The 113,786-nt window shown below is 35.9% G+C and overlaps 1 protein-coding gene across 4 annotated transcripts; it reads left to right on the top strand.

Moving 5' to 3' along the window:
* Positions 1-28,246: 28,246 nt before the first annotated feature.
* TAB2 (TGF-beta activated kinase 1 (MAP3K7) binding protein 2) lies at positions 28,247-107,393 on the top strand. 4 transcript variants are annotated; one of them, XM_036906923.2, is made up of 8 exons: positions 28,247-28,631; positions 53,835-53,983; positions 70,715-70,905; positions 80,207-81,707; positions 100,029-100,189; positions 100,490-100,583; positions 102,190-102,270; positions 105,470-107,393. In XM_036906923.2, the coding sequence occupies exons 3-8, from the start codon at positions 70,804-70,806 to the stop codon at positions 105,610-105,612; spliced, it is 2,082 nt and encodes a 693-aa protein (XP_036762818.2). In that variant the 5' UTR covers positions 28,247-28,631; positions 53,835-53,983; positions 70,715-70,803; the 3' UTR covers positions 105,613-107,393. The 4 variants fall into 4 exon arrangements, with proteins under 4 accessions (XP_036762818.2, XP_036762819.2, XP_036762821.2 ...); XM_036906924.2 differs by lacking the exon at positions 53,835-53,983; XM_036906926.2 differs by lacking the exon at positions 100,490-100,583.
* Positions 107,394-113,786: the final 6,393 nt, after the last annotated feature.

Here is a 113,786-nt window from a genome sequence, read left to right as displayed (position 1 = left end):
TGGGCCATGTGCAAGCAGAAAGGGCTGCAGTGCAGCCAGGACAGAGGAGCACGTATAGAGAAAGCAGCAGAGAGGAGGGCCCTTGTAACCAAGGAGAGAAAATGAGGGCTGAGTGGAGAGAAAGCTACCTGAGGCTTCCTTATTCCCACAGATCAGGAAAAGCTCTTGCATATGGGTTCCACCAGAGTCCTCTATATCTCCCTAGTAAATGCCTTTCTCGATCTGATTTGAGTGGGTTTTATTTTATAGCACCAACAATCCCTGATTAAAAATCTATAAAGCCTGGCCTAAGACAGCCACCTAGGCCAAGATTACATACCAAAAAGCCTGGATTCCAGTATGAGGCAGCCAACTTCTTATTCTGCCAAATAAGAAATAAATACACTGTACACTATCACCAACATCATGCTAAAAATTATAATGCATGTGTAATACATGACATCTTTAAATTGAAGTGTTTTATTAAAAATTCATTGCATTACTCTTTTTTCCATTTTTGTTATTAAAGTACAGTTTACATATAGCAAATCTCATCCTTTAAATGTACAGTTCTTCAAGTTTTGACAAATGTATAGAGTTGTATGACTCCACTACAGTTAAATAGAATAAGCTCTATTTTAATTTATTATTTAAGTCTAATCTAAAAAATTCCTTTGCATCTTTCAGCAACTCATCCTTATCACCACCTCCAACCCTGGCAATCACTGATCTGTTTTCTGTCATTGTAGTTTTGCCTTTGTAAATGTATCATGCAAGTGAAATCATACAATATATAGACTCTTGAATCTTACTTCTTTCACTTAGTATAATGTATTTGAGATTTAGCCATGTTGTTGCATGTATCAGTAATTCATTCCATTCATAATGGAATCAGTAGTATTCCTTGTATCACATTTTGTTTCTCTGCCACTCAATTTAAAGATTTTTTACTTGTTTCCAGTTTTTGGTGATTATGAATAAAGCCACTGTAAACATTCACAGGTTTTTTTGTGAACATAGGTTTCCATTTCACTTGGGTAAATACATAGGATATAAAGTGCTGGGTTATACAGTAAGTGCATATTGGACTTTACAAGAAACTGCCAAACTGTTTTCCAAAGTGGCTATGCCATTATGCATGCACCAGCAATAGATTAGAGTTCCAAGTGTTTCTATGCTAGCCAGTGCTTGATAATGCCAACTTTTGTTTATTTTAGCTCCTTTAATAGGTGTTTGATCAGATTCGTGGTGTTCATTTGCATTTCCCTAGTGATTAATGATGTTAAACATCTCATATGCTTATTTTCTACTTACACATCTTCTTTAATAAAATGCCAATTGAAAATACTGTCAAGAACATCATTGACATAACAGGTTTGGGAATCCCTACTATGTGGAACACAGAGAATAATGGACATGGGTGTGAATAATGTTGTTAGTGAGCTAGTACATCTATAACCTTAAGGATGGGTAAGCAGCTCTACTCCATGGAGTCATTCAGACACCCAGGTTCTATACATCTTCTGATTCTATCATCCTCTGGCATAGTGTCATCATCTGCTTGGTTGAAGCTAATTCACCATCATTTTATCTTTATTCCTACTCTAGGGGAAAGAGGAAGTAAAGGGAATTTTCTTTTTGGACATGACCCAGAAGTTGCTAACATCCTTTTGGCCAAATCTTAGTCATTTATCCACAGTTAAATGCTAGGAAGGCTTAAAAGCATACTCGTTAGCTGGACAGTCAAGTGCTCTCCTTAAAGCTCTATTACTGTGGAAGAGTATATATAGGGGGGCTAGTAGTAGTCCACCAGAGGTAGGAAATGGAGATAAATCAGATATTCTTACTCATACTCACAGGCAACCAGAAAGCAGAAGTTTTTTTTTGTAAACTACAAAAGGCTTTGCCCAAAGCTACTTTTGAAGCTAATATAAAGTTGATTGTGATTTTCCTTTTGCCTTAGAATTAGCAAAAGGAGTTGGCAAAAACTGAGGAACTGAGTGAGCATCAGTGTGTCGATACCCCCACACGACCACCACACACCTCCAGCCCCACCCCCAACCTCCCAAAGACTGAACTGGTAAAGAGGTAAGAGGAAGTTGTTGAGTAATTGCCCTGTGAGGAACGTAACTTTCCATGGTAAGAAATAATTCCTTCCCCAATTTATGAGCAGGGAAAAGGATATATTCCCTACTCAAAGCTAAGTGAACAAAGTCTCAAGAAAATCACTCCTAAAATTAGACCAGTGTTTCTCATCCAGCGGCAATTTTGCTGGCCAGGTAGGATGACCAACAATCCTAAGTTGGGCTGGAACTGAGGAGTTTCTGGATGTTTGTTTCCTATTGCTGCTATAACAAGTAAGCCAAAAAAAGATGGCGGTGAAAGAAGCAAAGCAGAAACCTCCCCCCAAAATCACCAAAACCACTTAAAATACAGCAAGTACAACTAGACTTGAAAATGACCTGAAGACTACAGAACAGACTGCCTACATCTGGGGAAGAAGAGAAGACCTCACAGAAAAGGGTAAAGCGGCAAAGCCGCAATCTGGCGGGACCTAAGCCCTCCCTCCATCCCAGCCCACAGGTCGGGGGAAGAGGAGTGCTAGAGGGAGGGAATAGAAGCCCAGGACCACTGAACAAATAAGCATATTTGCTTGGTGCTTAAACAATGCAAATTTGGTATCTTATAGTTCTAGAGGTCAGAAGTCTCCCTAGACAAAAATCAAGGTGTTGACAGGATTGTGTTCCTTCTGAACGCTCTTGAGGAGAATCCTTTCTTCCCTTTTCCAACTTCTAGAGACTGACTGCATTTCTTGGCTCTGGGCCCCCTTCCATCTTCAAAGCCAGCAATTGCATCACTCTAATTTCTGCTCTGGTCCTATCTCCTCTGACACTAGCCCTCCTGCCTCCCTCTATTAAGGACCCTTGTGATTACAATGGGTCCACCCATATAACCCAGGATAATCTTTCCATCTCAAGGTACTTAACTCATCACATCTGCAAAGTCCCTTTTGCCGTGGAAGATAATATATGCACAGGTTTGGGGGATTTGCAATGTGAAGAGCTTTGAGGGGACAATATTCTGTGTGCCATACCAGGAGATGGGAATTTGAAGCCTAGCACTAGGGAAATCAGTCACTTTATCACCAGAAGACATTTGGCAATATCTGGGGACATTTTTGATTGTCACAACTGTCATCTAATGGATAAAGACCAGAGATGCCACTAGATATCCTACAATACATGGGACAGTCCCTTACAACAAAGAATTATCAATTCCAAAATGTCATCAGTGCCAAAGTTGAGAAACTCTGGTTTAGAGAGAGGTACCCACAGAAGTTAAGAATGCCATCCTTAAGTGGTGAAATTGTCAGTTTTCTCTCTGCCTGCCTGAGTAGGTGAAAAGAAAATGGAGGGGAGCAGTAGGTCTTAAAGAAAAGGTGTCAACTTTTAGCATGGAATAGACACTTGAGTTTCGTATGGGTGAGTGACTCTTGTGCAGAGACGCTGAGTGGAACCTGTGCCGTAGCAGAGCCGTACTTTGAAGATATGTCTACCAAGACGGCCGCTAAAGAAGACTAGAAGAGATTGGCCCAAGGCCAGGTCTTCCAGAAAGGGAAATGTTCGTGTGGCCTCCTAAGAACTGATTTTTCTATTCCATGAAAGAATCAGCCATTGGATGCCTGGCACAAAGATAGCGTCCTCAGCCCATCAACTTTGGCAAAATAAGCAGCAACAATCCACACCCAGTGATGGTAATTAGGCTCCCACACTCCCATTTACACCTAATCCCTCAAAATGAAATGAGGAAGGGGAACAGAAAGGCAGACCACACAGCTTCCTTGCTCAAATTCTTTTAAGCCAAAATCTGACCTGTGATGGGTAGGGGAAAGGAAGGTTTTGAATAAGATACATAATTAGAGTTTAAACTGGACTAACTTCAATAAATTGGAAGTGACTAGAAGGTAAAAGGATCAGTTCTAGATTTCAAAAATGTACTGCCTAGTAGAACAAGAAGAGCTGACTGAGAACAATCGAAATCAGTGATTGGAGGAAGTAAAATTTTGTGCTTACACCTCACCAAGTCACATCTCCTTTAATAAATTAGTTTTATGTGATAAAAGTGTAACATTTCCATTGACCAGTACCATTGTTGGCAACATAAAAGGACCTCAGCCCAAAACTCAGAAGTGTGGTAGAGTCTTGTCCCCAGAGCCCAGACATAAATAGCATTCAAATTGGTATGTCTAGGGGGGATCTTATCTTCAACATCCAAAGCCTCACAGAACAAGTGATCCACTTAAGGGAACCTATTCCTAAAGTGTGTGGATATGATCTGAGCATTTTGCTCTCAAGAGTGGAATTGCCAATTCTGCACCTCAAAGTAGAAAGTGTTTTTTGTCTCATAACTCTAACTGAAGGCAATTTATGACCTTCACTTCTCAAACCTACAATTACTTATTTATGGAAGAAAATATATTGAAATATTAGCTTGGCTTTATTCTCCCTACGTTTTTCTTCTTCCACTACTTAAAGCAGGTAGGCAGACATTCTTGTGCCCCGTGATAATGGGATGTCTCAGAAGTTACAGAGCTGAAAGCAAAAGCTGCCTGAAAGATAATCCCCTTTCTTTATTGGGAAAAGCTTTGTCCCTCAGAGAGGCTGCTCTCCTTGTCCTGGAGGGAAATGGGCCTTGAGAGGTGGTGAAGACAGAGTGGATTTGGCCCTGGATTGGAAGAGGGAAGAAGGGTGGGGTTCCAGAGAAATCAGGACCAGAGCAATGCTCGGGGAGAGCTGCTGGTGGTGCCACACCCCAGCAGCCACACGTGTACCCAGACCTGGACCCTCTCCTTACCCAGGAGCACCACACCTCACGTGTGGCCCCAGTCATGGAGGCTTAGGTCCTATGCAGGCTACCACCACAGGCATCTCAGCAATAACCAGGGCAGGAAGAGAATCTGTCCCTGTGCCTTGGGGCTCCATGAGACCCCTGGACCTTTGTATATACCAGAGGCATGGGGCCCCAAGTATGTTTGAAGTGGAATTTCCTGCCACCTCCACAGGATAAGAGCTCAGAGTTAGACATAAGCTGATTTGAAAGGTCTATAAATTACAGACCTGATTAAATAAAGTAAGATGCATCCCTTCTATGGAAAGTGCATAGCTGTTTTGTTTTGCTTTTTCAAGAATAAGCAAGCTCTTTACATACTGATATAGAAAATCTTCAAAATATATTGAGTTTAAAAAACAAGATGCAGAGCAGTGGATATATCATTTATGTATAAATATAAGGAACAGGAATTGGCTTATAAATGCATTTTTAAAAAGTCCTTAGGAAGATAAACCAAATATTAATAACAGTGGTTACCTAGTTGGGTATGAAGAATGAGGGTACTGAGAAGGAACTGGACAAGTAAGAGACAAAGGTCAACTTTCACTGAATAACTTTTTATACTTTTGGATGTTGGAACTACATTATCTCTTTCCACCCCCTAAGGCCATAATACATCACAGAAAGGCATTCTTGACTGCTGGCTCATAGTAAGTTATAACTGACTTGGACAGCTTAGGAGATCTGTTGGTGGGAAAAATTTGAGGAAAAAAAAACTTCTGGGAAGATTTTAGTTCCTACCTTAATAAACAAAAGGATGTTGGAACATACCTAAACATAAAATCAAAAGAGTTTTAAAACTCTACGTTTTGAGAAATAGAAGGCTGCTATCTGTAATACAGAATTCTTATTCAGATAAGAGTCTAAATGCACTTAAACATATAGCATACAAATAAATTAACTGTTTTCTATTTCTTTTAAATTAGTCATAACAGAACTATGAGAATTAAAGGCAAGATACTTATGATTTTAGTATTTGCTATAGTTTTTACTTGCAAAAAACCTAACAGTCGTTTTAGAGACATGATTTGTGCTACATTTAGTGCTAATTAAAATATTCTTCAAAAAATGTTAATAATATAAAGTTAAATGATACCAGAAGGAAATATACAGAGAAATGAAGAACACTGGAAATGGGAACTGCTCAGGTGAATATATAAGATTTTTTTCTATTATTATTTAAGTATCCTTAAGAGAAAACTAATTTACTGTTTAAATAAAAATAATAACAATGTAGGTTCAAAGTATGTGAAAAGTCATGGAAAAATATAGAACAATAACAGCACAAAAAGGAGAAGGGTTACTATTGTAGGATTCTTATGCTATATCTGAAGTGATAAAATGTCATTTGAAGGTACACCGTTGAAGATAATATAAACCCTAAAGCGACCCCTAAAATAACAGAGCTAAGAGTTATGACTAGTAAGTCAATAAGGGAGATAAAGCGGAATCATAAAAATACTTGATTAAATCAAAAGAAGTCAGAAAAAAGAAGGGAATAAAAGAACAGATGAAACAAACAGATAAATAATATAAGATAACCAATTTAAAACTAATTTTATCAGTAATCACACTAATGTAAGTGGGGCCTAAACACCCCGATTAAAAGGCAAAGATTGTTTAGAATGTATAAAAAAAGAAAGACCCAACTATATATTTACTACAAGTAACACACTTTTTATATAAAGACACAGAAAGATTAAAAGTAAAAAAGATGGGAAAATATGCCATGCTGACATTAATCAAAAGAAGGCTGGAGTGGCTTTATTAATACATTACAAAGTAGATGGCAGAACAAAGAATTTTGCCAGGGATCTTTTTAAAAGTCATTTCATAATGATAAATGTGTCAGTTCATCCAGAGAACCTAATAATCCTAAATGTTTATGTACCTTACAACAAAGCTTCAAAATATATGAAGCCAAAACTGATAGAACTATAAGGAGAAATAGACAATCTATAATTATAGTTGAAGAATGCAGTAATGCCTCTCAGTAATTGACAGAACAAATAGACAGAAAATCAGTAAGAATATAGAAGACTCAAACAGGACTATCTACCAGTTTGACCTAACTGACATTTGTAGAACATTCTCCTGAACAACAAAATAGACATTCTTTTGAAGTGCATACAGAACATTTGCTAAGTTAAAGTATAATCTGCACCATAAAATATAAAATGTCAAAGGACTCAAGTATACAAAGTATATTCTCTAACTATAGTGGAATTAAATTAGAAATTAAAGGTATAGGGAGAGAAATTATTATGATTATTAAATGTTTGATTAAAAACATTACCTACTGAATTTTCAGATCATATTTTAGAGCAATAATCAGAACATATACGAATTCAGCAGGAATTGACTCTTTCCACAAGAAAGCCCAAGATTATGACTGAGTCACGTACATTAGTCACACATTGAAGGAATTCAGTTGCCACCACTCTTATGGGAAGCAGCTCTTGCCATGTCAGACAAAAAAGTTATTGCCTGTGTTAAAAAAAATATCTTTTCACCACCTAAGGCCATAATACATCACAGAAAGGCATTCTTGACTGCTGGCTCATAGTAAGTTGTAACTGACTTGGACAGCTTAGGAGATCTGTTGGTGAGAAAAATTTGAGGAAGAAAAAAAACTTCTGGGAAGATTTTAGTCCCTACCTTAATAAACAAAAGGCCAGCTAAGAAAGAGTGATCTCACAGTTACTTAATAAATTAACCACTTCTCCTATTAGTAGGCCTGGGTGGTTCTGTTGCAGGCGGTTCCCTGGCTGAAACCTTTTACCAGCTCCCCTTTGCTCTCCCACCACGCTCTGTTTGATACCAAGTGGGTGTAGATAGTAGAAGCCATGAATTTCAGGTCATGATGTATGTAAATGGATTGGTAATCAACAGAGGAACTAAAAATGTTCTATAAGTAGAAAGGGAACATGTGAGGAGGGGAGAAGTGTATGTGTGATTTGATAGGAAAGCCATTGATAATATCTAGATGGATATTCCCTAGAATTGATAGTATGTAGATAATATCTAGATTTATCTGATAATATCTAGATCATCTGATAACATGTAGGTTATATTATCATTGATAATATCTAGAATTAATAAATCACAAAGCAGAGGCAGAAGAATATCATTTGGAGGTGTAGACGAAACTATAAGAAGAACGACTTAAAGAGAAGTGGCAGCTTTGCGCAGCAGGACTAGAGTTAAATAAAAGAGGGCAAGGGACTGTGGCTTATCACCAGGTATGGATAACTTTGATTTTAAAACACATTTTTTAAGTATAATTAAAATCACAAAAATTAATAGGATCAATAATTCTAGATTTCAGAACATAACCAATGACAATCTTGTGTGTTATTACTAGAATATGTAACCACCAGTGATTAACTGCAACATCTCTCCCTCCTATTTGGTGTCCTTGAACTTAACTCTCAGCTGGCAGATCATATACCAAAATGCAAATTAGCCCATTGCCTTGTCTTCCCAGAGCATTTAACAGCCTCCCACAGCCTACAGCAGAAAGGCATGCCCGTTATCACCAGGCTGAAGAACTCCATACCTCTCTGTGAGGTGTCTCACCACTTGCTGCATTCCCACCAGCTCACAGGGAAGCAGTATGAATGTGCTTCACCTCCCTACTTACCCAGCCTGAGTGCTCCTAGCTATGCCCTCCACTCTAACTTGTATCCATTCTTTAATAAGCAATCAGTTACTTCCACCACCAGAAACCCTTCTCTGACTTTCCCCAAGCTGAGTTGGGCACCTCTCCTCTTTTCAGTTATTCTTTAAGAACATACCCATAATTGTCCCAACAACGTTATATAGTATTATATCTCTAATTCCCCAGCTAGATCTTTCTTGACGTCTGTATCCCAATGCCTATCACTTAGTGCATAATAAACGCTCAATAAGTGTTTCTTCAGTTAGTTCTGAGAATGCAAATCTCACTATGAGTAAGAGGAAGCATCTAACAAAACAAATTAGATCAAATTTTCACTCTGGGTTAACCTGCATCTGCCATAGAAGGGTCCCTTTACACACCACACACACACACAATCTGTCCCTACTCATGGGCAGAGTAGGCAGTTGCTTGAAAGGTATACTTGAAAAGGTGCTAGGATGTTCCCCTTAACTCACTCCAAAATACCTTATCCATGAGCTGCTGTACTGCTAAGGAGGCCACCCCAAATTGAAAACATCTAAAGGACTGTCTCTTCAAGCTTTCTCTCTTTAGACGCAAACAGTCCTGAAAGAGGTAACCCTGAATTATGCTCACTCTCTGCTTGGAACTACTTCCCCACACCCACGGTCCTTCCAGAGCCAGGAGCATCTAAGATCGCCACCTGAGAAAATGGAGGTGACTGAAGGAAGGAGAAAGGCACTGTTCTGGAATCTGGGATGCTGCTTAAAGACACTCATCTGGACACAGTCACACAGAGATGAAGAGCTTGACCACTGGAATCAGGCAAGTCTGATTTGTCTTGCCTCTGACTTTAATATCTCTGGGCAGATCGTTTCACCTGTTCACCTATTTCCCCTCTGAGACTTAGTTGTTTTGAAGAGGTCACATTCTCCTGATGTAGTTGAGGAATTAAATGCTGCAGTGCCCATTAAACTCATCAGGAGGGCACAAGATAGGGTCCCAGGGAATGTTAGTGATCACCCCCACCACCATAATGGGTAGACCAAAAGCACAGGACCCTGGGATAGAAAACCAGAAGGCTAAAGCTAAAGACACATTTTAAATATTTCACAATTGTGCCTGGAGCCCTGAGTCTCATACATTTTGTAGAAAATCCTAACCGGGCAATAGCTTCCTATATCTCCCAGGGATAATACTAGGCATATCTTAAACAAGGGACCTTTCTTCTTCTCTTAAGTTTTTCTGCATTTCCACCTATTATCCCTATTAATCCTGTAAAGTCTGGGAGCAACAGAGAATCCTTCCTTCTTATAAAGTAAGAAATAGGAAAAGGTTCTAAAAGCTGTACTCTAATATACTTACATAACCTCTTCATCACATACAATCATGTACTAAGCACACTGAATGACCACATTAAGCATGTGTTCATTTCACAAACAGAAAAACAGTAAGTTTTGTCTTAAAAACAGTGTAAAAAATAAAAACTGAAGAAGTCCCCGAAATGTGAACTTATGCCCACCCTGAAAATGCTACCAGAAATATTAAATGGGTAGAAATGATAAGCTTCCCCTATACACTAAGTAAGGAGGGAATATAGCAAGCACACTTTGTGTTTCGTTTTTTGTTTTTAAGAGAGTAGTAGGAAATTGCAGCTTTTTCAGAAGGAAAATGAAATCTGCTCTTTAAAAGTTGTTGTAAAGGCCTTTCTTTTGAGGCAAACTGCTGATCTATATATTCCTAGCCAGCACACCAAGCACAGGGCCACTCAGTCAGCGGTACTGAACTCATTTTCAGTGTGGTAGTGTGCCTCATTTTATTTGTATATATGTTAAAATAAAGACATTGTGCTCACTGAAACTACCAGTTAATACTATTCCCTGTAGAGAGAAATTCAGGAAAAGGCAGGTTAGTACTGAACACTTTCTAAAATGCATTCATAAATAAAGGGCCTGAGAGCCTATGCATTGGGTATATTATTTACAAGGTCTTAAGCATTAATCTTAAGCAAACAAATCTTCACAAAAGCATTTCTCACTAGATAATATTTGGAACTTTGATGTTCCTGCAAAACATGTTTAAATTCAACCATCAAATTATTGTTAAGCCAAAGAATAAAAGTATGGTTATGGTGAATTGGTTAAATGTTTAAAAGCAACAAACAAATAGCATGATAACAGTAAATATTTTTAAGTCCTATGTGCCTAGTACTGTGCAAAGAAGCTAATGTGGAGTATCTCAGGCATTCCAAAATCACTTTATGAGGTGGGAACAATTATCTCCATAGGAGGAACCAAAGGAGCAAAGATCCAGATAGGTTCCTGTGTGGTTTCCTTCGCACACCGTGGGCTGCTCAGTAGAGTCCATGTTTTTCTGGCTCTCTTTTTCTTTTGTCTCACCTCTCTGCAAGAGAGCAGAGGACACCAGCTGCAAACTCACAGAGACGACTACCAGCTCCTCAGCCCACATCCAGGCTCTGTGCACCTCAAGGCTACTCCAGCAAGCAAACACAAGCCACGCCCACAGCCACAGCCCTGCCCTACCAGCTCCTTTTCCTCTCATCCTGCTCATTCCTGAGCCCCTGAGACCACGCGTGACCAGGGAGAGGGATGTGGCACTGCCAGCAGAAAAAGAAAAGGGCCTTTTCCTGTTCATCTGGCAAAAACCTCTCCAACCCAAACCACTGCAAGAAAGTTAATCAAATCACTGAAAACTTTGATTTCCAGCATACTTTCACAATAATGCAGTTGTATTATGTATGAAGGAACTTGTAACATCCTTTGTTTATTAGTATAACCAATACTTCATGGTGGAATTTAGATGATGTCTGACAATGTTCTGATAAGAGTATCTTCAATTCACAGTCAATTCTTTGTAAGATCACACACAAATACTTTTCTTAAGTCAATGGTTTCCCTGATTCTGCCCTTGCACCTCAACATGGGAACCAAACTTTTTAAAAGATAAATCATGTCTTCCCTCTGTTCAAAACCATCCAGTGGCCCCCAGGTTGCTCAAAATAAAAGCTGAAAATGGAAGAAAGTGTCCATCCACAAAAGAAAATATGGTGTATGTATTTATATATTTGTTTTGTATATGTACATATATATGCATATGTATATATGTGTGTGTATATATATACAACACACACTACATATATTGGAATATTATTCAGCCATAAAAAAGAAGGTAATCCTGCCATTTGCAATTGTGTGGATGGATCTTGAACACATTATGCTAAGTGAAATAAGACAGATGAAGAAAGACAAATACTGTATGATCACATTCATATGTAAAAATCTAAAAAAAATACTGACCTCATAGAAACAGAAAAGATTGGTGGTTATTAGAGGTTGGGGTGAGGGGTAGAGGAATGGGTAAAAGTGGTCAAAAGTACACTTCCAGGCATAAGATTAATAAGTTCTGGGAATGTAATGTACAGCATGGTAACCGTAGTTAACAATATTGTGCTCTATATTTGAGAGTCGCTGAGAGAGTAGATCTTAAAAGTTCTCATCACAGAAAAAATTTGCAGTGTGGTATTGTATATAAGGTAATGAATGTTAACTAAACTTACTGTGGTATTCATTTCACCATATATACAGATATCAAATCATGTTGTACACCCCAAACTAATACAACATTATATGTCAAGTGTAGCTCAATAAACCTGGAAGAAATTAAACAATAAAAATAAAAGCCAAAGCCCTCACCATCCTCTCCAGAGGGTCACCTAGAGAGCCTTTAAAAACCAGAGTTTCTAGGTTGGGGACTGAGCTTGAGTCCTTCAGAAGCTCCACAGATGACTCATGTGTGGAGCAGTGTGGAGAAGCACAGTCCTGCAGGATCTGACTTCATTTTCCACCGCTCCCCTGCTCACCCAGCCCACTCAGGGCCACTGGGCTGCATGCTGGGGCCTGTGTCTGGGACGTACTCACTGCACAGCTTTGTACTGGCAGGGTGTCCCATGGCTCAGTCACCACTCCTGCGGGGCTTTGTTCAAACACCACCTTTCCAGAGCATACTTACCTAACCACCCTCTGCATCCCCACCCCTCATCTTCTCTATCCTCCCTCCTGGCTTTATGATTCTGTAGCAATTATCACTATTCAATAGATATCCTAATTTTTAATTGTGTTCCCTGCCCTCCTCCTCCCCATTACAATGTAAACTCCATAAGGGCAAGAATACTTGTCTGTTTTGCTTTCTTATATATCCCAAAAGCCTAGAAGAGTATGCACTTAATAGGTGCTTAATAAATGGCTACTGAATGAATAAATTATTTTAAATTCCTTCACCTTCTTTACATAAATAACTTACTAGATAAATCCCATTTCATAGCTAAAACAAAGATATATTTCAGCCTGGGCCTTATTTGACAATTTACCACAAAATCCAAAATAGTGGGATCCAAATTTAAAGATTTTCTTCTTTTGGAAGTTTTGTTCCATGTTGTTCAACTCAAACACAGTCTGTGAATTCCTTCTCTGTGTGAACCACCGCCTGGTAAACTCCTGCTTATGCAGAATGATTAGGAATAATTATGCTCTGCGAACTGAAAGTGACTGTGTACATTTCCCATTCAGGGACTGTCAAATTTCAAAAAATTAGAGTACAGCGTGAAACCCAGTTCTTTCTTTATTCAGAAACCACTTCAGAAAATTTTAGGGTGACTAGATGTCATCATTAGGAATACTATTTCAGCTTTCTAGGTGAATGAGTGCTAATCTTGGTGATGTTGTTGGTGATTGAGCAATAGGAAGGAGCCAGTGCCTGTCTTTGAGGATTTACAGTCTAGCTACAAAGACAGATCACAAGAATGAAACCAGTAGAAAACAAGTTATGAAGCAATCTACCAATGAATGTCCATTAAAATTATGCAAATTCAGAACATAAATGGATAACCTTAGCAGCCTTCCGGGAGGAAGAGATTGGCAACTGAATTTTGTAGGATTTAAGAGTGGGAACAGCAAGCAGACTGATCAACTATACAGAAGTATGGTGCTTCTGATTAACACAATGCTCTGTAAAGAGTGAGTGCTTCAGTAAATTTTGACAGCATGGACTACTTAAGCTAATTTCCTGGTACCGTGGACCACAGATTGAACTCTATCAGTGTTGATATCAGAAAACTCTTTCGTAATTGGGAGTCCATGACAACTGAACAACTCAAGATGAAAAGCACAATTTTAGGACTAGTGATTGAGGCAATTAAAGTTACTAGGAAGTAAGGACTTGGCTATAAAGTAGCAAGTTTAAACAATGAGACTATGACCAGTAACATTTCTAGAAATTTTGCTTACTCTAAGAAAAAGCATAAAATAAACTAGATTTTTTTTAAAAGAGTAACAATCAATCATTAATTTACCTTTGAAAGCACACTGAACTATGTTTTTGACAATAACATAGTGTTCTCAAAACATATGACAATAACTGTGTTAAGAAGCATAAATGTTACATATTAAGAAATCCAGCATATTTCTGATTTGGAAGTTTCTACAAATCAATATACCTTCATCAAGCAACAATGAGCTTATTCGAAAGTTAATGTTACTTAAAGCTAATCATATGACCTATTTCCTTAACATTCTTAATCTTAATTAAATTTCTTTCTTTTTCTTAAATAAAAATATCAAATAACTCAAGCTAATCACAACAGTTTTCATTGTTATTCAGTATATGAGGATTAAACTAAAATTTTCTTTCCAGATGCATAAATTAATTTTTCCAGGCACATATCTTCATTAGTTTCCCTGATTGAAAAGTTGGCAAGTTGAGTTTCCAACTGAACTGTGCTTCCAGAGAAAACAACCCTGTGAATGGCGGAAACTGCCTTCTCAGGCCAGGCTTCAAATTGCAGGCCTGCGGTTAGAGGGCTTAATAATGACAATACAACATTAGAAAACCTTTGAATTGTCTTTCTTCCTCTTGGTTAAAATTGGAGACAAAGCAGGTGAGGGGGGCAGAGAAATTTGTGGTGAATTGTAAATGAATTGTTTTAATTAGAAAAATCATTGAGTGTAAAAATGTTATGAAATATTTTCTCATATGTGATGTAGTATAAATTGGTTTCATAGAAATCTACCACCTCACTAGGGATGATTAGTAAACCCACCTCTTTTAATCCTAGAGAGAGGCCTGGAAACTGCAATTGAATTTATTCCCTTTTTGAGTCATCTCCAGTAATCTGTCACTAATTCACTTCTTATATGCCTTGCTGTTGTTTATTTGCATGGGCTTTCTGGTTTCAAAATAGAACTGGTCTCAGATGCAGCTGTCCTGGCTTGTTGTTTGAGTCTTTGCACATTCCAACTGCATTTTCCATTGGAATGTTGAATTTAATGAATGAAAGACCAGATGTTTCAGGTATATTCAGCGTGGGTTGAGAAGGGCATGTATGATAGGGCCCTAACGCCTTTTCAAATAGTTAATAAATTAGTATTCATATCAACTCTGCAAAACTGTATCCTCTAAAGATAAGCTTAAACATATTCTGTTAAAGATAAATGTATGGTATCTTTCAAAATGCTAAAAAAATCACTTCACAGACCGTATGACTTCATTTATATCATCTGATAATATAGAGTCATCATAAAAGTGTTTGATCGGCTATAAAATAATAATTTAATTGCTATAAAACCTCATTAACCCAATATGATGTTATAAAACAATTGTTTCAATGGTTAAAAGGCACATAGAGACTAGAATGTCAAACACTCAAAAACAAAGCTATTTCCCATGGAAAAATAAATTAACAGAAAGTTTTTACAGATATAAGTGAATAGCTATAAAATCTAAGCATCACTGTACTAATTCAGCATGCATCTGACTGTATCTGGTTTTTGCTCAAGAGCAATGGCCTTTTTCTTTTTTCCTGGTCAATAGCTTTATTAGTTTGCTAGGGCTGCCGTCACAGAATGCCCTAGGCTAAAGCAGCTTAAACAATAGAAATTTATTTCTAAACAGTTCTGGAGGCTGTCAGCAGGATTAGTTCATTCTAAGGGCCATGAGAAAAGGATCAATTCTACACCTTTCTCTTCAGCTTATAGATAACCATCTTCTTCTAGTGTTTTCACATGGTCTTCTTTTGTGCCCATCTGTGTCCAAATTTCCTTGTCTTGTAAGGACACCAGTCCTATTGGATTAGGGCCCACCCTAATGACCTCATTTTAACTTTACCTCTTTAAAGACCGCATCTCCAAATGCAGTCAGACTCTCCGCGGCTGGAGGTTTGGACTTCAACACAGACGTTTTGGGAGGGACACAATTCAACCCATAACATTAGAATTATTGATGGCTTCTCACACATATTTAGCACCTACTCTTTCGATAAATAAAGATACTCAAGTAAAGCAGCTGTGTTGGTTAAGTTACAGCTCTTTCTCCTATTTAATTCCAAGGTCGTGTATAGTTTGGCATCACTCTATAACCAATAGCACCCCCACACACACACCTAATGCAAATGATGTTCCCAAGTAAATGGACTGTTTTGTGGATGATTGTTACTAAAATGTATGCCATAGTAAAAACACCTAGGAACTGGAAAGGATCTGCAAGAGTCAACAGAACTGGGTTCTAGGCAGGTTCTACCACTGACCAGCTTGGTGACCCAGCCTCTCTGAACTCTTGCTTCCTCACAGAATTTTATGATCACTAATGTAAGAGAGGTGAAAGCCATAAAGTGTTAGGCAAATAAAACAGATTTTTTTAACTTTTGAGAGTGAAATACATCACAGATATAGAAAAGTGAATAATCACACCATCTAAATTACCATTTCATTTCTTCTTTTCCATTCATATACTTTTATTTTTCCTCCTCACCTTACCGTACTGCCAAAACCTCCAGTACAATGGTGAATAGAGTTTTCATCATGAGTGGGTGTTATGGTGGACTCTTAAAGAAGATTCAAGATTCTCTGGAAGAATTTGTGAAAGATCCAATTTATTTCTCTCATAAATGTTTAGTAAAGCTTCCAGCAAAGCCATCTAAGCCTAAATATTTCTGCTTGGTATTTTTCTTACTATACTGCAGGTTCCCTATAAAAATACATGGCTTCAATCCTGAGAAGGAAGAATAAAGCAGGGGGAATTATGTTCCCCAACTTCAAGCTCTACTACAAAGCCACAGTAATCAAGACAATTTGGTACTGGCACAAGAACAGATCCGTAGACCAATGGAACTGACTAGAGAGCCCTGATATAAACCCAACCATATATGGTCAATTAATATATGATAAAGGAGCCATGGACATACAATGGGGAACTGACAGCCTCTTCAACAGCTGGTGTTGGCAAAACTGGACAGCTACATGCAAGAGAATGAAACTGGATTATTGTTTAACCCCATACACAAAAGTAAACTTGAAATGGATTAAAGACTTGAATGTAAGTCATGAAACCTAAAACTCTTAGAAGACAACATAGGCAAACATCTCCTGAATATAAGCATGAGCAACTTCTTCCTGAACCCACCTCCTCGAGAAAGGGAAACAAAAGGAAAAATGAACTCATGGGACTACATCAAACTAAAAAGTTTCTGTATGGCAAAGGACACCATCAACAAAACAAAAAGGCATCCTACAGTATGGGAGAATATATTTGTAAATGATATATCCAACAAGGGGTTAACATCCAAAATATATAAAGAACTTATACACCTCAACACCCAAAAAGCAAATAACCCGATTAACAAATGGGCAGAGGATATGAAGAGACAGTTCTCCAAAGAAGAAATTCAGATGGCCAACAGACACATGAGAAGATGCTCCACATCACTAATCATCAGGGAAATGCAAATTAAAACCACAATGAGATATCACCTCACACCAGTAAGGATGGTCAGCATCAAAAAGACTAAGAACAACAAATGCTGGTGAGGATGCGGAGAAAGGGGAACCCTCCTACACTGTTGGTGGGAATGTAAGCTAGTTCAACCATTGTGGGAAGCAATATGGAGGTTCCTCAAAAAATTAAAAATAGAAATACCATTTGACCCAGGAATCCCACTCCTTGGAATATACCCAAAGAATACAACTTCTCAGATTCAAAAAGACATATGCACCCCTATGTTTATCGCAGCACTTTTTACAATAGCCAAGATATGGAAGCAACCTAAGTGTCCATCTGTAGATGAATGGATAAAGAAGATGTGGTACATATATACAATGGAATACTATTCAGCCATAAGAAAGAAACAAATCCTACCATTTGCAACAACATGGATGGAGCTAGTGGACATTATGCTCAGTGAAATAAGCCAGGCAGAGAAAGACAAATGCCAAATGATTTCCCTCATTTGTAGAGTATAACAATGAAGCAAAACTGAAGGAACAAAATGGCAGCAGACTCAGAGACTCCAAGAATGAACTAGTGGTTACCAAAGGGGAGGGGTGTGGGAGGGTGGGTGGGGAGGGAGGGAGAAGGGGACTGAGGGGTATTATGTTTAGTACACATGGTGTGGGGGATCACAGGGAGAACAGTGTATCACAGAGAAGGGACATAGTGGATCTCTGGCAACTTGCTGCACTGATGGACAGTGACTGCATTGGGGTATGGGTGGGGACTTGATAATATGGGTAAATGTAGTAACCACATTGTTTTTTCATGTGAAACTTTCATAAGAGTTTATACCAATCATACCTTAATAAAAAATAAAGAAAAAATGTATGGCTTCATGCAACAATATATTGGGTTATGGAAATTCTAAAAATAATTATTGTATCTTTCTCAATGATTATCAGTTTATCTGTTTTGCCTAAAAAGTAGGGCCACCAACTTAAAACACCCAAAGAAGCCATTGGTACTAAATTACAATTTAATTAAAAGACAAAAATTAAACAATTTAGGGGATTTTAGGAGATAATGTTCATAGCTACTATAATATTTTGTACTAAAGTGGCTATTGTTCTAGTATCTCCAAAATTTTGCATGTTATTCCTTGGAAATGCACAGTCCTTCAGGAAAGACATGTAGTTTTAAAATCAGAAGACATTATTTTAAATCAAGACTAATATTTACTACACGTGTAACCTTGAACCAGTCATTTAAGCTCTTTGAGCTTTAGTTTTCTCATTTATAAATTGGAAATTACTCTTAAAAGTTATGCTAAGGAAGAATTAAAATATGGAAGATATTTTACAAAGTATAGGACACACAAACACACAGAGAAACATTAATTTTTCTCATTTCAGGAGCAAATCCCATAAAATGATACTATATTCTCCCACCTAACAGAACCTGTTTGAGAATTTTGAAGATAATCTCAGCTAGAGGGATTAATTTCATGACTAGCTAAATACATTCCTTCTACTTATGTTATTTTTGAACTTAAAAAATATGCCTAGGTCCATTGTTATCATCAATCATAACTTTTCATTGGGGATTTGCTTAAAGAATCTTTTTTCATGCTAAGTGAGAGATTTTTTTTCTTGACTGGACAGCTACCTATGAACATTTTTATGGATTTCATGTATAAGTGAAAATGAAAACTATTACAGTGGAAGAGGAAAACTATGTTAAGAATCTGATTTTAGTGGAAATTTTCATCTGTACATATAGCATTGGTTTGAAATATTTACTTCTAGTCAAAAGACTATAGTAATTACATGAATGTCTATTGTCAGCTGCCATTATAATTCATGTCAGAAAGAAAGTTAATAAACCTAATAGTTCACTACAAATTAGGGAAAAATCTATTTTCCCCAGGCTTTTGCTAGATAAAAATAAAGCTTCTGGATGAAAACAGGATTTTTTTTCTTACTGTTATTAAAGAATATTGATCTGTAAGTATTAGCAATATAGGAACAGTATCTATGGTAGGACTAGGAAGCCTGTAAACTGAGGATAGACCCTATAATCCTGATCATTTGGGAGCAAATCCAGGTAAAGGGGCCCATCCTAAAATGTCTATACATTGTGAGTAGTTAGTCTGATTAAATAAACTCTTATTTGTATTTTGGCTTAAGAGATCTAAAATGTCCTTTTTCCCTCACATATTAAGAAAAATCATACACAATGTTTTTTTCATCAATGAGACATGTTTGCTGAGTCATAGGTACAAGATTGTCAGGTAATCTTGATTCTAGAACTGATTCTGCCAATAACTCTGACCTTCAGAAAATCGCTTAGTTTTTGCAAAATGAGGAAGTTGCATGTAATGATCTTTAAAAGTCCAACTGTAAAATTCTGCAGTTCTGTGGAGTATTTTACAATTCAGTATAGGACTGAAAGTGACACTTTAGGATCATTCTCATTCCTTCAGCCTTTTCAGGATTGAATGTTAGTCCTTGAAAATAATTTAGTGCTATGCAACAGAACTTTCTGTGAGTCACGGGTCTGGAACCATCTCTCCCTGACTATCACATCCACCCCACTCCATTATTAAAAGATAGACCCAATGTCAGACTGAGAAAAGGACCAGGAGCTCCAGTAGGAGATTAAGGAGGCAATGACAGGGAGACATAGACTGAAGGCTGAGAGAGGAAGAGGGGAGTAAATACCAATGATCCTTAGATTTGAGGCCTATGTCATTGGAGTGAAATGTTCGAGACTTTGCATCCTGCTGCATGGAAAGGGAGGATCCTGACTCAGTTACCCAAAAGCATTGGACTCATCTTGGCAGAAATGAACCCAGGAGTAAATTGAAATGCTGTCAGTACTTTAGCATCCAGGGCTCAAGGAGTTCTGCTGTGAGATAATCTGGGTAGAGACTGATTAATGACAAGAGGCCACCTTCCCTTTCACCCTTGGAACCATCATGAACTGGGCTAATTGGCAGAGGTCCACAGTGGGGTAGGCTACAGCCACATCTTTGTGGGAGGGGGGTCTTGACACTGTGGTCAGAATCATAGAACACCACCAATGACACCAGAGGCAAATCTCTGGCCCTTAAGACAACCAAAACCAGAAGGCATGGCAAAGAGCCAACAGTTACAGAGTTTACCTTCAAGGAACATTTGAGTTCTCTCTCCTCTAATGTACAGTTACAGAGGAACTACAGTAATCCTGGGAAAAAACTGGAAAACCTGCTAATCAAGGTAAAAGATCTTGGGACCATTACAATTTGGAGTATTAAGGTAACTGTAAAGTCATTTATACATCAAGGTTGTTGAAGCCTGCACTGTATAGATTATGCTATTAAATAACTATTAAAATTTCTTAAAATGAAGGCCACCAGGGAGTGAATAAGAGGATGAAATGATCATTTCTGCATATTACACTTAAACACTCATCAAGAAAACATGGTCAGGAGAAATAAGAACCCATGTTTATAAATCCTAACTCAATGGATGCCAGTTCACATTTAAAATTTTATTTATGTATTTGTTTTATCCACGTGAAAGTTGTTTTGTGTCCTTACAACCGTATTTTCATTGATTATTTACATTGTGACTAAAAAGAGTGCCAAGCATACAAGGAATACTTGTCAGAGAACACTGTTCTGAATGTGCTAAAATCCCTTAAAATCTTATCCTTAAGATTTCAAAATAAACCACTTTTATAGAGCTATGATGCACTAGTCACTGAGCCACCACTTTGGAGGACAGAAGGAAAGTTTGAAGGATTAAGGCATATTTTCCTATTACATTCTTATATTATTGAATACAAAAATATACATGCCATTTATAAAATAATTTTTTGACTAAGAGGTATAAAATTGGGCCTATTTTCAATTCCAAGAAGGAAATCATTAAAGTCTTAAGGTTGTATATGCCAAAAGCCTCTCATTCAGCTTCTGTGAACTTGCAGGTTAGTCATTCAAAAATATGCCCGAGACAGGCTCAGGAGCAGATCTCATCACCCTCATGAGTGCTAGAAAATTACGATCATAATATATATGTAGACGTATTTTACGTGTGTGTACATGTATGTTTATCAATGTACACAAGGTATACACAAATATGTGACCCTATTTTGGTGTCTGCTTTTTGGAGAACCTGAAATAATACAGGCTACAAAGCTGTGTAGCACATTATTATAGTTTGGTTGGAAAAAATAGCTGCATTTACATAATTATATGCACATATATCTATGAATTTTACAAATATAAAAAAGCTCAGAGGAGTGGCTTTCTTTATATAGAAAGAGTATAGGTAATTTTTGGCTTGTCTGAATTTTCTTAAATTTCTGCAATAAGTGTGTATTACTATGTAATTTAAAAAGCAAACTTTAACATATTATTAATTTAGTTTAATCTGTGATAGGTTTATATATACCTTTTACATTTTTTACCAGGTTGGTGAAAGAATATACCCACTCATTTATTTCTTCACAGAAGTTTTATATACCAGCCCTGGGCTAGGGACATGGCAGATGCAAATGTCAAAGAATCATGAAGTTAAGGAAGCAGAAATCTGAAAGGAGATGATGAGTGGACTGCGGGCAGTGCCCTAAGAAAGGCACAAAGCAAGTGCTATTAAGGTCCAAGAGATGGAAAGAGGATGCCTGTCTAGAAGACAGGGTAAGTTGGTACAGAGGTGCCATTTCAGCTAGACCTTGAAGGAACAGGTACCTTTTTTTTGTTTTCACTTTGGAATCTTATTGAAACAGCCTCAACAGTTTGGATCACAGTTTGGGAGAGCTTCAGAGTTTGTTTATACTGCCTTATATGTTTCAGTGCAGGTAACATTGTTCACAGCACTGTCTACCCCATTTTCCCATCTACAAGCTTTCTCCTAAAGGGGGTCTCCTTGCCCACCCAGCTGGACCCAAATCAAGGAATCAGTATCTAAGGGCACTGTACTCTTGGCTTTCTGGCCACCTGGTATCATTTCCTCAAAATCTTGACTCAGCTTAAAGATTAATTAATGACCTTTAATTGATTATCATTAATTTTAAAGAAGCTTTTGGTTTTTACAGTGATCATATCTCCATTTGAACTGAGAGACACAGTGGGTTTTCGCAGACAGCCCAGTTACCTGCTGGCTCCTCTGGTTCCTTCAGGAACCAAAGTCTGGGGATCCAGTCTCCAAGGGTCTGTTTTGGTTGGATTAACTCTTTTTGGGGCTTCAGAAGCTGGGCTTGTCCTGGCTTGCCAGAGACACACACTACAGAAGGGGTCACATTTTGATAGGCACAGATGGCACAAATGGCAAGTACAATAGCAAAAACCTAGGTTCCAAAGCTCTGCCTTCAGTTCCCAAAAGCAATTGGCTTTACAAATTACTGACACGCACTTGGTTTATGTGTGGAAAACAGCACAGGTCTATCACGATCCGGCTGTCACAGGATCTCTCATCGTTTCACCTGAATGACTAGACTCTCTTAGAAGTGGCTTGGTGCAGCAATCTTTCCAAATTTGTATACATCACTTGGAAAATGTTGAGAATTATTTTGTCACAAATAGAATATCTTTCTTCCTGTTGAGACATCTTTCTGAAATGCTGATACATGAGGTGGGGTTGGGGCAGGAGTATGTATTATTAACATAATCTAACATCAGTTCTGCTACATGAGCCCATAATGCGACTTGGCTGGAAATTCAAATACTGCAATAGCTTTTCGGTTCGGATGCATTTCCTTTTTCTAAGGGCCCTATGCAAATCTCACAAGACTGTTCAGACTCAGGAACCATTACACAGAGAAAAGCACCCCCTAATCGTTTCCTTATCACAAATGTCCTGCCTGCTCTTTGCTGTTAGTAGATGAGCTGTTAGAAACTAAAAACCCTGACATTATCATGAGGAAAGCAAAGTAGTTCAAAGAAAAAACAATAGAATACAAAGTTCTTCGGTGAAATGTTGACTTGGAGTGTAACATAGACAAAGCAGTTATTCATAAATCTGAGGTAACATTCTTTTAAACTTTATTTAAAGAAATGCTATAGTAGCTGAAACCAGAGTCTATAAGAGTTTCCTTAGCATGTCATTTTTTCCTCCAATTCAGATACATAGGCTTATTATAAAGTTCTTCAGAATTCATAAGGTTTTCCATTTTATAATAGCAAGCATTTCAACATTTCTTTTAGAAAAAAATGGTTAGAAAATTTTTCTAGTAAATAAACCAATAATCAGATCTAGGAATATGAAGATTATTCGGTACCTGTCCTCACCACTGCTCCCAAGCAATCCAAGTTGTTTTCTTTTCTTTTTCTTTTTCTTAATTTGCATAGAACTTAATTTGAGAGAACTAAGAGGAAGGGAAAGAAGAGGAGGTGCTATTCTACAGTCTATAAAATGTGGGCTAAACAGTCTTATTGAAAACTGTGTGCTGGGCCTCATGCTCCTGCTCCTGGGTTCACCAGGCAAGAAGAAAGGGGGTGGAAGATGGGACTCTGCATACTCAGAGATGTGAAGTCATGAAAGACTATACCAAGTTAGGATCTTAATTGTGTAGCTTGTAAACTTTTTGAGAATAAGAACTCCTTTTTAACTGGAGTATCTTAAAATGTGACTCTCTATACAACAGCAATTGTATTTTTGTCTATTTAGCTTCCAGACCATGCTTGGGACCTACCAAAATCACTAACTCCTGACAATAACCCTATAGTCCCTGGAATCAGTTCGCTGCTCCCGCCCCAAGATCTGAAGCTGAGACAGTTCTTTTCTGTTCAGTAATGGGCAGTGTTGTGAGTCACAGAGCCCTTCTGTTGCAAATATGATAAGCATTAGGCCCCAGAGTCCCACAAAAGAGTGGGTTAAATTAAGGATTTTCAGCCACCTTAGTGCAAAAATGGCTGCAGAGCCGAGGGGACTTAATGTCTGGATACAATGCAGATCAGGTTCAACAAGCAGGGGAGAAGAGTGACAGGACAACGGGAGGAGTCCTCTTGTACCCTAAAGCCTTGTGTACATGGAAGTTTACAGTTAGGGGAAGAGTAAGGCAGGATGGCAAAGCAAGGAAGAGGCACACCTCCATCTCTCTGCCATCCCACCACACCTGCATTTCTGCCAAGAAACCCACTGCCAACCTAAGGCCAATGTTGCTCTGATTTCTTGTCTGCTTTATACAGCCCTACCCATCTTCACATATCTTTTGTTACAGATACACAGAATTAAGTGCCATCCCTCAATTATGCCTCTCCCTCTCCTGCTTTTGTTCATGGTTCCTCTCCCTGAAACTCTGCCTCCACCTCCCCCATCCATATGCAATATTCTTGTAACTGTCCCTGACGTTTCCCCCTACTTCTGTCTCCTGAAAAGTAATTTCTCCTCCCCCTAAGTGTCTACGGGGTTTATTCCCATCTACTTATTCCCATCTACTTGTATTGGTGCTATTTATATAGCATAATCTTTAAACTTTCTGTGAATATGGTTAATGAGCATTTGACATGTGGCTAGTGCAACTAGGGCTTGAATTTTTTGTTTTGTTTTATTAAGTTAAATGTAAATATAGTCACAGGTACCTAGTGGCCACTGTAACAGACAGCACAGCACTAGACTAAAAATCTCTTAAATGTAGTTCAGAGATTATATTTTACTTTATCTCTGTAATCACTACAGAGAACACCTGAAAGAAATGGTCTATTTTATTCCCTCTTATTTTCTCCACAGAGCCTTGTGATTAATAGGCATTGAATATTTATTGGATCGTTAAATATGGAAATCACATTTATGAAATTTGTAAGCAAGGGTTCCTAACTATTTTTGTTCCAAATTCAAGTAGATTAAATAAAGAAGGAAAAGCTGAATGACCAAAATGCCTGTTACTGAGAAACAAATGGCTAGTTCCCTTGTAAATGGATCTCTCTCTTTACCTGTCTCACAGCTTTCTTCCTCATAGTCAAGTAGGGGAACTCTCTGCAGTTTAAAGTTCTTTGTTTTTTAATTTCACAATAATGTCAAACTTATTGAAAAATTGCAAGAACAATACAGAAATTTCCATATTCACCAAGTTTTTTAAATATTTAAACATTTCTTAGAATTTAAAAACAACCCTGTAGTTGCCAAGGGCTGGGGAAGGACAGGGAATTAGTGTTTAGTTAGGTATAGAGTTTCAATGTTGCAAGATGAAAAAGTTCTAGAGATCTGTTGCACAATACTGTGAATATACTCATACATTACACTTATATATATATACCCTTACATACTTACACATGTACATATACATTAACACGTTTATACATTTTATTTAAAAATATCTAAGATGTTAAATTTAATGTTACATGGAGTTTTTTTTACCACACACAAAAAAAGGCACACTACCACCTTCAAGCATGAGAAGGGTTAAACCCCTTGAAAAACAAGCTATAATTTTGTTGTAGACTCCAGAAAAGAAAATATCTTCTTTTATCCTGTTAATTATTCTTCTAGTAACTAATCTGTTCTTGTATTTTGGAAACCTCTTTTTAGAAGTTCTTCTTTATGGGTCATTTTAAATTCCTTTTTTTTTTTATAAGATAACCCCTTTTTCGTCATATTCCAATCTTAATAGAAATAAAATTTATTCTTCAATGAAAATTATAACCTAGATACACCATTTAAAAATTTTACCCATCTCTCTCTCACTTTCAGGTGTGTGTGAGTGTGTGTGAATAATTTATTTTTTCTGAATCATTAGGGAGAAAACCACATACATAATATTCCTTTACCCATTAATATTTCAGTGTTTTCTTATGAACAAGAATATTCTCATACATAACATATTCAGGAAATTTAACACAGATACAGTACTTTTATTTACAATCCATATTCCAACTGCATCAATTATCCCAATAATGTCCTTTATAGCAATTTTTTCCTCCAGAGAAGGATCCAATTCAGGGCCACATATTGCATTTAGTTGTCGTGTCTCTTTAGTTTTTTAATCTGCAGCTTTGTTTTGTCAAAGGACACCGAGTGTTTTAAGAACACAGGCCACTTACTTTATAGAATTTTTCGTTACTTGAGTTTGTCTGATGCTTTCTTATGATTAGATCCAGCATAAAGCTCTTCAAAGTTGGTGCAAGGATGTGGTTACATATACCTTCTCTGCCAACCACTCATCTTTAGACTTAATCTATTTACATCTATCATATTCATAAGTTTACAAAGCATTGTGTTTCTATTAACATATGTACATATACATTTCATTAAATTCCTATAAATATTTTTGTATAAAATACTTAATTCTACCATTTCAAAAGCCGTCATTGGTTCTGTGCTTCATACTGGTTTTAAAGACAAGTGAAATGTACTCAATATTCAATTTCCCAAAATTCACCTCAACAACTATTTTAACATTGTGCAGAGGGATAATTCCTCAGAGAGGACTACTGTAAAGTATTAAGGTTTAGTGATTTATTACCTACCAGCGAAAAGTTAAAACTATAGCCTTTCCATTTCTTAAATCCTAATTAACTTTTACATCTCTTAATGACATCGACGAGAGAAAAATACTTAAAATCTGTTAAGTAGTGGTACTTTTGACTTCTGAAGTGGTAAAGGTTTTGAATTGGTGCTATATTTCAAGATTTCAGGTATTTTAAATGATGAGTGGGAGGAAAGGAACTGAGAAAATCCCTTAATTTTGTAAAAGTGTACTTCTTAAAAGATGCTTTATTAAAAAAAAGGCTGTCACTGTACCTATAGTGCTCATACTGGAAAGAGAAAAATAAAAATGGCTCTTCAGGATTTTTCTGAGGAGTACAAATTGTTTCAAGGAAGAAACTGGCAGGGATATGGGCATTTTGGACAGGGACAGAAAAATGCCGGAGTGTTTTGGATATCAAGAAAGCGCTAGAATATTTAAACCTTTTACACTGTGAGAACTGTCTGAGTGTTTACCTTTTTTTTCTCCGTAGGGGGAAATTAAACAAATATTTCTTTAAGAAGATAGAAACATAAGTCTCTCCTTCTCCCCCCAAGTTATAGTGTCTTTGGCTCTGCTTCCAGGACTTCTAGGAACTTGCAATTAAAATAAAATCGAAAGAACATAACCCTTGCAGCATTAGATGTTTCTTCCTGGTGCTTAAGAAAGCCCAGAGCCCGACACTTTCTCAATCTTGAAGCTGGGAGTTCGAGGCTTCTAGGACGTCACCCGCACACTTTCGGGCAAGCCTGGTCTCCAGCACGGCCACCCCGCCAGCCGGCGGCCTCCGGGCCTCCGGGCTCCGAGGGGGGTGTGTCTCCGGCCCGCGGCGGCCAGACACCCGCCTCCGCCGCGCGCCCACCTGCTTGCTCGGGGAGCGGGGGGTTGCAGCGCCGCGGCGTCGAGACCGCCCCCAGCCGGAGCTCGAGGGCCCCGCTCCGCGCGGCGCCGCCGACCTCCCCGCAGCTCCCGCAGCCAGCCTCCGGACGAGGAGGGCGGTCGGGAGCTGGAGGTCCCCTCTCCCTGCGGCCCCAACTGCTGTCAGCCCCCGTGGGGGGAGAGCCTGCACTCTCTCCACACGCGCGCGCACACACACACCCCTCCAGAGTGGGAGGCCGGGACTCTACAGGGGAGAACCCCGGGCCCCCCCGGCCGTCGGCGCCGACGCCCCCTCTCCTTCGGCCCTGGCGGCGGCCCGCGCCAGTCCGCGCCCCTGGGCAGCCTTCTCTCTCCAGCCGTCGCAGACGGGCGTGGAGTCCAAGCGCATCAGGGGAGGGGTGCAGGGCGGAGAAAGAGCATCCCCGCACCGCTGCCGCCGCCGCCGCCGCCGCCCGGCTGGAGGAGGCTTCGTCACGGCCGCCGCCTCAGCAGCGGCCGCAGATCTCGCGGTGTTTGCCGGCCGCTGCGCCGCCATATTGTATGACAGTATTTTGATTTGCACTGGGCTGGCGGAGCCGCGACGAGAGCGAGCGAGAGCTGGGGGGGGTGGGGGGAGGGCAGGCGAGCGCGAGGGGGTGGGGGCAGAGGGAGGTAGGGAGGCCGAGTGAGCCGGAGCGGAGGGACGGGGAGCGGCGACGCCACCCAGCCGTCGTGTTTGATCTGCAGCCGCCGCCGGCGGGGACCCAGCCCGGCCCCCTCCCCTCCCCCTCAGCCACGAGCAGCGGCGGCGGCGGCCGGAGGGAGTTGGCGGCGGCGGCCGCTCGGAGGGGCTGAGCGGGGAGGGAGGGAGGGCTGAGGTGTCCCCCCTGCCGGGTGGAATCGGAGGCGGCGGCGGCGCTGGCGGCGGCCGTGGTGGTGGAGGCGGCGGCGGCGGCGACGGTGGAGACGGCTGCCCTAGTGGGAGAAGCGGCGGCGGCGGCGGCCGAGGAGGAGGAGGGGGAAGCGGCGGCAGCGAAGGGTAAACGGACAGCGCTGCCGGGCCTCGGAGCGATCCCCAGTCCCGGCTCTTCCCCCAGCTCCCCGCACCCTCCCCCTTTCGTCTGGTAGGGGCTCTGCTGACTCGCAAGGCCCTTGCGGGGCGTCCGCTTCTTCCTCCCACTCTAACTCCGTCTCCTTCCTTCCCCCAGTGGCGAGGCAGAGAGGGAGGCCCCCCAAGTCTTCCAGGCCGGGTGGGGGTGGGGAGCCTCGGGCCGGGCCTGGGCTCCGGGGAGTAGGAGGGGGAGGGGGAGACCATTGGAGTCGGGCGCCGGGGAGAGCCCCGGGCGGGGGAGGGTGCCCGCGGGTGGGCAGGGCCCCTGCCTGCGCCGGTGCCCCCGGCCCGCCCCTCCGGCGCGTGTGAGACGGGGGTGGGGGAAGGAAAACTTTATGGGGAACGGCAGTCGGATAAAGATGACTTAGGGGCGAGGGTGTGGGGGGAAGAGACCCGAGAGTGAGTTATGTGGGGGTCGTGGGGAGAAAGGCGATGCCTTTCCAATGTTGGTTTTCTGCAGCCTCCTTGAAGTGGGGAGCAAGTCCGCTCTGAATGGGTGGCCCCCTAGATTTCACAAGAAAATAATCGTTTTCTGTCCGATCAACCTCAAACCGTGAGATTGTGGTTGTGTCAGGGAAGCTGAAAGGGTCTAGATAGTGCCGAACAGGTGACAGGTGTATCTTTCTGTTGCTGATGCTGTGGGATTGCTCTGGCAGAGTTGTATTCCAGAGTGTCAGAGACCGTGTGAGTTTGTATTTATGTGTTTGGCCATGTTTCCTTCCATATATAGTTAGTATTTGAGATGTTAGATTTCCATTCTTCAAGTCAGCTTAATTGTTGCGGAGAAATTCCTCAAATGTTTCCGATAAGAGGGGTTTCTAGAAGAGAGGAGGAATTTGCAGCTTCACAGGGGTTTCTTGATAGTCCATGAAATTCAGGTCCCCGGTGCAAGGCTGTTTTAAGTGCCTTTATTCGTTGGAAAGTTCTTGAACACTTAAAGTCATATTCAAGGCAACAGTGAGGCTGTATAATTTTGCATCCATTTTGTCTGTTTTGGGTAAGTTTGTAAAGTGTCAAATTTTAGGGTCAGGTTGATTCACGTTTTATAAAATGAATTCGTTTGTGCTTTAGCTCACTCAAAAGAGTATGTTGCTCATTATGCAATTTCACATTTGGTCGGGAATTTCGGTGGGTATGGAATAGAATTTTTGCTTTCAGTTTTTAAACTACTATTGCTCACCACACTCTTCGGTATAGTAGCAGAGTATTGACACCTTTTAAAAATAGCTCTGAATTCTTTATAACAGTGAAATCGTGATTGATTTTAAACTCCGACAGTCTGAAACTTTAGATTTTGAAACCATTGCGTTTTCTAATAAAAGAAGACATGCTTTTCATCTTATTGTATGCTTTGGCTGAGCACTTAAATTAGAAACAGTGGGATGAGTTATTAGATAAAGGAGCTACACATTAAATTAGGGCCAAGTTAGTTTATAAAGGATCCTATCGCTTTTAAAAAACCGTGTATGGAACAAACATATTAAATGATGGTACTATCGGTGTGTTAACAGGAAATAGAACAAAAATTCCAATGATTCAGAACTTCTGTCGGGGTTTTTTTTTTCTCCCTTCAATCTAATCAGTTTCTAATAGAGAGTGCTTAAGATCTAAATCTTTAAGGGATCAACTGAAAATTGAATGTGTTAATTAATAAGTCATCCACTGAATATATGCTCCCTCGTTGCAGTTTTCTCTGGAGTGCTTTGAAATATTTTTTCCTGAGTTTCGAAGTATCCTCAAAGGACAGTGATGAAATGCAGCCGTTCAGCCCTCTCTAGAGAACTGTCACGCAGTAAAACCTGTGCTTTTGTAATTCATTAAGAAGGGTAAATGATAACGTGTCTCATCTGACAGAGATTTCCTGAAAAATAATTACAACTTAAATAAGCCCCATTTGATTGAAATAGCCCCTATGTTTGGTCCTCTCTTTAATGGAAAAAATGTTTGCCTTCAGCTAAGGATATTGTTTAAGACTTGCATACTGTTATTACAAGTAATGAAATGAGGTTTTTAAACTCTGCAGTTAAGTGGATACTAGCTATATCCACAATTACGTCACTATTGAGTATTGCTTCTTTAGTATTAGTAACACATTACACTTGGGTCAGTTTCTTAACATGACTGGTCTTGGTGTCTTGACAGAAGTAAAAGTTTATTCTACCTTTGGAGTTTTCCCTGTAAGGAAAATTCTCAAAATATTGCTTAGGATGAAATGTACGTATGTATCTAGGAGCATACTGCATTTTGAAAAATAGGTGTAACGTATACCATTTACATGAAACTGAGTGGGTTTCATGCCAGAAAATTCCTTAAGGGATGTCTGAATTTTCTAAAACAGCATTTTTTTAGTATATAAACTGATCAAGACAGAGTTTATTTTTTAATAATCATCAACATACTTTAAAAGGGAATTTTTGCCTTATTACACATGTTTTGAAAAAAGTTCTGTAAATTAAATTGTTATTCAGAAAGGCTTCAATTCCATTGTATCTCTACCTGGCCAAGTTCCCGTGACCCAGAGGAGAACAGTAGTAGCATTTTTCCTTTGTTCATGCATGGCATCCTTATTTGATCTATCTAAGATTGGGACTCTATAATAGAAGGATTATGAGGTAATAGCAGGCAAAGGTGAAGAATTGGGGCAAAACAGTAATAAGAAGGAGAAGACAGGGATAGGGGATAAGATTCTGGTAGAGAATTAGATGAACAGTTTTAGGCAGCTAAGAATATGGAGATGTGGGTAGTGGTGTCTGTGAACCAAAGGAAGATGATCATGCTCAATCGTACTAAGGAAATTTGCTCTGAATCTTTAGACTCTGACAATCTATTTATGTTACCTTATTTTAAACCCTCTATTATGATGATAAAGATTTGGAGACCCTAAAATTGTATGAAAATTAAATGTGTTATGCTCATATTTATTTGAACTGTGGCTCATATTTCCAAATACAGCACTTTTAATACTACATTTTTTATTATTCTGATCCTAAAAAATGATGAACACTTGCTTAATCAGAAAACTAAAATTCCTGAATAAATACTCTTAGGGATAGCCAGTTCTGTGTTTTTTACATTGTCTTTAGTCAACCATGAAATTTGATTGTGTTCTTGATAGAGTCAGAAATTAAGAATGGCTGTCTTTTTCTAGGTTTTCTAAGTATTCCATCCCTCAAAACACAATATTTGGTACTAAGTAGCACTACTAGCCTTCTAGCATTAAAGTTACGCATTCCACTTAGACTTTTCACATTGATATTTATTGACTCATTTTACAGAATACAGAATATGCTTAGTTTCTTATTTCTTAATCCTCAGAAAAAGAATGGGCTACTGTTAAAAACACAGTAAGAAGTGTCAGCTGACAGGTTGATATATCAGGAGATCTAAGTCAGAATTGCCACAAAGTAAAATTGTGAATATTAATATCCATAAAAGGTCTGTATGAAAATTGGTGAAAGTTTTGGCATTAAAAAGTGCATTTGTTCAAAATATAATTTATGTAGACCCCCTTATTTCCTAATGATGCTTGGTAAATGAGGCTTTGCTGAATGTGTGGTTTTGATTTGCCTTGTAACATTTTTAATGTAAAACATTAATAATAAATCCTACTGCATTTCTGATGATCTATTCCAGGTCAAAATTTGGTATCAAGAGGGTGATAAATTTATTTTGACCATTAATATGTTCATATCAGCCTTTTCAGTGTTTCCTGCATGTATAAGAAAGAGAAAGTAGCTAATATTTACTTAAATACCTACTGAGTGCCAAGCTTTCATTCATTTCCCAAATATATATTGAGCACTTAATGTATTCCAGGGCCCTTTGAGATGCAGCAAATGGCAGCAATGAATAACACAGACAAAATTTCTGCCCTCGTACAGTTTACATTTTAGTGGTGGAATACACAATAAGTGAGTAAAATGTAGTGTATCTGGGGGGAAAAAGTACTGCAGAGAAAAATAAAACAGAAAAAGGGGTTGCATATTTGCTCATTTAAAAGCTGCACACTGGATATTACCATTGATTTCAGATGTAAAACTATCCCATACATAAATTTTTTTCTTTGATTAGGAATATACTTCATAACTTGGGAACACTGTTATGTTTGTACTTCTGAATTACAGTTTCAGTTAATAGCAATTTCTTCGTTGTTAGTATTTCCTAAAAGCTGCTTTGGGGCTCAATAGAAAATTTGGGGTCAGCTATCCTGCTTTGATTCCTGGTTTTGCCACTCATTAGCTTTGTGATTTGGGGTCAGTTACAGTTCCTTCTCTCTCTGAGCTTGTTTCCTTCTCTATAAAAATATTACACTGTAAGGCTGTTGTGATGATAAATTGTACATTGTGTGTAAATTATCTGACATACAGAAGGAACTCAGTAAATGCAACTTTTTTGTTTACTTCCTATCTGGAGTTGTGTAAAACCAACATGGTTAAAAGTTAGTAACCCCTCCAAGAAGCTCTCAAAGCACTGTGTGGGACATTGTTTAATAGACATTCATTTGAATGTCTAAAGCAGTTTTGTGTGATAGCGTAAGGTTAATTGAAATGCACTGTAGTTTATACTCACTGGTAATTTCTGGGGGAGTTTGTACACAGTCAATGTGATAGCAAGAGTAAACCTGTGGTCTTTTTCTGGTAAAGGAACATTGTGACATATCTTGTCATTTGTCAAGATGAGCTTGGATCATCTTGACAAACAGGATGATAGACTGGATCTCAGCATTTTGATAGCAATACAAATACTCCTATTCATGGAAATAGTCAAACATTTAATACTGTGCCTGGCATATTGTAAGTATTCAATAAATGTTCTCTTTTGTCATTATTTATTCTTTATTATGTGAAGAAGTGTAATCCAAAAATTTTACAATATTAAGGAAAACTTTTACAAAAATAAAATAATGCAAATTGTGGATGGGAGAGTGGAATAAACAATCAAATTGCAGTATTTGTTTTTCACTTGTAGACTGGGAGATCAATACTGAGCTGCTCAAGGACAGATGATGTCTTACATTCCTGCAGTCTTGATTTCACCGTTTCTTCAGTGAAGCCTGGTCTATACTTAGGAGTTCAGGTGTTAAGTGTTGATGGTTCTTAGTGATATTTTTCTGTGTATCACAATTCTTTTTTGTGGTAAGCACCTTCTCATTTTGAAAAGTGGCTGCACTGGACCTAAGTCTTTGAATCTCTAGTTTTAAGCACAGACTAAGATGTCATGCAAAGTCTTCTGGATGCTTTTTTTTTTTTTTTAAGTCTAACCAAAAATTGGAAAAATATCCTAGAAATCGTTTATTTGTAGCAGATTAGCATTCATGAATCTATTATTTCAGCGAAGTTGTTGACATTAAAGTGAATAGCAGTTCTTAAAAGCAGAGTAGAAAAATAATTTACACATGATTATATGCTCTTAACTAACTTAAAAGACAAGATTATCTTATCTATTTAAGGCAGTTTCGGTGAAATGTAGATTTATACTTCAAGAATCAAATGGCTCAGTCACTTAGGTTCCACTGATGGGAATATTGGTGTTACCACAGAAAAGGAAAAACATCCATCCCACCCCACCCTACTTTAACAGTAACCATTTTTCATGTTTTTAAGTCTTAGCAGCAGCCAGCTTTTCCCTGTTCTGTGGCAAGTTATTCTCTGCCTAATGAATAATAATTTTAGTTCTCCTAACACTTAAGTCTTCTCTCAAGTTCTAAGACCTTTATTCATTTACACAAAATATTTCTTAGCTTTTTAAAAAATTCCCCACAAGGTTGTATAGGAGCAAACTGCTTTATGTTCAGATTTGGAATAACACAGTGTTGTTTTGCAAATGAGATAGAAACACATACAATTGATAGTTTGATAATACTCTTGTGTTTTTTGGTTTGTTTGCTTTTAAACTGCAGCAACCTACTCCTGGAAAGGGACACCACTGCAGAGTGTCAGTTTGAGTGGCTGCAGAAAGTCTAATTTGTCTACAGACAGGTACAGAATAGATGGGGGCATTATAAGAATTTGTATTTTAATTGCCTTATTAAAGAAAATGGCATTCGTGTTTCACTTAAGAAAGAAAACCCAAACAGTCTAAGTCACAGAAGCCAAAAATAAAGTAGAGCTTGGAAAGGTCCTACAGAGAAAGACACAGGGAGGAGAAGCAAGAGTAAAGAAATACAGAATTTAACAAGAGATTTTGCTGAAAATACATGAATGTTGATTGCTATTAATAGAAGTATTCAAAATCTGTTAAAGTGTGTGATCCTGCAGTCTCTCACCAAGCCTTGCCAACATTAAGTCAAAAGCATTGCCAGATTCACAGGTATATTACAGAGATTAGTGCTACCGTCAAATACTTGAAAGTTTCTGGGGAGTAATTCTTCCCGTTTAACTTGCCTGTTTGGCTGATACAAAAGACAGGTTCTGGGAGAATGATAATAAATTATTGTTCCCCTACCCCCAAAAAATGTGTGGGAAAGGTAATTTTCAATTAGTAAATTATACTCATTCCCTCGTTTATTAACTGTACTTCCATCTGGATTATTAAATAATCCTCAATTTTGAGTTTTAAAGTTTTACTCTAACAGTTATACTAAGGAAAATTTCTTTTGACCACTAATATCTTACTTGGTCTCAACCTTTTTTAATGTTAGCAAAATTAAGCCCATCACAAGTTTGCTTCCTGTCAGTTTGCCAGTTGGGCATGCCGAAAATACTGCTGGTTCATCAGTATAGAGCAAATGGCAATTCAGTGAATGATTTTCCATTTCCTATCAGTGGGAGAAAATACTTACCAATGCAAACAAAAACTTGAATCAGGAACTTGACCTTGCAGAACATGGTTCTTAACACCAAGCAAGTTTTGTGTAGTCAGAGAGGTCAACAGAAGCTATAATTCTGATATGAACTGGAGAGAGGAGTAGAAGGGAGTTTATCTAATTTTAATTCTCTCAGCAACTGAATAAAACAGTTTTTTAATTTCAATTTTTTAACTTGTCAATTTGCCAGTCTCCACCACTTTAACTAAATATCTTAATTTTAACATGTTGGGAGTGAATGATGGGTAATAAGAAAACACTCTGGGCTTTAAAGTCAGATGAGCTGAAGTTCAAAGCAAGTTTTATTACTAACTGTAACTGTGATCTTAGGCTAATTACTCAGGCTCTTTGAACCTAGGACTTGACCTTGGAAAAGTAGATGTGTATCATAATACCTACCTTGCATGATAGTTTTAACTACATTATCTGTATTTCTTATGTTAGCTAGCCTTGTATTTCTTATTTTACCTAGCACAGTACCTTCCTGGAACCTAGTAGGTATCAATAAGTAGCAGTCAAAATGTAAAATATATCCTACAATACCCTATGCTTTTCAAGGCAGCTTTTCTTCCCTGTGACTTTCTTAAATTAACTCCATTTTGAACATCTTCCATTTAATAAGGTCTACTGTTTTTAAAGTATTAATCTTCTAAATAGAACAAGGCAAATTCTTGTTCTAGTCACATTAGAAATGTAACTTCAATTTGGTATTTTGCCTTGATAGGTTTTTTTCCCTTCAAGATGTACCTGTTCATTTTTCCTCAACAAATAGAATGAGAAGGAAATAATTTCTGTTGTTTAATTCACTGTGATTCTTTAGACAAGGGATGAAATAAAACAGGATTATTTTTTAATCACAAAATAAGCATGCAAATTAATTCTTTGTATTTTTCTTACTCATTCTTGTGGGAAAGCCCACATTTTCAAATTGAAAGTAATCTACAACCCATAATTTCATTTTTTTGTATGGAAAGCATTAGACAGTAGCTATGGATCAAATTTTGAAAACACCTCAAATATGAGGTTAAATACAATACTGTAAAGCTTGGTGCCACTTTATCTTTGTACTTTGTAAAATGATCTTTGTACTTTTTCTGTTTTAAATTGGTAGTTAACATTTTTTCAGTTATTTCAGTAATCTTTTTTATGTCCATAATTCACATTCAAAAAGGATATAAATTTTCCAGTGTTTATTACTTGTGTATGTGTGTGTTCTTGCTTTAATTTTTCCTAAAAGTTTTTGTGCCTTAATCCATTGACTGAGCTGGTGTGATTATTGCAGAGTGTTTTGCTCTACTAATAATATTAAGTGTTCATATAAATAGTATTTTAACATATTAATAATATCATATTTTATTGATCACTTAGAAACCTTAGAACTCTTCTGTTACTATAGTAATACAAATAACTTACTACTGAACTATAAATCCAATTGCTGTATTTACTTTTAAATGGTAAGAAAAGTTGCCTGCATTTTAATAAGTATCTTTAGAACATTTTGTAGTATGTATATGAAATCTCTTAAGTATAGTCTTACACATGTGCAGTTTTGTGCAGTCTAAAAAACAGCACAAATAGTGATGGAGATTTAGCCATTAATCAGCGGATAAATAATGTAGTACTAAAGAGAGAATTGTGAGATGCCTACTGGTTATTTCAGTCTTATTTTTAAAGCTGAATAGTTTTGTCCTTTAGCGAAGTCATCACATAGTGTGAAGGATTATTTATTATTTCTTCAAATCTATTATTTTGAAAACCTAACCTATTTTTAACATCCTTCCAAATGGGTCACTTAATGCCAATAGTAATTAGGTCAGCAAATTAATTTTGCTTTTTTTCCATTTGCAACAGTTTGTCTTTTTATTCAGTAAATAATCAGTTGCATAAAAATTTAAATTGAAGAAATATCCCTTTAAAAATCAATATTCAAATCGAGATATAAGTATAGGATAAAGATTATCCTTGATTACATATTCCTGACATTCTATGGACTATTCTGTCTTTCTGCTTTCCTTTTATGCTAGCATTTCTTGATCATAGATTTTTATTGGTGCTAAGTCATCTCTCTAAAATAGTTACAAAGAAGATAGCAGTGTAGCCAAGAAAACTTGCTTTTTAAAAGGAATTCAGAACAGAGTGTGTTCCATTTTGATCCTTGAGCATAAACTGTGTTACAGTTGCTTGGATGATTTTTAAAGGGCCATTAGTGACCTGATAAACAAGGGCATCTAGTCTACTCTTTGGAACTTAAGCAGATGTATGTGGGCATCACAGTTAAGTAGTTGCTAGAATTGAAGAGAAAAAGTATTCAAGGAGATATCTAAGGGATCATTGCCAAAAAAAGTTGGTGGAAATACAGATACTGTATATTTTCTTTGAGAGTATCTTTAGAATATTTTATAGTATGTATATGGAATCTCTAAGTATGTAATATTCTTTAATCTTGCTCTTTACCTTGTGATTAGCATGTACTGCTTGCCACCTTATGATGATTTTCTAGGGAAATGGAAAAAAAGTGTGGAAATGGGGGTTTCAAAAAAATTCCCATTTCCACATAGCCAATTCTGCTCTTTTTTACATATGAAAATGCATGGACATGTATTGGTTAGGCTTGCTTTTCTTCCCTACACTCCCCTCCCCCTTTGAGATATTTCTAGCTGAGGTGATTTGTTGGCCTGAGTGAAACATCCTCATTCTCCTCATGAGATTTTTCCCTCATGAACAATGGCATGAATTTACAAGGTGACTGTTAGAGCCGTTGCTGTAGTTCTGTGAGTGAAACAAGAAGTACTCTTTGGGGGAAGGTAGCTGGTTCATGGGGAAAATTGAACTGGTGATCTTAGCCAAACCAAGTTATTAGTATTAGTACTTCTATAGAAAGAAACTTCAGAGAGTTTGTTTCATATGCCTTCTATGTATGACACCTGTGCAGAATAGCTGGCTAACTCAGGAAATCTTGCCTGACCCATTTTTCTACTATTTTCATTTCTGCATTATTTATTAGTCAGTCGAATTCACTTAGCCAGTAGTTTTGAATTCATTTGGAGTTCCTGCTCTGTGCTACATACTTTGCTAGGTGATGGAGATGGTAAGATAGAAGTTCTTTCCCCCAAGAGACGCATCTACAGACCAGTATGCTATTCTGTACCAAATGAAGTTTCAGGGTTAAACATAATACACTTTAGGAATCTACAGGATAGTGTCTGAGTGAGAGATAAGGGGATATAAGAGAAGTCTTCATAGAAAGGTGACAATCTGAGTGTATGTCAGTAAAATTAGAAGTACAAGTTGAGAAAAGAGAAGCCATTTCACTCAGAACAACATGCATAGAGGATGGAGATAGGAAAATCCACATGTGTTCACTGAGTAGCTCCACAATGAATTAGGCACCAACAGTGGGTTATTAGGAAGTGAGGTAGAATATTAGAAGACAAAGCATGAAGATATTTGTACACTCTAAAGAAGCTTTGACTTCATCCCATAAATGATGAAAGACAAGTGTTTCACTTTCTAGAAAGATCTTGCTGCAGTTTAGAGAATATTTTTAAAAGAGCCAGGCTTGGTGGGAGAGGCAGGCTTTATAACCATGTATTTGAGAGTTGATAAGGAGCTGAATTAAGGCTGTGATTAAGGAGAAGAGTAGATGATGGATATGAGAAGAGAATACTGAGTGTGAAATAAAGCTAACTAAGGATCTTGCATGCTCTGGCTTGAGTACCGGGGTGCCTAGTGTAGTGCCTGCCATTCAGCAATACAAGGACCATATATGAGGGTCAGTAACTGGTCTGCTAGTTTTAAGCTTCCTATGGAGGGGGAAAGAAGATGGAACTGTATGCAACTGTATGTAGGGAGGCACAGAAAACTTACCTGATTATATTACATTTGAGCAGGTACCTGAATGAAGTGATAAAGGGAAAGCTTTGCAAATAGAGGTAGTAGCAAATGCAGAGGCCTTTAGATGAGAATATGCTTGCCATGTTCAGCAAGCAAGAAGATCGGTGTAGTTAGAACCGGGAGAAGGGTAGATGAGATCCAGTGTGTGTGTACTTGTCATGTAGCATTTTTAGATTGTAGTAAAGACTTCAGATTTTATTCAAGATGAGATAAGAAGCCACTGAAGGGTTTTAAGACATCTATTTGCCTTTTTTTCTTCTCACTTCTTAGAACATTTGTTGGTGGTTGTATATGTACAGTTCAATGTCATTTCTCATGTGTATAGATTCGTGTAACCATCACACTCAGGCTGTCGAATTAGAACTGTTCCATCAACACAAACTCCTTTGTGTTACCGCTGTATAGTCTTACCTTTCCCCCAGCCTTACCCTCTGGCAACTACTGATCTGTTTTCTATCACTATAGTTTTGGCACTTTGAGAGTGTTATATAAATGGAATCATACAGTATGTTACTTTTTGAGATTGCCTTTTTTCACTCATCATGCCTCGGAGATCCATCTGAGTTGTTGCATGTATCAATTATTCTATTTTAAGGCTAAGAAGTATACCATTGTATTTAATTTACCAGAATTTGTTTAACCATTCACTGATTGAAGGACTTTCGGTTTTCCAGTTTGGGGCTATAAAAATAAAACTGCTGGGAAAGGGAATGGGGAGGATGGGTGGGAAGGGAGGGATAAGGGGGGTGGGGAATAAAGGGGGCATTACGAATAGCATGTATAATATGGGGCGGGGGCACGGGGTGGGCTGTGCAACACAGAGAAGACAAGTAGTGATTCTACAGCATCTTACTACACTGATGGACAGTGACTGTAATGGGGTGTGTTGGGGGGACTTGGTGATGGGAGAGTCTAGTAAACATAATGTTCCTCATGTAATTGTAGATTAGTGATACCAAAATTTAAAAAAACTGCTGTGAACAGTTTTGTATATGTTTTTATCTCTCTAGAATAAATCCTCAGGAATGCAGTTACCGGGCTGTATGATAAATGTATGTATATTTAACCATAAGAAACTGCCACCTTTCCAGAATGACTGCACCATTTTACATTCCTACCAGCAGTGTATGAAAGATCAGTTTCTCAATCTTTGTCAGCATTTGGTATTGTCAGAATTTTTTTTCCCCAGGATGTGACCTCTCTTTATTTTCCATACCATCAAAACAGTTTCTTTGTAGGTCATGGAGTTTAAGGACTTGTCCAAGATAAAATTGTGAAGAAAGAAAAGCGGACTTTAGCAGCTCATTCTCTAACGATTGTTCCAATGAACTCCTAAATAAACTTTGGTAGTTACTTGGGTCATCCAGGTGGCTAACGCTTGAAGCTAACACAGCCACAGTGTGTCAGTATGTTTTGTTTCAGGCATTGTAATTGGTTTGTAGTGACATCTCAGCATTAATTTATATCTACCTAATGGCTGATGATGTTGAACATATTTTCATATGCTTCTCTGCTGTGTATACCCTCTGTGGTGAAGTGTCTGTTCAAGTTTTTTGCTCCTGTTCTCATGGGATTGTTTGTTTTCTTGTTAACATTAGTGAGTTCTTTATATACTCTGGATACAAGTCATTTGTTCAGTGTGTGAATTGCAGATATTTGTTGCTGGTCTGTGGCTTATCTTTTCATCCTTTTAACAAGGGCTTTTGCAGACCTAAAATATTTAATTTTCTTGAAGTCTGATTTATCAGTTTTTTGCTTTAATGGATTGTGCCTTTGATGTCAAGTCCAAGAACTCTGCTGAATTTTAGGTCCCAAAGATTTTCTCCTTATTTCTTCTAAAAGTTTTCTAAAAGCCTTGTATCTTGCATATATAGGTCTATGGTCCATTTTCACTTAACTTTTGTGGAAAGATGTGAAGCTTACATTGAGATTCTTATTTTGTCTATGAATGTCCAGTTGTTGAAAAATTATCCTTTCTCTAGTGAATTGTTTTCACACCTTTGTCAAAACCAGATGGCTATACTTGTGAAGGTCTCTTTCTAGATTCTCTTTCATTGATCTTTGTTTCTATCCCACCACATTGTGTTCATTGCTTTAGCTATCAAGCTAATAAGTTTTAAAATCAGGTATTGAAATCCTTCCAACCTAATTCTCCTTTTTCAGAATTGAGTTAGCTATTTTAGTTCCTTTCCATCTACAAAAAATCCTGCTGGGATCTTGGTAGGAATTGCATTAAACCTATAGATCAGCTTACGGAAAATTGACATTTTTGTTTTGTTGAGTCTTTCAATCCATGAACAAGTATGTATCTCCCTAGATTTAGGTGGTCTTTGATTTCTTTCATCAATATTTTGTAGTTTCTAACACAAATCCTATACATGTTTTTTTGGACTTAGATCTAGGGGTTTTTTGGAGAAATTATAACTGATATTGTGTTTTAAATTTTGTTTTCCAGTTCATTGCTAGTTTACAACAATATGGGTGATTTCTGTGAGTTGACAGTTTATCCTAGGACCTGCTAAACTAATCAATATTAAGAATTTTTTTGCTACATTCCATGGTTTTCCTAAGGTGTCTGAATAGAGACCACTTTATTTCTTCTTTCCAATCTGTATGCCTTTTTATTTCCTTTTCTTGCCTTACTGCTCTGGCTAGTACTTCTAGTACTATGTTTAATAGGAGTGATGAGGTCAGACAAGCTTGTCTTATTCCTAATCTTAGGGAGAATGCATTCAGTCTTTCACCATTAAGTGTATGTTAGGTCTCAGTTTTTTGTAGATGCCATTTAAAGTTGAGAAAGTTCCCTTTCTATTTCTATTTTAAGTGTCTTTACCATGACTGGGTATTTAATTTTGTCAAATGCTTTTTCTACATCAGTTGATAGGATCCTATAGCTTTTCTTTAAACTGTTAGTTGATGGTAACTTTCCTTTTTAAAGACTCACTTTGGCTGCTCTGTGTGGAATAAACTATGGGACTGGTACAAAGATGTATGCAGGGAAACCATATCAGAAATTATTGCAGTAATCCAAATGAAAGATGATGGTGGCTTAGACCAAGATAGTAAACAGGAAAAGGTGAAAAGAGGTCAGGTTTTGGATATGTTTCAAACCTTGTGTGGGCACGAATTGCTGATGAATTGTATCTGAGGGATTAAAGTGAAGTAAAGGATGACTCCCAACATTTTTGGCCCAATCAATCAGAGTTATGGAGTCACTGTTGACTGAGTTGAGAAAGACAGTGAAGTAGCAAGTTTGAGCTGGACAATCAAGAGTTTGTTTTTGGACAAGTTAACTTTGAAAGGCCTATTATTCATGTAACTGGAGATATCAAGTAGGAGATATAGAATAGAATTCTGGCAGGAGATTCAGGGTAGAAGTAGAAATTTGAGAGTTATCAGTTGAGTCAATGTATGAGAAATTATAGTGTTACTTATTAAAAACTGTAATTACCTTTTTATTTTTTACTGTAATTTAAGACTTACTAGTAAAAAAAACAGTTTTCTCCTAGCATGTCAAGAACTTTGACAATTTGGGTTGGTTCTTTTTATCAGCAGAATGTTATATATCTGACATTAAGTGTACCAGAAATTACCTGATTCAGAGACAGCTTGAGGGTTATATTTTACTGTAATATGTGTTTAACCATACTTATTTTATTAGTAGGTAGCTATAATAGTAGTATAGACACATGTGTCTTACTAATTTTTAGAGCTTTGTCCTAAATCTCTATAAAGTGAAGTAGGTAGGTCTTTGCATGTTGTGAAAGAGTTTGACACTTATTTAAGTGCCTGAATGGCTCTCTATGGCAACACTTCTCTTAATAGCAGATAAAACAGACAGGATGGCCGGAGAGACAGATCAAAAACAGAAATGCAAAGTAGCTAGAATAAGAAACTTAGATTTCTGACTTACAGCCAGAAAAAAAAATCAGTAAAGGGAGAGAGATGAGCCTTAGTTTACAGAGTTGGTAAAGAGACAGATCTAACTTCCTTCGCATATGTTTACTTCATATTAAGGTACTCCGGAAAATATTTTTTAGATGCCATGATCTTTCCTATGTTAACTGATGAATGACATTTTCTAATTGATAATTTGTATGTCTTTATTTCCTCTCTTGGAGTATTTACCATGTTGTGTTAAAATACTCTGTTTACTCTTTAGTTTCTCCCACTAAATTTAAGTTTTACAACATTAATACAATGCCTTGGCACTTAAGCTTTTTATAAATATTTCTGTATCAGTGATTCACACCCAGATACACACACACACAACTAAAGTTTAAGGCTAATAAACTTGCTTGCTTTTGAAAGTAAATGAGTTTTTGAGATTCCAGAGTATGGGTTATGGTCAGATGTCTTTTCTGAGTACTACCTTGATACTTTCAAACATTCCACTCCTCCAGAATATATCCATTCATCTCAACATTACTAGTGCCAGGTCAGTTAGGTACACATTTTGCCTTTTGTTATTTGTTTTTCTCCTAATGGTAGTGGATTTATATGAAATCATCTAAAGTTTGGCCAAGACGTCTTGTGCAGAATGGAATACACATTGCAAATAGTAGGCTGGGCTTGGAGTTTAGTCCATAGTAGCTTGCAAATAGTAGGCTGGGCTTGGAGTTTAGTCCATAGTAGCATGTCTCACAGGAGATTCCTGTGCACATTTTAAAAGAAAGTAATGTCCATCTATCTTCTACCTAGTCCTCACCATTTCCAGGTACATGATAGAGGTGTATACTAAGTTTCTCTTCAGTGATAATTATACTTAAAAAAGCATTTTCACAGACCTTTTCGTCTTTGAGCTTTATAAGACAAAAATACCTGGAGCCTTTACTCAGATTTACACACCAGGAGAACAGTTATTTTTGAAAGCCATAGTATTTTATTTCCAGATACACAGTGTGTTTGTATGTGTATGTGTATATGTATGTATCTTTTATACATGTATATATCATGTTAGTCCATGACAATGTAATGAAGTTATAGGAAGAATGGCTTTCTCTGGTATTGTTGACACCAACATAGTAAGAAGGTAAATTGTTTAGTGCTCTGTTTTGGGCAACATGAAGAATAAAGTGGTTGGGGGTATGGTATGCTGTATAAAATAATCCTTATTCTCTCTGGGAGAGAATATCATGTAGTCAGTTGAGTCTGGTAATAGAGGTACCTATCTCACATGATTATTGGGAGCATTACAACAAGTAAATACATTATAAATCATTTGGCCCAGTGCCTGTGAAGTAATAAATGCTTAATAAATGTTAGCTATTCATAGAAAACTTTTGTTATAAAATTATTACAAAAGTAATAAGCATTAAATTTTATAATAATTATTGTTACATCTCTTTGTTTGGCTTTCTTGATCCCATTCTTGCCTGCATTTTATCTAACTTTGCTGACATCTTTGTTGTAAATTCTTGGTCTTTAAGTCTCCTTTTTTTTTCAGGCCTGGTACATTTTACATTATTCTCTAGGTCAATGTCACCACCTTCTACTGAAACTCTGTATAGTATAATTAAACAAAATCTCTTACCTGTCTTGGGGAGGAAAGTGACATCTGTGATTTAGGAACTAGAAGGTTTGTTATTACCATGAAATATAGCTTAAAAAAGCCTAAAAGTGGGATTAGCCATCATATAACAGAGTATTTCCTTAACTGTGGTTGTCTGGGTGATATACCTGAACAAGGACATTATGGAAATAGAGAATGGGATGAATGCAAGAAATATTTGTGGGAGTAATCAGTGGGACTTTGCTATTGATCGTATGTGTCAAGGAAAGGAAGACCTGAAGACGCTGAGATTGCTGGCTTCAGAATTGCGCTCTGTTATTAATAATTTACATATAGATGTCTTATTGGGTGGGAGGCAGTGAGAGTTGAATTGTAGACAAGATTACTTTAGTTAGCTAGCATGGCATTGGGCAGGCTATTTGCTTACTTGTTCCACACCCATCCCTCCTCTTCCCCCTCAGTCTCCCACACTCAAATTCCATTGCTATTAGCTGAAGAACTTCCTTTAGAAAAAGCAACTACTTTTTGGTCATAATCAACAGTAGAGATTGAAATGTGTGGAAAGCAGTTCCTTGTTTCCTACCCACATTCCCATTATCCTCTTCTTTTGGACACTTTCCACCCAGTGAAAAAGATTATGTAGAGTAATATTTACCACCCTCACTATTACCACCCCACTCCACCTCCATCGTATTGGTAGGTAAATTTGGGGGGTTTTTAAAAATGAGATAAATGAGGCAACTTGGCAGAGCTCTTTGAAGAAAAGCAGAACTTTATGAAGTGTTTCTAATTAAAATATTAATGAGTAGAATAACAGTTGATTGTATCATTATGTGATAAATATTCTACATAAGTAATTATAACTTATACCAAAATGTATTTTAGATTTTATGTATAGAGATTTTTATATATTATTTATATACGTGTGTATGTGAGTCCACACATACTATGTACATTTTAATGTATTTTTTAGTAGCTCCAAATCTATTTCTTTATAATATTTTATATGATTTACTGGCTTCTGAAATAGGGACCATTCCTGCTGCCCCGTACTTAACCTTTTCTGAAAGATGGAAACAGCTTTTTGTTTCTGAGCTTTCGAATAAGTCCTCGGTCTAACAGTAAAGTCCTGTGTGTGATGTCTTGTTTTTTAACCATTGAATCTCTGGAATCTGGAACAGTGCCTGGCATGCAGTAGGTGCTCAGCAAATATTTTTAGAATGAATCATTGTTTTAAGCCTACTTTAGCAATCCTTTCCTGATTTACTACTTGGAATTCATTATTACCCAGTAAATAAGCTTCTGAATTCTAATATAATAGAACCATCTAGGCTTTGATGGAAGTGAACTATTAAATTTCATTTATAATGTCTATTGTAGCTGCTTAGTGGATTTTTTTTACCTTGTCTTGATGTATTTTCTGGTACTTAAAGTTGCCAAACAAATGATCTTCTAATATTTGATTTATTGAAAATAGTCATCTTATTGAATACATTCTGTGTGCCTATATAAAATATAGGCAGTCCTATCACAAGCATATAGCCCATGTCCCCAGAGATCTTAAAACTTAGATGAAGAGACACAGAAGTGGAACTATAAGAGAATAATTAAATGTTGGATCTTGAAACACTGATCCACAAGTGCAGTATGAGGTCTCGGAATAGAGAGATCCATGTGGGCTAAAGCAGCAGAAAAAGGATTCAAGGAGATGAAACTTGAATTGGCTTTGAAGAGGTAGGTAAGATTTTGATAAGCATCAAGGTGGAGAAATGACCTTCTAAATAAGCAAGGGCGTTACTTCAGTGTAGTTAGAAAAGAAAGCTGTGTTGAAAATGCTCACACAAGCCTGACAGGGCTCATGAGTGTGGAGACTAGTGGCAAAACTAGGTGGATTTAGTAGTTTTATTCAAGGCTCCATGACCCTGAAGGGGTCTAAGGATAAAATTTAGAGAAGTTGATGCATTTAGATGAGAAAAAGAAATCACATCTTTATAATATTTTCACTAACAATAACCTGTAACTGAAATTTAGCATTTCCTTCTACATACAGTCCCCCACTTAGGATGATTCAATTTAGCATTTTCAACTTAACAATGCTGTGAAAATTATATGCATTCAAAAGAAATCATATTTCAGTTTTTGAATTTGGATCTTTTCCCCAGATAACTATTTGCAGAACATCCTCTCCTGATTCTGGGCAGGGTCAACACGTGCAGCTTCCAGTAAGCCACATGTCATGAGAGCAAACGATCGAAATACTGACAGTTCTGTCTCCATACAACCATTCTGTTTTTCACTTTCAGTACAGTATCCAGTAAATTACAAGATACTCAGTACTTTATTATAAAATAGTTTTTGTGTTAGATGATTTTTCCCAACTGTAGGCAAACTTCAAGTGTTATGAGAATGTTTAAGGTAGAGTAGGCTGAACTAAGATGTTTGGTATGTTTGGTAAGTTGGGTGTATTAAATACATTTTCGACTTAGGATATTTTCAACTGAAGATGGTTATTGGGACATAACCCCATCGTAAGTTGAGGAAGATCTGTATTAAGATTTATCCAGTAAAGCACAATAGTCTTAGTAGTGCCTGTTATTTTATGCCTAACAGGGAAAAGCACAGGTATTTTCATATTCACAATTGCAGATCTCTCTGAATATAATTTATGCAGATTGCTACTTCATAATTACAGTTATTAGATACTTCCTAGATTTTATTGTGTTGAGTGTTAAAGAACCATATATAAAAATATTCCACAAATCTGGGTTTAAAAAACAGCTGGTAAACTGTTTTCAGTATAATTGATTTTCTTTGTAATCATGTATTTTAGGCTTTAAAATCATATTTTTTAAATTACATTTTTAATTTATATAAATGTAGATATTTATGTATAAATATATATTATAAATATAACTAATATTAATTCTTACATTTGCTTAGAAAAATTACTACATTTCAGTAAAATGGCTTTCTCTGTAGCCCTATGTTCCGTATTTTGTATGTTTAAAAGCATTCTGAGGGAATCTAACTTTTTTCACACTACCAAAGGGGTCCATGACATCAAATCTAGTAGAACCAAGCTGGAGAAGACTTTGAAAACCACACCAAGGAGTTTTAGTTAAAGTGATAAGCAGGGGGAAGAGCCTAGTAAATTTTTCATTTGTTTGCTTTGATTACAGAATAAATATGTTAATTTGGAATATTTTTGCATTGCATTAAATTTTTAAAAGGGGGGGACCTCTTAGCTCACAACTATATAGAGATAAACTAAGGTTTTAAAAGGCAACAAAAATTTGTCTATAATCCCACAACCATTACCCTTACCCTCTTATGAATCTGTTCCAATTTATTAAATTCTTGTGCAAAGGAGAGAAATAATTTACAGTGGTTACATAGCATTTCTTAATCTGTACTATACTTAATAGGTTAAGTGATAAGTAGGTGTGGCAAGGAGGTAGTTTTTGAATTTGGATCTTTTTGGTCTGGTCATTTAGATGTGGAATGATTGGGATAGTGTGGTAGCAGTAGGGGCGGAGTAGAATTGGCAATTCCAAGAGGTGCTTGGAAAGAACTTACAGGATGCAGTGGTAAATAGGAGGCTGAAATGCCCGGAATGGTATAAGGGAAAGTAATAGAAAGTTAAGTATACAGTACCTAAATAAGGATTCTGGGAATGATACTGTACAGGTTCACAATACCTTATCTGAGACCCTGAGGCCAACTGTGTTTTGGAATTCAAAATTTTGGGGATTTTGTGGGGTTTTTTTTTTTTTTTTAATTTTTACTGGACTAGAATTGATATACAATATTATAATGCTTTCAGATTTACAACATAGTGGCTGATTATATACTGAAATTCAAAGCTTTTTGGTTTTAAGAAGGTAACATGGTGTACATATTGTGTATTATGTAACACCTCTAGCTAAGTCTGAGGCATCACTTTCTGCAGTGAAATATGGAAATATTCACAGTGAAACTAAATAAAGCCTGTTAATAGCCCACCTCTATTCAAAGCAGATTTTTGCCAATACCATATGATTTTTGACAGGAATTTTCATGAAAAAATATTAAGAACTTTTTAGATTTCAGAACTATGAAGTGATTGTAGACTCTGTTGACTGTAACATCCAGTGAGGAGTCTTAGGAGTTGTGTTTTGAGGAACGTTAATTATGAAATGGATGAGACTTGAAGGAGTTAAGAAAGGTAAAGAAGGCAAGAGCAAAAATTAGGTAACTTCCCTTTTCAGGCTAAAAACAGTGCTTCTAATAAAAATGGGAAGTTGAAGAGGAAAGCTAGTTTAGAGAAGAGTTTTAAGTTTAAACTTGCTTCATATGAGATTCCCTTTAATTGTTCATATATTCCATACCATGGGTGAATGAGCTTAAAAGCTCCAAAGTGTTGGGGTATAAAATTTCCTTTTAAAATGAGCTCAATTTTGAGAATCTACAGTCTCTGATGTTGAGATATTAAAGTATTTCTGGGTTGGGAGTGGTTGGAAGGTAACAGGGTTTTGGCCCTACTAAGTGGAATAAAACCTGGAAAATAAACCAAAGGGAGTAAACGTCCAACAGGATTCTTTTCTGTATGTCTTACATTCATATGGTCATACTTAGAATGATGTGAATATATTCAGAAGTAATCATTGTTGGAACAGCAGTGGTAGCTGACATGTTTGACTGCTTACCATGTGCCGGGCACTGTTCTAACTGCTTTACAGCAAGCAGTCTAGTGGTATCTGTTGCTATACTGTAGACTGGGTCGTGACATCAGCCTAGGTGGGAAGCATTAGCATAGGTAGTTGTGTGATTTTGATTCCCAGTTCACTTAAAAAATCTGGAATATAGGTAATTAATGCATGAATATATAAAATTGGGTAGGTTTTTAATTTATTGCTGTTCCGTGATTTTTTTTTAAAGCACTAATTATATGAACTCATACTATTGTCATATAAGTAAAATCTCCTACCAGTAGGGACAAGTCTTTAACAAATGACATTAGATCCAATAATTACTCTTAAAATTAGTTTATTTATATTTACAGTATATAAATATATGCATTTTATCATTCATAAATTTAAAATGGCAAATTTTGCCTTTTCAAATTCTACTGACTTGTATGATTTAAACTTTTATGTTTTTCTTCTATTAAACGAAGATGTTGAAGTAGGTAATCTAAGACTCCTTTCAATATCAAATTCTATGATTGTGAATGCTTTAAGTTTCATCAAGTAGCACAGAAAACTTAAACTACAAGTTAAAGGAGATTCTCCTTAGATGATGCTGTAAGTGTAAATGGGATGACAGCAGAAGTGAGAGAATGCATGTCTTAACTTTGCACCTACATCCTTTTAAGAAACATTAATAAGAAGCCCAGAAGTAAGGATCCAAGGAATCCTTGGGTTTAGAAGAATGTGCACACTGTTGACTGGAAAATTTTTGAAGAAGAAAATGGTCAGTAATCATTCAAGTTAGTAATCAATCAATCATGTTAATACAACATAGAGGAACAGACCTTGGGCCTTGGACCTGGAGTTAGAAAGCCACGAATATATTTCTGGTCTAACCCAGCTGCTTATTGGAGTTTTGAGAGCATATTGCTTAATTTTTTGAACCTTGTAAAATGAGAGTAATAAGTATCTAGCTTTCCTTAGTGGTTTTTAATGAGGATCAGATGGTACAGTGAATTAGAAAGTGCCTAATAACCTTAAAATATTCTATGAACTTAACTGCAAAATGGTGGATGAGGATTCTGAAAACGTTACTGGATTTGGTGATTTGAATAAAACTATTTCAGGGGAGGAAATTTGAAGGTAGATTAAAACAAAGTTGAGGCCATAGTATAACTACTCAGTAGAAAAGTTTGGCAAGGCATGGATGGGAAGAGAAATGACCTACAATAGCATACTCATTCCTTGCATTACTATTGCAGCTTTCTGTATGCATGTTGGTGGTTCTTGCTTGATAAGGAGTAGGAAGAGGGCAAAAACTGCAGGTCATTCTGTTTCCCCAGTGTGTTGAATAAAGTAGCAATTTTAGTAAATAGCCTTGTGAATTAATATATGGTGAACGAGACTTAGCAGGTAAGGAAAATTTTTGTGGTACAAATGTGTACATAGATGTATAATAAAGGTGGTTAAAACAAACGTTCATAAGTTGAAGGGAGAGACTGAAAAGAAGGCGGGGGGCTGGTTTCCTCAAGATCTGAAAGAAGAGGATAGGATCTGGAGCCACAAACGTAAATTCTAGTAAGAGATTATTCCCCACAAAAAGCGCCAAGCCCAGGAGCTTTTACCATTGAGTTCTTTAAAACTTAGGTACCAGATAACTGTTTCAGTATATCGCCGGGGGAAAAAAGTAAGCTTCCTGGTTCTTTTTACAAAGCCAGCGTAACATAATAAAATATGGACATAAAAGAATACACACCAGTCTCACAAAAGTTGGCTTAAAAAAATGCTTCATAAAATTATCAAATGGAATCTAGCATTACATTAACAGAACAATACTGTAACCAAGTAGAATTTACTCTAAGAATGTAATTATTAGTAGGGAACAGAGAGGTATCAGTGTCTTGAGGGATACTGCAAAAGGGGAATTAACATTTATTTCTAATAAGAATTCTTAGTGAAACAAGAATAAATATATCTAAGGTTTTATATATCTCAGACCACAAGTCAGCATTGTGTTACCAGAAATGGTTAAACTACTAAAATTCCTATTTTAGTATTTAGGGAAATATACTAAATTCATTGTAAAAAGTCATCAATCAGAAAGGCCTGGCCAGCAATACTGTTGCATAACATTGTCTTGGGAGTGCTGGCCATGTAATTAGACCAAAAAAACAAAATAGGAGATGTAATTATGGAAAGGGAGGAGGCAAATTTATTATAAGCAAAAATTAACGATTTTTTAAATACGTTTTTCTTGATGGTCTTTAAACTGAAAGCCCATCCATACGGGTTAATAAATGGGAAATCCTCATTCTTGAATGCTCCTTTTTTTGCCTTCTTGGGAGTAGAAAGTCAATTTTATCATCTCTAAGTAAACTGCCATCTACTTTGAGTAAAGCACTTTCCATGCTAACTTCTAAAAAACTATTTTGAAATAACATTGTAGCAGTGAATACATTTAAAGTGGCTTTAAGGAAATCTTTTTTAATTCCTTGTGGCTTGTGATACTTGCTCTATTACTTGGTAATGCCAGGAAAGGTGTAATCTGATCTTTGAGCCATATTTGGTAAATAATTTTGTGTGGAACCCACTGTTCTATCAGTAAAAGGAAAATTATTGCTCAAATGTAAGGCTTTTCTTTGCCCTTAAAGCATTTCCTGACCTAAAACCAAGTTATATCATGTATTCATTATTTTTGTTTTCTAAAAAGCTATACATACCAGATCTATAACCTTTTAACAGGAGATGTGTTGAAAAGGTATTTTCTACTTTTCTTGGAGGAAGAAGAATTACATGTCTTCTTGTTCACCAGGAACTCTCTTTGTGTAATGACTGTAAACTATTGTATTTTTATTCATCATCAGCTCTCAAAATTGAGGTCTCTCACATAATACAGCTGTTCTGAAATCAGTGCTAATAAATTGGTTACGTCTCTTAGGATATGATGCAGTTGAGTTATATAAGCCTAAAGCCTGTTATATAGCTGTTGATTCAGCATTTATGAAAATGAAAACTTGACTATACCCATGTGTTCAAAACAAAAAAAAGCGTTTCATTCTTCAGTAATGCAGAAAAATTCATTGAATACCTACTGTGTGCCACATTGTTAGGTGCTTTATATTTTAGTTGATTCTCATAATAGCCCATTTTATGGGGAGAGGGGGTTGTATTTCATATAATGGAAAGGAAACTTCTGCAAAGAGTTTTCATCCAAGGGCATACAGAAAACCAGATTTGAAACTAGACCTGTCTCTCTTAGAATTTCTCAGCTACAACATGCCATCACAAAAGATGGAAAATTTAGTTTTCTTAAAATTTTTTGTTTTGCTTTATTTTATTGTTTGTTACTAGGAATGCAAGGAGTTAAGTTCTTTGACTCCTTGTCTTCCCTGTTTTTTTGTCCTGTTAGAATTCTCACAATCTGCCATCACTTGACAGCAGCAGAGAATTCAGTTTGGTTGCTCTGAGATTTGTTTCTTAGAGAAACTCCTAAAAGTGCCAGCTCACCAAAAATAAGGACTTTGTTTCCAGACCTTAGTATTCTAGTTAGTACAATAGTCTACCATTTTTAATACCCAACCATTTCTGTAACCTTTGCTTTATAATATGAACTGAACAAATTTTAGAAAATCATTAAATCTATTTCGGTAATGGAAAAAAGAATATCCAATGTAAAGAACCACATCTTGTAAGCTATTCTTTGCCTCTCTCTTTAAGAATTACCAAGTGTTTTCAAAAATTGGAGCTCGAAATTCAATTCATAGCTTGGATGTATCTAAAGGCTTTCATAAGAAACCTCTGAGAATTTATTATAAAAATTTAGGGGAACTGTTAGAAAATAATTGGAAATAAGTTAGTGAAAGTGAAGAGCAAAATGGTCTGAAAATGGGAAAACATCCATTTTACCAGTGAAAATGGATTTATTATTGTTTTTCTCCTCTTTCTGTTTTACTCCATGGTCCCATATTGGACAGTCTGTTGCTAAAAGCCATTAGGTTTCATAAAGGCTACTGTTTAACTTTCTAGAATTGGGAGTCCAAAAGAGAGTTGGGTAGGTTAAGACAATGACTTAACTAATGTAAATAGCATCTTCTGGTCACTTGTAACTTAAGAGACCCTTATTCCACTTCAGAATATTTTATGTGAGAGACACTGGGGACTACCTCACTGCTATTAGATCGCATAATGTTATCTGGTCACTTTTCTTCTTCTGCCTACCTCTAGTTTACTCTAGTTTCTCTTCTGCTTTCAAGGCTCCAGATCCAGTTCCTGGACCTGCCCTGGAAAAGAAGTATCCAGTAGAGATGAGCTCACTGCAGTTACTTAATTAAAAATTTGTAAGCTGCAAAAATGGCAATGGGCCAGCCAAGAACAGCTACAATTTGAATTTTTCTATTTCCAGGTATGCTAAAGTCCATGGCACCCATCAAACTTAGCCTGTGTAACTGCCTTACTATGAAATTTATAATAACCAAACCTTACATTCAAAATTTGTGATCATCTTAAAATATAGTAACATCCCTAACATCTAGATAACATGCAGCTAGTATTGACTTTAACATACCTTTTGCCTAAATATTTCTAATTTAACTTGTTTGCTAGTCATAGCAAACTATGCAAAAACAATTTAAGGAAAATAAATTTGAAGCACTATTGAGTTAATAAGCCTTATAAATCTCCAAGAAGTACTCTGGTCTTCATTGAAAATTTTACATTAACAACAGAATTGTCTTCCTTTAAGAGGTTCACATATGCTACAAGTAGTATAGGAAATTAAATGAAACTGATTGTGCTGAGATGCTCAACTATTCTACACCATGAATGACTTCACATAGAGTTAATACATTCTACAGTCATTGGAAATCATAAATAAGATTTCTAGATAGAACCAAATAATGTGTTATATAGTACTTTTACCTGAAGAATTTAATTATATTTTAAATGTAAGTATTTAACTAATATTTGCTGTATTTTTACTTGACTGCTGAAAAGAAACTAGACAAGAAAGTCATATGTAGTTGTAATTGTCCTGGAATATAAAAACAAACTAAAACCTGAGGTTTCCTGCTGCCTTGACTTTTAACGAGAGAGAACTACTTATGAATGATTAGAGAGCTGAGGTCAGTTAGCTTTTATGGACATTTATTTCTTTTACCAATTTGTGTAGATTTAAGAACAGAATTAATCCATAAAAGGTGACTTTACTTAATGGGTAGAGCATATATATCTTTTGAGTTTAAAGTTCAATTCAGAAAGGTTGGAGATTACCCAAAATTGAACAGAGGAATTTTATACATTGTAATTTTGTAATTTTAAAAGATAATTTTAAAAGATGATTTTAATATTCTAACTTGTGCTTTATGTTCCATCCTCCAGTGTTAATGCATAATGAATATAATGTCAGCCTATCTACCCAACATTAGGTCACTGATGGTGTGCCACATTATTTGTTTGGTATTGAAAGAATTATATCTCCTTGAGTGTTGAATTAGACTAGAAAGGGACCTACTCCCAGAGTGGTTATAGAATCATTACCACTGTTAGGTGAATTGAAGGGGAAATTAAAGAATCACATGTGAATTTCAAGCCTTATTAGTTATCCTTGGGGCTGTTAGTAATGGTAGAGTTTTTCTACATTATCGAATGCAAGTTGTGTCTAACACTGTACTAGGCACAGAATAAACCTTGTTTTTAGTGAACTTATAGACAACGAATTCCAAAAAAAAAGTAAGTATAATAGAGGTGCAAACGATGTATTAGAGAGTACGAGAGAGAATCAACTTTGTGGGGAAGATAATATTTCTGCTGAGCCTTGAGGGATAGGTAGAGTTCTTTAGAGAGAGTGGTAACAGTATTTCTAAGGGAAATGAAGGTATATAATATGTTCGGGAAATAGTGTGGTGTCTGGAGAATAGTAGAGTACAGAAGGATGTGATGGAAGATGAACCTGCATCGTACATGTCAGGTGAAGGAGTTTGGACTTACTTAATTCAGTGGATAATGGGAGTCCATTGAAGATTCCTTAGCATTGATATACTCAAGTCAGTGAATCTTTTGCAAATCGGACTACAGTAGAGTGATGAGGCAGTACTAAGACCTAATAAAGGACAACATTTATTTTTATGTGCATCAGGCATGATGTGTGAAGAGTTTTACCTGCAATTTCTCATTTAATCCTTTGGAGGAATGTTGTGAGAAGTCACTGAAATAATACATGTTAAGCATTTACCTCAGGACCTGGGCTGTATTAAGTGCTGAGCCATAGTAATACTGCTATAAACCCAGAAAAAAAATGTTCTTGTCCCCCTTTATGTATGATAACTTTCTATAAGAGTTTTGTGTTTATTGAGGGACTCTTATGCTTAAAATAAACTTAAATAATAAATGTTTTCTACTACTTCCTGCCTCTTTTAAACAATCAAACCATCTGTTGGTATATGAGTATTTCTTACTCAGTTGGAGGGCTGGGTATTAGTTCACGTTAAGTTAGCCTTTGGGTGAAAAAAAGGGACCTGGCTTTTTTGTTTTACAGTGATTGATTATAAAATAGACTACATATGGAGATTGCTAGTCATGGACATAAACATGTAAGCCCATAGGTAACATTTAAATCGAAACATAATGGTAGATCTCATCTGTCAAGCATCCTGATAATTTACCATTGTTGCAGCTGTTAACTGTATCAGTAACAGTTTCAGCATAGGTAATAGGCTTTAAGTTATTTAAAACCATACATACAGTTGGCTAAGTGTAGGTACTTTCAAATAACTCACGTTCTGCTCTACATATCAGAATATAAGTAATGTGATGGGAAAATATTCTGCTCTAATTAATCTCAATTGTTTATGTTTAATTATATAAATAATACATGAATATACTTATTAAAAAATGAAAGCATAACAGGAATGACTAAATCTCCTTGGACCCTCCTATGTCCATGGTTCCCTTTACTCAGCCCCACCCTATTCGAAATAGTGTGTATCCTTTCAGAACCTTTCCTACACATTCATATAAAAATATCTGTTTAATATATTTTTGTATCCTTTTGTAACTTTTTTTTTAACACAAAGGGTATACATGGATTCTGCATCTTTTTTCATTTGGTAATGTGTTACAGGTCTTTCTTTATAACTATGTGGATATCATATGGCACTTAAGAAAACAGCTGCATGATATTCCATAGTATTGTCGTATAGTATTTTACTGCTCATTCCTCAGTAGACATGGTTGTTTTTAATAATATACACTGAGGTGACCGTCCTTATATGCTCCTCTTTAAGCACATGTGTTCTTCTCTAGATGCTTTAATGTATATAGATAAAGATAGAACTCTGGTACTTTATTATTAATAACAAATTTTATTCAACTCACCTTACAACTGATTGCCATAGTGGGTGGTAACAGCACAATTGCGAATTACTGGCCTAAAATACTAACCTGATTTAGTTGGAACTGTGGATATCTATCTTAATATGTCTCTCCACGATTCTCTCAGTTGAAAGAAATCGTTTAACAGTTGTCCTCTGCTTCACATGTAGGAAGGATAAAGTAAGATGGTAGATTTGTGCTATAGGATGACCAATATAAATCTTACACTACTGGATTACGGTTTTCTCAAAAGCAGAGACTATATTTCATTCATCTTTGCATATTTAGAGTACAATGCCTGGCATACAGCAGCCACTGTTTGTGGAATGGGTCCCAGAAATGAAGGTGAACCAAAAAGCAGATCATATCCATGAGAAAGTTTCAGGCCAGTAGAATTTTCTTAAACCTATTTTTTGCATTATCTGGAATCCACCTTTTTCACTGAAAATTTCCTACCTTTTCAACTTTATCATTTCCCTGCTGCATTATAGCCATAATTCTTCAGCTTTATCATGTTCTTTCATGGCTTTTCACCCAACACAAATTTGTCAGTGATATCCTGCCAGACTTTTATTATTCATCTGTAATGGCTAAACTCACCACTATATTCTTTGTGAAGTTTCTCCTACCTTTCCTTAGTTCCTGTTTCAGGCACTTCTTCCTCTTGACCTCCATTGCAGCTTATCCACCTCTAAATTGCAGAATGAATATTGCTAATTGAATGAATGCCCACCTCTGGGCCTGGTGGCAGGGCCTAGAACTTCAGAGATAAATAATCTGAATTGAGAAAGTAAGTGGCATGTTGCTTTTGCAGACTTGTGAGATGCAGTGTGGATGGTGCAGCAGAGGGCAGTTAAGCTCCTCTACGATTTGCCTCTGCCTTCCGTACTTCTTGAGGTTCCTCTGTCATCATACTTTCTCCCTGTTAGTCTCACTCCCTAGGGGTGCCTTGCATTAGCCAGCTACTTGTGGTTTCCCGAAACTGCCAGGCTATTTTACTACTTTTAAGTCTCCCAAGGCAACTACTTTTGTCTGAAGTATTCTTTCTCTCTAACCTTGTGCATACATTTTCATCTTAGAGGACCCAGCTTGGATGTCACCTCCTTTAATGAATCCTTTCCTTAAATTCAACCCCTTCCCTCAGAATTAACTGCCCTCTCCTTTATTTCCCCTATATGATGAATATTATATCTGTTACAACTAAGTTATTACATTTATTTGTTTGATTTCCCCTACTATAATATAAATTTCTTGAACATTGGCAACTGTGCTTTTTAATTTTTAATATTTTTCAGCACCTGTTACAGTATAAAGTAGGCACTCAACATTTACTGAGATATATATATCTACTGAGATACATTATTTACTGAGATATACATATATGTATATATGTAGTACATATGAAAGTATGTCAAAATAACGTTAGAAAATGAATTTCATAAATAAAAATGTTTAGTTGATCACTTTCACATATTTTTACACTTCAAATTTCATATTTCATTAGGAAGGTCTCTAGCTTTACAGATGAGATTTCTGGTTCCTTATTCGGTTATACAATTTATAACATTCAGTTGAATATTCTCTTAAGGATATCTGTAATTAGAGAATTATGAAATAGACTTATATATAATAAATCTGCCAATGAGAAGTTTCTGTACAGTTCTGAGGTAATTCTTGACCACTAATAAAATGTTCATTCACCGTAACAAGACTTAGAGCCAACTATACAGCAATTTCACAGTATTGGAAAGACTGTCACATGCTAAACAAAATGTTGCATTGTATTGTACTTTGGAGACTTGATTCAATTTAATTGTTTTACCAGCTTTAACTTTGCTCATTTTGAATTCTCTGTGGTTTCTTTTTTTAAGATTCTAAACGTTAATATAGAAATGAAATGTTTTGTTTAAATGTTTTCCTTTGAACACAGATTTTTATATTTTTCTCCATTAACAGGTTTAGCACTCTCATAATTGACCACAGTTGTCAAATGTCCAATCAAGTGTATGTGTATAATTTTAAAATTGCCAGTTAAGCTTTTTGTTATTAAAAGTTTTGAGAGGCCAATAATACCTATCCACTTACACTATGTCTAACTTAGTTTAATCGTATATTTCCAGTGTCATAACACACCCACATCCCCAGTGGCTGGCCAGCAATCCACTCTGGGGAAATGTCAGCTGAGGGCCCATTACATTGGAAAGAAGTTAGACAAAGTTAATGAGATGAACCGGAAAAACATGGGACCAAGTAAGGTATTAATACTACATGGGGATCAGTTGATTAAGTTTCTCATAACTTTCTCTGAATCTTCATATTAAGATGCCATTTTAAATGGCTATTTTAACATTATTGTAATTTTCACATGTCTTTGAGTCCATTGGTTCATTACAAATGTTTGTGGTTGGTGGAAGATGAAAACTGGTTCTTTCAAGTGCTTTCATTTTGTTTTCTTTTTTCCTTTTGCCCATAAATAGGAACTTACTGCTGTATTACATGTTTATATCATGTTTTCTTTTGAAGATTATATTTATGTACAGGATGGATCATCCAAAGTTACAGTAAAAGGGGGCACTGAGAGATAACTTTGTTTCCACCTTAAAGCCCTAATGTAGTAGAAAATAATAATGAGATATGAATTGGAAAATACAAGGTAGTTACATAATATGTTTTGATGAATTATAACCATTCTGTCTTCGATTTATTGTGCTTTTCTTGATCCTTAGAAAATGGTAGCACTTACCACAAAACCACAATACATAAATTGCCAAGTGTGGCTGACTTGCACATTCCTTTTATAAGAACTTATAACTGGTAAGCCTCTTATCCATAAAAAATGGTCAACATTCATGGACTTAAGGCAATGTATTAAATGAGAAAATTGGGAAGTTTTCTTTTTAAGAGGAGGTAGTATGGATCATTATATTACTTCAACTGTTAATGTTTATTGTTTTTCTTAGGAAGTAAATTGTTGGAGGCTTATAAACTTTAGAAATCCATTTTCTGGTAACATATAATCCTTTGTTCCCTTCAGGCTTTTAAATAACACTAAATCTGAACATGATAAGTAACATTTAGATGACTGATTGGGTATGTTTCTATTACTTTTGCAAATAATTGGTTATCTATGTAATATGAGTCAGTAGTATAGCTGTTTTATGCTAAAGATGTTATAATTGTTTTTAATCTTAAATGGTGATAGTATTTGAAATTTTTAAAAATTACATAGCTATAATTCTTGCATTTCAACTCTCAGGAAGTTGGGGGTAGTTTGTTTTGCCTTAGTAAAGTTACAACATCATGGTCCAAGAAGTAGAATTTTGATAATTTGCTATTAAAAGTAATTTTGAAATTTTTCATGTTCAGTCATTGGCATTGTAAATTCTTTTAATCATATGTGAGGTACATCAACTATTCCTTAACTGGTCTTTGATGAGATACTTAATACATCAATAATGTAGAAGGTATTTAGTATAGTGTATGTAATTAGGCAGGTTTTATGTATATATACATATACATGGTTTAATTCTGGAATCTTCATTGAGGCCAAAAGGTTTCAAAACTTGCTTTCACTTTAATTTAAAAAATTATAGCATCAAGTGAAATAAGCCAGGCAGAGAAAGACAAATACCATATGATTGTGCTTATTTGTGGAATATAAAAACAAATCAAAATGAACAAAATAACAGTAGACTCATAGACACTGAGAGGTGACTGGCGGTTACCATTGTAGAGGGTTTGGGGTGAGTGGGTGGGGACAGTGAGGGGGATAAAATTCCCAGTCAGAATATAAGTTGGTCACAGGGATAGTAGTACAGCATGGAGAATATAGCCAGTGATTCTGTAACATCTTCCTGTGTTGACAGATAGTAACCATACTAGTGGGGTTGAGGATTTAATAATATGAGTAACTATAACTGTTGTATACTTGAAACCTATGTAAGATTGTATATCAACTATACTTCAGAAAAAATTGTAGCATCGTTCAGCTGTTTTACTGCATAACAGTGCTTCATCCTATAGTGAAGATACTCTTTAAGAATAACTCACTGCACAGTCTGATAATGTCCACCAATCCACAGAAGAGATAAAAATTATAATTAGAAATAAGAAGCCATTAACTGACAGCCAAATAGGTAAGTTGAAATATCCTGCCTTCCCCTTAGACATCCTGGGGAAGTTAGTGTTAACAGTATTTGTTAGAGGAGCTTTGTAATACAGATAATTCTCTTAAAATTTGATGTATATATATATATATTCCTAAAAATCCCCATCCTGTGCAAATTGTGAGGGAAAAAACCCCACCAGGCTTTTGGAAAAAATGGAGTTCAGGGTACAACACTCAAAAACTTGATTAGTGAACATTAGAAAAAAATAGGAACCTTACAAAACATGATAGTATAGTGTTACATATATTAAATAGTTACAAACTATGTAAACACTTACATATTTATACAAATAAATACTTTGCTTTGCTTTGAAAAATACCTGAAGTTTGCTTCTGGAAGTGAGCTTGTTAATGTGAAGTAGTTGAAGGGTTTTCTGAAACTCGAAGGAAAGTAGTAACACAAGATGTGGATGGGTGTAACCAATTGCACACAAATGTGGTGTGCTGGGGTAGCTGGCAGATGTTTGATGTGTGTTCTTATTTACATTTTGTGTATTCAATACGCAGCTTGTTTCAGCTGAGTGCAGTTTTCTACATTCACCTAGCATTTCTTGCAGATGAAATCACAGCAAAATTCACTTAATACCCAAATTGTTCCCTCATATATATCAATTGCATTGGAACAGATTTGCCATTTTAAAACAAGTATTACAGGAGCGCTGACTTAATAGCGGAGGGTAAAGGAAACACTTGTTTGGATGGTTAAACACTTCAGTAATTAGAAGACTATTTATCACTGCTTACATAGTAGTCTTTAAAATCTAGGTGTATTCTCATGTGTGTTAGAGGTTTATTGCAACAAATATTTGCTGAGCATCTGTTACTTGGCATACACTTTCTAAGTAGGATACAGCAGTTAACAAGGTAGTCTCTCCACTTTAGAACAAACAATACTTGTGTAAAGAATTTTTTCATGTCAAAAGATTCGGTTTAAGAATCTTGGATAGATGGATGGAAGACAAAGTCTAGCAAGGAGTCTACTGGACGTCAGGTCTTTTCTCTAACCTCTTAAATTATATAGTCTTACAAGGTAATTTCCAAGGATCTTGTACAACTCAAGATTCCATTGTTTACAGAAAAAAATACCACCTCTCGAGGTTACAAGGGAAACCAGAATGAAATTTTAGGATGCTTTATATGTTAAAATGGGAAGACCTCCTTACCTTATTGTCTGTAAGCTAAAGGAGAACCCTAATGCGGTTAAGAAGTGAATTTTAGTTTTATACACATCAACCTATTTCTCTTTGATAGTCGATATGGACTATATTTTCCATTGTTAGAATAATTAAATTTGTTCCAGTAAAAATCATGTAAGAATGAGTTAAAGATAAAATGTATGTATAGTTTACATTGTAATACAGAAACATTAATGTCACTGTGGCTCAAGGCCTTCTGTACATTTATTTGTGTCCTTCATTGGCCTTTCTCTTCTCTTATAACTACTCCCCACCCCAGATTCCTTCTTCATACTCCCCTTCTTTCCTCCTGTTTCTCCCTTCTTCTAACTAGACAGGTGACTGTCTCAGAATCTGCCTAGCATTTCGTTGCCTTGCTTCATACTTGAACCATTAAATACCAGTGATTCAAGACCCTTCTATCCCTCCCTCAGCCTAGAAAGACCCTTAAACATCTATAGCACAGTTTATATACCACATACCTGGCACTTCTGTACAACCTAGTTTTTTCAGGTACATTTTGTTTTTCAGGTTGCTTTTTCTTTGTTCTCCAGTTATACAAGTTATTTGTCCATATACACGGAAAAGGAAGGCCTCAGAGGTACAGTCAACTCCTTCAATATTTTGCAGCTGGAATGGCATGCAGTTTGCTAAAGTTTTGTTCCTTTATACTTGTGGAAATTCATGATATTTAGAATAAATAATTATTACTGCCAGTGTTTGTATTTTTTACTACAGGCCAGGCTGGTGCAATGCAATTAACTTTGACTATGTTATCACTAATCCTTGAAATTATTTGAGCTGTTTTCTCCATTTTACAAAGAAGAAATGATAGTATTAATGGCCAACATTTATATAAGCTGTTTGATTTACTTGTGTGCTTACTGCCTGCTCTTTCTTATTCTCATACATGTATCGCTCATCTAATTCTCACAGTCATAAGAGGTAGTTACTCTGTCATCACAGTTAGATAAGGAAACTGAGGTACACGAAAGTTAAATGATTTGCTCAAGAAGACATTGCAAGTGACAGATTAAATTTCATAAATAAATGAGCACAAATATAAAACCCTAGAATTTATTACTAGCCACCACTGTGTGTCAAATTCTGTGTACTTTGTACACATAATCTCATTTAATTATGTCATCAAATGAGACAATACCCACTATATAGAATTAAGGCAGAAATACATAGCATGTTAGGTTATCTCTGTTTTTAACTATTAACATGATCTTTTGCCAGAACATTTTAGAAACAGCTGACTAAGTAGAATACAGTTTCTTTAAATTCTATTCTTAGGAAATTCTGTTTAGGAAAGTTTTAAGTCTATCTGAGACTAGTATTTAATTTATTCATTGATTTCTTTTTTGATAAGACTTTAATAACAAAGGCCAATACTTCAACTGTCAAGTTTAAATTATGCAAATCTAAGTAGTTTATACAAGTGTATCACCACTTAACTGCTTTTGTTTTGAAAGTTGGATCTCTGGGGATTTAGCTTTGCTTCATCATCTGCTTTGTATGGTACGTCCTGGTCAATAGGAGTCAGCTTTAATCTTTATCATACTTTTTCATATCTCTTTAGTCATTGTTCCTGTTTTTTGTTTTTACCATCTTATCAAGGCAGTTTGTTTGCTATGAAATAATACATCTCATCTAAATCTGTAACTTGAGTAGTAGAATAATAGTGTTTTCCCCTTGCCCCCTTCTCTCCCTTTTCTCCCCATTTTCCCTGGGAATAGAATTGCACAAACCTTGCTGTTTGACTGAACTTGATGGAAAGCCATCTTTTGGGGGCACATAATGATTAATAATCTACAATTTTTTCATTAAGAACACATGTTTTTCTTCTCATAGTGCTAGTATGGGACACAACCTTGGAGATAGGGTCCATTCCTCATACTAGGCTTAAGTGGCTAGGCTAGCAGAATTTACAGAAAAAAAATTAATTTGATACTGAATATAGATTTAAGCAAAAGTTGTGAAATAATAGCACAGGAGAGTAGGAGTCAAGAAGCATAGTATGTATGGGATAAGGATCGTATTGTAAAGCTAACTCTTCATTTCCACATTATGAAATCCATAGATCATATGTAAAATTGAAAAAATGAAGAAATAATCCTATCATCATCTTATGTGGGGATGTGGAGGAACAGCCCAATATTGACAATGGTTACCTCTACAGGATAGAGTAAGAGAGAGAAGTCTGAGACAGGAAAATTGCTGATTTCCCTGATAAACTTTGCAATACTGGCTTTTTAAACTACGTACATTTTTTCTTCTTTAAATCTGTCACCAAGTTCTGTTGATTTTTACTTCTTATGAATCCCTTAAGATTTTTTCCTTCTACTCAGTCTCCATTGCTATCTCTGCAATTACAAGCTGTTAGCATTTCCTGGCTTGACTACAGCAGTAATTTTCTAACAGGTCTTCTCATATATTCCTTTGCCCCTTCTTCTATACAATAGCTGTTCTTCATACCTTATTTCTTGTTCCTGTCACCTTCCCTTTCTCTGAACTTAAATCCTTCAGTGACTTCTGTTACTCTAAAGATAAAATCTCCAAATTTAACGGTCTCTGAGGCACATCATAATTTGGGCCCACCTTTTTCTTGCTCTTTGCTCTCTAGTTTTTCCTAAAAGGGACCATACTCCCTTCCAATCTCTGTTTTTGAATGATGCAAAAGAGGTTTGAAAAATGTGGTAGCAACAAGATAGACTGAGATGGAAAGCAGCAGGTCTGGTACTAGATGGAGGCAAACACAATATAAAATGATGGGCAAGTTAAAATAGTTCTCTAAATTACAAATTTGTATCAGTGTGCCTTCAATCCAGGAATTACTGTGACCTAGAGAGCACACACATTGATTCTGATACATGTGTCTCCAGCACAGTATCTGCTGCATTCTAGAACTCATTAAATTCCTGGGTTGTGGATAAGTAGATGATGCTTGTCCAATTTTAAATACTCTTATTCAGTTGCCTCATAAGTGCCCAAATTTTTATCAGATCTCTGAGTCCTGTTGCTTTTTTTTTTTTAATGTGAAGATAATGGTCTCTTCTTGTAGGTACAATTAAACAGTTAACTGTGTTAAGCATTTAGAGTCCTGGAAAAATTCACCATGATAAAACTAATGAATATGAAGACTTAACTGTCATAGCTTGAAGTCTGGGTGAGCCATTCCCTAATACTTAGTACTTTGCACTGTCATAATAATTACTGAAAGGCCAGAAATAAATTGCTTACATACTCTTTAAAGAAAGATAGAATATGCACAATATAAGTTGATCACAGGAATGGTAGTACAGCACGGAGAATGCAGTAAAGATTTTGTAACATCCTCCTACAGTGATAGTGACCATACTAGAGGCAGTGAGGATTTAGTAATATGGGTAACTGTTGAACCCCACTGTGTTGTGTATTTAAAACCAACGTAAGATTGTGTATCAATGATACTTTAATTTAAAACAAGAAGGATAGAATGTGGCGCTTTTTATAAACCTTTCCAATATATATTTATTGTTAGATTCTGTACTACTGTATATTCTCTGATGTTCAGAATCCTTAAGAAATGAAAGTTCCTGGATGATTTGAGTTGATGGCAATTTAGGTGCCAAAACTTTGCATCTAATGCTAGAAACATTTCTATAAAGTGTGATTTCTTTATTACTTTCTCAAAATAAATTTTGCATCATTGTTTCTCATGAAGTCAGCTTTCATTGGAATTGTTGTTCTTTTATGTATCATTTCTTTGACTGTTAACAAGATTTTTTTCTTTGATTTTCAGTAGTTTGACCTTATGCCTTTGTGTGATTTTTCTTTGGCTTTTCCTGTTTAGAGTTCGCTGCTCTTCTTGCTCACAATCTTCTTTTTGTTTGTTTATTTTGCTTTGGGGGTTTCTTTGTTGTTTTTAAAACAGTCTGTGGCCAGTTTTCTGAAAGAAAAATTTTGCACAGTTTACCTTTCACCAGTCTGTTCTGACATCAAATACCAGAATCACCTGGATCATTGGTATTCAGTGTATCCTATAGTTTTTCTACATACTGTACCCAGTTCAGTATTATTGCCACTGTAGTGATGGACACCAGTTCTGGCTACCATGGCATTATACTCTTGTTTCAGATTCCCTTGAGGCTGGGCTGTTATTGGTGAAGATAGCCATTTTCACTTTGCCTTGTCTGATCATATTCATAGTCTACCTGTATCCCAGCATATACTTTCTACTTTTCATAAGGAGTTAGAGCCTAGAGTTGACTGGTTCCACCAACGCTTTTGTCTTCTTTGCAGCCACCAAGATAACTGGGGAGCCAATCAAGATCTTCTTGATCTATAAATTTATATATTTTAATAACTTAGCAAAATCATTCACCACTGTTTTCTTTTTCTTTTCCTACCCCATGTGCTCTCCATATCTTTCTGGATCTCCAATTACAGGTATGTTAGAGTTCTTGATACTTTCCCACAGGTTCATGAAGTTTGGTTCCTTCTCCCACCCCACTGTCATTTTTTTTGTCCATCCTTCAGATTGGAATAATTTCTATTGCTTTGTCTTCAAGTTCACTGACTCCTCTCATTTCCAATCTGCAGTTAAATCCATCCAGTGAATTGTTTTTATCTCAGACATTTTTTCACTTCTTGAATTTGTATTTGGTTCTTTTTTATGTAGTTTCTTTTTTTTATCCCCTGAGAGATCCAAGCAAGCCTTTTTGCCCCTATGTCCTTGAGCATAAAGCATATTTGTGCTTGCATCCTTGAGCATAGTTAAAATAACGCTTTAAAATTCTCATGTGTTAATTCTAGCATGTAGGTCATCTTTGGGCTTGGTCTCCCTTTCTTGTCTTTTCCCTTGATTATGGGTTAGCTTTTCCTTGTTTTTTATGGGTAATAATTTTGGATTATATCCTGGACATTGTGAATAACATACTGTAGAAACTCTGGTCTCTTATTGTGTTCCTCCCATGAATGTTAACGTTTGGTTGATTGGTTGATTTTCTTGCTTACTTGCTTGTGTGTTTTAATAGGCAGTTAACTTGGCTGAACTCAAACTACAAACTCCATAATCTCAGTTTAGTTATTTTAGCCCTAGCCTGGCTGTTTGGAATCTCTCACATATGTGTAGTTTGGGGATCAGAGATAGGTGGAGAATTTATACATAGAATTTGGTGCTTCTTTCCTTTCTGTGATTTATTCACTAGGTTTACAGCTGTTGTGGTTATGCTAAAGTCTGCCCTTCGGTTCATTAAGTAAGATTGCAGGCTTTCTGTGTAGGTTTTAGCTACCCAGACTAAGTGGGTAGCTCTCTAGCTAAAAGCCATTTAAAAAGTAGAAGGTCACCCCATGCTGTTCCTTCTTCTAAATACCTACTCCCTTCTTCCCAGTCCCAGCACCACCTCCCACCCTGTTACTGTTTCTGCCTTCTGCCTTCAAACAGTTGTTTTCTAATAGTTTGTCTAGTGCTTATAGTGTTGTTCATCAGTGTTGGTCTAGTAGGAGCTATTCAGCCGTTATAGGAAGTGGGATCCCTAAAATACAGTTGTACAATCTGAATAGTTTTATTTGTATACTTGATAATCTTTATTGGAAAAGCAAGCATGATAAGAGTTTTTCAAAGAATTTCAGATATTTCTGTATGTTTTAATAATGGAGTAAGTTGAAATCTATTTTTATAATTCATCCTCTTTTAACTAATAAAGGTGGTCCTGAATTATACTGATGATTTATTTATTTGCCTCTCTCTGAAATTGTGTATAAACTACCATATCTTTCCTTCCCTTCCCCCCAAACAATTAATTTCCAGATCTACATCTTTTGAAATGTATTTTGGAAGCAAAGTAATATGAGGAAACTATACAGTAAAACCTTCATTTCATTTAACAGTGTTGCATTTTTTACTAGTATATGTCAGGTGTTGAAAAATGCTATGAAGAAAACGCAGGGTATGAGGATGTGGGTGGGGGTGGAGAAGTGTGGCATTATTTTAGGTTATAGAGATTGGTCTGGGAAGCTGTCTGAGGAAGTGATTTTGATCAGAAATCTTAATGAAGTAAGAGAAGTGTACCAGGCAGAAGGAGCAGCAAGTCCAGAAGCCCTAAGGGAGGAATGAGGATGGCTTCTCTGAGAAATAACCAGAACTAAGGGAACAAGGAGACTGGTAGGGGATGAAGTCTGAGAGGTGGTAGTTAGCCAGAGCCTACTGTTGTAGGATCTTGAGCCAGGAAATGATTGCCCTGATCCACTTTTTCTCAAAGGTTGCTCTGCCCAATGGAGTGGGGGGTATGGGTGGAGCAATGAGTGAAGGCAGGAAGGAGAACAGTTAGGAGACCTTTGCATTAGTAATCTAGGTAAATTTTGATGGTGGTTTGGACGAGCAGTAACGAGGATTAACATGGGATGTGAGAGAAGGACCAACTGAATGAACAGATGGTGCAATTTACTAAGGTTAAAGACAATTGGGAAGGGATTGGTTTATGGGAGAGGAGCATTAAAAATTCAATTTTGGACATAGGAAATTTGGAATGAATTTTAAGTATCCAAAAAGATGTCGGGCAGGCTACTTGCTATATTAGTCTGGTATTCAATGAAGAAAGCTCTGTTGGAGTAGGTGATATAAAATTGCAAAGCTTCTGTTTAAAGCAGTGTGTTTGGATGAGATCGCCTTGAAGAGGAATGTAGGTGTATTTGAAAAGAAACCCTAGATCTGAACTCCATGGCCCTCCAACATTGAGATATCCAGAAAAGGAAAACAGAAGGAGGAGCCAGTGGGCAGGAGGAAAAACAGATTATCTCAGAAGCCAAGTGACAACTTGTTCGCAGAATGAGGGAGTGATGGACTGGGTCCTAAACTGTGGGAAGGTGTCATAAGATGATCACTGAGGACTATTAGATTTGTCACCCTGAAGATCTCAGGGCTTTGACAAGTGTAGTTTCAGTGGAGCAAAACTATGAAAGCCTGATTGGGGAGGTTTAAAAGATATTAGGAGGAAGGAAATGAAGACGCTTAAGGTTAACCAATCCATTCAAGGAGTTTTTAACCCAGAAGAGGGAAGGGGCAGAGAAGCCAATAGCTAGAGTAAAGTCAGGGAGCATGAGCAGCACTGTAAAATGCTTATCACCTCTTAAATTGTTTTAAAATATTATTTACCAATTTCCAGTGCTTTTTCTGCAACCTATTTGTAGAAATAAACACTCCTTTGAGTGCTAAAATTGTGTTTTACATAGAAGTAGATTCTGGAAATCGACAGTGCAAATAACTTGGTTTTGCAGTGCTTTTATCTATGAGATGCAAATCATCTGAAGTCACATATACAAAAGTAGAACAATCAAATGACAATAAAAAGCTGAAAGGCTTTACTATTCATGCTATCTAAATGAGCTTTTATTCAGGAGTTCTATCATAACAATTTATTTAAAAATATTTTAATATCTACTGTTCCTTTGAAAATCCTATGAAGTGCTAGGTATACAACAGTGGACAAAAGAGACCTAATTCCTATTAGTGGACTTGTATTTTTTTAAGTTTATGTTAAGGTTAACAGAGAAATACTACAGATGAGAAATGTGTTATAAAGATTGCCTTACTGTTAAATTATCCTAAAATAAAATGTATTTCAATTATTAAGCAGCATGACTTTAAATATTTTAATGTGGTATTTAATATGCTTTCTGTACTATTGATATCCCAGAGAGCCTTTCAAAATCAAACATGGTTTCCATTAGGAATAAAAATAAGGTAGGTAGGTTGGTCTCAACTTTGGCCACACATTAGAATCACTTGAGGAACTCTTAAAAATCCATGTTCCCAGGCTATTCCCCAACCAGTTAAATCAGAACATCTGGGGCTGGGACCCAAGCATTAATGTTCTTTAAAATACTGATTTAATAGAAACAGAGGGAATAAAATGTCACTAAGCCCTTAAGAATGAGTTGATTACACATTTAAGGGTTAAGTATATGAAAATTAAGACAAAATATCAAATGTATTAGGTTATAGGTGATTTTTAGACAAAGTCTGCAAAGTCATTTAAATAAACATTTTCAGGATCCAAACTTTAAGAGCTTAAATAGAGTAAATAAAATTACTCGTCTCAGGCTGTCTTCTGATCATTAAGAATCAGTAATTACTCATTATCCCCTCTTTAGAAGAATGAGGGAGAGCAGCCTTGACAGAGTGTTCTTACTTGAATGCCTTTTGGCACAGCCATTATAAAGCACACAAATAGGTAGAAGTTAGACTAAAAGTTTGCCATCAGGAGTTGTAAACTGAAAAGATAGTATATGGAAAGCATTATTAGGACTAAATATTTTTATGATTCACATTAAATGTTAGGTACTAAAGCACATTTTGTATTCAAGATTTTAAATCTATAACAATGTTCATTTTCTTAACAATTCTCATTAAAAAATTTTTTTCTTTCTTTCACAGAAAATGCTTGGACAGAAGAGATGAGTACTGTTTCCACTAAGGCCTAGAATTGCCTGCTGTACAAATAGTCCTGATCAGGCAATATACGAATGGCCCAAGGAAGCCACCAAATTGACTTTCAGGTTTTACATGACCTGCGACAAAAATTCCCTGAAGTACCTGAAGTTGTTGTATCCAGGTGCATGTTACAGGTCAGTGTTCAATGATTTCTGTATTTATTAATACAAACCTGGTAATTTTTTTAAACACTGGAAGAAAACTCTATCTTCTTGCTGGCATTAGTGTGCTATGGTAAGAGATGAACTTTGGTGTCTGATAGTCATGTGGCTTGTAACATTAATTAGGCTCTCTGTGCCCCATTTGTAATGTGGATAATACACCAACCTTGAAAGCAGATGTGAAGGATTAAATGAGATCCCAGTATAAAGCATTCATATAGTGTCCATACTTAACAATGAGTTTGCTTCACTTTCACCAGTCCTATTTTACCAGGAGGACTTTATAAAATTAGAGATACTCGGGCGAAAGTGAGAAAAATCATTTAAATAACAGTCAGGAAACTTGGGTTTTAATCCTACATGGGAACCCCAAGCACATTTAGCAAGTAATATGCTTCTTTGTACTTTACTTTCCATCTCTGTAAAATGAAGGAATTGGACTAGATTATGCCTGAGGTTCCAATTCTAAAGGGAAAAGTTTGTTTTATATTTTTTAATTTAGGCAATGTTTTACAATTACTATCACTAAATACCTAATAAGTTTTTACATTTTTCTTAGTATGTACAATTTTGGAAATCCATAATTCTCAATATTTAATTGATAGTTGTGCCTTCTCATTTAATTAAACTGGAAATCTTTCTATCAAAAATTTTTCAGCTTGCTAATTTAGAGAAAAAAGTAATTTGGGCTCAGATATAATTACTCTGGACAAGAGATTTTTAAAGTTTGAAATTATAGAGATTTTTAAATATTTGTATCTGTACTTGTTATCAACCGACTGCATTTTGTTAACACCCTTTTCCCTTTCACCTGTACTTTTATTTGGCCTTCCAGCCTTAGTCTAACCCAGTTTTGGTCTCTCCAGTCCTTTTTCCTTACTTTGGCTGAAGTGTCTTCCAAATGCAAATTTTATACCTGCTTCAAAACCTCATGACTGTTCCCATACCCTTCAAAATAAAGTTCATCTATCTTGAGCAGGGCCTATTTGGTCTGTGATATGGAATGCTGCTGCCTTCTGCAGCCTGCTCTCTTGCCCAGTCCTTCCTCACACCCTATACTGTAGACATCCTCAACTGATTGGATTCTCTGAACATACTTGGCTCTTCTGTGGTATAGTGTTTAAGTACATGTTTTGAGTTAATCATAGTATGTTATATGCTTGAAATCTGCTAAAAGAATAGATCTTAAGTGTCCTCACCACCAAAAAAATGAAAAATATATTGACTGTGTGCAGTGGTGGATGTGTTGATTATTGTAATCATTTCACAATGTATACATGTATTAAATCATCACATTGTACACCTTTTTAAAAAACCATGTTATACAACCTAAATATATACAATTTTTGTCAGTCATACCTCAGTAAAGCTGGGGGAAATAATTTTTAATAAATAATAAATGACATGTTTTGGTGATGAACAGATAAGTTTTAACAGATGCTAGCAGTAACTTAATTAGCCTCTCTGACCCTCATTTTCCTCATCTGTACAATGGTAATAGAAAAACTTCATAAAGAATTAAATATGATAATGCAAGTAAAGGAAACTAGTAGGATATTTGATTCATAATGAATGCTCGATAAATGTTACAACCATTACTAATAGCAATAATAACAGTAGAAGACCCATAAAAAGTATTTTGGGAATGACTCAGTAGTCCACATTTGTTGATAAAGGAATAAAAGAGAGAAAAATAACAGTGGTGGGGGGGAGTAATAAGAATGGAGTCATATGGTTAAGAAAGTATGGGGAGGAGCAGAGATAGTGGGGGAAGGTGTTTCCCCCTAGAATGCAGGTACCTCTTTCTAACTTTCAAGTAGAATTTTGGGGTAAATAAGACTATTATGAGAATGTTCAGTGAATTGTTGAAAAATGAAAAATGCTAGGTTCTTCAATAAAATTTTATGAGACTTAATGTGAAAGACCTGTCCAGAACACTTTCCCAATAGCACAGCTATTTTGAAGTACCTTAACTGCGAGTAAAATTTTAGATCCTATTGCAGAATTATTTTAAATAATTTCAGAAAAATAAAGAACTCTGTGTACTCGTAAAGTATGATCTTCAGGGTGTCTTCAGTTAAGAAAACAAAACAGCAGTATACATATAGATGAAGGCAAAAGGAATAAATATACACACTTATGTATATTTGCTCATTTGCATAAAGAAATAAAGGAAGGATTAAAAACAATTAATAAAAGATGGTTACCCATACTGGGCAAGAGAGAACAGGCCAATTGCAGATATAGATAGGAGGGAGACTTCTTAACATGTATCTTTTTATATTGTTTTGATCTGTGTAAATGAATTATCTTTTTTTTTTTAATTAACTAAGTAAGCATATTTTCAACATTACCAAAAAACAAAAAATAGGTGGTTTTGAATTTCCCTTGGGCACCCAGTATTATCACCTTCACTATGTTAATCTGGTTTTATAAAAACAAACCTCCCTACCACATGCTTCTCAGCACTAGCGCTGACCAAATGAAATGTTTTGCTTGCAAGGTACTCTTGGGGCAGAACTCACTCTTTTGAGTTGATAATCATTCTGGGCATCCAACTAGTGTTCTATTTAGTGATATAACAAGAAATGTTAAAAGAAAGGAATAGAGTGGGCTCCTCTGGGGATACAGCTATGGTGTAAGTCATTCCATATTTGGAAAAATATTTCTAAACTCTAAGGTAAATTAAGGTATCTCTAAATGTACTGTAAACATCTTATTTGGTGACAGCCTTTCTTTTGGGAGCTGCTTTCCCTTTCTTAATTAAGTAAGCTGCTTTCCTTTCTCTGGAGAGATTCTCTTTATATTATACTGGTTGAGAACTTTTCTAGATGAAAAAAACAGTATACAAAATATAAGACATGAATAAAGGATCATGACCTAGCCACTTTGTATACATGTTTTTAAACATCTTGCTTCTTAGGAAGAGAACAGAATTATCTGTCCTCTGTCCTATTCTTGACATTTTTATTCTCAGGTTCCCCTTTTTGAAACTACTCATATCATTTCCTTCTGCTGTAGATTCTCTAAGATAGCTATATTATCAGCAGGTATAATTCATACCTTTAAAATTTGTTTATATTTGGTAATTAAATCTTAGAATAGTATAAAATTATTGCATAGTTAGCACTTTTTTCTTTTTCTGAGTTTTTCACTTTTTTAATATCTGTGTGACAATTGTAAGTTTAAAATTACTATTTTTTTCAGAGTAATACTCTAAGTATTATTTATTCAGTATATGTAAAACCTAGTTTTTAATTACCATATCCTTAATTGAAGCCTTCTCAGATGACCTCCACTCATAGTCCTTATCCATATTCCTATCAAAGCACCTATCATTCTGCATTATATTTATTTGGGTATACATTAATCTTCTCCACTGGATCATGAGATCCTCAGAGCAATGATTGTATTCCTTTCTGTTTACCTAGTGGACACTCAGTAAATATTGGTTGAAGGAGTGAATGAGTCAGAGTTTGAGAAGAATGGTCATAGTGTCTATTTAATACTATCTCTAATCTCCGTGTCTATGCAAGAAGCTTGGGAAAAAATGAAATAGGGATGGAAATAGATTAAGGCTCTTGTAGTTTTGAAGAGAATGCAAATTTGTATATATGCAAAACAATGATTTTCAGCCTTTTAAAAACTCCTCTCATCCCTTTTGATACACTTAGAGGGATTCTTCTACAGTTTCCCTTTAAAAGTAACTAGGATTTCCTTGAGAAATAGCTGATTCTGGAGCTGGCATGGAAAGAGTACAAGATGATCTTGGACATCTTGTCATATCAAAAAGCAAGGAAGCTATGAAAGACTCCTAAGTTCATGTCATACGTACCCAGGAGCCAACTTGAAGTCATTCCTATTAGCCTAAAGATAGGATATAATGCCCACAATCAATTGACATACATCAAAATATTAAAGATACAGGAGTTTATAATGATACTAAAAATAAATCTTAGGCACTCTGAAGGTTGTTGGGTCATTATTCTAAAAACTAGTAAAGAGAAAACCTGCCTCTGTGCAGAGTATCAAATAATTAGAGCAAGTTCTTTGAGGAAAAATTGCAGCTGATACATAAAGAAGGTATCTTATAATTGGGATATTACCATTGTCACCATTTTTGCAGCCCCTAATGAACTAGTTTCTAAACAGTGATCATCAGTAGCTGCTAAAATTCATGAGCAGGATCAAGTTGCCAACATAAGAATCCTCGAATCAGCTTTAAGATCACAAAAAGATGGGCAGACATTATTGTGCCTCTTTATGTGATCCAATTAAGAAATAGACCCTACACAGGTCTTGCCAAAAATTCGTACATGAACCAGCCCACACCTATAGTTATAATTACTAATTTACAAAGAAATACAGGGGACATTGGCACCACAGGATGTAGCCAGCCAATCCAGATGGGAAATGCTATTGGACAAATGATGAAGTGTTTCAGCAAATGGCTAGAACATTTTTTTAAAGGTGAGAGTTAATTATTTTAAGAAACCTAAGAGGCATATTGACAAAACAAAATATGGGAACTTGCTTAGACAGATCCTTATTTAAACTAAATAATTTAAGAGACAGTCAGGAGACTTTATTTAGATATTAAGTGATATTAAGTATTGATTATTTTAAGATATGATAATGGCACTGGGTTTTTTTAAATCCCCATTTTTTTTATTTGAGGCATTGTTGATATACAATCTTCTGTTGGTTTCAAATGTACAAAACAGTGGTTCAGCAATTCCCATTTATTAAATCCTCACCCCCTTTCGTGTGCTATCAATGTAGAAAGGTGTTACAGCATTAAATCCCTGTATCTTTAAAAATACATACTAAAATATTTACAAATAAAAATGAACTAATATCTGAGATTTGATCTAGCTTAGTAGGAGAGTAGCTGGGGCTTACACATTGGATGAAAAAAGATTTGCCATACATTGGTGTTGTTAATGATGGATGATGAATGTAGGGGGAGTTTGTCATATTTACTCTCTCTTTTTGTATATGTTTAAAATATTCTAAGATAAAAAATTTAATAAAAAGTATGTTCCTTATTTTCCTACTGAAGCCTTATAAAATCCCTGCAACAACTTTTATAGTTTTGCTAATAAGAATGTGTTATCTGTAGAGGGTAAATAACATAAGGGCATGTGAGTTATGACATACCTAGGACTAGAACACATTAAATAAAAGGATTTAAGGGATTCTTGAGAGGTTACAAGAATTAAAGAAGATTTTACAGATGTTTGAGTATCAGCTTTTAAAAAGGAAGTGTGGTATTGGATTTGGTAGGGAATATGCATTTAGTTTGAGAATGTTGGCAGAGAGGAGATGAGAAGAAAAGAACATGGAGTCTTTGTGAGCTTTGGTTTAGAAGGAAGAAGAATTTACTGCCAATACCAATAACATTAGCTTGAAGCAAAAGCACCAAGTTAGGTTTGGCAAAAGATAGGGTCTAACTGTATTAAGGAGTAGTCAGTTGACAAAGATTGTGATGAGTTTTTTAATTCTCTTTGAAGAATACCTATCAATTCAGATATATAACATCCTCTGAAATGGGTGAAAGAATTTTTACAGCATGAGAGATTTGAACTGGTGGTTTGGGGAGGGAAAATCAAACCTTGCTCCCTAACCTTTTGCATCACCTGTTCAAACTCTGGACTGTTATTTCTCAACAAGACTTCAAGATGCCCTTTTTAGTTCAGTTTTCTCTAGTAAGATTGTTATCTGATATAAAACTGCTTATAGAAATTTTAAAGGAGTTATTCATCTTTTTTATGTCTAAAACTGTCTCCTGTCAGGCTCCTAATCTCTAGTCCTCTTTGAATGCTCTCCCTCTTTCATAGCCAAATCATGTTGAATATTTATTTCTAGTCTTCCGTAATGTGTTTCCACTATCAAATAGTTTATTATTTCATGCCTCCTGAACTGGTCTTCTTGTCAAAAAGATTTTCCTTTCCTTTCAGCTAAGTTTATCAACAGACTTACCTTCCCAAATCACCCCTTGTGTCTTCACTTCTCTGTTTATTTACATTCAGTGGCTCTCCCCATTGCCTAATGTCCAAATTGCAGTGTGACTCATTTTTCAAAATCCTCAATATTTAATCCCAATCTGCTTTTCTGACAATTTGTTCCACAAAATTTCCAGTACAGACCTTTAACTCCAGCCAGATTTGTTTGTCACCTTGTTTAGCACATCCTTTTACTCACTATCAAATTTATGTCTTTCTTTACTCATGTCATTTCCTTCACCAAGAATTCTTTTTTCTCATCCCAAGTTCCACATAGACTATGTAAATGAAACCCATCAGACTGCATCTCCTTCATTAACACAGTGCTTTCTACATTAGCCTACAAAATATTAACTCGCTGTTGAACTTCAATACCACTTACTATTTGGCACATACCGAGTGTTTTAATAATGTTACCTTTTCATAAATCCATGGTTTGTCTAGTTGCAAACTCTTCTAGGAAAAATTTGGTTTTAAATGTTATTGATTCTTCCACGTCTCAAACAGCATACTGTGTGTATTGTAGGTGGTCAGTAAATATTTTTATGGATGATTTATGAGTAGTGATTAGTCTCTTTTGAGGATTCTTCAATAACAATCTGGTTGCTTTTTTGTTTTGTTTCATTTCACTGGAGTTGATTTTTATGGTGCTATCTTAAGGCAGAGGTATGAACTCAGTTACATCTAGAGGCAATCTTGAGCTTTTAGTTCATTTTTTCACACAAGAGGAAGCATGTAAGAAATTGACTTTGTTATGAATTTGAGAACTTTTTTATTTAAATACTAGAAATAAATGTTTTAAAAGGTCATTAGTTATTTTTATTGAAGTATCGTTGATGTTTTTATGATGGTTTCAAATACACAACACAGTGGTTCAGCATTCACCCATATTATCTTATCAAGCCCTCACCCCCTCCAGTGCAATAACTATCCATCAGTGTAGTAAGATGTTACAGAATCATTAACTGTATTCTCCGTACTGCACTACCATCCCTGTGATCAGCCTATATTGTGATTGTGAATTATCATGCCCCTTAATCCACTTCCCCTCCCCCCATAACTGCTTTTGGTAACCACTAGTCCCTTCACGGTGTCTATGAGTCTACTGCTATTTTGTCTACTGCTTTGTTTTTGTACTCCAAAAATTAGTGAAATTATTTGGTATTTGATCTTCCTGGCTTATTTCACTGAGCATAATACCAATACCATCTAGGTCCATCCATGGTGTTGCAAATGGGGGTATTTCTTTTCTTTCTATGGCTAATATGGCTGGATAATACTCCATTGTGTATATGTACCACATCTTTATTCATTCATCTGTTGAACACTTAGGTTGCTTCCATATCTTGGCTATTGTATACTGTGCATCAATAAACATGGGGGTGCATGGCTTTTTGAATCAGGGATCTTGTTTTCTTCTGGTAAATTCCTAGGAATGGAATTATTGGGCCAAATGGTATTTCTATTTTTAGTTTTTTGAGGAACTTCCATATTGCTTTCCACAATGGTTGTACCATTTACATTCCCACCTACAGTGTAGGAGAGTTCCCCTTTCTCTGCATCCTCGCCAGCATTGTTACTTCTTGTCTTTTGGACAGTGGCCATCCTAACTGGTGTGAGGTGATATCTTATTATGGTTTTGATTTGCATTTCCCTGATGATTAGCAATGTAGGGTATCTCTTTTTGTGCCTGTTGGCCATCCGTATTTCTTCTTTGGAGAAGTGTGTGTTCATATCCTCTGCCCATTTTTTAATAAGGTCATTTGTTTTTCGGGTGTTGAGGTGTATAAGTTCTTTATATATTTTGGATGTTAAGCCCTTATTGTATAAGTCATTTATGAATATATTCTCCCCTACAATTGGATGCCTTTTTTGTTCTGCTGATGGTGTCCTTTGCTGTACAGAAGCTTTTTAGTTTGATGTAGTCCCACTTGTTCATTTTTTATTTTGTTTCCCATGCCTGAGGAGATGTGTTCAGGAAAAAGTTGCTCATGTTTACATTCAGGAGATTTTTGCCTATGTTTTCTTCTAAGAGTTTTATGGTTTCATGAATTACATTCAGGTTTTTGATCCATTTCAAGTTCACTTTTGTGTTATGGGATTAAACAATAATCCAGTTTCATTCTCTTACATGTAGTTTTCCAGTTTTCCCAGCACCAGTTGTTGAAGAGACTGTCTTTTTCCCATTGTATATTTGTGGCTCCTTCATCGTATATTAATTGGCCATATATCTGTGGGTTTATATCTGGTCTCTCTATTCTGTTCCATCGATCTGTGGGTCTGTCCTTATGCCAGTACCAAACTGTTTTGATTACTATGGTTTTGTAGTAGAGCTTGAAGTCAGGGAGTGTAATCCTCCAGCTTTGTTCTTCTTTCTCAGGATTACTTCAGCTATTCAGGATCTTTTGTAGTTCCATATGAATTTCAGAACTATTTGTTCTAGTTCATTGAAGAATGCTGTTGGTATTTTGATAGGGATTGCATTGAATCTATAAACTGCTTTAGGCACGATGGCCATTTTGACTATATTAATTCTTCCTATCCATGAACACAGGATAGATTTCCATTTATTGGTGTCTTTAACTTCTCTCATTGAGTATCCTATGTAGTTTTCAGAGTAAAAGTCTTTCACCTCCTTGGTTAGCTATATTCCGAAGTATTTTATTCTTTTTGATGCAATTTTAAATGGAGTTGTTTTCCTGATTTCTCCTGCTAATTCGTTGTTACTATATTGGAATGTGACAGATTTCTGCATATTAATTTTGTATCGTGCAACTTTGCTGAATTCAATTATTCCAATAGTTTTGTGTGGGGTCTTTAGGCTTTTCTATGTATAATATGTGTCATCTGCAAATAGTGAAAAAAGTCATTATAAAAAAGGATCTATATAGCACTTGAACGTACAAAATATTAAACAGTAGTGAATGCTTAAGTTGAATGGTTATATTTGTTCAACATCAAATTACATTTTTATTTAGATTGTAACTTTACTGTATTTGCATGAATCCATTTTACTATAAAATAGCTTCTAAAACAGAATGATGACTTCATTCATTTTTAACTATTGCTAGAGAATTTTTTCTTACATTAGTAGTCAGGATTTTAAATTCTAACCATTTGCATAAAAAATTCTCAAAAAAAGTTAAAATACATCTGTTATGATTGTATTGACTAATCATTTGATAATAACATAGTATTTTAGAAGTGATGAAAATATAAGTATTAGCTTCTGGTTGTTAATATCAAGCTGTTTTTATTTTGTTTTATAGAATAATAATAACCTGGATGCCTGCTGTGCAGTTCTCTCTCAGGAGAGTACAAGGTATCTTTATGGTGAAGGAGACTTGAATTTTTCGGATGATTCTGGAATTTCAGGTCTTCGCAATCACATGACTTCCCTAAACTTGGACTTGCAGTCACAGAATGTTTATCACCATGGAAGAGAAGGAAATAGAATGAATGGAAGTAGGACTCTAACGCACAGCATTAGTGATGGACAGCTTCAAGGCGGTCAGTCCAACAATGAACTATTTCAGCAGGAGCCGCAGACAGCACCAGCTCAAGTTCCTCAAGGCTTTAACGTTTTTGGAATGTCCAGTACATCTGGTGCTTCAAATTCAGCACCACATCTTGGATTTCACTTAGGCAGCAAAGGAACATCTAACTTTTCTCAACAAACTCCCAGATTTAATCCCATTATGGTAACTTTAGCCCCAAATATCCAGACTGGTCGTAATACTCCGACATCTTTGCACATACATGGTGTACCTCCACCCGTACTTAACAGTCCACAGGGAAATTCTATCTATATTAGGCCTTACATTACATCTCCGAGTGGTACAACTCGACAGACACAGCAGCATTCTGGCTGGGTATCCCAGTTTAATCCCATGAATGCTCAACAGGTTTATCAGCCTTCACATCCTGGACCCTGGACTACATACCCTGCATCTAATCCTCTGTCACATACCTCAGCCCAGCAGCCAAATCAGCAAGGCCACCAGACCTCTCATGTCTACATGCCCATCAGTTCACCTACCACTCCACAACCACCAACAATTCATTCATCTGGTAGCTCACAGTCTCCTGCCCATAGTCAATATAACATTCAGAATATTTCAACAGGACCTCGAAAAAACCAGATTGAAATCAAACTTGAACCTCCACAAAGAAACAATTCTTCAAAACTGCGGTCTTCCGGTCCTCGAACCTCCAGCAGTTCCTCTTCCGTCAACAGCCAGGCCTTAAATAGAAATCAGCCCACTGTTTACATAGCTGCCAGCCCCCCAAATACTGATGAGTTGATGTCCCGTAGTCAGCCTAAGGTCTATATTTCAGCAAATGCCACCACAGGAGATGAACAGGTCATGCGGAATCAACCCACCCTCTTCATATCCACAAACTCTGGCGCTTCTGCTGCCTCCAGGAATATGTCTGGGCAAGTCAGCATGGGTCCTGCCTTTATTCATCACCACCCTCCCAAAAGTCGAACAATAGGCAACAACTCTGCAACTTCTCCTCGAGTGGTGGTCACTCAACCCAACACAAAATACACTTTCAAAATTACAGTTTCTCCCAATAAACCCCCTGCAGTTTCACCAGGGGTGGTGTCCCCTACCTTTGAACTTACAAATCTTCTAAACCATCCTGATCATTATGTAGAGACAGAGAATATTCAGCACCTCACGGACCCTGCTTTAGCACATGTGGATAGAATAAGTGAAGCACGGAAGTTGAGTATGGGATCTGATGATGCTGCCTACACTCAAGGTAATAATACCAAAGGTGGGATCATTTTTCATGTGAGGCTTATTGGTGCACATTTGATTTCACTGCAGAAATGGGTTTTAGCATTATTGTTTTCATCTTTTAAATGTTGGCCCAAATAATACTATCTTAAGAACCTTTGAGAGTACTCATACAAATTTTTAATTTCAAGTTTATTATTGTATAACTTGAAGTTTGAATGATAGAGTTATCAGCTCTTGAGAATAATCAGCTCTGGTTTGTTTTCTTAACGTTTATAACACTTTTTCAGTTACTCCTTTGTGGTGAACCTGACTTTCCCTTTAAAATTAACGGCAAAAAGGATTTTATAAAAACACATTTTAAGAAGAGATTAGTGGACTAATATAATAAATCTGCCTTCAACCAAGGGAATTCTCTATTAAATATTCGCTACTAAATAGAGAATTCATTTTCTAGTATATTATTAGTCTTGCTTTACATCAAAGTCTAAATTGCTATGAATCTGAGAATAATTTAACCTTAAGAAATTTGAATCATATTCCTTATTGTCTCTTTCAGCCCCTCTTAAACATCAATTAATGCAACCTTTCATTTTATTTGGAATTCTGAATAACAACTAGTTTTAAACCTGTCTTACTTGATTATCATTTTCTGAAACAGACTAGTTGATATTGGCATAGTACTAAATTATGTCTGTATTAATTCAAGTAGAGATAATTTCTGTCATACCATTTTATCTGACCTCTTAAATTACTTAATCTTCAGTAGGAAACTGTTGAATTCGTTCGAATGAGAAAGTGGAGGATTAGTGTTTGTTTTCTTTGATATTTTCGGTGCAAGTTTGTAGATTAGCTGGGAGTCCCTTAGAGTAACAACATATCTTACTCATTTTTGTATCTCCAGTTAATTGTTCCAAGTATCATAGGTTGGAAAATACTATGTCATCACCCTCATGCAACATATAGCCCCCTTCTACTACTAGAACCATTTGTCCTTTTTTAAATTTATAAAGAAATAGTGATTTTACTGTTGAGTTTCTTAGAGGATCCTAATTTTTTTTTTTTGGCTGATCTTATGTTCTAAGCAGTTACATTCTAGTGATTCTCATCCCATGCTGGGCTGAGGTGCTTTCAGATGCCCAGGCCACAGCCCAAACTTGCTCATTAGAGTCTCTGGCAAAGCTTAGGTGTGTCTTTGCATGCCTGTGCGTGCATATACATGTGTGTTTAAAAGTTTATGGGTGATTCTGGTTGCACTAGAAATTGTGCTAAAACTTTTTTAAATTTGTCTTGACTAACTGGAACCATTTTTGTTTAGTTTCAACAGTATATGAATTTAAAGTATCATTATTTATTCCACTGATATTTAATTCCTATTCTTACCCAAAACCTCCTTTTCTTCTCCTCTCCTATGTCTGAATAGTTACTAATTCTTAAATGAAAAGTAAATTTTTTATGAAGATTTGATAAGAGGAATTTTCACTTGAAGTAGGCATAGATATTAATATTTAGCTAGAGCATGAAAATAAAATGCTACTTAAGCTTGTTATCTCCAGTTTTTTTTACCCCTTTTCTCCTGAATCTACTCCAGTCAGGGTTTTTCCCACTACAGTCAAACAGAACTGCTTGCTCTTTCAGGTCATGTGTGCCAGCAGTGGTACTAAACCCAGTGGTCTTCGAGCCTGCATCTTCCTTCATCTGTATGTCAGCAGCATTTGCCACAGCCAGCATCCTCTTTGTCTCTGAAACATTTTGTTCATTTGACTTCTAGTATACTACACTCTTAATTTCCACCTCTTCCTTTATTCTTTGCTGATTTTTCCTCATCTCTCTACCCCTCATCCTCTGTTTTTACTCTTAGTTTAAAGAAGTGAGATTAAAGCCTCAAAGCTCAGTCCTTGGGCCTCTTCTCCTTTCTGTCTGTATTATTCCCTAGATGATGTCACTCAACCTCATGACTTTAAATATCACTATATGCTAATGATTCCCAAATCTGTAACTCTAACCTGGACTTACTCCTTGAATTTCAAACCCGTTTATTTAACTATTTAACATCTCCACTTGGCTGTTTCTCAGGTATCTTAGGTTTACCGTGTCTGAAAAAGCTTTTGACATTCCTCCCAACCTAACTCTTTCTGTGATCAGTCTTCCCATCTTAGTTAATTGCTACTTAATTTTTTTAATAGTTAGGCCAGAAATTTCAGAACATCCTTGACTCCTTTCTTTTGTATTTCACATCTAATTTAACACTAAATCCTAGTGTCAACTCTAACCTTCAAAGGATATCAAGAATTCTTTCTCATCCTTCCCAGCCCCATGTTCTCTACTCTGGTCTGAGCCACCATCATTTTTCAAATGGATTGTTGCAGTAGCCTACCTGCTTTCACACTTGCCTCCTTGTGGTCTTCTTTCAACTCAGTAGCCAGAGAGATACGATTACAAAAAATGTCAGATCATAATCACTCCTCTGCACGTGATGACTGTCTATTTGATTCAGAGTAAAAGCTACAAAGTCTTGTGTGATCCACTGCCCGTCCCCATCTCTTCTTTTTATTCACCACCTCACTCACTCTGTTCCAGCCCTATGCCTTCTTGCTATTCCTTAAACACAGAAGCATACCTTATCATCTTTGTACCCTGTGTCTAAAATCCTCTCAATACACAGTTAACTCCCTCACCTACTTCAGGTCTTCAATTAAAAGGTCACCTTTAAGTGAGACTGTCCCTGGTCTCCCTAAGCCCCTACCTGAGAATTTTTTTTCTCTCTCAGTGCTTGCTTATATTTGCTCAAGGTGGGAAAAATGAATATTCTAATATTAAGATACATAACAACTAATACCTGCTGAAAGCTTACCAGGTGCTATGCACTGTTCTGAATGCCCATTTAGTTCTCACATTCAACTATAAAATAGGCACTAGCATTATTCTCATATTCAGTTCAAGATACTTAGGAACAGATAGGTAATTATCTTGCCAAAGGACAAGTGGCAGAGTCAAGATTCTGCCTAGGAAGTTGACAGCAAACCCTTGCTCTTAACCACAACACTATAATGTCTTCCCAGATTTTCAAAATAAACCCTCTGGAAAGATGCTTCAAGTCTATCTTTGTAGTTTAATGTAACCCCCGGTACACCACTGTTGGGCCATGTGTGCCTTCATTTGAGAAGCTTGAAGCTAAAAGATAATAAAAATAAAATGAAAACAGGCAACTATAGAGAAAGAAATCACAGTACATAAATAGAACTAGAAATAACTTGAAACAATAAAGTAATACCCGGATAGGTGTAGGCAGCACCTTCTACAGTCATCTGGAGGTAAAAAAAAACGTGTTACTAAGTGAAGGCTCTCCATTTGAGAGTTCAAAGCCTACAAAGAAGCAGGTTCTCCATAATCTGCCACTCACATTCCTTCTTTTCGCTAACAGCCCCCAGACAGCTGTAACAACCATGATATTTTCTTTAAACGTCCCTCATACATGTGAGATTTCATAGCATTGTATGACTATACCTTGTATTATCTTTGTCTGTGCACACAGTATGGGGGCAGGTGCTGTCCTCCAACCTTCCATTTCCTTTAGTTTACTATGGAACTGATATTGACCCAGATTTGTGTGTCATCCAGTGACAGAACCTGATCTGGTGGTTCTAATCAAATCAAAGAATTGTTCTTTTCTCAGAATACATCTTTATGGTGTTATCTTACCTGTGTGATACTTTACAATTTACACAGCACTCAATGAAGTATTAAATGAAATGACCTGAATAGTAACTGATAACACTCTAATTTATGTGGTATGGGTAATAAATAGAAAAGAAATATCTGCCTCCTGTAGTGAAATTGATCTTTGTAAAGCTCCTGGAACACATTGTTTGAGAGTAGAAAAATAAGTTGAGCCAGGTACTAGAATCATAGGAAAATACTTTTCTCAAGTTGAGAGAACATACATAAACAAATATGCTAACCAAAATGTATTATTTTTTGTTTATATTTCACCTGATAGTTGAAGTCTAAAAATACTATAATAAAAAATTTCAAAAATGAGAATTTATGAAAGATACATTGTTTGACATGCCTTCTACTATAAAAATGAGCAGAAGAAGAGGAGGTAAGTTTATGAAGTGTCCACTGAGACCCTGCCCATCTCAGCATCAAGTCTACCACCACCACTTTTGCTAAAGGAAATAAATTACACTTGAGCTTTAAAGTACTTTAGGAATCAGAGACAAAAATGAGTGCCAAATATAAAAAACAAATTCATGTTAGAGAGAAATAACAATTCAAAGTCTATAGATAAGAAGAATCTTACTTTCCCTGCTAAGAAGAACAAATAATGAAGTGAAATGCCAGTAGTACAGTTACTAGCCAGGTTGTTATAAAAAAAAAGTGTTTCCCTTGACTCGTATCACCTAACTCTACCTAACTTCTGAAAAAGTACCAATAAATACTTTATTATTGACTGTATTCTGAGACTTTCTGGTGTCCACTCCCATTCATAGAAGTATGCATTTCCATAACACTGACAATATCTATAGGTATGGAGAACACATATTTTAGTTTTTCCAAACCAATTGTCATGGAGGTTGGTTGGAGGGGGGTGGGTGTGGGCACTACAGGAAAAGGACCTCCTTTCTGTATTTTATTATAATAGCCAAAGGCTTTTACCAAACTAACATTGCTGCCAAGTATGATTTCCCATTCTCTATCATCTCTACAGAAATCCTTCTATGGTGTTGATCTAGCTGGTGGACTTCATTGTTTGTTTGTTTTTTAATTACATATATATGAAGTCAGGCATTTTTAATGATTCTTTAATACTTTTTCCCAGTTATATTTATGATCCTATCATATTGTTAAACAGTTGCCTTTAGTTTGAACCTAAACAATTACAAATAGAAAAATTAAGAGATGAAAATTAGCTTCTTGGACTTTGTATTGCTTTCTGTCATTTTTCACTAGTGCTTCCTCCAAATCATAACAGCTTCCTATTTAACAAGATTTAATAAAAATTAAGGGAGCTAGATACTCATTTTGAAAGGAAATATAATTGAAAATAGTTGATATTTTTTAATTTACATTTTGACTTTATGCATCTGCTGATTGGAAACACCTCTTCTAGAACATTGACTATGTTGACATTGAAATCACATTTTAGATAACTCAGTAATTAATCTTGATTGACAGCAAACCATTTATAGAATTTTTTTTTTTCCGAATTTGCCCTACTTCTCACAGGTTCTTCCTACTCTTAAGACTACCATTTTAATTTGGAATAAATCTCAGGTTTGGAAGAAACCTTAAAGGTCGTCATCTAGAATTCTACAACAAAAGTTACTTAGTCCAACATTTGGTCCTACAAGATCCCTATCAAGTGTAAATCCAATCTATACTTAACTTAAATACCTTGTAACAACTTAACCTCCTAAGGTAGCACATTCCATTTTTGTAGAGGTCTGTCTAGTAAGTTATTTATTAACCTGATCTCTTTAAAAAGTATTACAAAAATAACATATGCATATGATAAAAGAAGTCCTAGCCCAAAAAAAAGGAAGACAAAATTCTTGTCTCCTTTCAACCCCTGGCCTGTCACTTCCCCTGAGTTTTTTAAGTCAGATGTTATATCTGCGAGCATTACTTTATTCTTCCCTTTATAATGACATACACACACACACACACACAGAGTTAATAATATACATATATGGGTATACATAAATACATAGATGTAGGATTATATACATGCTCTACAGTATATATGACATAGCCATATTCTGTAGGGATATGCTATACATTTTTTTGCTTAACATAAGATCATTGTATTTCAGCATGTAAAAATCTTGTTTCTTTTAATTTTTAAAAAAGTTTAACTATTTTAACAGTTTGAATTAACATATTTACAGTTCACTTATTTACAGTCTACAAGTCAATGATTTTTAGCTTAGTCACCTTCACCACAGCTACTAAGAACATTTTCATCACCTCAGAAAGAAATGCCATGTACTTCAGCTATTAAATCCTCCCCATCTCATTACACCCTACCCTCAGCCCTAAGCAACTTCAAATGTACTTTCTTTCTCTGTTGATGTACATATTCTGGACACTTCTTATAAATAAAATTACATAATAATATCCTTTGTGACAGGCTTTTTTCACTGAGCATATTTCAAAAGTTCACCCATGCTGTAGCATGTGTTGGTACTTCATTCTTTCTTATGGCAGAATAATACACCATTGTAGAAATAGACTGCATTTTGTTTGTTCATTCATTAGTTGATGGACATTCAGGTTGTTTACACCTTTTGGCTATTACGAAACTGCTGCTGTAAACGTTCATGTACACTTGTTTCGTGGACATTTGTCTTTATTTCTCTTGAGTATATGCCTAGGAGTGGAACTGATAGAGAACTACCCCATAGTTCTCCATTTAACCAGAACTGTCAGACTGTTTCCCAAAGTGGCTGAACCATTTTGCAATCCAACCAGCTGCATTTGAGGGTTTTGATTTCTCCACATTGTCAACAAACCTGATACTTTCTAACTTTGATTCTTGCCATCCTTGTGGCAGTAAACTGGTATTTCATTGTGGTTTTGATTTACATTTCTCTAATGACTAATGATGTTGAGGATCAGTTCATGTGTTTATTGGCTATTTGTATGTTTTCTTTGGAGAAATGCCTATTTATATCCTTTGCCTATTTCTTAATTGGGTTGTCTTAATTATTGAGTTGTAATGAGTTCTTTGGATATTCTAGATGTAAGTCCATTATATGATTTGCAATTATTTTCTCCATTTCTGTGAGTTATCTTTTCATTTCCTGGATAGCGTCCTTTGAAGCACAAAAGGTTTTAATTTTGCTGAAGTCCAATTTATCTGTTTTTCCTTTCATTGCTCATATTTTTGCTGTCATACCTAAGAATCAATTGCCAAATCCAAGGTCATGAGGATTTACCCGTATGTTTTCTCCTAAGACTTTTATCATTTTAGTGCTTATATGGTGGTTCTTTATCTATTTTGAGTTAGTTTCTGTATAATGGTATGAGGTAAGAATCTAGCCTTCTTACTTTTTCATGTGGCTGTGTAGATTTCCCAGCACCATTTGTTGAAAAGGCTTCCCCCTCCCCCCATTGAATGGTCTTGGCACCCTTGCAGAAATTCAGTTGACCATAAACACATGGGTTTATTTCTGGATTCTCAATTCTTTTTCATTTATCTGTATGCCTCTCCTTATGTCAGTCCTATACGGTCTTGATTATGACTGTACTAAGTTTTGAACTTGAGACGTAAGTTCTTTGTTCTTTTTCAAGATCATTCTGGCTGGCTGAGGTCTCTTGCAATTCCATTTAAATTTTAGATGCTTGTCAATTTCTACAAAGTTAGCTGAGATTCTGATAAGGATTGCACTAAAATGTTATCTTTCTACATACAGTTGATTTTAAATGTAATCAGAACAAAAGGGTATATAATGAAAAGTTCCCCTCACCAGAGACACCAATAGCTAGCTATTCACTGACAGTTCATTATGTGTTCTTCTAGAAATGGGAATTGTATATTAGTTCATATATATATGAATATATATATTTGCCTCTTTTTATATGCAAATGAAAAGTATTTGGCTTTTTGCCTTTACCATTTTTTTCTTTAGCTCTTTGAGAGTATCCCATGTCGGCAAATGCATACCTGTGTGTTTTAAAAATGGCTGCTTAGAAGTTTGTACTTCAGTCTCTAACCAGTCCTTTTTTGATACAGCTAAAGGTCTTGCTTTTACAAACTGCTGTAGTAAAAATCCTGTGCATACATATTTGTGCCCATGTCTGTATATTTGGCAGAAGAGATTCTAAGAGTGGAATTGCTATGTCAAAGCATATGTGTATTTTTAATTTTGATAGATGCATCATTTAAGCTTGGTTATACTACAATAACAAACTCTTTTTCTTTAAAACAGCAAAGATTTATTTCCAGCTCACTTGCCATTATAGATTAGCTAGTAAGCTCTGTTCTACATCATCCTCACTCAGAGACCCAAGTAAAGGGGTGCTCCATTCCATGCTTCCATGATTGTTCAGGCAAGACAAAGGAAATACAGCAAATCAGCACTGGCTCCTTAAGCTTCTGCCCTGACAAATGTTACCTTTAGCTAAGTCACATAACCACACCTAATTTAGAGAGAAGGGCAGGGGTGTGTGCAATTCTGCTGCATACCTGGCAGGCAAAAAGCCAGAAATATTTAGCAAAGGATACTGATGACTACCACAGTGCATGTTGCCAATTTTAATTTCCAGACTCTGTAAAGAGATTCTACCAGTTTATACTCCCGTATTTATAAATGGGAACATTTTTGGCAACATTTATAAGAATGTTCTTTTCCTCCTTCCCTCCCCACCCATTACTATGTAAGTGACTGAAAAAAATATACATGTCTTTGTCAGTCTGGTCGGTAAAAATGTATTATTTTGCTTTTTAAAATTCGTATCTTTAAAAATGAGTGAGGTAGAATAACAACAAAGAAAAAACTGAAGGAACAAAACAGCAGCAGACTCACAGAACCCAAGAATGGACTAACAGTTACCAAAGGGAAAGGGACTGGGGAAGATGGGTGGGAAGGGAGGGATAAGGGGAAAAACGGGGCATTATGATTAGCACACATAATGTAGAGAGTGGGGGGCATGGGAAAGGCAGTACAACACAGAGAAGACAAAGTGATTCTATAGCATCTTACTACTCTGATGGACAGTGACTGTAATGGGGTATGTGGTGGGGACCTGATAATAGAGGGAGTCTAGTAACCATAATGTTGTTCAAGTAATTGTACATTAATGATAGCAAAATTTTAAAAAATGAGTGAGGTAGAATATTTTTTCATGTATTAATTTTTAATCATTTATATTTCTCATTTTGTGAACTTGCCTGCTTTTATAGGATGCCTAGTCTATTTTCCCTAATACGTTATTTTAACCTGGTTAATAAATTTTTTTGTTAAAATTTTTTTTTTACTTTTATATATTCAGACTTATCAATCTTTTTTCCTTTTGGCTTCTGGGTTTTATTTATAAAACCCTGCTGCATTCCAAGATTTTTAATAAAGAAGAACAAATCTTGTGCATGTCTTCTCATTAGTTACAGTGAGACTCCTTGAAACCTCGTTGAACTGGCCTCATTTCTCTTTCATATGGCATCCCTTCAAAGTATGAAGTATTTCTAAGCTGTAAACATCCCCACTTTCTATAATGGTTCATCCAGTTATATTTCTTTGAGGCTCTTTTGCTATCTCTAGCCCCCAGTTTTCTTTCTCTCTCAAATAGAAGTTTTAGATTGTGTCTATATCCTAATGCTATAAGATTGCATGCAGACTCTTAATTGTAAAGAAACAAATGCCAACAAAATGTTATCTTACAGAAGCCCCACACTCATCTGTTAATAATACTGTTTAAAATTTTTTAATTTCTTAAAAATAATTATAAAAGTTAAACATCATTCTTCATAGTTCTGTTGTTACATCTGTTGCCCAAATTACAGGTCTAGTTGCAGCACTGTTGCAAGATCTGATTTCAAACTGTCCTTAAGAATGGCAAATAGATGAAAACATCAGGGTGCTTTATTTTAATAAGTAATTGCCATCTCTGAATCTTGTGACTCAGTCACCAAATAAGCGACTGTAATTGGTGGAGTCTAAAACAATATCCCTGCTGCCAACAGTTACAGTTTAGAAAAATCTTGATTTATTTTAGAAGCTGATATTGTACCTTTTTAGGCATGTACCTTACTTAGGCATATAAAATTGTCATGACAAACAAAAATTTAAAAGACACTAGAAATAATATGTTTCCAGCAGCAAAATTTATCTTTTTTAAAAATAAGCCTAAGATCTTTGTATCCATAAATACCTGATACATTTTTCAGTTGCAAAGATATTTTTTTAATATGCACAAAGATATTTTTTTAATATGCACATCCATTCTCATTTTTTAAGTTCTAGAAAAATTAGACATTATTTTCACTATAGAATGCTTAAAACTAGTGAAAAACTAACACTGTCTGGAACTCTAGATGTGTTTTCTAATTACAAAGTTTCGTGAGAAATTGTCTCCATTGTTTATCTGAAGCCAACAGAAGTTGAGTAAAGAATTAAGCTTTCTGTAATTGCTGTAGAAGAACATCCAGTATGCCTATCGGAGTGGTTTAAGAGCCCTAGTATTTGAATTAACTAAGGGTCAGTTATATTAACAACCACAAGAGGGAGTTCATTCTTAAATGACCTTTAGCCATTAAAATGTAATACTGACTGAAAGAGGATTTTTAAAGCACTGAATACTTTTTTCTCCTGTTCCTCCTCCTTTTTTTTGTCTATTTGAGAGGATAAAGTATAGATAAGTATGTTTAGAAAACTAAAGAAGTCAATATATGATTGAGATGTTAAATATATCACTTATTTTATTTCCCTGGTAGAACTAGCAAATTATTAGGAAGCCACCTTTGCAATGTTGGCAACCTGAAAGTCTTGCCATGTTTCAAAATGTGCTACCTCTTGCTAAATGACAAACACTAGGGAGTTTTAAACAAATCTTAAGTTTTTGTTTCATCAGTATTTCTATTTCTTGGACTTAAATTAGTATTTTACTCTACTATGCATTAGAAGTCAAATTATTGACATTATTTTACATTTAATATTTATCAAGTGCCTAAAATTTTCAAGGCTTAATCCTAGATATCAGGTGGTACAAAACTGAATTCTGTGTTTACCCTCAAGGAGATTGAGTTTTGAGAGATGTACTTGATAATGAAAAATCTAAAATGCTGAATTTTCCCAAGTGGGAACTGAAATGAACTCATCTAACAAAAAAGGACTCTTCTTTAGTGTGAATGATTTATGAATACAGAGTAATAATAATATGTAAGTTCTTGAACTAACTTGTTCCCTTACCTTTGTTTCCTTCCCCTTAATTTAGTTTCCTCCTTCATACTTCAATGTTGTATTAACTTATTTAATGCCCTTTGAACAAGTCATTAAGAAATTAAACTCCATTACTGTTCATATTATCTTGGATTACAAAATAATAAAATTCAATGTGTTTTTAGTTGAATAATCAAAATATTATAATGCAAATATCACAAATGAAACTGCGGCACAGGCCTTACTATGGTGGTTTACTTGTATATTTAACTACTTGTATATGATTGGATATATTTTAATTTTATTAAGGTACACATATTTGTATATGTACATTTACGTATGTTCTATATGTATGTGTGTATATATAGACATGATATGTCTAAGTGTAGGTCTTTTTTTTTTTTTTTTCAATCATTCTTGTTCCACATTCAGTGGACCTCTTCAGTTTAAAGGCTTGTGTCTCCCTTCAGCCCTGGAAATCCCCTTCCTGATTCCCACTTTCTCCATTGTCTCTTTCTTAGAACCTCTTATTCAGCTATTTAACTTTCAGTACTAACTTTCTATTTATTTGTTGTTGTGTATCAGGATATTCCACTTCCTTGTCTTTCTATTCTGTAGTTTAGGAGATTTCCTTAATTTTTGTTCCCTTACTTTTGTTTCCTAATTTTATAACCCATGTATAAAATTTGCATTTCAGCAGTGATGTTTTTAATTTCTAAGAGCCAGTACTCAAATTCCCTTCTCATAGCAGTTGTTGTTTTATGGGTGCATTATTGTGCATCATCAGATATCTTAATGATGTTCATTAGAATTTAAGTTCTCATCTCTCCTGAATTATCTCCACTTAATCTGGGTCTAGTCTCTTTGTTTAGATCTTTCATATGTCAGGTGTTCCTCAGATGTGTAGTGATTCTTGGCTATTGGTTCTTACTTAAAAATGAAGGACTGTGAAGGCTAACTGAAAGCCCTTTGTAAGAAAATGAGACTTGTCACTTGGCAGAGTGCTTTGTGATGAATAAGTGAGGAGCCAGCTTCTCAAGAGAGCACTCCATCACCACCTAGCATTCTTTGTGTATGGGAGCCAGCTGGAAAAATGTGTGTTTGGGGGCGCTTTAAGAATAAACATGCGCTACCTGCCTTTCTGCAGGATGGGGAGAGGTTAGCTGTTTCATAAACAGACGTTGAGCAAAGCCCTTTTTCTGGCTCATTCCTCACTTCTGCCTCCTGTTGTTACCTGCATTCTCCAAAGTCTGAAGCCTCTGTAGGTTCCTACAGGGCCAGTTAGCTACCTCTTTGTCAGCAGTGTCCTCTTTGTCTATGAGACTGTAGCTTTCTTCACCCTCCTTCATTCTGTGCCATTTCCATCGGTTTTCAGTCTCCCAGAAACTTATTGAAATCCCTTGTCCATTAATTACCTTTTCCTGTTGTTTGTCCTTGTTGGGTTGAACCAGTTTTATTCCTCTGTCCTTTTCTTGGGGTGGTAGGAGGCAGAAGATAATATAAATAAAATGCTCAGTCAGCCATCTTTAACTAAAAGTCCTGGCTGATATAATGGATTCTTCATAGCTTGGTTTTTTAAGTCCATATGAGTCTACACATAAATAAATTACAGGAATGGAGAAAAATTTTCCTTTAGCTTACCCACTGAAGTCTGTACAAATCAGCCTTCCTTCTGTATAAGTACATATTTACTAGGTTATGTATGAACCTAATTTATCTGTATGTGTATTGATACAGTTTTGTTTATAACAGTTTCTTCTCATGCCAAAACAAAGAAACAAAACCCAAAAAGCCAGTCTAAGGGATTTCCTCAAATGCCTTTTGAAAGTTAATTTCTCATAAAAGAGGTGAAATTTTCTAGCCTCATCCCACAACTGAAACCCTTGATTTATAAGCATGCCTGACTCTCTAAGCTATGGGACCTGACTTTCAAGGTCCGTTCTTTTGGACCTTGGACGTATAACCGTCATGTTTCTTTTTCCCCAGTCAACACCAACCCTTTTCATTTAGTAGAGGCTGATCAGAACAAAAGTGTCTTTATAAATAAACACTACAATTATTATTATTCATTATAAGTCGAATATTGTTTGTCAGTGGATATGTATTATGTAATATTTTGTACAGTGGAGGTTAAAATGCAGACAAAACCACAACTACAGAAAAAGAGTTAGCTTTAGATGAATTTTCATGGTAATTGTTAGAAATTCACTTTGACAGCCCTCTTTTCTTTGTAATTCATCTTTCTCAGATTCCTATCTTAAAATCCCAAACCACAGGTGAAAGTGAACTAGAGACATAAAAATCTAGGCACTTAGAAGAACGAATTGCTAAGAAATAGAGATCATGTCTTTTTCCTACTATATTCAGAGCTTTTAGCTTGTTTATAATTTACAGACATGATCCTGAATAATCTACAAACTATATTTGTGACTTCTAAGTAATATATGCCATTATAACTCTGCTCCAAGATTTTGTTTTCACTAGAAAGAAATGTCTCTTAAATAAATTCTAAGACATTGGATTTGCAATATTTTGCTTTAGAGCTTCAGTCTAATCATGGAAAGTATCTTGCCTCTAGTCCCAAAGGCAGGCCACATCTTTAGGCACTGCAAAAACTCTTTTCTTTGTGAGTTCCCAAAAACATAGGTTTTTTTTCTATTTCAGAAACATTCAGAAGAATTTGCTTTTTACCTTCAAAACATCCCCACCACTTTCAGCAACTGTGACTCCTTTTCTCTTAAATCTTTTTTGAATAAGACTTCTGCCTGTTGTTAAAGGCTATTTCCTATGAATATTAGCCTTTTATGTAGTTCTCAACTCTGTGGTTTAGTTTCCTATTTTGATAGAAACATCAATTTATTGAGGATTACTAATGGAGCTATCTGTAACAGAATATTCAACCCCTGTCCTGGAATATATGTTTTTAAGTGCATTAGTTGAAAAACAAATTCAAATATTCTTTTATGGTCTTCCATAAAGAATGAGAGTTGTATGCTAGCATTTTTATTTTCCTTTATCATTAAGTAAAGAACCTCTGTATCTCATAACATATTTTGCCTTAAAGTCTTTTTCTTTTTTTTTTTAATGAATGTTGCTATACTGGCTTTATTTCAGTTTTATATTTGCCTTGTATATCAATTTCAAATTTTCTCTAGCTCCTTTCAAGGTTTTCTCTGTATCTTTGGGTTTTCAGCAGTTTCGCTATGATGTGTCTAGGTTTTGTTTTGTTTTAATACTGCTTGGATATCTTGGGGCTTCTCGGATCTGTAGTTTATTGTTTCTCATTAATTTTGGAAAATATTTGGCCATTATTTCCTCAAATATTTTTTCTGTCTTATTTTTTCTCTTCTTCACCAATTACATGTATACCGGACTGTTTGATACTGGTCTTTCGACTTTTGTTCTTTTTTCCACTTTTTTCCTTAGTGTTCTATTGGGGTAATTTCTGTCTTTGAGTTTACTGATTCTTCTGCATCCAGTGTGCTGGGAAGGGATTCTTTCATCCCTGGTACCATATTTTATTAGTAGCATTTGACTTTTTTTTATAAGATTTCTGGCTCCTCAATTTATCCGTCAGTTCTTTTTAGATCCCTTGACATATTAATAATAGTTGTTTTTAAATTCCCTGTCAGGCAGTTCCAGCATCTGTGTCACCTTTGAGTATGGTGCTGTTGATTGCTTTATCTCTTGATGATAAGATGGCTTTTTCTCATTATTTTTCTGTCCCAAAATTTTTGTTGAATGCCAAATATTGTCTGTAAAAAAAACAGAAGAGACTGAGATAAATAGTATTTATATCCAGAAACAAGAACACCTCTTTTTCTGTCAGATAATATTAAGTGTGAGGGGTTGAGTCAGTTTAATCAGAAGCACAGGAGCTGGTTTGAGTTTTGGCGGTGCCCTAGTGTACCACAGTCTCAAATAGCTACAGCAATTGCCTGCTGCTCTTACTCTGTGTCTCTTAAAGTGATTCCTAAAGTGCAAAATGTTTATTTTACTTTAGTCCTTTTACTTTCACCCTTTCTGTGTTGTGATGGCTCCCCGTTTACTAAGAATCCTTAATATGGTCAACAAGCCTCCACATGATCTGATTAAGGGCCAGATGGTAAATTATGTAGGACTTTGCAACCCATGTAGTTTCTATCACAACTGTTCAACTCTGCTGTCGCAATAACACAAAAATAGCCATAGATAATAAGTAAAAAAGTAAGCATGGCTATATTCCAGTACAACTTTATTCATAAAACAGGCAGTGTCCAGTGGTCCATAGTTTGCTGACCCCTTATTCATAGACTTGTTATTGGCCTCCCTCCATCTCTCCTACCTCTATAATTAAGCCCCCTCCAAGAGCAGGGATTTTTGCCATTTTGTTCATTGATTTCCTAAGTGCCTATAATATTGCCTGACACATAATAGGCTCTTAATATATTTAAAGAATGGATGAGTGAGTTATGTATTAAATGTTCTTCTTATAACCAACTTATAGAGCTTTTTAAAATCCATTCTGCTGATCTCTTTAAACAGATAGATTTAATTAGATTACAGTTGTGATTACTGATATATTTGGAATTATTCCCTCATATTTGTTTGTTTTCTATTTCTGTCTTCTTTTTCCTCCTTTCCTGCCTTCTAAATTAGATTTTCTTTATTTCTCCTTTTGTTCTGCCTTTCAAATTAGAAACTGTTTCTAGAAATGACCCCTAAATATTTAATACATGTACTTGGTTTCACAGTATTTTAGAGTATACTTCCTAAACACCTTCAAAACCTTAATACTCTGATACTCATATTTCCAATTTCTTGTTATTCTTGTCTAATATTTTACTTGTTCAGATTTATTCATCTTATTCCTTCCTTTTATACTATTTTCCTTCTTAACCAAAAAACATCTGTAGTACTTTTAGCAGCAGTCTGTTATTGGTAAATTCCCCACTTTGTCTGAAAATGTCTTTATTCATCCATACTCTAATAATTTAGTTAGGTGAACTAATTATTCCATTATCTCCTGGCAACTATTATTTCATTTCTTCAGTTTTGGAAAATGTTCAGCAGGTGCCTTTTCGGATTTTGCCTTGCCTCCATTCTCTCTGTTGTCTGCTACTAGAACTCCCTTTCAGTTTTTGTGAGATCTTTTAACCCCTCTTTCAGGTTTTCTATCATGTTATGTCTGTGCATTCTGGGTGATAATCTTCTATTATCTTCCAGGGCACTAACTGTGTCTTTGATGATACCTGATCTACTGTTTAATTTTAGCCATTTGACTTTTTCATTTCAATGCCTGTTTTTCGTTTACCTAGAGGTTGTTTTGGTGCTGTTCCAAATCTATTTGTTCTTTATTCATAATGTCTTACTCTTTGGTTTCTTCTGTTATCATTATAATAATCTTAATTAAACAGACTTTTTCGTAGCTTCTTTCAGACTATTTTATAGTCTTTAAGTTTGTGGGGCTTCTTTTGGTCCATTGACTCTCATGGTAGATCATTTTCTTGTTTGGTCTTACTTCCTTTCTATTGAGAGCATTTCTTCATTGAGGATTTTTCCTTTATGGATCCCATAGTAGTAGCTTCCAGGTAGTGGCAAGGGGTTTCCAAAGCAGTTTGTATTTGCTTCTGCCAGGCACCCCAAAGGAATCACCAGCCTGGGGCTAATTGTTATAATTTCTGACCCTGAGGTTCTCTTGACACCTACAGTATAAATGTTAACACTCGTGTTTTCTAATTTCAGTGTATACATGAGTGATCATTTAGTCATTAGAGCCACAAAATAAATGTCTAAATTTCTTTTTTTACATATTTAGAGAAAACTTTTAGGGAGAAAATCTCCAGCTTTAGTTTTGAGAAATGTTTATTTTAAATAACCATTCATTTGATTGAATGTCCAGTTAATGCCGTTTTGAGACATGTTGGTAAGTGGTGGTAGTTTAGAAATGAAGCAAGTATATTACTCTTAGTGTTCCTTTTCCTCACCTCACCCTTCATTCCCACTTCCTGCCTCTATCTTCTTTTTGGAGAATAAATAAACTCTTAGGTTTAATATAAGAATTCCTATATTTTGGAAGTAGATAAAACTACAGTTCAAATAAACCGAATACACAAAAGCCTGACAAGACAAGGTTGATAGGTAGGGATTGACAAAGACAAAGCAAGTTTTCCACCAGGAACATGTGAACCTCCAAAAGCACCTGCCTGCATTAAAAATTACATACACTAAAATGGGGAAAGAGGGTACCAGGACTGTAGTCTCTATCAGAATCAGCCGTAATTTTTAAAACTTGAAACACAATGCCCTAGTATTCATTTCTTCTCATAAGTGGGAAAGGAAAATTACCCAAGGAACCATCTATAGATTAGTATCAGATTTTTGTTGGGAAAAATTACCTGCTCTTTTATTTTGAAGTACTTGAATGTAACAGCTTCCCCCACCCTGCACTCTGATTTTGGCTTCTAGAAGCCACTAATGGATTGAATGGCTTGAATATGCCTTTCTATGCCATAGCCTTTTACTTATTTTTTAGATTCATAGAAATTTAAGTTTAGTTAAAGATGACTATTCAGCATTAGTCTAATCTGTTTAATCTTCTTGACTTTTTTATTTTAATAGCTATTATTCATTTTTAGAGGTTGTGGATTGTACTTTCCCAAATCTTCTCACCGTAGTATCGACATCCCAAGCTGCCTTTTTACAGAAGTAGATTCAGGTATCTTCACTTCTAGTCCAGTATCCTAAAAAATGAGGCTCACATTGCCCAGGGATTGATCATAAGAACATATACCAATTCTTATGGCTTAATAAGTTTTCCCAGGCAACTATTCATTCCTGCTACAAGATTGATTCCTTATTTTCTTTCCTTAAAAATCTTAGAAAAGTATTTTTACAAAATGCAATCAGGATATAAGAAAAGATAAGTAACTTACCTAATAGTATGGTTTTTACTTTGTAGTAAGAACAGTTTAATGTTAACATTCATGTGGATTGAAATCAATCTCTTATTTGTTGCATAAATCAAAATGGATTTAACCTAACTCACATTCCCTTCTAAAATATCTGTGAAGTGTTCAAAGTAGAATACTTTATGCATAGTCCAAACATGTCAGACTTTTTGGAGTAGGAAGGCTTTATCCTTTCAGAGGGTCATGTGAATAAATTAATTGACCAGAGTAAAAACCTTTAGAGAGGTAACAGTCTAAAAATTCTTTGGCCATAAAGTAATTTTAAGGGTTATTCAAATCTTATAAAAAAAAAAAAATTAAACTGAGTACTGACATTTGTCTACTTAAATAATTAAAATAATTTTTAATTTAAAATTTTTGAAATTTTAAATGTTTAACCTGAGTATTTTGTTTTAATGTATTTTGGGGATTTTGGAAAACTCACTTGACATAGAAGTACTCGTTTGTTTTCCAAGGCTGCTTAAAGGCTAAACGTAGGTGGGTCCTCATGTTTGCTTACGTGTATTGCAGCTTTATTGGTACACCAGAAGGCCAGAATGGAACGACTTCAAAGGGAACTCGAGATTCAAAAGAAAAAGCTGGATAAACTAAAATCTGAGGTCAACGAAATGGAAAATAATCTAACTCGAAGGCGCCTGAAAAGATCAAATTCCATATCCCAAATACCTTCAGTAAGTCTATTATAACCACTGTGACCTCTGTGCAAGCACAATGCTTCAAACTTTGGCATTCTTGGATGGATTCATTAGGAATGTATTTCTTTATTTCCATGTACACATTGGAGATGAGGGAAGATGCAAATGTGAGAATAGACAATCTGTCCTAAGTATAAAAGATTGATCTTGTTTTCTAGAAATGCTCTTAATTCATACTTGTTTCTCTCTCCTTACCTTCCCCTGCCAAACTCAACTTTCTTAACTAATGACACGAGAATTCAATATAGATCCTTCTCACATGAAATTATTTTTCAGCTCGAAGAAATGCAGCAGTTGAGAAGTTGTAATAGACAACTCCAGATTGACATTGACTGCTTAACCAAAGAAATTGATCTTTTTCAAGCCCGAGGTAAAGTTCAGTGCATACTCAGCTGAAATTCATTGTATTAATTTACCAACTCTTCCTGTGGCTGAACACAGACTTATCAGTCATAATCTTACCGTCTGATTTGACTTTGGAGCCAGATCATACCAATAGTGAACAGCATTGGAGTTTTATTTTTTTCCCAACCCCCAAATTACATACTTGGTTGAGGAGTAATTTAATACATTTTGTGTCCTTCAAATACACTTCCACTGTTTAAACAGGGTAGACAGTGATTAGTATGTCTCACTGTATAGTCAAAAGTATTGCGTTATTGCCAGTTTTGGGATCACAAGCAAGAAAAATATGAACTTGTGACATTTAATAGCTGGGAAAGAAACAAGCTGATGGTATGTACTACCCTTCTTACTGTCTGTCATTCACTGGCAGATTGTCTGGCTTTTAGCCATCAACGTTTCATTAAAAATGTGCAAAGATGAAAATCACTTGATGTGATTTATAAATTGTGCTTTGTTAGTTGCTTACACTATTTAAGTAGAATATTTTATATGGAAATCAAAACTTTTAATCATGTAAATTGTACTTTGATGTTAAAATCTTCTGTAACCCAAAAAAAAAGTATTGCTGTTATATATTAGTAGAATCTGTTACAACAATACTTACTAAGATTAAAATACATGTAGTCAATGCTTTTTTCCTGTTTCCCTTTTTTCCATGTACATTTCAAGAAGTATGGTTTTTGAGAACATTATAAAAAGGCACCCCCATCCTAGTGGCACTATTTTAATTGATAAAAGAATAAAATACGGCTTGTATAATTTTTATAACAAAGCTAGTTTATTATACTTGTGCTATTAGTGGTACGCAATAATTATTTATTGTAGTAAAAATGGACAATTCAGTTCCATAGACAACTAAAGGAAATTTTATAACAAGTCTAATTCTGAAGTTGGGGAAATTAATAGAAATATATAAAATGGAAAAGACAGAAAAGGGAAGGGAGCCAACAAAAAAGACATCCTCACTCTTGAGTGTGTGCCAGAATCCATTAAACTGAAAGATGACTCACTGTATATATTTTTTTAATATTAGTAAGCTGCTTGTCTTGAAACATTCATAGAAAATGCTGTAATTCAACTTTTGTAGAGAAAAGAAAGTTTGTGCTAGTTTAGAAACTATAACCCTTGAACTTGTTCCTTTTGTTTAGAATTGGAACCATTATGTTACATTAGTGCAAGGTTCTTATACTTGGTGACAAGTCATTTAGTTGCTTAAGTCTGTGCTTGATCATTTAAAATTATACTTTAAATTGTTAAATTTTAAGTTATTTTTTAACTGCTCACATAGAAAAGGAGCCTAGTTCTAATTCTGTTATTCTCTTAATGGCATTTAGTTGACTTCTTCTCCAGTTTACCACCTAGACCTCTGGTGTGAGTACTGTTACATACCTGCCTCACCTAGTTTGAAATCCTTACATGTAATCTGAGATGAGAGATGCAGAATAAATGAGAAGCATTTCTTCTATTTATACTATGATAGTTTTTAGAAAGAAAATACTTGCTTTTTAAAAAATAAAACTATTTTTGAGCTATAAAAATTGATATATTTATTTACTTTTTATATATTTCAGGACCACATTTTAATCCCAGCGCTATTCATAACTTTTATGACAATATTGGATTTGTAGGCCCTGTGCCACCAAAACCGAAAGGTTAGTGTATCCATTAAGTGTGAAATTGTTACATTTTGAAGAACAAGATATTAGAAAATTTTGTTTTTAGCAATCTTCCACTCTAGAAGTACTTTAGACTTTGACATTTTTGGATGAATTCATTAGGAATATATTTCTTTATTTCCATGTACACTTTGGAGGTTAGGGAAGATGCAAAATTGTAATGTACTTAGCTCCTTATAAGTAATATACATGTCCTTTAGATTCATTATACTCCAAAATAGCAAGTCTTGGCAGAAAAAAGTCATCAGGAGTAAAAATTTGTGTTCTTTAAAATTTTTAGCAAATGTTGAGGAAGATATATTAGGGAAGTTTATTTTTCTTGAGTATCATGTTTAATTTATGCATAATTCTGTATAGTCAAAATAACTCTGAATCCCAGATGAATGGCTTTTGAAAATTATTTCCCACTATCATTTTACATCATTGATATTCACAGACTTATGTACACCAAACTAAGATATGCTACAATATGTGTATGGATTTTCTTACTCCAGGCATTAACATATATTTGGAAATGGGTACAGGAAAGAACAAGTCGGTTACTAGTTCTTTGGTTTTTTGCAAGAATTTTCACATTCTCATTTAGTATACTATTCTCTCCACTCCCCCATTTTTGTTCAAGTATAATTTAGTTAGGCCTAACTGTATCTTCATTTTTTTTAATTTTTTATTTAGATGTTTCCAAACATAGTTGGAATGTAATGAACTGTTAATACAGAAGAGCAGAAATGGGATTGGGGCATTTGACTGTCAGTAAGGGTGCAGATACTGGATGCCTTTTGGGTGTTCATTGAATAAAGGACGAAAGTGTCATAGCTTAGCTCCTTCATATAAGCAAAGTGGATATTCCAGACTTCAAATGAATTGCCTTAATATAATCTTTTTACTCTCTTTCAAAAATTAGAATTTTTCTAATAAAAACTTTTGTTTAGCTGCAACATAATCTGGTCTTACGTGGTGAGGGTAGGAGGAATGGAATATGAGTGAACTAAGATCGATCTTGACAATTGTGGAGGAAGGATAAAGTGTATGGGGGTTTGTTGTATTGTTCTCTCTACTTTGTTTGTTTGAAATCATCCATGATAGCAAGTAAGGAAAAAAAAATCCATTACTTAAAATCTTTTCACAAAATATAGAAGCTTACATGCTATTTTCAGAGAAATAAAGAATCAATCATTTTTGCCTTAAGGCTAAGATAAGGAGTTATTACTTTGATTTATGGAGATTTTATTTAGTTCTTAAAATCAGTTCTGCTTCACAGTGCAGTTTTTTTTTTTTAACAAAATTAAGTGTGGAAATCATAAGTTGTCCTTTTGCAGTCTAAATTCTTATTTTCAGTTCTGGTGGTTATTTAGTTTCCAAATATCTCTAATAAAAAGATTTGTAAGTCTACCAAATGAGATTGTGCAGACTAAGAAAACTGTTGGAGATTTCTCTTTTTAAAAATAAATTTTCGGTACCCTATTGATTGTCTTAAATATTACTTAAATACTGAAGAAGATGCTGTTTAATAATAGACTGAAATGTTAATACAGATTGCCTGGTCACCCTTCCTAAAAAACCTTTTTAGTTAAACAAAAAGGATAGACAAAAGTTTTAGTAAAAATGTGCAAGCTGGGAATGTTTTCTAACACATGAGCAAGACCAAAATTCTAATGAGTAGAATTTTGGGTCCCTAGATTAAAACAATCATTCTGTAGAATGTTTCCCAAATATGAAGTATGAAATAATTTTAAATGGTTAAAAAGTCAAAAAAAATTTTAACTGTGCTTGTTTTAATACAATTTAGGAGATGCTAACTAGTATTGTCAGACCCTTGATTTTTTAAATATTTTTATTTAGATAGCCTTATTATGTATTTGTTTTTTAATTATTCAGTTTCAAGAAAATTACTATATAAAATACTCTGAAGTTGCTCATGATTATGGCAGAAATTGTGATGTTGCCTAAAAATTATGACCAATGCCTAAAGTTGGAAATTGTACAATAAAATGTTAAGACTGATCAGTAAGTAGGGTGCTTCTAAAGGGGTACAGAACACAAAACAATTATTGAATTTTTATAAAAACTTGACTTCCTATATTTTTATCTACTAGATACAATAATTTGTCTTTTAAAGTAGCCCAGAATTTATCACTAATTACCAACTCAGTACTATAGATGGAATTTGCAAATTAATATACATTGTTTTAACATAGTTGGAATCTTTACATTATAACTTTGGCAAGAAAGATCCAACTGTGCATACTTCTTTCACTTTAAATCTTTCAAAAGTAATTTGTAGGAATATTACTTTAAATTTATAATGCGGTTCTCCCCCACCACCACCCCAAAAAAAGTTGTTTCATAAATGTAATTTCATCTTAGACACAACCTTGGTGGAATATAATTATTTCTTATATTTAAAGTACCTCTGTCTTTTCAAACACTCCAGAGCAATGGCTTTTTAAAGCTGCAGTGACTATTATAAAGAAAGATGAAACCTAGAGGATATGTGATTTATCTAAGATCATAGAACAAATACATCAGGAGTTAGTAGCAGAGCCAGAAGCAGGACTTCATACTTAGAACCCTCAATCTAGTGTTTATTTATGAGAAATAAAGTATGGTAAAATTTTTACACTCATCTATTTCTCCAGGGTCTATTGTTGATACATAGTAAAATAAGATTTTATAAATTAATTCATCTTTATATATTATTTGTGTTGTTCAAGGCTTACATTCTCAGCAGATAGGGAACACTTAACAAAAACTTCCATTCCTGATAGAAAACAGAAATAAAAATAATACTTCAGTGGGAAGTGAAATGCTAATGAGACACAAATTCACTGTCAGTATTGCTCCTGTAGTAAGACACCTTTTCACAATCTCAGGTGATATCATAGGAATCCTTGGTATTACCGTATGGATTGATTTCCTTTTTCTCCTGCTGTAAATTGAAAATGATGCTCTTTTCTCCTGTAAGGAGATACTGAGGTGATTGTGTCATGTCTGAGTTGCTGTTTCACAGCAGAGAAGTAGAGGCTGGTGAAGATCAAGCCTGCGTGTAGTTTCAGCTAGATGCTTCATTTGGTTAACAAAGCTGCTTCCTGCTGCACAAAAAATGTTTAAAGGTGCCAGTAATTTATGACTTTGTGATTTTCACTTCTAAAATAATTCTTTTGCTTCCTTACAGATCAAAGGTCCACCATCAAAACGCCAAAGACTCAAGACACAGAAGATGATGAGGGGGCTCAGTGGAATTGTACTGCCTGTACTTTTTTGAACCATCCTGCCTTAATCCGTTGTGAACAGTGTGAGATGCCAAGGCATTTCTGAGCCAAAAGGCCCTGTATCTCTAAAACCACATTTGAAGTTCAAGAAACTAGTCTGTCATCAGGGGACAAGTTTCACTGCTACATAGGATTTTGTCAAAGGTGTGACAAGATGGTGGTGTGCTAATGCTAAATGTCAGCCCACAGAGCTAATAATACCTCAGTCTTATGTCATGGGCAGTTGAAATTCATCACATGAAAGGTAATCTGCCGAAAGACTTGGTTGCCTGCTGCCTAACCATGTACAGTGTTACCAGTATCCCACTATGGATAATTCTCAATATGTTAATGCCTAGGTGTTCCCAGTGCCTTTTTCCCCTCATGTCACTACTGAATTTTGACAGGAGGAAGAAATAGAATGATGGCTTTTTTTTTTAAGCTTTTGGTGAAACACTACAAACATGAAGAAAAGGAACAAGGTTTAGCTATTTAAAAACTGCTGCCGCATGGTGCCTATGAATAGGGGAAGAACTTCACAAATCTGTGGTACTCTTGGCCTTGTCTTTGTCTTCCCTGAAAACGTCTCCACTCTGTGAAGCCAGCATCTAGAGTCTCAGATGAAGAGGAAAGCAGCACGCGCTGTCTGTGCAAACATGCAGTGAGATGTCCCAAAGCTTTTCCTACTGTACAGATCTCTCAAGTCTGCTTTAAGTGATTTCTTTTCTTCTTTATTATTTTCTTATATTTCTATATGTATAGTGTAATAGTCTTTTGTTAACTAATTTTCTTTTTTCTTTTTAGTGAGTAAGCACGATCATGTCCTTTTAAGCCTTATCTGAGAGAAGCAATGCCTTAAAATAAAAAAGCATTAATGAAATGAAACTGTGCACAAAATAACTTTCCTCTACTTGTTCTGTACTTTGCCTTCATGAGTGTTGGTGTTTTGTGAAGATGCTGTACAGATGCTGCACAGTGAATTGCAGGAAATATTACAAGACTTAACGTCTATAGGTCACACTATATACTGACTTAGCAGTGGGTGGCACGACAAAGTGTTTTGTCTTCTACAGGGAAGCTTAAAAGATATTTTTAACCCACTGACAGAGCAACAAGGTTAAGCTTGCGTCATATGCCTGGTGTCCCACAGAACTTTCACAAGGGATTAAATTGGGAAAGTACAGTTTCACAACCAGCAACAGCAGGAATATCTACATCCCCTTGTTTTGGAGAAAAGTTTAAATGCTTTCCTGTCGGGGCAATCCGTGTCTAAGCCTGACTTGGTGGCAGTGTCATGTATTTATAAAACAAGGCTAGTCATATTTAGGACAACTGAAGAAAAGCTGGAAAAAAGAACAACAAGCAAACTTGAACACTGAAGCAACCTCAAGCATCTCTGTGTTTTGATGATATATTTTTATAAGGAAAATATTCAGTTGATCAGGAATGTATATAACTAAAATCAAGAAAAAAATAACTACACATTTAAAAAGAGTTCAGAAATTATATATCAGTGCTTAGAATGGGACTAAGGGAAGTGCTGAAATGTAGCAAAAGATAGGACATAATGTAGACTGTCACCCACTGTAAATGTTTGCAAATGGATATTTTTTAATAAACAGGATTATTACAGGTGATCTATAGGAATATTAAAGCCTTTGCAGGCTTTGCATTTGTATATGGGAAGAAGTATGACAATCCTAGACAATAGACCCAAAGCCTCTACATTTGATGCATTTTGTTTTAAAAATAGGCCTTGTTTTTTCAGCTTCATCTGCAGTTCTATGTGAAGATTGATAAATCAGTTTCTACTTGTTTTATTAATAAAACGTAATTTGGATATCTTGAGTTGATGGTTTTGTGATTTAGCTGGGTAAACTATCTTTGTAACAGATAAGTTATTTATAAAAATTAAAAAACTTATATTCTAATGTGGATTTTGTGACTTGTTTTTAAGTTTGTGGGGCAGGAGATAATTTGTACTCCAGCAGAACATTTGATAGTGGAAATCAGAAAACTTACTCTGTAGAGTCTTCTCGTGACAGCATGGCATTCAGCTGCATTTCTTGGCTTTTTTTTTTTTTTTATCAGTTTCCCCAAGCTACTTCTTAACTGATAAAAGAAATCAGCCATCTTTTGCTGAGGCAGAAAAACTATTATTACTTCTTTTTTCAGTTTGTTATATAGCATTTCCTTTCATTTCTTTTTGGGTTTTTTAAGTTTACCCCATTGTTGAAGATTTGGGATCATTTAATTAATATTTCCTGTACTGCATAATGTGTCAGTGCCGAGGATGGTGGTACCTCTCACGAAGAGAACCTTTGTATTAGGAGTTTCAAAAAATCATGACTCAGTTTTTCTGAGCTTGACAAGTAGCACTTGCTGATCTCCTTATGACATAAATAGAAAGCCCTACTTTCCTTGATTTGTCTTTTAAACTAATGGGACAGAAATATTCTTTGTCAGGGAATATGAGATCTGGAACATGTTGGCAGTGTGAAGACCACCTTCGGGAATTATTGCACTGAAGAGCTACAGGTACTAAGAACCTCAGATGGAATGATGGATCTCTGTTTCTCATCACTAATTATCCTGGGGTGCTGACATTATTCTCTGTATTTAAAGGGGAGATGGGCAATTAGTCCATGTAAACTGGACTTCTCAGGAAAACTTTTATATTAAAATGTCAGCCAGTAGCTACTTTCATAACATATAAAGATGCATGTTCTGTTGCAAATTTTTGTGAAAAATAAAAATGTATTTTTCTTTTAAAATTCCCATTTTTAAAATGGCCAGTCTAGATCAATCTATAGTCTAATACTAATTGACTTTGTATTGAAGGAATTGAAATTGTGCAGAAAATCATAGATTGTCCAAAACTGTATTAGCTGTTAAATTTATGTTATGTTTACATTTTAAAGCATTTATAAATAACAAAGTTAACTGACATTTCATCAGTTTCCTCTAACCCTGTTTAATAGGACATTCCAGTGAGCAATGATAGGTTTAAGAAGTGAATGGTGAAAAAAAAGAAGTGAATGGTGTAAGAAAGAATACTCAGTCTGTGAGTAATGGAAGTTGGCTCTCTTGCCTTAGAAAATAACGATGTGTACTGGCACCAACGGCCATTCCAGATTTGATATCTGCATGCTGGGTATTAATACAGTTTACTATATAATGCTACGAAATACTCATAGTGATACTTCTCTGTGACAAGTGAAATGTATTTTTGGCTCCAGTTGTTAGACACTACAATTATTATATTCATTTTACTTGAAGATGAAATGCATTTTAATTCTTATTGCTTCCATCTAAAAATATAATCAGGCAACTGAGAAAAAAAATTGTGTTTCTAAAGTAAACACAATTTGGTAGCTTTCTCTCATTGTTAAATTGATTTTTTTCCCTCCTTAGTATGTAGTAGGCTGGGTTTTTATTTTAAGGGACCATAGTTAATCTTATATATAAGAATAATTGGTAATGCATTGTCTTCAAAATTGTACATTTCTTCCTATATTATAGGTTCAAAAATAGAATTGCCGATTTACATTATAATACTTCATTGATTTACCTAATTATTTAGAATGGTTATGAAAACGTTTACATTTTTAACTTTATGGCACCTTGTTCTCCAAATAGACCACTCATATACTAAAGAGGACAACTGTGGTCCAATACAGGCATCTCCCCAGATTTACTCGGTAACCCTGGGATAATCCCTTGCTTTTATTTTCCTTCTAGTTAAATGAAGGTACTTATATTAATGTTAAACCTACCTCACAGGAATGTTAAGGGGATTAATGTGAAACTGAGTCAACTCCTTTTACTAGGAACTGGATTATCCTAAAACAAAGGGTCATGTTTTTTGCATAAACGGTTTTGAGTCACTTTTCTCAACAGTATTAATGAATAGAACGGTAAGTTTGCTCTTCATTTCTCTGAATTGGTCTAGACATCTCAGTGGATCAGAATTTGGTGTTTCAGTCACTGATTAGATTCCCTCTTTTAATGTCAAAAGGATGGTTGCTTTGCAAGATTATAAAATTATTAAAGGCTGACCTGAAGACCAAGTGTGTTTATATTTCTGTTGCATGTCCAGCTATCTAAAGAATGTATGTTTTATGGTGGAGTATAACAAATTAACTCTCCAGGAAAATAAACACTTTCTTCAAAGGATTGAATCCAGTGTCTGCACATCTGCATGTCTGTTTTAAGCCTTTACTTGGCTCATTGGACACTTCATGTTAATAACCTCTCTCTTTACAGATCCTCTTCTTTACTTTCCTGCTTTCCTGAGAGCAGGAGTACATCCTTCCTTTGACCCCAACTGCATAATAGAATCATTACAACTTACTTGTCTACATTCCAAAAATGTCTATTGACCCTCACAGCACAGTTTACAAATGTTACAGCATCTTTACCATGGAAATGTTTTCTAGAGATTTTAAAAAGCAAAAAAACTTTGACCGGTGGGTCCACCCCTCAATCCCTAGGCTGGGTGCCTTTTCACACAGATCTGATTGGTCCACGGGCTGCCTCCAGTTCTTCATCTTACCTTGCTCCCTGCAGCCAGATTAAGGAGATAGAGAACACCATGTGCACACTCTCATTCAGAAATGCTTTTGTTTACCCATTGCTCACTGGGCTTACTTGTAAAATTTAAGATTCTGTAGCCTGTACCTTGCCTAACCTGTTTTGGATAATTTTTGCTTTCCAACAGAATTTTCTTAACTAATAACTTCCCTTGACAGGTCTTGCATATCCCCACCAATGTACTTTTATCCACCCTATTTTCCTGTTTCTAAACTGAAGTTTAAACCTTCAAGGGTCATGGTTATGAGGCTTTTCCAAACTGCACCTATTGGTAGCACTTGGCTGTTTTTCTGCCACTTGGCATTTGTTGCTACTTTGACCTCTCCATTTATATGCTGACAGGGTAGGTGTTATAACCATACCCTTTTTTATGTCCCACTGTAAATAACCTTATGCATAGTAAGAAGTCAGTGATTGTTGATGGTAATAATGATTCTTGAGGGCATTTTTAACATTTGATTCCAAGTTAATCAGTGAGTACAACAGCCATTTTGAATTTGGTGTCTTATTTTCTCATAGGACCAATGCTGTAAGTGATAGGTTCCCAGGCCAGTCCAGTAATTAACTGAAATGCTTGGCATTTGCAATTCTGAAAATAAAGTACTATTGGGATATGTAAATGTCACAATGAAATTAACAAGTGTTTGATTTGTTCTCTCTGTGGGTTGGAAAGAGGATAATGGGAAAGAGAACTTTGTGGACCTTCTGCAAAGTATGGAAACAGATACTTGAAATTGAGGCTTCTGATTTGTTACATCCAATATCACTTAAAAGCTGAAATCTTGTCTTTTCTTGGCTAGAGATTTGAGCTTTGTGTTTTTGACAAGATGAGGATCTTTCTTAGCTCACAATTGAAGCAGAGAGGGCCAATGGAGAATTTTCCTTAAAAAACTGGTTCAGAGAAGAGGAAAGAGAAAACTGAATGCAAAATGTGTGATAATCCTCTTCTGCCTTTCCCAAGAAAAAGGTGGAATGGTAGCTTCTGACTGAAGAATAATAGCACACGCTATATATCTGTGAACTGGGTATGTATGACCAAGACACTGCCTGTATGCCATGAAACAAGCGTATTGCATGAATTAGCTGGGAGTCTTAATTACTACATTTTTAATCTTTAATAGAATGGTTTTACAAATCCTCTTGCCAAAATGCCAGATTCTTTTCATAATGGAACAGTACATGCTTCCTACTTAGAACACTAACTATCCCAGGCAACCAAGCTCAGCTAAGCTACCGAAAAACAATATTCAGTACTATATTCACTACTCTATCCAGTGGGTGACAGTAGATGATTTTTGTTAAGATGTGAAGTATCCCAAAGCATAATTATATTTAATACCAAATGGCAAGAACATACAGCCAAGTTTTTTTTAACTTGTCTCCTATATTCCCCTAAATCTCTTTTCTACCGTTAATGGCCATTAATATGCTATAGTTAAACACATTGGATTCACATTATGAGACAAATGGCCCCCACAGTCTTAAGACAAGTGAAATAATAAGCAGGACTCCCTGAAAACCTTAGGCCAACTGTCCTGTTTATCTGAGCATATGTGCTCTGGAATCGACATCTGCTGCAGTGCAGGGATCTCGAGACCCCCTTAGAGTTGTATAAGGCTCTCATTTTCATCTTTTGCCCACAAGTAAAAGGATTTGATTTTTTTACTATAATGAGTCTCACTGATTCTATTTTCTTAGTTTTTCACAGGCATAATACTGAGAAAACAATTCCCAAAGAGTGCAGTGTACTGGCACTTCAGCTTTCTCTTCTCTAGATGAAATAACTACCTTAGTCTTTCCTCACACGATCTATTTCCCTTTCCTTAGGGCCCAGCTGCCTCTACCACATTTTATGAATTATGATTGGACATAGAACCCTTGACATTCCGATTCACTCAGAAAAGGGACTTACTGTTTGTTCCCTGGCACTTGCACGTCGTGCGCTTCGGGTTTGTGCCGGGGCCTGTTGGACGTTCCTGCCGTGGGCCTCACAGTGGAGGGCCTGCACTTTTCCGAGCCTTGTGCTCCCAGCCGACCTTGGAACTGAAGCTATCCCGACACACCCTTTTGTGGCTATTGACATTATGCTGTTTTTATAGCACCGTTTTTTTTTTTCCAATGTTTTGGATTATTTAAACCTTAGCTTATCTTTCAGTGTTAATATCCGAGCCTTTTCGCAGCAAGTCTGCATGTCACTCACCAGCAGACTGGAATGGTGGTGGGTTCAGTCCTGTGGGAGGTGTCAGGTCAGCTCCACTCAGCACATTCACCAGAGCAGTAAGGCCGCATTTTCCTAGCTCAAGGATGCCAAGCAGAAGGAACTACCTCACACCCCACTTAACCTATTTCTCTCGCAAAGATAATCATATTGATCTGACAAGATTGACTAATGCAGTAGATAAATTTAAAAACTATGTAGTTTTTAAAATAAACTAGGCGTAAGCTCACTACGTCGGGCACTGTTCTAAATGCTTCACAAATACAAACTCTGTAATCCTCAAAAGAACCCAAAAAGGTAGATGATACATCCCCATTTTACAGAAGAGCAACTGAGGCAAAGAGAGGTTAAGTAACTTGCCCAAGGTCACACAGCTAGTAAGCCTCAGGACCAGAATTCAAGATCAAGCAGTCTGACTCCACTCCTGCTATTAACCAGCTTTTAATGCGCTGCCTGCAGGCTCTTAGGAGACTCCCAATTTGTATTCCTGTTTATTCCGAGGTAGATAGAGCAAATTATCAGCTCTCGGTCTCTAGAATCATTATTACATTTTAACTTTTGCTACCTCCTCCTTGCCAGTCTTCCTAATCTTATTCCTGGATGTGAGAACAAGGTCTCTTACTTTGTTCACCACTGTATACCCTGCTCCCAGTGTGGTCCTCACACATAGTAGGTGCACGACAGAGTTTAAGTCACCTCATAAATTTAGTAACCCAGCGTAACTTCTTCTATCGCTTCCCCCAAGTGTTCTCAGTATCACATTCCTCCCATAGGCCTTGGACACGTGCAGGACCATGAAAACTTGAGCCTCCTGACACTGGACCCCAGCTGATGCCACACAAGGTGGCAATCCTCTGCCTTCTTATTACAGCTCTCCTACTGCAGACAAGGTCCTTTTTCATGGTCCATTCAGTGCCATGTTTTTCACATTCTTGTGCTTCTATTGGTGATTTTGCTGTTTAAATGCCCCCCAGGCACAGTGAGGCAGGGTTGTCTAGTGTTCCTATGAGCAAGAAGCCTGTGATGTGCCTGATGGAGAAAATGCGTGTTTTAGAGAATCTCTGTGCAGGCTTGAGGCATAGTACTGTTGGCTGTGTGTTCTTGGTAGTGATGCAACAAAATACCTTAGATACCTTTAAAGAAAAACATACATGAAACAAGGCTATATTGATTGATCGATGAAAATGTTGTAGCTAGAGGCTTGTGGGTACCTAAATCTATATTTCCCCCAGAAGCAATGCTTTAGTATCCACCAGCTCAGAGTCTGTGAAGACTTTCAGATTACAACTACCAAAAGAAACAAGAATCCACTGCAATTACAACATAAGGCAAGTGCTGTACAAAGAACCACAAAATTCTGTGAAGGGAGAGATGACTTCTTTGGCTGAATCAGGGACATTTATGAAAGGGAGCCATCTGAGAGAGGATTC

Source organism: Manis pentadactyla, chromosome 12, assembly GCF_030020395.1.
Source record: "Manis pentadactyla isolate mManPen7 chromosome 12, mManPen7.hap1, whole genome shotgun sequence".
Classification (NCBI taxonomy): Eukaryota; Metazoa; Chordata; class Mammalia; order Pholidota; family Manidae; genus Manis; species Manis pentadactyla.
This window is presented reverse-complemented; position numbering and strand designations above follow the sequence as displayed.

Excerpts from the sequence above, each read along its gene's own strand:
- TAB2 (XM_036906924.2), top strand. The coding sequence starts at position 70,804 with ATGGCCCAAGGAAGCCACCAAATTGACTTTCAGGTTTTACATGACCTG. Across the intron at positions 70,906-80,206 it reads TATCCAGGTGCATGTTACAG|AATAATAATAACCTGGATGC; the intron begins GTCAGTGTTCAA and ends TTTGTTTTATAG. Across the intron at positions 100,190-100,489 it reads CCATATCCCAAATACCTTCA|CTCGAAGAAATGCAGCAGTT; the intron begins GTAAGTCTATTA and ends ATTATTTTTCAG.